This window comes from Ornithodoros turicata, chromosome 1 (genome assembly GCF_037126465.1).
Source record: "Ornithodoros turicata isolate Travis chromosome 1, ASM3712646v1, whole genome shotgun sequence".
NCBI lineage: Eukaryota > Metazoa > Arthropoda > Arachnida > Ixodida > Argasidae > Ornithodoros > Ornithodoros turicata.
Genome location: NC_088201.1, coordinates 163,318,078 through 163,444,012, shown reverse-complemented (window position 1 = coordinate 163,444,012; position 125,935 = coordinate 163,318,078). Strand labels below are relative to the sequence as shown.

Genomic DNA, 125,935 nt, shown 5'->3' with positions numbered 1-125,935 from the left:
TTGTGGGACTATTTCCATGTGTGCGGGTACTACCCATGCTTTTCATTAGATATGCGGGTTTCTGCACTGTAATGGGATACTGTGGTACTGTCGATCTTGACTACGATATCCGGGTGTATAAGGGCGTCTACGGGTATATAGAGTTACCTGGTGATAATTCATTCTCAGTGCTGGGCGACTGGTTGTGAGAGAGGTCTGAGGTGAGTTCAGTCATCTTATATTTCGTTTAGCTGTTTTTTTCTTCGCTGTAACAGTGTTGCAAAGACTGGGCCCAATAGTTGCTTATCGCGAGAGCATTACTCTTCACGTTACTGTTTCCGAAGCTGTGGAAGTGACCCAACAAGTGTACATCGCTTCAAGTTACGCGACTATAAAAGTATTTAAGTTCGGGAGAACCTAGTATTTTTTCCCGACGACCAAACTATGGTGAAATTCCCGAGTTCCTAAACTTTCCACGAATAAGAAATATAATAAAACAAACAGTAAGAATTTGAAACGAATGAGTCGCACGAAGTGGAATCGACACCCAGAGTCCTATTTATTGGTAGCACTAATACACACACTGTACACTTTGATAACCTTTACACTATTATAGGCACCCATTTCCACCATTTTTTTTTCAAAGTTTACTAACACATCGCGGAAAAATGACGTCCACGAAATTCTTGAAAACTGACTGTGTTCACAGTAATTATGGTTAGCCGCCGTTTCAGTCTGTGGATGGAATGCGAAAAGTGTGCGATCGAATGCATACCGATGTTATCAGGCTAAAAATATGTATATATATATATATATTTTTTGTTTTTCAGTCCCAGCCCGCAGAAGACAAGTAGAAGCCATGACGCGTGTGATACTCCTCTCTTTCCTCCTCTGAAGAGCATGGGCAAACACAGGTAGGCTCTTAAACTGAATATATATGAACATATATACATTTTCGAAACTTCATCTATAGTTTTTTTTTGATTTAGAAGAAAAGTAACTGGCGTGCACACATCCGGTGCCGTACAATACGTCCATCACGTAATGATCTATATACGTGCAAGTGTCACAACGCCTTTATCTATTGTGTACATAGAAAAGCATTGACAATATTAGAGAGTTTTAACAAAACAGTTTCGTCTGTACTTTAGTAACGATCCCGCGGCGGACGGATAGGGATAAATTTAGCCGTGCTTCTGCACGTTCTGCGATTTAATTGGTGTCCAATCTCTGAATATGGATTTCGAGATATGCGCGCGATAAGGCACGGTATCGTCTGCTACTGAATGAAGCTGTATGAGAAGTAATATTTTAAATTTCTAAAGGATATGCGATATATTTTATTTATTTAATATTTGAAGGAGTAAATTAGGAAGTGGACACGTCAGGAAAAAGTGAACATATAGCAGCTTTTAAACTTCATACAGCAGGAAATCTCACAAACAAAAGGCAGAAAACAAAAGCAAAATCATGTCTCATCCCTTCACTTGACCGAAGAGGAAAATGGCCTTGTGCCTGCATTGTCCTAGGCGAGATCGTATGGGTGCTGATGTCTGGATCAGGCAACCAGATTGACCAAGGTTAGGTTAGGGGTATCAGGCACATTTCGAGGGGCAGACGCAAAGGGAACACCCTGTCACCAAACAGGTGGTCCTGCTGCGTCGCAGATCCGTAGCTCTATCTCAAGCCTACAAGGTCTCCGCTGCCAACAGTTGCGATTCTGAAATTTCAAGGACAAAAGGTTTTCTTTTGCTCTTTAAAAACCCAGTAAAAGTACCGGTGCAAAAATCAAACCCATGTCCGATACACCAGCGCGCAAACTGTAGTTAGTGAGCCAAAGTCGGCGACGCAGAAAATACGAACTTAGACCAAGTGTAGAACAGAATGTACACCGAACGTTACGAATGGGTTATCAACAAAATGTCGTGTCCTCCGCTGGCAAAAGTGTGCTAAAAGCAGCCTATAAGAGTTCAGAAACAAGGTCAGTGCAAATTTATACAATGTCAGCTCATTGAAACACAAATACAAAACGACGTACTCGCGTCGCATAAACCGCGCTCGTCAGAATGACAGCTGTTTTAGAATGACCGTTATCCAGAGTCCCGTAAAACTTCTCTAGATAGAATCACAAATACATCTACAATGCACATTTTCCGCATTATCGTCGTATCCTAGGGCTTTCCAAGCGGAACCAACCTCGGCGGGTGCAAAAAACAAACCAACGTGGGTAGCAAAAGGACCAAGACCGGTCTTGGAGTGGAGTCGCCGAGATAGCGCGGTGTTCCCACTGGTACCCCCAGTGGGAACACTGGTGGTGTTCTCACTGCTATGCCCTTGGTCCCAGTCCTGGTCCCCATAGGTTCACTGGCTCTAGGGAGGAGCGGAGAGGGGAATACAGGGACCCTACCCGTCGTCCCTACCCAGCGCCATGTATTGAACACGGAGATCACTTTTTCTCCGGCGCAACCATTGTCATCAGCGCCGGAGCTCACGCGCATAAGCGGTCGTGAAAAAGAACAATTTATTGCACACGCGGCTTTGCTTCTAGTGTTCTCAGAATGGGAAGGAATCGCAAACACAACGGGTGTGCAATTTATGGCACACGGAGTGTGACTACAAAAAAGACTATGAAGTATGAGCTAGTCTCAAAAACATATTTTTGATATGAATTCAGCTGCAGCTAACAGCCTTGGTAAAGAAAGGTATGCTTGATGAACAACACACAGACACACACACACACACACACACAAAGAAAGCATCACTAGAACTAGCTCACCTTGAGCGCTTACTTTTTGCGGCAATTAGAAATATTAGAGATGGGACGAATCGAGAATTTTCCAAATCCGAATCCAAAGAAGGTTCTAGAAATCCACGAATCTCATGGATCGCGAATCTTTCGAATCGTTTCTTCATAAAGAGTGAAAGAGCCAGGTCAAGAAACACTTCTACTGAAAAGTGTTTTGAAGTAGAGTTTGGTATCTTGGTTTAATGAAAATCATAGTTCACTTTCAGGGTAAAACATACTCATATACTTCTTTATAATGTAATTCATTTAACTTCTTCTTCGTCGACTACAGTAAATACAGAAACTCTCGAATCTAAATTCTTTCCATAAAACTACGAAACAATCAATAGCTAAACCATTGTAACTTTTCAACTTTTAATGTAAGATTCCTGCCTGAACTCTTTCACTGCAGAGCATTGTAAAGAAACAAACAAGAAAACACAGCTGAAAGTTTTAAATTAATGCATATTGTTTTTCAAAAACACCAGCATTCTCACCCGCTCGGGGTCTAGCCCACAGCTTTTTTTATCAGCTATAACACCTGATGTGCTCAAGAGTCATTCTAACATTACTCTCGGTGTGGGTGTGATCAGGAACTTTTTAGGCCAATGAGGCTTTCGGCGGACTCCGGAGGCGCCAATTTTCAAATGAAACAAACAAACGTGGTTGGTGGATTCGAAAGATTCGCTTCGCCTTTTTCAGCACTGGGATTCAGATCCCCAAATCTGGAATCCTTGCGTAGGATTCGAGGATTCGCGTATTCGGTTGGCCCGTCTCTAATAAATATGATGAAAGCTAAAATTTGGAAACCCCAATTTTTTTTTTTTTTTTCACACCACATGAGTTCACCTAGAAGATAACAGAAGGATCCTAGATGAAATGTCGTTGCAATGCGGCACACAGACGGAACGAAGGGCGGTTAACACAATGAGACAAACGTATCTGCAACCGCGTTTTAACCTCCTTTCGTCCCGTCTGAATGCTGCATTCTAGCGACATGAACTATCACCAACTCCCACTCTTCCTCCCGTTGATCCTAGATGAAATCCCAGATAAGAAGGTTATCCCAGAAGGATAACATCAGATGACACTTGACGGATTGTCCGCATGGTGCCTGCAGGACGTTCCGAGGACATTCTGGGAAGATAAGGACATGATAACACTTTGAGGGCATCCTAAGGACTCTATGAGTCCTTAGAGTGATGAAGTGTTACGCAAATCTCGTGACAGTCTGTCCTGAAGTTGGTCCGGGGCGTAGATCATTCTGAGGGCAGGCATAACACCTAAACATATATCAAGAGAAAGGTAGAGATGGAAATATAACCGTACATGTAAATGTTGACTGTTACAGGAAACGGAGCGCACTTGACCATCACGATTCACGTGGATACCATTGTGAATGTCGTCGTAGCTTCCGTTGCTTCAATCATCATTCTTGGCTTCCTGCTCCTTTGCTACAACAGGAAGAGAACAGTGGTATGTAACAGCCACTGTAACAATGCGGCGTTAATCAATGATTTTAGCTCGCCCCCTCTCTCTCGCAAAATTACTTGGTCCCTGGACACATCCAGCCCACCAGCGCCATGCCCTGAAAGCTCTCTTCATCTTTCTGGATACCATGAAACTTCTATCCTCATTGTGAAGGGGCTCGTTATTTCATTCCTCGCATCACCACCAGCAATGGGGTAGAGTATGGCCCCTGACGATCAAACTCCCCATTCATCATCTTGTAATAAAGTTGTTGTTGTTTAGCTAATTAATTACGAGCAAGTTCACATATAAGAAGGTTAGTACGGAATTTTTTAGCAGATTTTAGTACATTTACACGCGATTGTTTTGACCTATTAAGAGAGCATCGTTAAAGAACTCACAATTGCCTGCATACTTCACTTGGTCAACTATATGGAATATTAGGCAAAGTCACTTGTGCATATCATAGTTCGCATGCAGTGGTTTCTAGCCACGTCTTAAGAACATACAAACTTAAGTTCGTATGTTCTTAAGACGTGGCTCTCTGTACAGAGGAGAGCAACTATGTTAAAATATATGTTCACTGTCATTACACAGCTGGTAAAATTTAATATGTACGGCACTTCGATAGCAGTTCAAGTGCCACAAGGAAGGTGAACTAGCATTGTGAAAAACTACACTTTTAAAAATGAACTTCACTGCATGGCACGCTCCTAGCCAACCATCGTCTCAAATGATATCATTATCGCTTTGCACTTACGCTTTGCATAATTGTCACAGACAAGGCGTACGCCTCGCGTTTTCAACAAATCAGGGCAGATAACGATATCATTGGAAATGATGGTTGGCTTGGAAAGCTCTATGCGGTGAGGTTCATTTGTAAGAGCGTAGCATTGTGAAAACATGCGATAATCTTAAGACAAGTACTTGTGCAACCAAACAAATATTGATGATCAGTACCTTTGCAGCAGCCCTTTTACCCAAACAATAAGATAGCTGGGTTTTCCCGATGGCCTTCCGCCGGTTCGGCCTTCGCAGTACCGAGTCAGCTACCAGTGTAGTTCGAATAACCCGAAACCTAATTTGGACGAAAAAAGCATTTCGGTCAAAAACAGAATAACAATTGAAATGCAGTAATAATTCGAAGAAAGTAAAGGCGATTTCGGGTGTACAAACTTCTCGTTGGTTTTATTCCAGGCAGGTAGGACCAAGGCGTCACTGAGTAAAACTGATGAGCCTCCAACTCTCCAAAATGAGCCCAACGTCCACGAGGAGAATGAATGGGAAAACATGCTAAGAGTAATGCACAAGGCGATAGACGAAAGGAGTCATATTCAAGTGCAACAATGTCTTCGAATGCTACGACACCTCGGATTATGGCTACACCCAGACACCGGCGAGTCAGCCATGCACAGAGCAATCAAGAGCAACTCTTTCTATATATATGGATTGCTTCTGTCGCACGAGTGTGATTTCAGAAGTAAGAAATAATGGAAATGCTTGAAAAGTCTAAACAGGATTTAACGGTCGGAACTTCAAAGACAACGACTATTCGTGACGAAATATGACGACTCTTATGTAAATCACCTGAAAGCTCGAACGGAAAGTCAAACGACCTCTCAAGGCTTCGGAAAGTATGTTGACAAAATGTTCAAAGCACTGGACAACATTGAGTTAGTTCGACCTATTCTGCAAGTAGCTGCCACTGCACATCATCTGAGAATCCGATTCGACTTCGACAGAGGTGACGTCCAACCCATGATGGGATGCCGTAATAGCGGCAACCTTGGAATAACAGATACTGCGAAAGATGAAGTTTTTATCGCAGCCAATCCGAAAGTATCATTCGACGCAGATCGCGACGCAGAAGTCCTGGGAACATTAGCGCACGAGCTGTGCCACTTTGCTCTTCATCTGGTGTTCAGGAACGGGGATATACCCTACTGTTGCACTGATCTAGAGAGAAAACGTAGATACGATGACATCATTCAAGGCATTAGGAAGAAACAAGAAGGATTAGACAAAATAATCAAGCTGGCACTTGATTATGCCACGGAGGAGGAACTGATAGTCCGGGTGCCCCACATACTTGCTCTGCGAGGCAGTCCTGGAAAAGGCGACGCAATCCTGAGGGGTCAGACACCGAAGCTCCTCGAATTCTACAATGAACTTGTTACATCAGATATGGCAAACTACATCAAGAATGCATGCCCCAGCAAAGACACAGAAAACATTAAGATAGAAAACGTGAGGCTTCAAAAAGCAGATAATACGGAGAAGCTCAATGTAACCTTCACGGAACCCATGAAGCACCAGGACCTAAAGGATGTTCCCCTCCTCATTCTTACAGGTCCAGAGCTGTTGTTGCTTGAGATCCTTGTCCACGATGCGCTCAAGTCTACGGGACAGCCGTACTTATTTTTCGAAGCATCCCAGTGGGACTACACGCTGGCAGATGTCTTAACTCAAAACAAATATAACTTCATTCTTCTAACCTGCAACGATAGCAGAAAACTACGCACCATATTCGAGCTTCTCAGTGAAGTTTCACTAGTGGTTGGCACAAGAGTAATCCTGCTTGTACCTCGTGGACACAAGGATTACTTTCTGGCAGAGGAACAACAGGATGCTTTTTTTGCAAACAGCTCATTCTTTCGAGTACATATGAATCGTTCCTTCGCTTATATAGACAATGCCTGCTTCGAGAAGATTGCAGAGAAGCGTAAGGTTCTCAGTAAGTCACACATACTATTTCAGGGCGCCGACTATCGGCCACTAATTCATGAGGTGATTAGCTTAGACAACTTTGTAAACTTTATCGACGCCACTGCATTCCTAAAGTTATGCCAGTCCAAGTATATCGAAGTAGGGCCACAAGTTAGCAAAGTGGTACAAGACGTGAATGATTACTACGTCAGGCGACGCTTGACCTTCGGAGTACGTGGTGAAGATTACGGCGAAGGGTACCTCTGGGAGACACAGGAGAAAGTTGTGGCTGTCTGTGGCCTCCCCGGAACGGGCAAGAGCGCCTTGGCGTCGAGGCTTTCAATACAGATAAAAAACATTGATGTGAAGAATTGGGTATTACATGTCTACCTTCCACTGAGAATTGGACTTGTCAATTTAGCAAATGGCGTCAGAGACTTCCAACAATTGGCCCATCTGTGCAACGTAGAAACTATAGGACCGGAGTTTAAATTGTTTGAGCATTGTGTGCAAAATGACACTCCGGTCAAGATTGTGATCATTTTTGATGCTTTCGACGAAATCAAAAAAGAATGCCGCGAGTACATTCTTGCACTTGTAAAGCTCCTGAAGAAAACCAATGTTTCAAAAATATGTATCATGAGCCGCACAGTGTTCAAGACAACGATAGGAGATGCTATCGAAGCCGAGCCTATGGAAATGGTTCCGTTTACAAAAGAGGAACTCGTCGAATTCTTTAGAAAATACTGGCGGGCACACGGACTGTGTTCTGAATCTGATGATGAGTTAGAATTAACAGCCAGGAAGACAGCGAATGCCTACACTTTATCCATGTGGAATGGCTGGACTGCCTGGGAAAATCCCCTCCTCATTCGCATGATTGCCGAATTGGAACACCGTTCGCTTTTCTGCATAGAGCCTACCCGGGAAATCCGAAGCATGTTTGAAATCTACAAGAGGTTCGCTGATTACAAGTACAATGTGTAGACAAAAGGAAAGCTTCTGATGGAGTCAGACCCTCCGACTCTAGCTGCTGAATATGAGAGCAGAAAGAGGAAAAAAGAGTTTTACGGTAAGCTTGGCCTTCTGGGAGCGAGTGTCATGATTGAGGACGAACTAAGGGAGGTGCTCACAGAAGAGGAACTCAAGGAACTCAAGTCAAAGGGAGATCTTATGAAAGACGTCGCTGATAGTGTCATTGGGCACGGCCTTGTCGATGGACTTAGCGATGGAATTCCAGGATTCATCCACAAGACGTTCGCTGAATACTTTGCCGCCCATTTTCTGTTCCGCAAGATAAAGAACGTTGGCAGTGATAATCCGAGCCTGATGGCATCAGTGTCACGAATGTACGGAAAGGACGATTACAGGCAGGTTATGCTATTCCTCGATAGTTTTGCTGCTGAATCTTCACCCGGCCATTTCGCCATAGTTACGGCAGGAGCGTCTGCTGGAAGTTGCATCACGGAAGAAAACATGTACACCCGCGATGAATTCGATCGTATTCCACTACACTACATTGCCATTCGTGCGCACAGCTCCATGTTGAAGGTCTACCTTGTGGACGACCTGCTGAAACCGAAAGATATCTTTGGCATGACGCCCTTCATGTACGCGGACAGTCTCCGTCACTGGCATTTACTGAACAAGTTCTGTGATCGAAATATGGGAACGAGCGAAGAATGCCCGACGATTCGCGAAAACGTCATGAAGGAGAAGGAGCTCAAGAAATCTGCGTTGTACGAAGCCGTGAAACTCAACCTTTGTGCCCTGTTAGACTTTATTCTGAGCAATTTCTGCAGGAAGAGGACTGACTCTCAACTGGGCATCAATCTCCATCTTGTAGATGTTGATACAATAAGGGATGAACACGAGCAGACTCTCCTATTCTTTGCGGAATCGTTGAATGCTCTGCAACTCCTCCTTGCTTACTGCGATAGTCGAGTCACGGACGCAGATGGCCACATAACGCTCAGTTACAGACTTGGAGGAAATTTATCCAGGGAGTTGCTCCACGAAAGGAAAATGAGTAGGCTAGCGATATTGAAGTTTCTTTGCATCCATCTTCATGTAGACATCCCAAACAACCGTGGAGAAACTCCTCTGCGCAAGATAGTTTCTGCACGAAAGGCGGAGTACGCAAAGGTGTTGCTTCTTCGATCACGGACGAATCGCGCGGATAGAAATGGTGTTGCAGTATTGCGATGCGCGTACGGGACGAATCAGCCTGGTATCATAAACTTGCTTCTCCCTCACGCGTCTGTCTATGATCCTGGCGTTACGTCTTATCTCTCTACCCAGGGTGCGGATCTGGATCGTACACTATTAAAGTGGACACTCGGTCCTGCTAGTTCCTTGGCGGTCAGCTTTTACTACTACCCCGAAAAGCTGTGCCAAATGGTATCCAACCCGATTAGTGAAGCGCGCTCCTTTCAAGCATTACTACCTTATTTGAATTTCAGCCATGGAGGGAACCCAGTTGTGAGCCTCTTACGGTGGAACCCTCACAGAAGACTAGTTGTCCTGAAACGCTTGCTTTTCCTCTACGACGCCTCGTCCACGGACGAAGAGGGCTTCACCGCCTTGCATCGCTCTGCTAAAGTTGGCTCTGTGGATGAAATGAAATTGCTGCTTCCTCATTCGAATATCCACGCTGAAGATGGAGAGGGCAGGACAGCCGCTCAAGTGCATTGTGGAAACGACTTGAACCGAGAGAACGCGGCAGAGCTGATCCGTCGTTGGACGGCTAATGAGGGATCATGAGAGAGTGTTCAAGCGAAGGAAAATTTTTATTGTGTGTCAGCACTACGAGACAGCCATGGCTAGAAGCTATGTACATACGAGGAAAGGTTGAGTGGAAGGAAGTGAAGTGGAAGGGAGGGGGCCAGGAAGGACGTGCAGGAAGGAAGTGGAAGACAAGCGTTAGCATGCACCAAGGTTCTTCATAGGGAACGGTACTGATATCCGTCTCTGGAAGGTCTGTCAGAAGACCCAAGGAACAAGAATATCAACAAACAAATCGTGACTACGACAATAGTTGATTCACCTGTGGAAAGCGGGTACCCAGGGGAAAATCCTCCACCACCTCCCAGTTTTCAGCATGACCTTGTAGCTTCCACCAACCAACGAGCTGTAGGCAACATGACAAGTAGCCCTCCTCTCCTCCCCTCCCCTCCTCCTTGATTTTTCTTTTTTATTTGCAAACAAACGTATAGCACCAATGAAGGAACGTTCTCTATGTTTCGCGATTTCTTTCTTGCACGTGACGCAGTTTATGAGGAATAAACGATTAAAATTCGTTCATTGTTTCCGGTGCCCATTGTTGTTCAACTTGAGGAACATTCGACAGTAGGTAGGAAGTTAGATCGGTAAATACTTGGGCGATGAATGCAAATGTGTATACACAGTCCATTCGGTTAGTATTGAAAAACACTACGTATACAAAGGAATGAAGCACTCCAATTTCTTGATATATTTGTTAATTTACTTATCAACATATCAAGCACTCCGTAGCGGAATAGCCATCACTGGAAAGGGCGTCCAGCCATCCTTTTGTTCAGGTTATTTCTAGTAGCCGGCAGTGTAGTACTTGCTTGCGAAGATGACCTCCAAAAATCATTATCCTATGACTCTACTTCAAGTTCCAGTTTTATTATTTCAGAATATTAACATAATAGAGAGTGCTATGCAAAGATGGAAGAGCCAGAGGGAAGAATTTCCGGTTAAATGCTTCTCCCAGTAATGATAACAAGGAATAACTTAGCATTTCACTGAAGGGTGGTTACATCTTTCATGTGCCATGTATTTTATAATCCCAGTACTAATACTGCGGACGAGAAATTGGTAAGACCAGAAGTAAGTAAGTGATGCCTTACTGGTTTTCTTAAAGGGAGACTTCCGAACGAACTTTGAAAAAAAAAAAAATTAATGGACGACGCTTTGGTAGATATTGACACCCAAATACCGGATATCGGCATGGTTTTCCTCTTACGCAATGCATTATGCGGAAATAGCAGTTAATCTAAGCCAAAACCACAGTTATGTTGGGCTAGAAAGACTGGTGTGGTTGAAGCGATTTTCAATACATAGATTGCCCAATGCCCCTGTTTTGAAGTCAAGCTCCTGAGCTCCGGCGCAATGCGCTCGCTGCGAACCATGCGGTTTGTCGTTGAACTAGTCCAACAAGTGCCGTGTGTGACGGTGTACGTATGCATGGCTATTGTTACTGTGAACATATTTTGACCAGCACTACTTTGGTTTGCGTACTGACGGTTTACTAGCACCCGCAGTTCTGTGTAAACCACGTGACAATTGCTGCCGTCACGTCTGCCCAGTTGATGATCCCTGCAAGCGAAAGATATCGGAATGATGCGAAGCACGTGGCCGCGTGTCTTATCTTCGTTGGGTGATGACTGATGACAGACGGGGGGAAAACAAAATAAAGAGTGATTACTGCTCCCGACAGCTCGCATCGTTGATGGTTTCTTTCTCTCCACTCTTTGTTTCCAACCTAGATTATCGAGTGGTGAAAGAACCTTAGAAAATTTTGTCACGGAACAGAGGCCGATGATACTAAACTACTAAACTAAACTAAACTAAACTAAACTAAAGTTCAACTAAATTGTCATTTAGCTAAACTATGGCACATTATATACAGTGTACCTCGCCGCACATCTGATTTGTTATGTAATGTAATTATTTTGCTGCTCATGTAACTCACGTAGTTATCCTCCGCGTATAAAGGAACATGGTATCGGCAATAAAACATGAAATTTCATTGTATACTGGTGTTGTAGCTGCAATCGCGTATACAGGACATACGGGGGCCCTCAAGAGTCTTACCTGTGCGTGTTTCTCAGTAGTATTATCTCTGACGAGCGATCAAACTGTGGATAAATAGAATAACTGAGTCACATACATATATATATATATATATATATATATATATATATATATATGTGTGTATAACAGAAAAAAGTGTCACGCTTGTATTATTAACAGAAAATGCGTGAATAGAATTGATGCGATACTAAGGGTCCTATAACATAATATTAAATTCATTTATACACCGTTTGAGCGGCATAAGAGCGCTCGTAACGTGATATTATACAATTTCAAGTTGAAAAGCCTAATATAGGTCCGCCCTGTGACTTGCTAAGTGTGTGCTGGGTGTACTCCCCCAGTGATATTACTTCTCATCTGTCGTCCCACCCTGACTGGTCTTGTCATTCCTGGGTGACGTTCATACACTTTGATGAAAAGAAAAATCCTCTTCACTTTGACGCGGACGCCTTAAACTCTTCGTGTGTGAGTTGACGACGTGTCTCTCTATTATTGATTCAAAGGTTTTGGGTTGAAGCGCTGCCGAGGAGGCCAGCACCTTAATGGCTTGATACCTACATGTTCCTCAGACACATCAGCCTTGTTAAGGAAAAGGAAGAAGGGATCTCGCGTACGCATCATTCATCGTGTACTCGTGTACATCGCGTATGCATCATTCATCGTCATTCTAGTCATTGATAAAAATATAATGGTCCTCAGAGTGAGGGTCGAAGCCCTTCGATGTCCAAAGTTGTCAATTGCATTTATGACGCAGAGCGTTTGTGGGATGGGATTGAGCATGTAGCAAGCAATTGAGCGTAGGGAGAGTGCGAAAGTCGAATTTAATTTATAGACTAAGGTGATGAAATTTAAGTTCGACACACCACGTGATCCTGAAAGGTAGCGCGGGCAATGGCGAAGGAGGTGTTTCGGATTTTCCAAGTCCCATCAATGACGCTTGCCGCAAACGGTAACGCCACTGAGCTGTAAAAGCGACATTGAATCGCTTCCAGTGAATTAATGCACTGTCCCTACGAGAAGCATGTAACGGCATCCACAGAGCGAGCGTTGGACCAACTCTTGTCACCTATAGTCACCATATAGATTATAGACCATAGACCTTTCAGGAGTGCAATATTCGTCCGTCTGCTAGAAGGGAGAGCTGCTCATTCCTCACGAGCCCACAATGATGTGGAATTCTCCACTAACTAACTAGCCTGTGGGGTGCTTCCTTCTTTTGCATGTATCGCTACGTCCGTCACCATGACGGCGGACGACCCCTGTATACCTTGCGTGCTGGCAGGCGGGCTCTCGATGGACGGGAGGTGGAATTTGGTCTCCTGGTTCCAGAAGGTCCAGAAGAATCACCGAAACGCGCGACAGATGACCACGGGTAGAGAGAGATACGCGGGTAGAGACCACGCATTGAATCTTTATGTAAGAAGTCAATGAGGCTGGGGCGTGTCACACGCGCCATACGATAAAAGTGACATTTGGGGCGGACACAGATTTTCCTCGGGAGAGGGTAACGGCTATGGTGTGCAGGCAAGCAGGGCAACTGCCGAGCTGCTTCGCTTTCGCAGAACACCTGAATCAGGAGTTCTCCGGTTTCGTCCAGAACGTGGTTCGACGCGTTTCAATCACTTCGGGGTGTCTTAACCGCTCTAGCAGCCCCAAGGCGACGAAGAAGGCTATCTGCAAAGATGCCCCGAAGGGTATTCGGTGAGGAGGTGGAAGTTGTTTGCAGGCCTGAAAGGTTGTAAAGTAGCGTCGTCCATATCAAGGCTTTATAAACATCTCTATTCAGATCCACACACACACACAGATGGGATGATGGTGTGGTGGGTTATTCTCCGCCGTTATGGGGGTACACTGCCCCATTGCGCTTGTGGAAGGGATGAGAAAGTGATGATGACGGAAAGGTGTCTTTTCAGAGTTCGTCAATTAATCGAGTGCTGGAGAGGAACTCTGAAACAACCCGTAGGCCTTGTATCCGATGTGAGGTGTCCGACCAAGGCTCGATAATTTAGGTCAAGTCGAACTGGCGTTGAGGGACGCGTTGCAGAGCAGTACAGAAACATGCTGAATAGCGAAAATCCGAAGGTGCCACTTGGCTCCGAGATGTAAGACCAAATAGCGCGGTAGAAAACACAGGATAAGGAAGAGACGAGAAGCTCTTCGACTGTGGACCTGCTCACGCTCTGTTGTCAGCTAGCACAACGCAATGTTTTGACGGAATTCCTTGAGAGGACGCCGTTGTTGTAGCTGTCGAATTTCCGGTGACCCGCTACGTCGCCGCAGAATATCGTGACGACCTTCCTAGGTGACGTCTGTCCGCTGAAGGACGGGTTTATTGGGTGTTTTGAATTGTGTAAATTGAACTGCACAGTTACAAGATGCCGTTTATCGCATGATCGAAGTCGAGCACGGTAGCAATATGGGAGCGGTGACATTGCTTTCAGACTCGTGCGTCTGCGATTACCGACGCACGTTACATTGTGAAAATTATCCGCTGTTCTAACTGCGGCGCGTGCACGATGTCGCCCCACAAGTGTTGGAGGACTCAAGTTTACATCGGCTGATGATAAAAAGATAAAAAAAACACTGAAACTATTGTTTATTACCATACAGGTCCTACAAGCTTTCATGTAGTGGACTGTATTTCATCGGGTACGAAGATACTTACCATAATTATAAATTTTACAAATTCAATACAAATTCTAAATAAATGAACAATAAATAAATTTTGCACCTAATGGAATGCAATCCTCTGCATGAAAGCTTCTACGATAATAAACCGTAGTTTCGGTGTTCTTTAAATCTTTTTGTCACTTGCGTTGACCGTACCTGGCTCACTTTCAACATTCCCCGATTATCGGGTTATACCAGGTCATTCCCTAAATGCCATTCCATTGCCCATATAAAGCCTCCGCCATCAACAGGAAAACTAAGTTCTTATGCACCCCCCCCCCCCCAAAAAAAAAAAGTCAGTTGAGAAAAGGCACCACAACTGAGATTCCAATGGAAACTTTATTCACATGTCGACTGATATCCAAAGCAGTAGACTAAAATGTATGCACCGGTACACTGAGTTACATACAACATTGTCCTAAAGGGGATGGATTGAGGTGTCACTCGTTTATTGCGTCTCAAAAAGCAGCAATCCTGCCAACTTCGGTTGACAAACGAGGGTTTGTCGCTTCAACCTCTGGTGCCTGAAAGAGGAAAGAAGAATCAGCACGTTTACATCGGTGCAAATTGACGTACGTTACATGACAACTGATATGCGCAGCCGGTATGAGATGCTGCAGACATTAGGAAGTTGCAGTACAGCTTGGGAGAAACGTTTGCGGAACACTGGGGTGTCGTATTTGTTACTGTGCTAGCTGATCGTTGGATTCTTGTTATATAATGGTTCAGCAGGATGTAAATATTTCTGCTTCATATTTAGGTAGCGTGATATTTTCTTCGACTACATGCAAAGGGGTTGAAGACGGTCTTTGCTAAGTGGCATTCTTAGTAGAATTTTTTCAGTGGATTCAAAAAGTTGTGTGACCCACGTGGTACTGAACTTTAGCCACTCATCAATTCTTGGTTCCCACGTCTAATTGTAGTGGCGGCATAGCAGGGAGGGGCAAGGCGTCCCCATCGTTGGTGGTAGCCAAGGTGGTACCCAAGCTGAAGACTTGGAGGTGGTGCATTTGAATCCTTAGACGGATTGTGCTGTCTGAGGTCTTCCCTGGACTTTCCGAATGCGTTCCAGGTGAATTCGACACAGTTCCTTTGAAGTCGGCCCATGACGCGCATTAGCCCCCCCTACTCCTTCCTGCTGTCCTCTCTCCATCTGTCCAAGTTTGTACGCCGCTCATAGCCACAGTTGCTTCGCGGCGCTAATACGGAGCTAAAATATCATTTAATTGCTCACATTTGTTTCAAATTACTCGCACGTTCCCCTTTCGCTATTCATCTTAACAAAGAGCATTGCATCGAATGCCGTTTGAGAAGTTGCTACGCTACACGCTTGGTGGCGCTACACTAAGACTGGCCGTGCGACAGAGGCAGCGTGGTCCAGAAAATTCGATAGCGCGGGCAATGGAGATGGGAAGCGTGCTCCGGACTTCCCAAACCAGCACCGCAAATTACTTCGAGCAATTAGTTTAAATACGACTAAAGCACTGCACGGGCCTCAATCTATCGGTCCGACCCGGCCCGTACCCGACGCCACGGAGGCTTATCCGACCGGATCCCGACCCGGACGCCGTAAGTCCGGCCGAGGCAGCATCGCAGTTGCAATGGGGCGGACACTGTACACACCAAACAGCGGAAACTGCACATACTTGGAACGCGCAAGCGCAGCTTTTGATGCGGTTTGTACTTGTAGCAACACGCGGGCGCCGAGTCTAACGCGCCTGTCCACCGACTAGCCGCATTTTTAGGCCCAGGCCCGGTCCGAACCCGGCCTTTCCTTGATTTACCCGCCCGAGCCCGGCCCAAGCCCGGAGGATCCCGAGTTTCTCGGCCCAAGCCCTGTTCGAGCCCCAGAAATTGGTAGGATACCCGGCCCAGTGTATCAGGCTGTAAAAGCGTAAAAAGGCCGTGGCTATCTAACACAGTGGTAGCACAGGCTCGAGACCGACATAAGCCCGGCTATGTACGGGCCGGCCCATAATGATGAAACCCGAGCCCAGGTCAAGCCCACAAAGAAGAAGCTTTACCCGGCACGGTCCGGCCCACGGGCCGGGCCTGGCCGGGCTCGGGTTTTCGGGTATGCACGAGCAAATGCAGTGCTCTAGTCCAGGGTGCATGACGCAGGCGAGATCCACAGCGTGGCGAAGTCGAGAATAAGTTGACGTCTATGTTGTAGCGTTTTAGAAGAAAGACGGCGGGAGCACCCAGCTCCATGCTTTCTTTGTTTTCAAAACGTATGTTGAGTATTATATAATGTGAAAGACTGACTCACAAAAGCTCGGCCCGACTGCGACCCGAGAACACTCGGACTGAACCCAAGCCCGGCCCGAGCCCGCAGTCAAAGCGGCTTTGAGGCCATATTTCGGCAGCGGGCCGGGCCGGGCTCTGGCTTTCGTGCATGGCCGTCCCTTTGTAGCGCTCTAAGTACGACTACCCCTATCATCGTCACCTACAATTCATTCCCGTTGCCTTGCTCATTGGAGTCTTCATAGTGCATAATAAAGCTTGAGGAACACAGCCGGGGAATGACGAGACGACAACGAAGGACTCAGCAATCCCTCAACATGCCTTCCGAGGGCGATGCGCAACTTTGTGAGTTTTCTTGGTGTCCTCATTAAATATTCATTGCAGGTTTTGAGCGCTTTGTATCGTCTGGTCATTCCCGGGTGTTCCTCAAGGTTTGTTCTGCACTATGAACGTTCACCAGCTGGCCGCAATCGTTTCAGTTCACTTCAATTCACACTTTGCAGCGCGTTTTATGCAATTCAAGTTTAGTAAATGAAATGAATGAAAATGAAAATGAAATTATCTCCATTTGTGTCTTGTTCCATTCCGATATGCCTCTGACGCAATGCCGAGAACCGGGGTAGTTGGTGTCTATGAATCATGGCGTCGTCAGTGCAAATATAAGAATGACTTAGACAGCCGGGGGCAACGCTGGGCTCTGTCTCTTTCGCTCCATGTTATATGTGCGCTGAATACGTCATGATTGTCATTCACGATCGGTGGCAGGTGCAGTACTCACTCGAACAGGCAGCGATACACTCGTTGAACGACCTGAAGTTGTTTGTGTTGCCACCACAACCACCGTATATGAACTCTCGGCAAGTGCCAGCAGCCCGACTGTAGTGGAACCTTGGGATGTAAGCCATACACCGTCCAGGTTCTGGTGGAAGCAGGCAGGCTTGCCGTTGTAGAATTGACGCGTATGATTCTGGGCAGATTGAGAGCGATTGTTACACTGGGAGAAATCGTCGTTCGGCACACCAAGCACCGTGGGGAGAGTAGAGTAGAGAAGCGCAAGAAAGGATGTGCGCCCTTTCTTCACACATTTGAGAAGCGCGCTGTGTATCTTCGCTATTTGAGAAATTTGTAAAACTCTTATTCTTGCAATTGCATTGATTTGCAGGCAGCTGCATGAATATTGAAGCAGAACGACAGAGTACCGACGTTAAAGCAAAAAACAGCGACACGCTAGTAACCTTTACTTGTCTGACTTCGCACGAGGGATGTCAGTAACAGTAGTCGATTGTAGTTCATCGTATACGCTATGGCCTTTGCATATGTAAGGGATTGAGCTGTGGTTCTGCGCAATGCGCGAAGCCCTCTTTAGGTTTTGCGCGTGCGCAGAATCAGCACGCTATCCCTGACGTACGCAAAGAGCGTCAGCGTACGATGCAGTAAAACTCCCTCATAACATTTTTGCGTGGCCAATGCTTTCCATGCTGCCAGTTTCACAATATGAGAAACTAAGAGATTATAAGAGATTTCCATAATTGGCTTTACTTGTTATGCGTTTGTGTAAACTATGGGAAATTTGCACTCATCTTTCACACTAAAATGCTTTGGTCCGGGTACCGCGCTTATCGACGTTTGTTCCGTACTGCGGTTATTGTGTTGGCCATGGCGTTCTATTCCCGGGTGACCTGCCTTCCGATGAGGCACCATGTTCGTCGATGTAGTGCGTCTCTGCTGACTTCGTAGGGAACTATGCTGACAGTCGCATTACAAGGTCTGAGCAAAACACCAGGAAAAAAACCAGTCAACACAGTCGGTGCCGCCTGTGCTGTTCTACTGTACCACATACTACGCCTGCGCAGTCAACGCCCACAGTCATGGACCGAACGCATGACATTATCGTCATCAACGCTGTCATATTAGACAACTAGAATCAGAGAAGTGCACGGGGACAGCACGTAAAGCTCGGCATGGACATACCTGCAGCGAGGCAAAGGATCAGAGCGATCACCAGGATAGCCTTCATGGCAGGAGTCTTGCGGAGATGTCCGTGATAGGGAGTGTAGTTTCAGAGAACGACGATCGGTCTGTCACTACGGGATACCTGAGATTCTCATATATGTGTGCGTCTCATTTCATCGTTCGCTCATATCAGTGTTATGTGCTTTCAAGTGTCGCCGTCCGTGTAGTCGTGATAAGCAACAATAGGAACGTAGTTTTGATGCACATGTTCCAAATTTTTGGCCAACACACAGTGGCTGACGAAATCAATTACGAAGAAACGAAACAATATTCATACAATTTTCCGGCGCACTTGAAGCACCGCTATATCAGGGAGCGCGTTCCAGGTATAGCCTGTCACGAGTGGCTGGGAGATCTGACCTTGACAGTTTGCCAGGAAAACGACAAAAGACTAAACAGATATGATACAAGTTATAGTGGTATGAAATCAACAACAACGACAGGGCTGTTTATTGGACCACGCTTGTCTCTAGTGCATGGTTCGCTCTGTTGATTGTGGTTCGCAGCAAGATCTTCTTCGGTACATGTACTCCCTAGGACGGCCCATGATGTCGCTGTTCGGTACCGTCTCCACTGCTGCTTCGGGCGACGGGAAGCCGGTACACGCGCCGCGGAACTCTTCACATGCGCTGACATGTGAACGTGCACTTTTCCTCTTGCGCACGTGACGCCAGCGTCGCAGCCACTGATCTCTATGTATAAAGGCTGGATCGCGCATGGGAGAGGGGCTCGTGGGGGAGAGGCACGCAATCGGGCCGCCATATTGGTGGGCCCTAAAGCGATGTGTGAGCCAATAGAAAACAATGGGAGGCAACAGAGATTGCGAGTATTTATTGCGCTGCAAGCGTAGATCGTTGTTTGTCATCACACAATTTCGTAAGGTGCCAGTACACTGATGTATCCTAACAGAGTTTCACAGGTGTCCTGCCGTTCGATTCCTAATTACGTTATGTTTTGTATTCCGAAACTTAGACCGTCACTGCAGTGCAGCGCCTGGGATTGTGCTACAGCACGTTTCACAGCCAACATTTCAATAAGAAACGATGTGAGATTAACAACAACCATGTATATAATCTCCCGTGCTGCGTTCTGGACAAAAATTGTCCCAGAAAGAATGGTCCCGCAAAAGATGTACTCGCATGGCAGAAAGAGATCGTTCCGTAGAATCACAGCCGTTGTTTTAGCTAGGTGAATGCGTTTAGTATGATTTATATCAACCATCACCGGAGAAGGAATCTTTTAGTGAACTACAGTGGTGTTTTCGACGTAATGCCTCGCAAATATGGACACCGAAGCAGCCCAAATAATTAATTCACGCAATTAGATCACGCTCGTTAGGACAGTTAACCAGGTAGTGATATGTAACCTTATTCAAGTTACTTAGAAAGTGGTAACACCTCCTTGAGACACAAGTCTTATCTCTTTTTGAAGTACAGCTCTTCTATTTTTGTTTGATTCTTCCTTCATTTGTTCTGATTATTTGCCGGCGCGGTTGAGCCAGATTGAATGTCCTTCTGGCGTACTGACATGCTTTTGCTGAATGGAACTGCAGTGTGAGCAAAGCTGCTTAGGGACGGGGGCCTGCTATCCAGTGCTGACTTTGTCATGCTTGTTATGTGGAGCACGTTCCAAAAAAATGCAGCTGCACATCTGAAACTCCAATCATTATCATCGTCATCTAAAAGGGAGCGTCGTAGCACCGCCGTGAGACCAGACATGGTTTCTGAAGATCTTCCATGACACCTTCCGCAGTTCGCACAGTTTTCTTCAGCGTCGAAGTCTCTCATAGGAACCACTTTGCATTAACTGTTACTCCCATCTTACATTTTGATGTGCGAGGGCTCTCTTGCGCTACACACGTATGGTCTGCAAATTTCAACAGGACGATTTGGAGCTTGAAACTGTTGTGATTTTGGCCCTGTGTACCCTGTCTGTGAAATGATATCAACTGAATCATGTCAAACGTAAACAAAACAGTGTAACACGATTTGCCTTTCTAAAGAAGATCAGTGATGATATGTAAATATACATCTTTCAAGTTCAACATTTATTTCTTGCACTTACGCGTTTCAAGATACAATGAACATGCAGGGAGGTCACAAAAGACTACGTTTATTGTTTTTGACCTCCCTGCAATGACAATATGTATTTCAGGAATGACAATCTGCAGGTACACTCTCTAAATTTGTAGTACTCAATTTTAGGTTGGAATGAACAATGAATAGCAAATGCCCTCTTTTTTTTTTCTCATATATGCCGAACTTTCAATTGAATGTGATGAAATATGTGATAATATAATAATATATATATAAGAATAAGAATAATATAATAATAATATATAAGAATATAATATGTGATAAATGAATGTGATCAACAGTAGATGTAAACAACATCACTAGCCAGAGAAATCCATTCTCAAGAAATAATGTTCTTCTTATAGCATATGTGCATGGCTATTAACTGAAACAATGATCACAGTTCCCTGACACGTTTTAATTTCTGAGAGTGTACTGTAGAGGCGGGTTAGATCTACAACGGTTAACACAAGGTATTATATATTATGAATACCTTTAAAAATCCCATGACACATATGCTTTTACTTTTTGGAGGTGCTGTGGTAAGCAAAGTTTGTGGGCACTGCACGGGATCTGCACCCATTTCTTGTGTATGTCGAGGCAGCTATGAAAGAACCTGTATTGATTATGATTATTCCAATTTTTATGGTGCATCGACAACAAAGGTCATAATACGTCAGAACATTGGCTAGGATGCAAGTAGTTAAAAATAAATATATTGTTTAATAAATGCATTGAACAAATGTTTAAAACATCAGTTTAAAACAGGGTTTACAATCGCGATATCTTTTAAAAATTTAAAACTTTAAAAACGCTTCTCAAAAGAATTATAGCTTCATCACCAAACAATAATGCCGGGTGAAGGAGCCTAAGGTGTGTAAGGTGTAAGATGTGTTTCATGATGTGAACATTCAAATGTGCAAAATTGAGAGTGGCTAACTACAGTGCATGCGCTGAGGTGGTTCCTTCCCGTAAAGTAGAAACCCGTGGACGGGGAACATGATACTTATCTGTAAACTCGATCGCATCACACTGCACAGACGATGCTCTGGGTAGCCCCATGAGGAAACCTGCATTGAGACCACTTTTGCCTTAAAAACTGCTACAAATAACACGCACGCTACAAATTATTATTATCGCAACAAGTTGACGACATAGCTCAGACACAAAGGCGCTATCCAAGTCGCACCACACCACTGTTACGTAGGATTATTTGTCACAAATCAAACCAAGGCACAAAACAATACCAATACATGAAAAAGGGTGACAATCTTGGTCTCATTATACGACGTAATACTGAACTTATGCGCGAAGGTAATTCAAAGAAATGACTGTGCACTTGCTTCCGTAGAGAACAGTGGCATAGCCAGACCTCCAAGGTAGGGGGGCTCGATACAAAAACTCCCCCCCCCCCCCCGCTGATCCTGTGTCGACAACACACACGTACTTGTGCACACTGCAAACTGAGGATTAAAAAAAGGAACGAAAATAGTTGATTTAGACGTTCACAGTACGATTACATGTATAGGCTGTCATGACCAATGCGGTGGTGTCACGAGATTGGGAGTATTTTGAAAAGCTCATACTTTGCAAACTATTCAAGAGTGCTTCTTAGATAGACGCCATGAACTGCAAGAACTTTCGCGATCGTCACACTGGTCCCCCCCCCCCATATATTATGTTATATATATGTTGTCGGATTTGCACGATTTGTGTGGGTCGGTCTGTGGCAGGTAGGGGCGCTCGAGCCCCCCCCCCCTACTCCCCCCATGGCTACGCCACTGGTAGAGAACACCGGGTACCGTGCTACCAATGCATGCAGAAAAGCGCTCGAGTGCTCGCACGTATATTGATGACAACGCTACCAGTGTAGTGTAACATGTTCTCTCTACCATATTTTGCACTCAAACTCCATTTACCGCCGGGCAATATGCACGTGTGTTCGATTGAACCTCGGAAGAGCCATCTGCTTGCATCCAAACAACTTGCATCCAGTGCTGGTTTTGGGCAAAAAAAAACTTCATAATTGTCAAATAAATGTACAGAATGGACGCCTATTTATTCCTTGATAAAGAATGACTCACCTGTAGAAATTTAGGCCGTGTATCCTTCCCGGTACGGTTGATACGACCGTAATTGCAAGAAGTTGCCATGATCGCTGCGGCGACTGTTTTGGGTACAGTAAGATGGCGGCCGGTTGCCGCACGCTCGCGCTCCCTATCCGCGATCCAGCCTTTCACAATCGAGATCAGTGGTCGCAGCCGACGTGACTCTCCGAAACGACCAATCCGCATCACCCGCCTTTTTCCCCTTCCTTCGCTTTATTTCGCGCCAGCAGTTTCGGCGATGCGACGTACGGGCAGGATCTTCACGAAATTGAGCCCTGAAAAGCTGTCGCTGTAAAATTGGCCGTCGAATAGTCCACGTGATCTCCAGACGGGAGCCGAATAAAACTGGTGTTTCACCGGCTACTAAATGCGAGCGAAGTACGCACGTCCAGAGAAACACTTCCTCACCTATTTCGCCCCTTCTCTGTCCGCGTCAACTTGAACGTTACCTCAACGCACTCGGTTACCTTCGTGATGGGGAGTAGAGGCCAAGTTGCCCACTGGGGAGCAAGCAAAACTTGTCTATTGCTGAGTTGAGAGGCAAGAACTTCCTGAGTCCCATGCCACCATCCCATCGAGACGGCGTTGTTTGGCGTCTGGACCGTGTAGTTCTTTGTAGTTTTCGGTGTCTACGTTGAAAGCGGGAATTCGGCACGATTTCACATTGGTGGTGTATAAAAGTGACCTTTACTTGGCAAATTTCCGAGTTCAGTTCGCAAAAATTTACATGATTAAACTTAGGTTACATGGCATGCACATCTGGAGGTGGCAAAAACATAGTAAGAACAAATGCCGTTGACCGCATGACTCAATGTGGCAGAGTCCTTTTATTAAAATTCAATTACACGTTTTCTGGGGCACCCTGTATATATATAATTTGCAGAAAACATTTGCTGGAGCTCTTTGGCTGCACGTATAGCAAATGTTTCGTAAATACTCAAACGTCGCCGTGCCAGTACCAGACAACTGTTTCGGCCATATTAGGCCATCCTCAGCAGTACGCAGGCAGTCAAAGTTTGCGCAGATGTCGACAGAAGGTTACGTAGCACGTGATTCCTTCCGTCAGTGTGAGCTAGCTCACCACTTAAAGCCCAGTGCAAAGCCAGTGGAGTATATTGTGAAAAAAATAGCCAGAGCTCTTTGGCTGCACGCATGGCATACGTTTGTAAGTGCTCAAACGTCGCCACGCCAATACTGGACAGCTGTTTCGGCCTTATCGGGCCATCGTCAGCAGTACGCAGGCAGTCAACGTATGCGCAGATGTCACCAGAAGGTCACGTAGCACGTGATTCCTCCCGCCATGGTGAGCTAACTCACGACTTCAAGCCCAGTGCAAGGCCAGTGGAGTATATTGTAAAAAAATAGTCAGAGCTCTTTGGCTGCAAGCATGGTATACGTTTGTAAGTGCTCAAACGTCGCCACGCCAGTACTGGACATCTGTTTCGGCCTTATTGGGCCATCGTCAGCAGTACGCAGGCAGTCAACGTATGCGCAGATGTCGCCAGAAGGTCACGTAGCACGTGATTCCTCCCGTCAGGGTATATTCGACGTTTTGACAGCGGCGCTGTCTTCAAGAGGAACTCCTGTTGAAGACAGCGCCGCTGTCGAAACATCGAATACCCCCTTATTTTTAACATTGGTTTTTAATAAAGTCCCCCTTTTATACCTTGTCCTGTAGAAGCAATGTCTCCACTTCTGATACTTACTATATAATAGTGCAATATATATATATATATATATATATATATATATATATATATATATATTGTGCAAGGCGGTGCAATTGTAGTAATGGACAAGACTATATAGAGGAAGGCCTACGCCTAGCTTGGACAGCATTTTACAAAGCCCTCGATGCTGATCCTACTGCGCAAACTACCGCCGATATTGTTAAGCACTTAAAAGATCTTAAAGCTAAGAAAATCATAGACGGCACCGTATACGATTACTTGCTTCCTAAGGATACCACACCAGGCAGGTTCTACATGCTTCCAAAAATTCACAAACTCGGAAACCCAGGCCGCCCAATAATGTCATGCAATGGGACTGCTACAGAGAAACTCTCTAGCTTTGTTGACTACCTACTGAAGGATATAGCGCCGCAACTGCCTTCTTACATTAAGAACACAAACCATTTTCTCGAATTACAAACGGAGTGTGAACCTTCCCCTTCGAGCATATTAGTTACGCTAGACGTGTCCTTTCTCTACACCAACATCCCGCACGGCGACGGTATCCTCGCAGCAGAGGAGGCATTCCAAAAATACTCAGGTCATGCATTTGACCCCATTGTTCTTTCCACCTTTCTCAGTCTAATCCTCAAAAACAATAACTTTGAATTTGATGGCAAGCACTACTTACAAGTTATCGGAACGGCCATGGGCACCAAGATGGCGCCGAGTTACGCCAACATTTTTATGGGATCCCTAGAATAAACTTTTTGGTCCAAACGTGAGAAAAAGCCAACCTTCTACAAGCGCTTCCTTGATGCCATTTTCATGATGTGGCCGCATTCAGAGGGTGACCTAAATGAATTTATTAACGACATCAACGAAGTTCACCCTTCCATCAAATTTACTCATTCATATTACACTGTAACAGTTAACTTTATCGACGTTCAGGCGACATTAACCGACGGGGTCATCTCCACTGGCCTCTACCGCAAACCTCCGGACTCCCAACAGTATTTTTCTTTTAACAGCTGGCACCCGCGCCACACTAAACTCGCTATACCCTATAGCCAGGCGCTACGGTATGGACCCTATCTGTTCCAACAACGAAAACCGTATGCTTAGAGGAGGCCTCCATTTGATTCTCGAAGCGCCTTTTACCGCCTTCTCACACTGATGAACCACCTATGAGAGCAACGACGAGGCAGGATGGAGGAAGCAGGGGTGTCGAGCTCGCTCGAAAAAGCGTTAGCTCAAGGGAGCTGCCATCCGTTGGTCATGGAAGGAGTTGCCTTCCACTGGCTGCTTCATGCCGCTAAGCTTGACGTGCTCGTTTTCCTAAATTCATCACTTACTACAGATATTCGGCATACTATATGTGCATCTCATACGTATTTGTTACACAAATAAACAGTGAATATTTTCCCACTACATCACTTGTGTGCTTCTTGCGTGCTGTCGTTCGTTCGTCACTTTATTATCACGAAACTCGACAGACCAGAGCACGGAATGGCGAGTGGTTTCGTTTTATTCAGTTCTTGTTGTCGTTGGTTCGGGGAGCAGTATGAGGATGACGGTTAACTGTGTGTATTCCTCTTGGGATTACTGTTATCTTCGGAAATACGCGCCTACATTAGTTATGATTTATTGATTTCGCTCGCAAAGGATACAAACGCCGCTTCAATACGTCATATGCGGTAAACATGTTCATCCGTGTCGGTGGAAAGCAAAGGGTTGGCAGTGTCGCAGAGGATCTCACAGATAAGATATGATTAACGTTTGATATGGCAACGTTTACCTTGTGATACTAGAGAGCTTTAGTTCATCGTACGTTATCGCCTCTGCGTACGCAAGGGATGCCTTTGTTTGTTGATGTCCATAACAGAAAGGGAGCTTCGCGCATTGCGCAGAACCACCAACGCTATCCCTTACGTACGCAATATCGATAGCGTACGATGTACTAAAGCTCTCTACTGATAGTACTTCTGAGCTCTGCACGCACCAAAAAGGGTCGTCCGTACTCAACGCAATTACATGGCTTACCTCGCTTTCTCCCCTGGACGTTCCGTTCTCTCCATCGGCCCGTTTCGCCGTTTGTTATCCCGCGTGACTGCAGAGGGTTGGTAACAAACGGAGCAGCTCGGCTGTAGTTAGAGGCCAGAAATTCGTCCACTAACACAGTCCATGAGCAGCGGATGACTGCGCCCGGGCGGTCACACTCGGGGAATCTCATTCACGGCGCGCCAAGTCCGTTCTCTAGAGTCCTCCTATATTAACTCTATTGGGCGAAGTGTGTGTTCCTTCGTCCGTCCTGCATCGTCATCGCCCTCAGACTCAAGGTCATGTTGCCTCTGCCACGTATTATTTACAACAATAATATTAATTGGGGGTTGATGGGATCTGGCAACTGAGATCATGAGCCATGCCAGAGCAGTCGGTCTGTGGATTGCTTTTGTCCACCTGCGGGTTCTTTAACGTGCGATGCAAGCTCACCACATGGCACCCAGTGTTTAACGTCCCTCGCGGAAGACTGCGTGTCAAAGCAACTTGTACCCTGACACCAAGTTGCTGGCGTCCTCGGCCAGGTTCGAACCCACGGTCTCGGGATCAGAAGGTGAACACGCTACTGACTGAGCCACCGAGGCCGGTGCATTATTTACAGTATTTGGTGGCAATTTGCACGAATGTATAATCTAGATACTATTTCACTGCGAAAGTAAACTATGCGAATAACATTATTTCATCCCTCACATCATCACCAGCAATGGGGTAGAGTGTCGCCCCTGGCGATGAAATTCCCCATTCATTATCGTGAGATAAAGTTGTTGTTGATGTAAGAACAAGTGGCGATGTTACTATAAATCGCAAGGTACGCATGTTAGACTAATATATGCGCTTTAACTGCGAGTCACTTGCCAGATAGCACACGAAGGAGTTACTAGAAGGAGCTGCAGAATCTCAAAACGAACGATGCCCAGTCAATTACAAAATTAACAACAACAAGAAAAAAAGCTATTATTTTATAGCACAGTAAGATTGGCTTACATTTACACGTTTTCATGCATGCTTGATATGTGGCAAAATTATTGCCGTTTCCGCCACATCCTCCGTAGATAAATTTCAGGCAATCCAGAGATCTTGGATTGAAGTAGAACCTCGTGATTTTTGCCTTGCACGGGCCTTTAGCAGGAGCCATGTAGCAGGCATTGGGACGATCCGCTATTGGTACAAAGAAAATGGGGGGTCAAATAATAGAAGCAGCAATAGCTATATAGGGACCGTGCAGTAAAGTTTCGGAGCGGAGAAAGAAGCCGCAAAGGAACGCCGACAAACGAGCAGCGGTCGTGTTTTGTTCGGGACAGTCGTCCACATTTCGTTTGCTTCCCCTATCTGCTTTTACCTGAGTGGCAGGGAAGTCGGCAGTAAGGAAAAGGAGACATAGAGAGCGAGCGGACCACTGATCTCTATAGTAATAGGCAGGATAGCGGATTGAGAGTGCAACCGTACGGTCACCGCCCCCCCCCCCCATCTTGCGAAGCTCAAAACATTACCGTCCGCGACTCAGCTGCATATTCTGCATGCGCCTTTGCGTACCATTTTTGTGGTGTCCTGCCCGCCTGCAGTGGTTATGGGTGTACTGCCCGTACTGGCAAGATACCGGGGACGACATTTCACAAGTAAGTGACTTAGGGTTACTAATAAATGTGATTTATTAGTCCACGAGCGGGGCGGCAAAACGTTGCTGTTCAAGCATGTGTGCGGCACTTTGTGACTCGTATCTCAAGATCTAAACGTTAAACTTTAAGCAGTACATTATCTGGATAGAGTCATTGTGATAGTCCAGACTTCCTGCAGTTCACCGGTATGCCCAGGCAGCACAATGTACTGAAAGTCGAGTGCAATAGGGGTGGACGGGTAGGTGGAAGACCTTGAACAGACTCTTCCCAAGCAGCACAATGTACTGAAAGTCGAGTGCAATAGGGGTGGACGGGTAGGTGTAAAGGGTCGGAAAAAAACCCGGAAATTTTGGGAACCGGTTTTTTTCCTGTTTTTTTCCGCGCCTCACGGAAAAAAACAACAAAAAAGAGAGAGAGAGAGAGAGAGAACTCTCAATCTTCCTGTGTCAATCTCGTTCGGAAGGCCAGCACGACATCGACATTGCGATTCGCACATGGCAGCTTAAGTTTGGCGGCTGTATCTGCTACTGCTGTTGCAAATTATGGCTCCGTGCTGCTGGATATTGTGTGTGGAACGTGTTCATTGCATGAGGAGGCATGGTACGACCAACTTCTGATGTGTGGAGGCATTTTCGTCGCGAGAGATCATCTAAGCCTGGGAAGAAGGACACGGCGTCCTGCAAATACTGCAGCGCGTCATATGTTTTCCCTAATGCAACCCGGCTCACCAGGCATATTCTTGCATGCTTGAAGTGTCCCCAGGACATTCGGGATCGCGTCCGCGTGCGACGTGATGACTGTGCCGATGTTCGCAAGGCTCAATGCACACCGGAGGTCAGTCCCACTCCCAGCTGTCCTAGTTCTTTGGTGCCAACGCGCAAAACTGCGATGACACCATTTGTCGACCGAATGAGCCCAACACACCAGCAGCGTATTGACGCTGCGCTAGCGAAAGCGCTGTACTCGTCGAACACGCCTTTCGCCGTCGTTGAAAACGAGTACTGGAGGGAGCTTTTAAATCTAGTGAGGCCGTCTTACGCTCTGCCATCTCGATACCTTCTAAGCGGGCCCCTACTTGATGCAGAGTTTCAGAGGGCAAGAATCCACGTCGAGGAGCTTCTGAAGAGTGCATCTTACCTAACGCTACTTACTGACGGGTGGACAAATATCAGGGGTGAGTCAATCGTCAACTTTATCGTTGCAACACCGGAACCCCTGTGTTACAAATGTGTTGATACAGGGAACAACCGTCACACTGCCACATACATCAGTAGCGAGATCCGCGCGGTTATTGAATCTCTCGGTTCCAGCAAAGTAGTTGCTGTCGTTACGGATAATACTAGCAACATGAAGGCTGCGTGTGACCTTGTTACACAGCACTACCCGCACGTGACAGCAATCGGATGTGCAGCGCATGGGTTGAATCTCCTGATGAACGATCTGATGGGACTCGACACGCTCCGAGAACTGAACAAGCAAGCAAGGGAAGTGATTGAGTACGTTAAGCGCTCACATATTGTGGCTGCGACGTTCAAGCAGAAGCAAGAATCCAATGATGGCGAAGGTAACTCGGTCACACTAAAACTTCCAAGCAAGACAAGGTGGGCAGGCGTGACCCTATCACTTGAAAGCCTAGCCAGGAACAAGATGGCTCTAAAGGAAACGGTAATTATCGAGGACCTGAAGGTTAAGAAGTCCGTCAGACAGACCGTTCTTGATGAAGAAGATTTCTGGAGCCGTGTGAATTCCGCACTATCACTTCTGAACACAATTTCGAGCTGCATTGCTTCTGCAGAGTCTAACATGGCTCTTCTTTCTGACGTACCGTGTCTTTTTCATCGGATCAGGGAAGACTTCGACTCGAAGCTAGAATCTTCTCTTCTGACTCGTAGCGAACAGGAGGCAGCTAGTGACATAATCAGAAGGCGTAAGAACTTCTGCGTCCAGCCAATACACTATGCAGCGAACGTTCTTGACCCAAGGTACGAAGGCAAGAACCTCGAAAATGAACAGCCGTCCGCTGCTTTGGACTGGTTGTCGTCGCAAGCTAAGCACTTTCATCTGGACCGCGGCATTGTTTTGTCCAACTTCGCAGAGTACCGAGCGCACAGAGGTATATGGTCAAGGGATGGCCTATGGGAGTCAGCGAAGCACTGCAGTCCATCTACCTGGTGGGAAGGGACTGTGCGCAAAATAGCCACTGACGCCTCTTGCATGTAGTCTGCTGCAAATACCTCCCTCCTCAGCTTCATGTGAAAGAAACTGGTCCGAGGCAGGCGACATTCACACAAAACTACGAAATAGGCTGACAACAGAAAGGGTTGAGAAACTGCTTTTCGTCCATTCTAACCTCAACTTTCAGAAGAAGTAGGGGGCTGCAGCTGTCGACACTGTGCAAGTCACGGACAGTGAAAGCGACGTGGATTCCGATGTGTGATCATCTATAGTTAAAGAAATCTAAAGTTAAAGATCATCTATAGTTATAATTGCCTCTGCCGTTGCATCATGAATGCATGTATAGTTACCAGACTGTGCGGCAGGACATACCGCTGTTTTATTGAGCTTTCTGCAGGACGCGGAGGCTGTTGCAGTACCTCATCTAGTCTGATAAGCTCTAGTCTCGTCAATAAAGCATAACTTATATAAAACAACAAAAAAACATCGCAGCGTTTCACTGTAGTCCTTGCGTACCTCAAGCGAACTGCCAAGACTGACAGACTTTCTCTTTGCTTACTTTCCTGCGTATTTTTTGTGAAAGACTCGGCTTGGCTGCCTTGTAGTAGCCATGCACTACGTTTAGGCCTAGTACATACGTTTTAATGGATGCTCGCGAAACCGTTTTTTTTTTTTCAGCCATTCAAAAAAGCAGGAAATTTTACATTCCTAGGTGGAAGGCCTTGAACACACTCGGGACACTGAAGAACATTGATAAGACACATATCGTCCACCCCTATTGCACTCGACTTTCAGTACATTTTGCTGCTTGGGTTGAAACTAAGGAACATTGATAAGACACATACCGTCCACCCCTATTGCACTCGACTTTCAGTACATTGTGCTGCTTGGGTGGTCTCGGCACGTAGCAGGCGTTGAAGTGCGCTTGTCAGGTGTGGGATCTACGGCTTAGTTTGTTGGTCACGGTATCGACGATTGCTTGCTTGGATCAGCCTTGTCATCCCTGCCGTAACTGATGGCATAAATTGTTCAATGCAGGTTCCCTCACAGCCGCCCACAACATTTAAAAAAAGTGTGTGGTGAATGTCAGGCGAAAGTACTGGACGCCGTCGAGGACATCACTGGTCTGCAGCAAACATTTTAAAGACAGGTGCTTTGACAGAACAGGGCAAACCGTTCGACTGAGGCCTGACGCTGTGCCCACCAAGGTCGACTTCTCAGAACACCTAAAGAAAGTAATAATGCATACGTCATATGTAGAGGCTGGATTTATATACACTAAAAGCTGGTTGAACACACATGCATGAAAAATTCATTAATCTTGCTCAAAATATTCACCTCTAGAAATTCACTTGCATGCATTTAGAACACGCAACAAATTCAGTGGGGCAAAAGTGTCTTACTTTATGCAGCGTACAAAAAGCATGCAGTGTTAAAAGCATAGATAGAGAAGTTACCCGTCAAAAGGAACTCCCTACGAAGTTACCGTGTGAAAAATGTAACTAAGTTAACAACGAAGTTATTCAGCCCGAAACGTAATTCGCAGTTACGGAGTTACTTAAAAAAAAAGAACGAGTTACTCCCAAGTTACTTCGGACACAAAATAGCAGTGCAGCTACACTACACAGGTGCAGTTCGTGTGAGCAGTTGAGTTCGACCCTGAGTTGCCTGCGTTGAGTTTTCGCAGATGTCCAACAATGCGAACGCTTTGCATCTTATTCCCTGTGGGCACACAATGGTTCAGCTTCATTTCAATAGCAGCGGTTCTTACTTCCTGAACAGAATACTGTCATTGACTGAACATCACGTTTTATGACACAAAATGCCATGGAAGAACCGGAGAGAGAGCAAGAAAACAAGTGGACGTGAGTGAAAAGAGAATTAAAAATAAACTTGGAACTTAGCTTAAGTTACTTTGGCAAATTTACCTGAAAAAGAAATGAGTTCCTCTGAAAGTTACCACGGCACAAATGTTAAGTTACCAAAAAAAGGAACTTAGTTACAGTAATGAGTTGCCTCGAACTCTGGTTGAAAGTGTGTATTTGCATGAAAGTCTAGCCTCTATGAATCATGTTCCCTAGTTAAGAGTTTCAAGCGACTGTTGATTATTGGGATCAGTACTGCATGAATGGCACCTTAAAGCTGCAACTGGTCCGACATATGAAAACACTCCTGAATTATGCATTCATATGCAGTTAAAAGCCACTCCATATTGGATAGGACAGTACTAAGATGGGCATAAGCATATAAAGAAAAAAAGTATTTCATGAAAATTTTGCCTAACGTACAAACTCGTATTAGTGGGACATACAAACACACCAGCCACATATCTCTTTGGTGCGTTCCAGCATGTTTACTTTACTTAGAGAAAATAAATAATTTTTCAACCTCGAATGTCTACTTTTTATTCTCCCTGATTAAGTTTGTGACAATATATGTTTGAATGCAGCCCAAAGGAAAACAATGTGATCCGTCTGATCAAAGAAGTTTCTCAGTGCTACAGCAGTATTGGACTGTACCACCTTGCCAAGGAATATACAGAGAAGGTAACAGCCAGGCCTCACCTGCGAAAGAAACTGTCAAGGTTGATCATATTCAACAACCAATAATGCACTCTGCCCACTTACCTGGTTGACTGCTTCAAACTTGCTGTTGCAACTGGACTTGTGATACCCCGTACGAAAGTTCCTGAATCCGAAACCAATCAGGTTTCTTCGATCAGACCTGATTCCGGACTGAACCCAAAATTGGGCGGGAATGACGATCAGGAATTATTCAGGAATGGGGTATCAGGATCTATTCCGGTAATTTATTCCGGGACTGAATGGGTCCTGAACTCGAAACTGAATGTTACCGGAACAAACCCGCCATTTATCTGATCATACCCGGATATGCGCCTGATAGAATATAGCATGATTCCTGAATGAAAACGGAGAGCGCCTGAATAATTTCGGAAGAAATGCTGAATCCATGGTGGTGCATGCATTCGCTTGCTATAAACCTTTACTCGAGTGGATCTACTTGAAAACAACAAAAATGTGACTAGACCAGCAAGAGATGCATGCAGGATTAGTGTGAAACCTGAAATCGGTCTACTTGACCGCGCGCCCTTGTCGTGCCTTTGCATACTACATGCATGAATGGAACACAAAGTGTAAGATTCAGTCGACAATTTTATTTCCATGGTTTCGTTTGCCTTTCAATTCACTTAATTTGGTCCCAATAGATTTCAGTAGAGCCGGGGCGACGCCTTCCATTCCTCTCGTCCTACGCTGTGTGCCTGAGTGACTTCTGCAAATAAGGCACACACATGAAGACAGAGAAATAAGTCACTAAGCGGAATCGCGGCACGAATACTTATAGCAAGACAACTTACCGTTTTGGGAGGAGAAGGCTTGTCTTGTGGTAATCCAAGAGAGCGCCGATGCGATCGAGTTGGTTCCTATCGATGGACGACATGGCATGGAACACAGAACGCACGACACAACACACACACAGCCGCCTTCTCAGGAAGCGCAAGCAAATTCCTGTTGCATTCTTCTATTAAAACGTCAATTCCATCCTGGAGTGCAGTCTTGTCGTCTGCAAGAAAGAAAGACGAAGTGATGTAGGGAAAAAGCGCACACACAAAACATACGCAGTAAGAAGCGGCCACTTACCAGAAACATTCATCAAATATTCTTCTTGCTTGTCAGCCTACTCTAACTCCCCTACCTGTACACGTTTCACTGTTGTAGTTTTCTATGTGGAGCACGCACACACACACACAAAAAAAAAAAAGCGTTGTCTCACACGAGGACGTCTTGATGCCGACGATGGCGAATGAATCCTGTCTGGGCCTAGCACTTCAAATGACTACAGAGGTCAGGTGACCTACTGACAATATTCCAAGAATAAGTATGTTCCCTATCAGCCCGAAGGGAGCAGCGGTGCAGAAGGGGAAGGGTCAGTGTATGCTTCCCATTGAGCTCTGGAATTTCCCGCTGACCTAAAAAGTCGAAACCAGTTTAGCTCCTCGTACACTTTTGTCCAGAGGGACTGCAATGTACATGTGGTTTGGTGGTTTCGAAGCCAAACGGAACTTTTGCAACACATCCGTATTATCAAGTTATCAAAAAGAAAAAAAAAATAAGCATGATATATTAAGCTTTATTGCTTTTTGTCAACCTGTTTACGCATTAGTTATCAATCATATCATACATCACGCATTTCCGGCATTCACTGGTGTCCCTTTTCCCTGCCCAGAAAGTTATCTCAGCACTAACAATTAATACTAATTCGTGGTTTTACGTCAAACATAAGCTTAACATAGTCCCGCGCTACCAAGGTCACTTCACCTGATCGTCCCGCAATCACATCATCTCATCGCTGGTTCGTCTGGCCATGCACGGAATCTCGAAATAATGTACACACAGCACGTGACTCTAGAAAAATGTTCCTGGGTGTATAGTGTTAAAGGATCCCGAGGATTTGCTCACCTTGAATGTATTTCCGTTTCTGCTGCTGCTATAATCGGGAAAAAATGTTTTGCGGGATTCTGTCGATAACGGTCGTAGATACGCTACATATAATTTAATAATTCCAGACTTTGAGGGCAACGTGATCGATGATCTCTGTAATCATGTTACGTAATATCTATTGCCACACTTGAAATATTTTCAAAAATTGTCAAAGCAATCCCGGTTGACGACCAAGTATCAGGCACATCCTTCCGGTTTGGTTCAGGCGATATTCAGGCGGATTCAGGAAAGTGCCGTCCGGAATCCGGCTGGACCTACGCCGGAATGTCCTGATAGTGCCTGAACAGTGCCGGAATCAGCCGGATAGTGCCCGGAATCAGGTCTGATTCAGGTTATTCAGGAAGTTTCGTACGGGACGTTGATGTTGGAGCTTTCACCACAAGACCTTGCTACTTAGCCTTTTTATGACTTATTCATTCTACCACTAGTCATTTTGAACTGTATTTACCGCCATTTACTTCCCCAGTGCACATATTTCTAGGCGATATGTTTTTGCCGTCACATAGCCTTTATATCACATAATATCATCCTAGTCCTTTGGAAGTGCTTTAGTGCCGTTCGGCATTTCGTGTCATAACCAGGGATCGGAACCGGTATTTTTTTCGGTCCGGTTCGGGTTCGGGCTCAGGCATATTGGTTCGGTTCGGGTTTAGCTCCGCTGAACCGAAATTATCAGCTTGAACCGGTTCAGGTATATCGGTTCGGTTCGGGTTCGGCTCAGGGAGAAACCCCACCCCCCACCCCCCGCACATACAGACAAAAAAAAAAAATCTGTCAGCGGTCGGGGCATTTACAAGGATTGGAACAGTTACTTTTTTCGGCATCGGTTTAACCGGTCCACGGGCAGTAATTTTGCTACATGCAAGCAAGCTTACGCTCACCGCACACGATTGTAAGAGAAAGGTGTGAGATAACCGTTCAGGTGAGCAAAAAAAAAAAAGGTCGGTCAGTAGTACAATTAATTCACCTCTGAACCGATTCCCGAACCGGTAACCGTATCAATTTTTTTCGGTTCAGTTCCGGTTCGGCTCAGGACAAGCAAAAAATCGTTCGGGTTCGGTTCGGGTTCGTCAGAAAATAACGGTTTTCTCCGGTTTCCGGTTCGGGTTCAGTTTCGGTTCCGATCCCTGGTCATAACTAGGCATATCTAAACTTCCTGTGCAAAGCATAATGTTTATACCCATGGATATTAAGGTGGTTACATAAACAAATGTACCAAACATTCCTTGGCATTTCACACCCCCGAGCAGAAAGGAAATGGGAGAAACACGAGAAGCAACACGCTGACAGACGACAAAGGAAACGTAACACAACAAATACAACACCACACAAAACCAGCAAATCACATAATCGAAGTTCAAAGTACAAAAATGGAACGACACGACCTCACACGAGTACAAAATAGATAGGAAATAACATGTATGTGACGGGATTTCACACAAAAAACGTAAGGAATCCAATCACGAGGGATTTCTGCAGCGATCCGTGGCAAAATTTTAGCGAAGCAGCAAGGGAAGCGCTCACAAACAGCAAAACTTGTCACAGCTTACATGCATTCCAATGGGCTGTAATGGCTCTTTTGAGCACCGCAATATGGCGGCCGGTTGGCGTACCCTTTTCCGCGATACCCTCACCCATCCGCTATCCAGCCTTTATACATAGAGATGAGTGGAGCGGACAGTTTAAATTCTCGCACTTGTGGTGCTGCCGTCACAGTGTTCGGCGCGCCGCGTGGAGAAGCGCACGTCCCTCTACAGGTTGTCACAACGAAGTCGGACCACACTTAGAAAGAAAAAAAAGTGAGACGAAGCGTTTTGCCTTTGGCGTTTCTTGAGCGTTTTCGTTTTGTGAAACAACCTGGCCGACTTCAAGGGGAACTGTGCAGACATTCGCCTGAGAAGTTTGCCGGAAAACCCAGGGAAACCATCGGACATCAGACCGAGTGGAAGGATTTGAACCCGCCACCTCTCAGTCTTCACTACGACCTTGGTTACAACCAACGGAGGGATGCAAGTAACAGATTAAAATTGCTCTTTCGTCTACACCGTGCGTAATCTTTTTATTGACGGAATAATGTTCTTTATTTTACAACCACTTCTTTGACGTGATTTTTAAGAGAGCTTCGCAGACTGTTACCTAGAGAGAGAGAGAGGCCGATAAAAAACTAGACATGTGGGAATAGTAGTCGTAAAATACGAAGCGTATACGAAGTGAATAGATATATAATCGAATCAGTTATGTAATACAGCATAATACGGATATTCGGATGCATACACAATAGATGCGTGCGGATCATCATGCGATGCAGCACTCACTTTGTTTCATGTCTCTATTCCGACGCTTTTGTGCTTAGGAGTGGAGCTTCCGTATGATTCGAATCCGTTCGGTTTGGAAGATACATTACTTCGATGCGAAGTTGGAATACAGAATTACGCATTCGATTCGGAATTCGAAAAATCCGATTCTTCGCAAAGCTATAAAATAATGATAGCGTGACTCACCTGAAACCAAGCAAATAGTAAGAGCCACGAGAACGAATAGGTTCATGGTCACACGTTGGCTTCGAAGCGTTTAACTCCGGAAATGAGTTGTGTGAGTGTCTCGTGCACTTGGGTTTTTCCACGGTATCTGTACGCTGCAACAAACCTTGAAACAATAGCGAGTTTCATATAGTGTGCCTGTGCATGTCGGGCGTTGTTATTGCAATTCTTGTGCGTGCATGCCAGCCATTTTCCTTCTTCCACAAAAGCTGCCACGGCCTTGGCCTCGGAGATGAGAGTTGCACTGGCATGATTCTCGCCCAATGTTGCAATGAACAGGTTTCGTGTTGTTTTATCGCCCGCTACAAGTTCCTTATTGACATTTTGGCTCCAATCATTATAATTAAAAAATGAACTAATCAGTTTCACTTAATTAACTAATTAATTACAAAAGAAAAATTATCTGAGTTTCCTCGCACCACTGGTACCACTATACAGTCCGTCTTTTTGGTGTCCGATGAACCATTTTTTTAGGACTTTGGCTCATTTTTCGTGAAACACCCTGTATGAGAAATTCAGTTCATATTCTCGTTTTCAGATGAACAGATTATTTTCTCACTTTCTGTCTCGTGTCTATGTTTATGAATAGTTTCTGAGAAGTTAATGCTCACTATAGCGATTACGGCATCTCTAGGAAAAAATATGCACGACTAAAATGTTACGTTGCAGATGTCCTCACTTTTCAGCATGCATTCTGCTAGGGAACATTATGTCACAGGAATATACTACGACACCTTGACTCTGCGGCAGGGTTGGAGGGTAAAGTTTGGAGGCAGCATGTGACATAGTGTCTGTCCAATCACAGGGCTGAGATAAGGGAGTATCCGTTCGTTATGGCTCCCCGCATGGATCCACAAAAGAAACGGGGCGCTTCGTAACCTAGAGCCGTTTGCTGTAACCCCTTTTTTGGGAGAGGGTTCAATGAGCTCCTTCCATGGGATATAGGGGAAAGTGGGACATTGGGAAGCTGCGCAGACATCTGACCTGCTCGCATATCGTATTGTACAGTAAAAGGCAGTTGAAGGCATAGTAATTAAGGGGATGACACGTTTCGACGTCATTTTAGATAGACTACGTGCCCTTGAATATAGGCCGGCCCCAATGGTGCGTTTTTCTTGCGTAAATGCTGAGTTTCCACGCCCAGCGCGAACTTGTGTACATCGCAGCTGCTCGTATCGCGTGGTTCACTGCATCCGAGCAGGTTTCATATTTCACGCAGCAGTCAGTTCACGTTCCTCACTCCTCTTCCTTAGAACATCATACGACCCCCACCACCACCAGTCGGTCCACGGGCGCCCATAGCAACCAGCCAGGGCGCAGCAAGTCACTTCTGGTTCTGATCTAGCATTCTACTTCGTTCTCTAGCAATGGCCGCTCTGACGAAGAAGCTGAAGGACATCTCCAAGTACAACAACTTCAATTACAAAGGAACGCACACAAAAATAACAATTTCAGGATGGTAGAGGAAGGACTTCGTAAAGCACACACTCCAAACCCGCTGTCGACGCAGCAGCGCGATTTGCGCCCCATGCGGTTTGACAGGCGTATTTTTTCACGGTGCGTGGCCATGTAGAGTGCTATGCAGCGCGATATTCTCAGAAACACGCACCATGCGGGCCGGCCTTATCGTTTCACCTAGAGGACGCCGGCAAAGAGAGAGTGATCAGCACTGCAAAGGCGCGCATTCACATATGCAGCTGTCAGCCGTAATCATATTGATGTGCATCGGCATCAGCTCTTTCAGAGAAAAAGTACATTCGAAAAAAAAAAAAAGAGTGATTTTACGCCTCTTGGGGACTAAATGTGTTGCCACTGAAAATAGTCCGTTTCAGGAGTAAATCCGCGGGAGTAAATGAATGTTACAGAGGTGAGACTGCATTTCACGTTCTGTTCTAAGAGTCCCACGTGCAAAATTCGTGTGCATGCATGAAAATACTTTGAATCAAACCGACAACAGTGATATATCGAGTGATATCAGAACCTTGCGACATAAATAGGGCACAATTTGCGAAGAAAGAAACGCTAACTGTTTCTTACTTTGTATGGGAGGAAAAATTAAATTCTAAGTTGGCTGAGTTATAGAGCCTTATGACATCAAATTGACCAAGAGCACATACTTACGTAGACTGTTGCATTCGACTGTTGACCTCATCCCATAAACATTCATGTCGTTGTTTTTGTTGTTGTTGCATGCGGAAGACCATTCGCGAAGTTTAGTGACAATTTGCAGTACTGGTGAATACACGTCGGGGTTAGGGGAATAAATGGGGAGTAACTGCAGTCTAGAGGAGTAAAAGCTGCAGTTACACCCCATTTACTTCTTTTTTCTTAGTGTGTACTTGTGGTGGATGGCAATGTGACGGAACCGAAGGTCAGTCCTCCAAACATTTTTCCTGAAGCGATGCAGCAGCTCGTTGAGTGTCTTCTGTAAATGCACAATACCCGGATGCATCACGTGTACTAGACTTCCCAAGCAACTGAAGAAATCACGCTGGTGTACGCTTCTATGTGGTAATCAATCGATGAAAGGCTAAAACACCTTCCAACGAATTTTGTTATCTTTTATTTGTCGCCTTGATACCGATATGCTTACGAAATGGACGTTGGGATAATGGGACAATTGTCTGTGAGATATATATAGCATTAAATTAGCCAGTCAGGGTGTGAAACATTCCCTCTCGGCAATAAGATATACCTCTGTTCCTGATAACGCAGACCTCGTTCGCAGAAAACAGTGTAATCTCCAGAGAGCCGATTCAACCCTTATCGTTCCCACAGCCTATGATTCTGATTATTTTATAGATGTCGTTTATGAATGCGGTTTCGGCTAGAAGGGATCAGAACTGCATCAGGAAGGAAGGGTTTCATGGATTCTATACGAGTGGTCATCGCGGCGCTGCTCCTTACAGGCTAGTGCATTTCATATCATATTGCTCGAATATTATTTTGGCTGTTAGCAGGGGCGGATTTAACACTTCCGTATGGGGGGGGGGGGGACACTCAATGTTCGGCCTCACCACGTATACGCATAATTCATGTCAGGCGGGACCAGCAGCCACAGGCAAAAGGGTATACTATGCAACAGGACTGCTTGGTAACGCCTTTCAGCGCGAACATTTTTATTTGCATTTCGTAACTGTTAGCAGACAAGAGAAAATGTAGAAATGACGTTACAAAAGAGAAAATTTAAATTAAAAATACAAACTGTTTGTTCCGCGTCACTAGGACAGATGGCGCATGCGACTAGAAACTAAAGGCCGATGAAAGCAGCGTGGTGGCATGTCTCCTTCATGTGCCTTCAAAACTTTTGCTCGTTTAGACACCCCAGCCCGACAGAAGTGCAGCTATGACCAAACGGCTGAATAAGCAGGCTGCAGAGGGTATTAGCCGCAGGGATGAACCAAATAAAATTGAATGGTGCCTATTGTCAGGTGTTCCCTCTTTTCGAATGGACGCTTCAATTGTGTGTTATTACCTGGTGGCAGTGCTAAGCGTACATTCGGTACCCCGCAAATGACCTTCTCGTGTTGTGTCCTGCGATTGCGGTTCTCGGTTCTTTGGGCGCCGACTAGTGACAGGTCTTGTGCGGACAGTTAGGTGCGTCGCATTCACAATGGTTCAAGAAATCGTGGAACCCACAAAAACATAGGCCAGCAGAGATGCGATTTACGTGCATATGCACAATCCATTTTGATAACCTGAAGAAGCAGCCTCGAGAGCACTCACTGGTCGGTTAGTGCTCGCAAAGTAAGGAGAAGTCTTTGTGAGTCGCCGAGCACATCGACTGGTAGAACGCTAAGTTCCCCAGCATATTGCGAAATAGTCACACTACAGTGGGTTTCACGCATCATGTCATTTGGACTTCATACAAAAACGATTGCATTACTTCATTACGAGCGATGTCCATGGACAGTTTGACATCGATTTTTCATTTGTGTCGAGAAGATGCGGGGTTGACTAGCCAAATTTCGAAGCTGAATTGAAGGAATTGAAGTTACTTCAAATAAACTGAAAGAAAAATGACTGCTGAAGATGACACATTTCTCTGTTGCACAGAAGCAATTGAACCTCTATTTTTCCGCTGAACCAAATGTGTATAAAGTGCAGACGACATGGGTCGTGAAAACCATTGCATTTTGATGTGGCGAGAGCGGCCTTGGTTTCATGGGAGATGGGGGGGGGGTGCCCCCTCTCCCTTCCCTCTAATCAGCCCCTGGCTGTATGAAAATGGGAAACCTACTATCTAAAAAGCCATTATTCCAAATGCGAAAATGAAACACATTTGGTTATTTGGGTAGTGCCATCGACAGGTTTAACTCAGCTATGTGGCGTATCGTGGTATTCGTGACTGAGAGATAAGAGCCGATTTGTTCAGATTCTACCGTCGTGCTCTGGGATCATCTGACCGAATAAGAAATTGTGCTAGCACCCAACTCTAAGGAAGCTGCTACAGCTTCAGCCAGCGCGTAAAGTAATTGTTACTTGAGAGCCTCGAGATAATGAAAAGAGGTCGTTTCGTCTTCCTCCCCCCCCCCCCCAGACTTCCGTAGCCAGTCTCCTTCACAATAGAGAGAGTGTCGTTATGAACGAAACGGGCGGCCAAATGCCTCACGTGTTCCACCTCAAGTGCTGATATTCGCACGCAGACCTCTTAGAGGTCAGATTATGCGTGTTGGGTGATGTGGGGTAGCACACAAGCGATACACAAGGGCTCAGTGTTGAAAAAGCGCGCATTTTCTGGCAAAGTTTGTTTGTCAGATTGTGCTCATCCGCAGTCAAATCTCCCGGCGTCCTCTGGGATGTTGTGACGTTAGATCATTCAAGTACCTTTATTGGCCCAATAATGTCGGCTACTACAGCGTTGTAGCAACGCGACCGGTCGATTGTTCCGCGTCTAACCAGCGGCGTATTCAGAAAAACAGGGTGGGGTGGGGTTGGTTCAACCTCGCCAAAGCAGTAGGTTAAACACTCAGGATGCTCACTCTGCGCGCTCGCGTTACCAGAACGATGGATGCCGCGCGCTGCAACAGATATTGCGTGTGTTATACGGCGAAGTTCTGTTGACTGCTCATCGGATACCGCATTGCTTAAAAGTCGCAGTTCAGTCTGGGAATTCCTGTAGAAAAATATGCGTTGCTAGTGCTAAGGCTCCACGTTTAACCCACAATGTAGAACATTTAGGTAACGCATTGCGGTGGCCGGAACAACAGGTCAATCAATTCCTAAAGGGAACGAAAGTTCACTTTAGTTCCCGAAAGTGATGGGTACGATATTTCCGGTTTCAAATAGATCACTCAGTTTAATCGGGACGGTATCGGAGTCGGTGGAGTAGCGATTTATCTAATGAGTGGAGCCAGCACTATGGCCACCCGTCACATATCCATGATGGTTTCCGAAGCTACGAATATGAGAGTCTAAACTTCTTTAGTACAGAAATCTGGATCATATGTTTGGACATTTAGATGGTCTGTGCGGGTTAGGTTACCATTGGCTACATGAGGTGTCTTCTCATTGCAGTCTTCTAAAATACGGGCTCACCGCTCCTAAGGACACAGTGCTTTGCCTCCGATTACCTCACTGTGCATATTCGGAGCATTGTCCAGTTCAATCCGTACCTAGCTAGTGCGGGATAACGTGATACTGCTATCGTTCTAATGGGGAATTTCAACTTTGACTCCACGGTAAATGACTTTTACCCAACTTGGACTCCTCTCTTAATTCATAAACCTCTTGAAAGATTTTTATCGGTTAGAAGTCGCGTTATCCAAAGCACGAACCACTCTCGGCGGATCCTACATGTATATGGTTTGCTTAGACATTTTGAATGATTCGGATTCAGTTACTGCATCTCGTACTCCTATCACCCCCCATTACTCGCGGTGTTTCCTAGTACCGCGCGTACGCTTCCAAGAAAGAATGAGTGAAATATTTCGATTGATTGACTGATTGATTATTTAAAAGAAAACCAGGGAAAAATAATGAAATATTTCGACAATGTCATGGGTGCATAACTTTTAACGGTTCAGCGCTTTCTGCACAGCTTCGTTACAGCGAGACAAAGCAGTGCCTCAAACGTTCACGTCGCATGTATCTTCCCCATCACGGTAGAATGGCCATGCATTCGCTCAGTAGTTTACACAGAACTTCCTCCTTGGGGGCTCTTGGGTTCCGCGGAAGGAGGAAAGGGGGCGAAGTAAGTCACACTATAAAGTCTAATCCATGTATTTCCATGCTATTTCCCCACAAATTGTGCACAAGGTCTCATTCAACGACAATGCTTCTCACGTTAACAGCAACCCACTTTTGTCCCGTGATAACTATTTTTATCGCGACTGACAAGTGCTTGTCATTATGGCGATAAACGCGCACAATCTTGCCCTTCCAATGACACGACTGTGATCCTGATTACGAATTCGGTAGACACTCTCGCTCGTGGCTGTTCCTTATCTTGTGGCACCCCCGCGACCAATGCAAGCGGATGAACAGGAATTTGAGCGCAAGGAAGTTGGGCGACAGAGCGCATCCTTGCACTGCTTCGCGCAAATTTGTAAACTGTTTGTAAAATTTGAAACTAGTTAATTACTCCAAAGATAATTGAAAGTCGATGCATTTTTTTACGGGTTTGGCACTTTCTCGGGGTTCCCATCGCTACGGCTCGGGCGCGAAAGCCCAGCGAAGCAAAATAAAGCTGGAAATTTATTCAATTCACGAGCGCATGAAACCCAAAGGCTGAGTGGTCAATTTGTGGCCGACGCATAAAGGATGCTAACAGACAAATAAATTTCCCGATATAATTACAGTTTTTGAATTATTCAGCCGGGAAATTTTCGTTAAACTCCCTGTATATCTGTCGAATCTGCAGCACATAATAACGAAACCAAATAAATGTATAATCTAGAATGCTCATGACTTTCATTTACTATACAGCCCCACAGATAGTCCTTATGACAAAATATTTGTTCATGCTATAGAAATTCTATTCCATTTCTGTAGAAATATGTCAAAAGAGTCAATAGAGATTATACTGGAATTTCTACAGATTTTATATGAAAAATTCTTTGGAACTGCTTTGGACAACTAATTGTCATTTGCGACAGACTTCCTTTTGACATTTCTCCAAAACATTTCAAAGGACATTTCTGCTCTGGACTTCCTTTAGACTTCATTTTGAAAGTCAGCGTGCTTTGCTTTGAACAGCTATTGAAAGTCATTTACTTTTCTTTTGACTACTTCCTCCCCCATGCACATACTACGTTGTCTCTGGTTGACTTGGCCACAAATTTAATTCAATTCGCTGTGAAGTATTGAGGGTCAGGAACGTAAAATAACATGTGAACAGGTGTACTGTATTGAGTCACTGCATTTTCGCAAGCATTGACGCGAGGCTTTCTTTGGTCTCCCGTAGGCTGGTGCTTGTCTACCTTCACCGTGTTCCTACAAGGAAAGCACAATTTTCACAATTTGTTTGAAAACATAGAATAGAATCCCTGAGTATATTCAAGTCTGTTCCTACCCCCATATGGGGACAAAGATGACCATTACAGTGCTAAATACTTGACACTTACAGACACTTCCATAGATCAATTATGCACCAGTTATGCTACTCCATCATTGTGACAAATAGTGGAATAAACAAGTCCTCCAACTGTATTATGCGTCCTCTCTAAAAATACGGCCGGTGTCAACCATTAAGTACGCGATTGAAATCCTTTGTACATGCTCGGAAAATAAAATGTTGAGCTGAGCGCTAACTCAGAACTACGTGCACTGCAGCTCCCTGCATGCAGCAGCTACAAATACTTTTTTTATCTTATAGTTTTTATACTTTTATATGTTGAAATAAATAAAACATTAGAAGACTCACATGTAGCAACAATATAAGCGTCAATGCACCTTGTCGGAAATCCACTTGACGACGAATTTCTGTCCTCAAAAATCAGCTACGCTTTGCAGTATTCGTAAACTCTCATCAACGTGCCGGAGGTTTTCGATCAGATAGACGTCCAGCATGCCCACATCCTGCCACTTCACACAAACAAAAATCCACTTGAAACGCTAAAAAAAAAAACTAACTTACCAGAGAACCTGTAAATGGCGCCACGACGCTATCAAGTAAATATGGCAAAGAACAGGCGAGGAAGGAGTGGCTCGGCTTGGATTTGAAAGCAAACAATGTTGCCCGCCGTGATTCACTGTCACCAAGAACGACGAATGGAGCAGGAAAGATACACGCTAAAAATGACAATATTGAAGAAAGAAAGGAAGAAAGACATCATAATTGTAATTAAGGGGATAATAATATAATTAATGGATGCGGAAACGCGAGCTTTTTCCTTTTTTATAATGCAGCGCAAATAAATATGAAGTACGGCCTTTCAGGAGTGCTCGCCGATCTGCCTTTGTCAGGGGGGGGGGGGGTATGTTTATCCACGTCTTCGTTGCGCTTCTTCTTGCATAAGCCCTGCAACAACGTGAGACTTGGTGGTCGTTTGAGCATATACTTGCAGAGGACTGGTCTTCAAAGAAAGACGACCGTATTTCTTCCCGTGTGCACATCGTGCGTTTGGCAGGCTTGTTACACGAGATACATATATTGTGCAGCATCATAGCGTGACTGCAATGAACGACGTAGGAATGTTTCGCGACCATTCTGACCACATCTCTGGTCAGAAAATCGAGTGATCTGACCACATAAGTTATCTCGGTGTTATCCTCGATTGTAGTTTGTCGTGGAGGTTACAAATCGACAGTGTGGCTCGAAAATTGAGAAAGTCCTGCCATGCGCTGTTCTTGGCAAGACAGTGCTTTCCCTTGTATATCCTGAGACAGTTATATTTTGCCCTTTTCCAGTCCCATTTACTATACTGTATTACGACCTGCAGCAACACCTGGGTGACCTACCTTGATTGTTCATTCAAATTACAGAAGCGGGTCTTGAGAATAATAACTTATTCTGACCTTCGGACACACTCTGCTGGGCTCTTCTCTCAGCTTAGCATTGTGCCACTTCCGGACCTTGTGCGTGAACGATGCGCTCTTTTAATCCATTCAGTCATAACTAGGGAAGCACCATTCCAAAATGATATGTTCCGTGTTTCCACTAGAAACAATAGAAGTGTGGTATTGATTCAATATACGCTATTTCGTCCAAATAATGTGTACGGTACGAGATTAATTGCGTCTTTTGGTCCTAGGATTTGGAATCAACTGCCAATTGAGCTCAAAAATAGTAGATTTTTTGTTAAAGACTTGGATCTCAGTTGTCTCACGACGTAAACACCCAAATATTGAGTTAAAGACTTGAGACGTTATATTGTTTCCACATCGTTGTATCTCGGTTGATATCAGGGCACCTGAATATTCTATGTTTCGTTCTTTAATTGCCGATTCTTAGCACACTACATATAATGGGTGTTCTTAACTAGCTATGCTATGGAATCCCTATTGTGGTGTCTGTTTTTTACTTGCATTTGTATTTTGAATTTGAATTTGAATAATCAAACAAACAAAGATTCGAACTGCATTCGTTCAACCATTCGTCGGTTATATGAAAGTGGTCATTTGAGTTGACCCGCACGAAAAGTCTTCGATGTAGTTTTCTAGTGTGTTGTTTATCTCGTAGAGCGCATCGCGGGATGTAGATCGAGAGCCCTTATACGTATTTTTTGCATGTTTACTTGAGTGTGCGCATTGCTCTATACCACACAGGCCATATTTCATTCATAATAGTTTCGCAAATAAACACGTACGGGTCGATCTCATAGTGCTTTTGAGTTAGGCATAGTGTCTTCAAATCAGGATATATGTATCCTGTTTGCTGGGCCGAACAGATGCAATTAAGGGTAGTGCAGCATTTCCCACTTCTTGAACCATGCTAACATTGCCAGAACAAGGAACATTACGCTGTGCTGTGTATTCCACACTCAGTTGTCTCGCTATGTAAACCCACCATTTATTATATTGTGTACTCCATATATTCAATTAGGCAGCACTTCCCATACCCGAATTTTTTTTAACATGTGTTTAAATTGCACAACTGCTACTCCAGTAACTTTGCCACCAAATTAGTCAGTGACAAACGGTATATGTACTTTATCACAAATTTAATAATCTTGGTGGAAATGGTTGATGCTGTCCTCTGCCTTTTACGGTGCACTTCGTAGAAAAATACACAGAGTCCAAATGTTTTCCTTGTCCACAAATGCCCTGTCAAAGTTGAAAGACCCTTATCAAAATGGGGAAGCCCGGGCTTGCTTGTCCAGAGAAACAAAAATGAAACTGCAGCGTTCAACGTAAATAACTGCATGCTGAGCAACTAAGGCTGGTGATGCCGAAGACCTAATATTTCTAGGTTAAAAGGAACAAAGGAGAAAAGACCACTGCGGCGTATTAATGTTGTTTCAAAAGTATAATACCACAAAATTTGTGAGAGTCAGTTGGTGTATTTAGTTATGTTGGCCACCTCCTGCACCAGTTTTTAATAAGGTTCAATTGCGTTGCTACCAACCAGGGCCTAAGCCTGACCTATGATCTAATAATAATAATAGTATCTATCTATGACCTATATGGACCTTCAACACTAGTTTGCTCTATGTTTCACACGTGGCTTCTAGTGAAATTCGAAGCTGCTCTGTTGAGCTGACAGGAGACTTGCAGAGTAGAGAATTTTTTTATTGATATTTTCCAAAGAACACGTAAAAAACAATGTGCTGTACCAACTGTATTCAAAGAAATACAAATATACTTTGTTTTAGCTATGTGCATGTTACCAGATTACAGGTGACCGATGACACACAATGGGCGTCAAGGGTGAGAACACAAGAATACTACCACTGCGGGCACTGTCCTGAAATTCCAAGTCACCGTTTTTCAGAAGGCAATGACCACACACAGCCTAAGGATCATATTGAGCTCCTTCCATTATTCTTTTTATTGACAGCATGTCGGCTGCCATCCAGATCATGAAAGTGACCTTTATCGTTGAAAGAACGGTTCAGCAGTAAGCGAGCTGATGATAGTGTCCATGATGGCGATACCTGAAGAGGAGATACAAGAAGGGACATACACAGACTATGCTGAGACATTCTGTATGTCCCTTCCTCTACCTCGTCTCAGGGTTTTTCGCTATGGACCTTCATGATGTTTCCTTCCGGAAACTTTACATATTTTTATGTAAAATTATGAAGGTACAACCAGGCGCTGTTAGCAAATCACACTGTACTTTTCTTGAAACAAAATCCATAGAAGGTACACAGTCATCTTCAGCATTGCACACATCTATGGGACATGTTAATCACTTTGGAATGTCACAGACATGTCATGGAGGCCGGCACATGATTAGTTTTGTTGAACAGACAACTATTTGTCATATTTTAGGCACAAAAAAGCAGTTTTGGCACCTGCATGTTGAGACAGATGTATCTCTACATACTTTGCCGTGACACAAATATATCAAGCAACAAATGTACTCTCTACTTTATTATGATTATTAGTCAACACTGCCAAGAATGTGGGAACACAGTCTTGTACCGCCTACACTCTTCAAAATTACCTTCACACATGACACATTGTAGGTCAACGAGACTGTAGAATGATGTCCCTCCAGAATGATGTCCTCCTCCCCATTGGCTCAAAACATTTTTCTACTACATTGCATAAGGTGAAGTTAGCAGAAGAAACGTACCCATTCCTTTTTTGAGCAAATCAGTATTCAAAGCGTTACCATACTGTGGTGGGCCTGCAGTGCATTACATGGTACAGCACACACTGTAAAAAATTTTACCGTAGAACATGTCCCCCGTTCTAATGACAGTCTTCTCCAGTTGTTCAAACTGCCATTTCCCACAGTGCTTTATGGTATGACACAGTATTTCTAAATCTTTACTGTAGTTTACCGGTAGTAAAAGAAAAAGACACCGCTGTTTCCGATCACAGGACGCCAGCCATAAATGCTATACGGCAACAGTACAGCTGCTGTCTAGCAGTTGTTTGTATTTGGACATAGTATGGTTCATGGAGGGTAAATTTCATGGTTAAGATATTCTAACGTGAACAACTGTTAGATTACATGATGTAGAATGCTGTATAGTACTATTTATCATAGATTGAGAAGTTACCCGTCAAAAATAACTCGTTACAAGTTAAGTTACCGCGTGCTAATGTAACTAAGTTAATAACGAAGTTCTTCAGCATGAAATCTAACTCGCAGTTACTGAGTTACTTAACAAAAAGAACGAGTTACTTCCAAGTTACTCCGGACACAAAATAGCATTACGCAGAGTTAGACCTTGAGTTGCCTGCGGAGGAGTGCAACACGCTTAGATCGTTTTCCTTTATGCCCAACAATAGACCTCTCACTGTTTGTAAATAAATGACGTCATAGTGTTCCACAGCGCCAAAATTTGGTAGAACTACGCTCGAAGCTAGAGGTGAACAAGGTCGCGCCCGAAAGCCACAGTCTTGAGGGGATTACGACATGACCCCTTGAATGGACGAGACCCTCGGTCCTACTTTTCTTTCAATGGGAGACAGCGAACAAGTGTCCATTCGTGGAACCCAGCCGTCCTTCCGCTTTGTTTCGGTTTCAGTCTGTCTACCCAATATGTCATGATGACGTTTCTCTGGTAGAGGTTTATTCGAACACTTTGCATCTTACCCCCTGTGGGCGCACAATGGTTCAGCTTTATTTCAATGGCATCAATTCTTATTTCCTGAATAAAATACTGTCACTCATTGAATATCACGTTTTATGGCAAAATATGCCATGAAGGAACCGGAGAGAAAGCAAGAAAATGTGTGAACGTGAGTGAAAAGCGAGTGAAAAGCGAGTTAAAAGTAACTTGGAACTTAAGTTACTTTGGCAAAGTTACCAAAAAAAGGAACGAGTTCCTCTGAAGGTTACCACGGCGCAAAAGTACCGAGTTACGTTACAAGTTACCAAAAAAAGGAACTTAGTTACAGTAACGAGTTACCTCGAACTCTGCTATTTATGTCCCGTGTCATGTGACCAAAACAATATGTGCTTCAGCTCATGCTGCACAGCACATGCGAAATGAGCTGCAACTGATGATAACAACATGAAACCCGAAGCGCGGAGGAAAAGGCATGGCTTTACGATCTCTGTGTCAGTTGTTTCATGTTGTAATTGCGTACCAGCTCGCCTGTACTTGAGAATAGGTTTGATGCATTGTACACGCACCTCAGACATGCAGTGTGTAGTGTGTTGTGATAGTAATGCCACTGCCTATTGAAAAATGATGCTCCAGGTTGATTGTTTCGGTACAATCTTGAACTAACCATACCAAAGGGTAGGGCACCTGCGTGACAGGTTTACCTGGAAGTAAGAATGTAAATGTTAGCTAAAGTCATTGAGTAATTAACATTATCAATATACTGCTGCAGATCATATCAACAATAGCACACACGATGCTCCGATATGTTCTGCAGGAATGTCTCTGTGCTCGTAATATTAGTACAGCAGCTACAGAAATGCATAAAACAAGTTTTTGTATACATGATACCACTTGAATGCAACACAAGCTTCTGCTGCATTGCCAGAACATAACAGCGGACAGATTTACCTTACTTCACCTGAGAAAAAGAATGTACTGTTGCACACATGATGCTGTTTGAATGTAATCCTGAAACGTCTCGAAAAACATAATTTATGACCGAAACACATCAACTGAAATATTTCAATTTACCTTACTCAAAACTGAGAAAAGGTATGTGCTGTTGCACGCATGAAACTGCTTGAACTGCCTTTGAGCGCTCTGGAAGAACACCTTATTTGTGACCAAAATACAACAGCTGAGCCAACATTTTAATTCATACCTTACTCAAAACACACAAGACGTGCTGCCGTGAATAAGATGCGATGATACTGCTTAAATTTACTCTGAAAGCGCTGGAGTAAGAACACAAACACCTCAGGCATGGTTGCTCTAAGCTAGCGAGCAACAGCAAGGGTACACGAATAAAAGAAGTCAAGCACAAGTGATGCAATGCACTTGATTCATGAGAAAATGAAACGTCTCAGTACCAGGCGTCACTGTTCCGTCAACAAAAACAGATGAACTTTGAAGGGGCCCCTGGTTGGCACTGGTGACAGCCTTCAGCTTGAAACCCCGACTGTGATAGTTGAGACGTGGAGTGCAAGCTTTTCGGTGGTGCCAGAGTGCCTGCGAAATCATTTAACAAATAAGTCAATTCCAAATCTGTACTGAGAATACACCCGCTGGGGCCTGATCTCTAAAGGATGAAGCATTAACTGACAGGTCATATTTTTCTTTTCTATGTGATGGCACCGCATGACTGACTTATCTAACATTACGCGTCTTACCTTTATCTGCTGCCTAGTCCTGCCCCTGCAATCTCCTGCCGCAGATAAGGTTGGCACAGCATCCCGGACAAGACATCTTCGGCTGCGTGTGAAACAAGTTGTGCATTGCTTCCATAACATTCGTATGAGCCAAATGAACAGATCAAATCGCTGCTTTCGAAGGTGGCACCCAGTCGGAGTTGTAATCGATTGTTGCACTCAATAGCTTTGAATAGCTAGGAATACTTTGAGGATGTCCTTTCGCGCATGAATTCCGTGATGTATTCATGAACGTGGGCGATTTTAATATAGATCTAATGAAGTCTACGAACCGTGATTATACCTCCCTCCTGGAACATTTTGGGTTGTGCGATATGATAAAAACACCAACAAGAACTTCTAGGAATTCTTCATCAATCATTGATCATGTTCTTACACGAGAGAATACCGCACCTACCTGCCGTGTTTTCGACTTTCCTATTAGTAGTGATCATCATTGTTATTCTGCTGTCCACGTAGGACGAACCGGTGTCTCCGCTACTGTAAGCGATGTTGTAACCAGAGTTATTTACTCAACTCTCCGCTTTCTTCTAAACTCGATCGATAGGGCCCATGTTTAGGATCGAGAGGTAAATCGTGAATACGACAGTTCTATTGAAATTATTCAGAAGTCTATTCGCAGTTCAATTTATATCACCTTTCGTCGACAATACGACCAGCCCCTTTGGCCACGGATGAATAAACAACTACTAGACTGGTTGAGATTGAAAACGTATTCGTGTAGAAGGCGCAAGCGTCGTCCTTCAGTATTATCTTTGAGGCGAATTTTCGATGTTTTCGTAACCAGGCCAGTTACGAAAACGAACGACGAAACTTACAGGCCAGTTGAAACATAACTACTATTCTAATCTTCTTTTGCAATCCCAAGGAGACCCACGTAAGTTGTGGGATGCCATAAATTATGTTGTTAGATCTAACAAGCAGAAAAATATAGTGCCTGCGGTCAAGGCATCAACTAAACACATATGCGACGACTTCACTAGATACTTCACCTCATTTGGTCAAAATCTTGCTTCTCGTTTCACAGATGGATGTTCTGTCGATCCCTAAAGGTTTACTAAGACACCTTTACCAAATTATTTTGATGGCTCCAATTTCTATGCAATATGTTGTTTCAACGGCTAATAAAATAAGCAACAATTTAGCCGCTGGACCAGATGCCACCTCAATTCGTGTAATCAAATCCGGCATTGATATCATGGCTGTGCCCTCGCATCGCATTTTCAACCATACTTGCTCTGCAGGGCTGTACCCTGATCAAAAGGAAGTTGCGCGTGTAGTCTCTATTTTTAATGCAGGTGACCTGCATAACGTAGAAAACTATAGAGCAATATCAGTGCTTAATGTTATAAATAGCTTATTAAGAATAATTTGCGGATCTCAGTTGTCTCGCGACGTAAACACCCAATTATTATTATTAAATAATTTGCGACCAACTTTCATCATTCTTACAGAAATATAATGTTATCAGTAGCGCCCAGCACGGTTTCCGAGCCGGTTGCTCGACAGCGTCCGCCGCTGTGCCTGTTACTGATAAAACTAATCTAACTTTAGATAAACCTCACGTCTCCATCAGACTTTTTCTCGACCTATGAAAAGCATTCTATAAAGTTGGCTATGGTGTATTGCTGCAAAAAAATTGTTTTGCTGTGGTGTCCCTAGCGTTTTTCCGAAGTTTTGTTGACGTCACGATTTTTGACACAAGTGTTGACGGTGTGCCTTCTCTGAAGTTTTCGTTAAGTATTAGCGTGCCTCAGGTATCTGTATTAGGTCCAATACTGTTTTCACTTTACGTTAACGACCTCCCACTGGTTTCTGATAAAATAGCAACATACATGTATGTCGATGCCACTTGTTTATTTATTGGTTCAGAAAGTCCTTCAGAGGCAGCGCACATAATGTGTAGTGAAACTCAAAAACTCGCACTTTGGTTTACAGTTAAACACCTGTCGGTGAATATGACCAAAACAAACAAAATGTGTTGTTTGTGACAAACCATCTATGAGCGACACAGCGTTCACATTTAACGGTCATATTTTTAAACAGACATAAGAAATCAAGTATTTAGGTGTAACTCTCGATCCGTCTTTATCTTTGAAGCCGCACATCGATACATTTGTAAAAAGATATCGCGATCATGCCATGCAATGTTCCTCGCCCGGCGATGTTTTCCTCTATATATTTTACGACAGCTGTGTTTTTCACTGATTCAGTCACATCTAATTTATTGTGTTGCAGCGTGGAGCAGTACGTATCCCTCCTACTTGCAATGTCTATAAACTACGGAAAAGTCACTGAGACTCGAGTTCGAGTTTCAAGTTCAAGTTTTTCGAGTCACCGGTCATCCTCTGTCGAACTCTTCACCCAATAGGTGACCGCTACTTTCTAAGAATAATGGGAAAAGGGTCGACTTCCGTGTTTACGCTAGCAGATGACGCACACTATCAGTGCTGGATGTGCATGTGCCTGGCTCTAAAACATCTTTAGAAAGCGGAAAGTCTGTGTCTAATAGTCTGTGTTTTTTTGTGTGTGTACATAAGCGAATTTAACGACGGTAAGCACGCACGTAATGTAACATTGAGTGTAACGGCTACAACAAGCAAATTTCAAGCGAGCGTCAGGAGTGTAAGCAGCGATTTTCAGCTGCAGCTGACAAACCGATTTTTAAAATCGAAATCTCAAAAATTGGTTTTTGATGGTCTGGCTTTCATTTTCTTCGATACATTCATACGTAAGAGATGAACGCAGCATTACCGTCGCTGTGCGAATACCTGGCCTTGTAGTCCTGAAAGGAATAGTCAGCCCTTCACAGCAGCACAACAGCCACCCATACTGCCACAGAAGCGCATCGGAAACCAATTTTAAACACGCAGCGATCACAAAGCGCCTTGCCTATCGCAACCTGCGAGGCGCTCGTCACGGAAGCGAGGACACCGACGTCATTTCCGCACGAAATTACCGGTGGCCTATTGAATGAGCTACCCTTCCCTGATATTGTTCGTGCGTTGTTGTATCCTACTTATAATCTCAATTGTCACAAAAAATCTACCATTTGATAGCTCACTCTTTCAACAGTGTAATAATTTTACTAGGAGTGGCACTTTTCATTATTTTAAGCTATATGGACCAAAAAGCATATATGGTACACGATTAATTGTTTGTTACGGTGCTAAGCTTTGGAACTATCTGCCTTTTGAACTGATGCACAACAATCATTTCACTGAATAGTTGAGAAGATATATTGTCAGCACCTCCAGACACTTCTATTAAGTGCACATGTACCTCCTTTTCGCACCAACTGTTTCCAAATGTAGAGAAGGTGATGTTCCTCTACCTCAGTCCTGACCGGCGGTGATGGAATGTCCCAACGGGCAGATGTGCGTGGCCTCACGCACATCTAGGACGGAGCCGGTAGAACTGGCTGCCAGGCGCAATAGCGCGCGGCAGCACAGACGCGTCGCCGTCGTCCACGGGCCGTCACATCACACTCATCCTGAGACCCAGAGCGGTGCATGCGGTAAACTTCCGCGTCGATACCACGAAGATGAGAATGAGGACGGCTCGTGGACGCTAGACGACTGGACACAATATTATATATGCTGCGGCGTCTATTACTACCTTACGCTATTGATTCCGCTGCATATAACTTTTTTTTGCGTTTGTCCTGATGCTTATTAACTTCTCTTGGTTCGTCAGCCAATAAATGCTTCGAATTATGTAAAAAATGTCTCGTTGTGTTGCAAAGGTTAACATAATATATTTCGGTTATTAGGAGTATCTGCCGGCAGTACCGAAGACTCCAACTTGTTTCTGGACATCGTTCTGGAGGCTTTCCTTCCTGACCTTGTGAGAAACGCCTCCCAAGATCCTCTCCCGCTTGCCGATATTCGTTTTGACGTTGTCAACTATTACGTCCCCACCCACAGAACCACAGTTGAATTCTCTGGTGGACGACTTATCGGGTTGGCCTCCAAGGTTCGCCGACATGGACACTGCACACGTCCAAGGCTGCTAGCTGAGAGAGTCACTCTGAAGTGCGAACTGACTTTAGACGGCGTCACCGTCACCTACAACGGGTCTTACAGAGCTCCCGGGAAGGACGGGAAGATGCAGAATATTTCCGTGGAGTTGATTGTGCTGAACACTTACGCTGTCGTACAAGTCACCAGCAAAGAAGGTAAGTGTTGGAGGACCCATTAATGGGACGGTGGTATCCAGAAATCCATCTGTGAAACAGATACGACCGTCCGATGCCTACGACTAACTGTGCTCATATGTTACATAAACGATACTTTTTTAAAAATCAGCTCTGCTGCCGGAGAGCCTCCAGCCAACGCCACCTAGATATAGAAGGCCTGCTTAATTCCTCCCCTCCCCCCTTCGCTACGTTGACATAAAAAGTCAAAATCGGTGTGTACTGCGTGTCGCCGTTCTACGAATACAAGAATTTGCAAATTATTAAATTATTAACTTGGAACTTGTAGACAAGAAGTTCAACACGCTTTCCAGAAAATCAGTCTTGAGAAAGATATGGGACCGTTTTGCGCTTTATTTTTGAAGATTTCCCACTTAGCACGCGGGGACATTCAGTCAGTGGTCGCAGAAAGACGGCTGTTGGTCTCCATGGCTACCACCGCCGGAAGCGCGTTCGTGATTGGCTATCGCCGTTGAAAAAGCGATCCTGATTAGCTGCTGGTGGTGGTGGTGATGGTGATAGGGCTCGCCCTGATTAGCTGACTCTTAGGTGTTGCGCCACGTCGACGAGTAAGCAGGCTTTCTCTACCTAGGAGGTGTTGCTCCAGTGGCGTTTACGTCAATCCTTACTCTTTGCTGGACACGAGAAAGTGTGCCACTCCACATCATCAGGAAGACTCCCATTGTTTTACTGGTGCCTTTTTATACTAAAAAAACCAAAGCCCAACGCTGAGAAACTTTTTTGCAGCCGAGAAAAAAGTGGGACTAACTTGCCCTATGGAATGAAATGGGACAGGGACTGTCCCACGACCCACTTCAGGCCCCTTTGAGTGGAGATCAGGCCACTACACTGAGAGTGGAACAATGCACACATTGCGCAGCTGCTTTGCACAAGCCTCTTTGCACTCCTTTGCGCACAGGCTGCACCTAGGATGTGGCTTTTGCTATAATTTTATAAGGGGCATTACCAGCCTCAGGCACGCGAGTCATCGCTCAAAAATTCTTCAGTCTCACTTGATGTGGCGTGATGTCGTTCTGGTTCCTGTACTGGGTGCTTCCCGTGGGTTTTCCTTCGACGTCTAAAGTCATGTCGGTACATTACCCGTGAAGTGGGCCCAGGACGCACGATATTCCATCCGCAATAGTCGTCACGTTGCGCGCCTCAGCGTAGTTAACTTCGGCAAGCCGTTCCATCATCAATACTACTTCCGCTTTCATTTGCCATTGCACAAACTTGTTTGTGGACAACGTCCTAGAAGGTTGCGCGTACGGTCACAAGTTGGTCAACTTAAGTACCTACTCTACAAAATACAGACCGCAGTTAGGCGCACCCTACACACATGTACGGGGCTGGACAAAAGTTTGCGGAACACGCCCTGGCACATGCCTTCCTCAGAGTGACGGGCTAGCAGCGAATGGGACCGTACGGACATACGGACACGTCCCTAGGTAACCCAGTTACCTGTTTGCAAGTCAGTACGGTGCTATGTGCTGCTATAGCGCGTCACTCTGAAGAAGGCATGTGCCGGAGCTTGTTCCGTAAGCTGTTGTCCAGCACTCTACGTTACTCGTCCCTTTGACAGACTCGAGCATCAAAATCTGGCAGAGATGATAACTCTGCCGTAAGCACCTTCTATGTCGAGTCCCATCTTTTCTGAGTGTTTTAATTTCATAATTGTTCTAAATTGTGCTGTTTCAGATGGCACACCAGTGCTGAATAACTTTAGGATTCCAAAGGTGAACCTGAAGCTCAAAGATACAGGGTTCAGCGACTTCGCCCAGACAGACAACGTGAGGCAGACACTGAGAGGAAGCTTACAAAGCAAGCTCTCTTCTGTACTGTTTCGAAAATTCCGGAAGACCCTGGAGGAAGCATTACAAAGTGTGCTCATGCCTGTTGCTTGACAGGGATCGGTCCGGAAAGGGTGTTGTATTTTCAATAAAATCGAGCGCCCATGTCTTGATGGAGGGATGGGACACAATGTCCATTCTAAAATGAAATTTTTGGACCTTCCCCTGATGTCCACGCGCATTAATGACACCAATTGCTATGAGGCCACTTGATGATCAAATGTTCAGACGTTGCGGCAACGTTTCATGCTCAAATATAATGTTACCGCGATGTTTCTATTTCAATGTTGGTGCAGTATTTGAAATGTTGCATTTTAGAAACGTAACGATTATGTTACTGAGGGAGTTTTTTTTTTTTTAATGCTAAGCATTCTTTAGCTACTAACACAGAGAAAGTAGTAAGTGTTCTGGCCAGAGCGTCAAACCGAAACGTTTTTTTCGTTTTTTTTTTCGGGTTCGGCCATAAAGGTTCGGTTCCGGTTCAGTTTCGGAGTTCACATATATCGGTTCTATTAACCGGTTCAGAGGCTGTAAACAGGTTCGGAACCGGTTGGAGGTCTAATATGCCAGAAAATTAGGGGTTGCCAGAAAAAATGATACAAGATCTCTTTGTTACTTTTTTTATGCTTTTGTTTCTGTTTTTCAAACGACAGCACCTTCTTTCATCCCTTCCCCGAGCAACTGCCGTCAATCTAGGCAGGCAGACCGCTCCAATGCCCACGACATCCCTCCCTCAGGATATGATTTAAATTGCAAAAAAGAAATACAAAAAATGAAAAGATGCGCCTCGATTATGACGCTAACACGTCATCTGCAAGTGCAACGCACTTTTATATAGCATGTTCATATGAAAAATGAACTAGTCGCTATTGAAGAGTGATATTCAACTGTAGGAGCAACTTATTTATTTACACCTGCTGAGCAAGGCTTTCGCGCACGAGACTTCTTCGGATTACAAAAATATGAACATGGTTCAGGCACATAGTATACTGGCTGTTTCACGAAAATCTCCCAGCTGAGTAATTCGTGAACAGGTGGCGCCATCGAAGAAATTTCTCTTCGCTAAATATCCTTGGGACATCGACCATGAACTGAGTAGTGAGCGGCTCATTTGCATACGTTCACTAATTAGATAAACATTTTAACTTTTACTTCGCACGCTTACGGAACCACTGTTTTACACATCGGGACCTTCAGCGAAAAATACCGGTTTCGTTTACATATTTCTTGCGCAGAGCAGTGCACCAATGCGCTCTTTGGATCAGCTATCCGGTTGTCAATTTCGCGTTCATCCGCCTGGTTGACACACGGGGGTGACGGAAGATAAGGAACAGCCGCAAGACCGCAGGAGACGCTTTGGGGTTCCGTCTCCTTACCTACACTCTTAAAATGAACTTCACCATACGTCGCTATCCTAGCCAACCATCACCCCGGACGACAACGTTTCTCTCCTTGGATTGGATAAGTATGGGTGGCGTACGCGTTCTTTCGTTTGTTTCTTTTTTTCTTTTTTTGTACTGATGATGCCGTACATAAGGACAGAAAGAAGGCTCCGCCTCCCGTCTTCAACAAATCGGACGAGAACGCTGTCATTCGGGATGACGGTTGGCAAGGAGCGTGCTTATTTCGTGCAGTTAATTTTTAAGAGTGTGCCCACTAGTTCACAGAGCTCGCGGCGCGTTCGTCATCATTCATGATAACAGCACGCTATCTCACCTACGGAACGACAGAACCGGAAGTGCTGTTTACCAGTCGCTTTGAGAAGGAATATCAAAGCGTCTCTTGCGGCTGCTCCTAATCTTTCGTCAACCCCGTGTGTCAACCAGGCGGGTGAACATGAAATTGACAACCGGATAGCTGATCCAAAGAGTGCATTGGTGCACTGCTCGGCGCAAGAAATATGTATACCGAAACCGATTAATTACTCGAAAAAAATCACTAAGTGCCGATGCAGTTTTTTTCTTGCAATATTTTTCGCTGGAGATCCCGATGCATAAAACAGAGGTTCCATAAGCGTGCGAAGCAAAAGTTAAAAGTTAAGATGCTTCGCTAATTAGTGAGCGTATGCAAATGCGCCACTCACTACTCAATTCATGGCCGATGTCCCAAGAATCTTTACCAAAAAGGCATTTCTTCGATAGTGCCACCTGTTCACGAATTATTCAGCCCGGGGATTTTCGTGAAACAGCCTCTATACAGTTGGCGGAAGAGTTTTGGCATGAGGGGGTAACAATTAGGTGATGGAAAGGATGCAATTACAGGTAAAAATCAAAGGAACATAAATACAAAAGCAGGGGTATCAGAAGCTCAACATAACGCGAGCCCAAGGGATTACACAGGAAGCGAGAACGCGCGTAGGTGACGTTCGAGGAATTAAGGATAAAAAGGGGGTTATGGCGACGGAATGAGGACACAGGGGCGTTCTCGCTTCCTGTGTAACCCCTTGGGCTCGCGTTATGTCGTGCTTCTGATACCGGTGCTTTTGTATGTATGTTTTCGATATTTCCAGTACTTGCATCCTTTCCGTCACCCTGTTACCCTCTCTCTCTCTCTCTTTCTTTCTCTCTCTCATGTCAAAACTCCCCGTCAACAGTGTATACGAGTGCCTGCACCATGTTTGTATTTTTGTAACCTGAAGAAGTGCAGTCTCGTGCACGAAAGTCTTGTTTACCATGTGTAAGGAAACAAGTTGCGCCTATCGTTTAATATCACCCTTCGATTTACTCACCGACGGCAAGTTGACAACGCCCTTTTTTTTTTTGCCGTTGTATCTTCTTAGTCACTATAGCTCAGATGAACTTCCAACTCCCCATCCAAGTCTTAACACTTGCCTTCTTGGGCGTCACTAGACGGTATCTGCAGAGACACGTCTTCCCTTCACTCCCAATGTGAGAGGGTGAAGGAGCACAGCGCCGCCTCATGTGTCGACGATGAGCTCTATCTTGCGGAAACAAAACAAAAAACAAATGTAACGGGTTACGCTATCAGAGCTGCCCTTATCTTGGGTTGCGTTTTTTTGTTTTCTTTTAATCTTTTTCCAGGACACATGAGGCGATAGTGTGCTCTTTCAGCCTCTCACATTTGGGGTGACGAAAAGACGCGTCTCCGAAGATGTCCAATGAACAAAATAAAAAAGAAATGGTGTTCCTTCACAATTTCTTTTGCGGACGATCTATCGAATGAATTTTTGTTCTGAAAACGGCAACGGTATCGGGTGACCGAAGGGACAGATGTTCTCATTGCGAAAACTTCGTAGATTTTATAATTAAAAAGTTAATTATTGAAAGTTAATTTGGACAATGCCTAAGGAGCTTGCTGGTGCCCTGTTAAGGAGTGCCCTTCAGCCTTAGGTATATTGCCATTGATTTCATCTTGAAAAAAGTGATAGATATATATACTTTTAAAAAGCAGTTCGCATTTAGCTGGGACACGCTGTGTAGTTGGAGGGACTTCACTCACCGAAACTTTCATTCAGCTTCGTGTGCTTCCTTCTTTCTTGCGTCTGCGTTCTGACAGACTGGCACAACTTAGGCCGGCATCTACACGTCTAAAATCGAAAGTACGACACGCCGGAGCCGCAGCTGCCGATGTCGGAGCACTTCCAGGTTGCAAATGGGAGCAGCTACGTTCTCAATGTTCCACATGATGTTGTTACGATGCACTGATGATGCCGACTTTCGGAGGTACGAATGACAAAACACATTTCTTCTATAAGCGGCTGCGAGAACCTGAACGCCTGTGTGTCACCGTACACGATCGCTCGTACGATTCCTCTTCGTCTTGTTGACCTTCAGTTTTTGCGACGCGGAGAATGGGTTTGTGAACACTGTAGTAGGAGATGCAGCTCATGTACCGCACATAAACACTCCTCCTGAACACACTGCATGTCTAACGTTGTGCCGTGGCGTGTGATCGGCACATTCACATCACCCACGGCCAGAGTTACCAGATTGACTACTTTCTAGCAGCCGTGGCATCATATTTTGGCCAATGACGACTTTTTCTGGCTACACTGCGGATACCTGCGAATACACCTTGGCGCTTATATTTGTGACTTATGTGTACCTAATACAGGTTGCACCTTGGCAACGCATCAATGTCCAAGTACGTTCATAATTATAGGCCGTCTCTTCGCCGGCACGATGCCCTTCAGGCTACTTTCTTTCTGAGCTGGGGTCTTAGACGTACTTAAAGAATCGTCGGTTGGGTGAACTTTATTCGCTACATGTTGAACTTCATCATCATCTCTGTTCATCATATCTGTTTCTACTTTATGTGTGTAACCGTGCTGTGGTAGCCAGTTCGACTTTGTCGGAACTCACGTACCCATTTTTTTTCTTGATCACATCACCATCACCGTTCACTAACTGTGCGCTGTGACGTCGACGACAAAAACGATAAAGTACACCAGAAAAACTGGGGTATTTTATCGCTTTTATGACCTATTACCAAACAGCCCGGTTTGGAACCGTCTTTTCGCTTTGGTGTCTCTCATGATCATAGTTCTCTCGCGAATGTAAGGCCACCAGTTATGATTATACGAATTACGATAAGCTTTCTTCTTGATTAGGCAGTCGCCAGTTATGTTTCGTTCTCCTGGTCATGTTTCATACATTACATAAATCATGTCGACACGGCCATGGTAATTTTTTTTCATTCTCAAAATATCGTGTGCCTCAAGATATCGACCCGAATTGATAACTGATCAATGTGTACCGCACAAGTGTTCTACTTACATATTTCGCAGTACAATTACAACAGAGCGGTTGTGCTGATTCCATGTGATATGATGCCTACACGACACCAGTTGCACAGTTGGCTACATACACAGTATATTGGCTACTTTTAGCTACTTTCTCAGGGCAAGTTGGTGACGTTTCAGGATTTGGACCGGGCCACCCTACCTACAATGTCCAATTTGAACGTCTCCTGCGCCGCTCGGCGCTCATACTGAGTTTCTGCGCGCAGTCGTTTATGTTCGACAACGTGGAGTGTGCGTTCCGCGGCTCGGTTTGGCAGTATACGAGTAGGTGGGTAACGAGTAGTATACGGTAGTATTTCGAAATTTAGTGTATTTGAGTCAGTGGCGTCGCTAGGGTACGCGTCACTCGGTGCGGGAGCCTTTTGCGGGCATGCGTGCATATCCCATAAGAACACTAGAGGTTCAGTAGATCCCAAGCGCTCTACGAAAACGATACAATAAATGAACAGATGAAAGATCCATAACTTAACAACCCGAGACTGGGGAACAAAAACCGACAAATATTTTGGTTTCGTGTTTGTGTGTTTGTGCGTTCCTGCCTCAGAAGAATTACGTTCCAACAATAAAGGAAACTGTCAAGCGAAAGATCCACAACATGATGTCGGCCACTTCAAAGGAATCGGGGGTTTCGCTTCTCGTGTTTTAGCAACTGCTGTCTGAAACACTTTCCCAAAAGTATCAAAGGCCCAAAAGTGCATTTAAAATACCCTATCACATTTAAAAATGTTTTTAGTTGTGCGTCCAGCCTGCAATTGTACCACTTCTATGTGATTGACGTCTTCGTCCTCAGGAATCGAAACACATGATAATCAGAAGGAGCAAGGCCGTACCTGAATACAGGGGGACAGGATGCGTAAGGTCTCAAATCTCAATCTCTGAATGGTGTCAGCCGTGGCGGCAGCCGTGAGAGGGCGTGTGTTATGATGAAGGTGAAGAAGGCCTTCAGATCCTTTTGCAACGTATTCGTATACGTCTTCGCCTCTTATTTTCAAGCTCATAATGACGCACCCAGGTTTCGTTCCCAATGCAGGCACGTCAATTATGTTGCAGCATTCCATTATGTCTTTTGCGAGGTCTGTAAACTATCCGACAAAAAAATCTCATGACACCTCGCTGCTGCTCTACGATGCAAACAACTAAGGGCACTGCCATTTCTTATACGCTGCCCTTCCGATTAAACGCACCCCACCAACAATTGCACAGTGTCAAAATGTTCTCTAAGAAAGTGAATCTTCCCAGCGCGGGGAGTTTGAACTACCTGGGTATTGGTTTCGTGAAATATTGACAAATTAGTCTTACTTTTCAAATTGTCTTCGTCACAAAGAAAAGAAGACTTGGAAACGAGGGGAGGTACTATTACCTCTACAACACCTGAATTCAACCCGCTTTAAATTCCACTGAGAGTTCAGGGAACACACGAATAGGACGAACGAACTTCACTCTCTTCCCGTCTGTTCGTGTATTTCTTTATTTACTTTAATTTTTTATTTTTTTTTGCTCATTATACTCAGGCAGTATGTTAGATACAGGGTCAGGCAATATGCCAAAACTTCTGCCTGAAGCACCTCCAGTAATATTCTGTGAGCACGCTGCGATATTGCGTTTCATCCGGCACCCACAAACGAGCCATGCCGAAACCATGAAACGAGTATTGCCGGTCAAATTTTTTTATCTGTCATTCCCGTGGAAGTAGATCTAATTTGACATTCAAACAACACGTTATAAATGAAGCCAATCTGCGGAAGTTTAGGGAAAGAGTACGTACCACAGATTGGAACCATGTTTTGCAGTGCCAAAACGCAGATGCAGCCTATGATATTTTCTTTAGCACGATACATGACATCTACAGGGAATGTTTCCTTTTGTACACAAAGTGAGACCTAGGTCAGCCAGGAAACCATGGATAACGCGGGGCATCCTAAAATCTATGCGAAAGCGTGATAGGTGATTTAGGAAATTTCTGAATCATAGAAATCCTGATAGTTTTAAGGCTTTCAAGGAATTGCGTAATAGTGTCAACGTGATGCTAAAAAGAGCGAAACAAAACTACTTCGTGAACAATTTCTTATCGTGTAGAGGGAATGCGTCAGCTATCTGGCGTAACATAAACAAGCTTGTTAATTACAGAAAACCCAACCGACAACTTAACCATATAATCGTAGACGGTGTTAGCTATCAAGGAACGGACATGGCAAACGCTTTTAATGAATACTTAGTCCATTCATCTGATCAGGGTAGCTGTGCACACGACATTCATTTGGCTTGTGAGAATCTAACTGAGGTCAGGGCTAACTCATTGTTCCTCTCCCCTACTGATGAGGTTGAAGTTTACCATAGTTTTATGCGGCTTAAGAACAGTAAAGTGTTGGATGTCTACGACATGCAAATTGGACCCTTTAAAACGATAATGGACGTTATCACACCTTGTCTAGTGCATATCTTCAATTTATGTTTACTAACAGGATCCTTTCCAGATGGCATGCAGTGCGCCAAGGTCCTCATGGTACATAAAAGTGGTGACGCCACCTGCCGTTCTAATTACCGACCAATATCAATATTACCTGTCTTTTCAAAGGGTTTTGAACATATAATACACAAGAGGCTCGTGGCTTACTTTGAAAAATATAGCTTGCTCTCTGAACGCCAATCCGGCTTTCGGAAGAATAGCTCCACTGAACTCGCTCTCTTAACACAGAAAGAAATCATCCTGAAAAACATTGAGAATAAGCTACTAACATTAGGCGTGTTAATTGACTTTAGCAAGGCCTTTGACTCGATTTCCCACGCTGTACTTCTGCAAAAACTCGCTGGCTACGGTGTTCGTGGCATCGCACTCTCGTTGTTCGCTTCCTATCTGTCTTGTCGTCATCAGAAGGTCGTTGTCAATGGCTATTCCTTCAGCCTTAGCAAAATTAAAAGTGGTGTGCCGCAAGGAAGTCTTCTGGGGCCACTCCTTTTTTCGATTTACATAAATGATATTGTCTCTACTAAGGAGGCTGACTTTATCATTTACGCTGATGACATCAGTCTTCTTTTCTCCGGCTCCCACCCTGACACACTAATTGCAGTCGCTAACCATGTACTTCAAAAAATCAAATCATGGGCCGATGTAAATCGCTTGAGAATTAATGCCAATAAGACCAAAGCCATTTTCTTTTCTGCTAAAAATAAACCTGTGACATTCACAATTAATCTATTGCTCAGTAACTGACTCATCAGCATTGTTGATACTGTTAGAATTCTTGGAGTAACCTTTACCTCGAACCTTTCTTGGTCGTTGCACATAGGTCATGTACACACCAATGCATCTCGTGCTTTTTGCTTTTTATTCAAATATCGCAGTTATATGTCAAGGGCAATTGTCATGATGCTTTACTATGCACTCATATATGCACACTTCAATTATTGCTTTTTGGTATGGGGTACCACAACAAGTACGAATTTGGATAGGTTATTTAGTCTGCAAAAAAGATTCATACGAATTCTGGACCGCCTCCCTTATTGCCACACGACAACTGGTCGTTTCGAAAGGAACGGTTTTGTTCCCATACACAATCTGTATAAGTACAGACTTCTCTGTTATTATAAATTGGCTGTAAAGAAATCACTGGTTGGTGTCTTGTCCATGTTCGATCTACAGAGCTTTCACGCCACTATGCTTTCCGCGCTCATCAGCAGTGGAACATTCCCCGTTGTAGGACGAATTACGGGGAACAGCGGGTCAGTCATCGCTTGCCGCAGTTATTAAATGAATGCCCTTTCAATCCTTTAAATGTGTTCCGTACATGCATTCGTGATTTCTGTAGTTAATTCTTTTGTCCAGTAGTTATCAATGATCAATAGTAGGGGTAAAGGTGTCAAGAATACGTTTTTTTTTTGTTTTTGATGTGTACTTTTGTGTGGTGTAGAACTAACTTTATTTTGGTTTGTGTAGCTATGTTGATGTTTTATACTGACTTACATTTGTCTTTTTTTTTACCGGCTTATATGTTATGCAGTGATGCGCGTTTCCTTCGAATGTTGCAGTGTATCATCATTGCCAATTATATGTCGCTGGGAGCTGTGAGTCCCTGAAGTCACTATAGTGACTTTTTTTCACAGCTTCCACCACAAGTTTTCTTTGTGGAAATAAATTCACATTACATTACATTACAAATACCGGTCGGGTAGCAGCCATAGTTGCCCACTGTGCGCAGTTCCATTAGGCCGGCGTCTCCCAAACTTGTCTTTGTGTCGGACCCCTAAAACCATTAAAATCACAGATCCTTTAAAAACCCGGCATATCGAAAAAACATGTAGACCTTTCAATAAAGGGTACAAAATTTAATTCATCCAGCAAAGGCGCCGGGTGCAGTGGTAAGAAGTTTCTATGGAATAATACAAAATGACTTTGAAGAAGATACTGATATGGTGGGCATACAATGAGGATATGAAGGATTGAGAGTTGTTCCCCACAGTGACTGCATTCGGGAGGGTCTTCGTCCCGCAAGGAGTATTCGTGTGTTACAGGGACTCTGACCAGAACCTGGTAAATGTTTTTGTTTGCAAGGATAACGGACCTATATATGGTGCCTCCAAGTTACAATTGAAACGTTTCGTCTCTGCGGAGCCGCGAAGTATTCTAAACAAGGAGCCGAAAAATGGTTTCGCTTTCAACTCTAACTCGTCCGATCAGCGCAAAAGTCGAGCTACTATGCAGAGGTCTTCCTTAGTGTATGACTTAAACCGCCACCCGACGTTTATTGGAGGAAAGTCCACACCGGAAGTTCGGGTGGTTTCCGCAACTTCCGTATTGCTGGGTGCTTTTTTCAACATAGACGTCGAAGGTGGAAGCACAGCGGAGTCAGCAAGGCAGATTTTCAGGCACTTTTCAGCTACTGAGAGGGAAGTGTTGCTACGTGAAGCAGAGTTCGGAAGCCTTGCTCTTGAAATGTTGAGTCAGGTGTCGACTTAAGCATGAAGAAGTTCCATACGCATCGGGCACGTAAGAAGTAGACAACGTAAACAACAGACAACTGTCTATTAGACGAGCTTTCAGCATTTATCATGATGAAACACATAAACAGTTTGTGTAAAATTCGTGTTTGACGGCTCCGTCGTTTTAAGGTGCCGGTGTGGTTGATGCATAATAATGTCAAAAGAGGTCGAGTGCTTATGCTTATGCTGCAAGGAGCTGTCCTCAAAGTAGCATATTTAGAGGACTGCACGAACCTATGAGCGCTCATATTCACAAGTAAGAAGCGTGTCTCATGCACATTTATGCTGGTGGGTTTCAATACAAGGTAGTTATTCTCAACTTTTCGTCATTGTTCGTCACTGATTCAGAAAGAGTGCAGCTGAAATAATACTCGGCGTCCTACTAGCGTTAGCTTTGTTCAAAGCTTGCGTTGTCTCATACAGGAAATACAGATACTCTGCATACCAACAGTTTGTGAGATGGGTGCGGCAGAAACTTGGAAAAAACAAGAAAGTGGTTATACCGGCCTGTGCGACCAATAGAATACGCCAAGCCTTTCCCACAGAAACTACTACAGGCTTTAAATACCCAAGATACTAGGTGGAGGTACGTCTTACCATAATTTCCCTCATTTCGTTCCTATTTACGAAAAAGTGGACTTAGAATATGGACAGCTTGTGTTTATAAGTAACTTAGTCCGGTACAGTTCATGTTCATTCATAGCCATATACGAATATTCAAACTATAACTGCATTTAAAAAACCTTTCAGGCACTTTATAACCAATATTTAAATGGTATACCCTGCGCGTAGAATTTCATCAAGCTGGGGGTATTAAACATACAGTATGTGATGACAAAAGTTGATTGCCACATTACCAGTAGTCATATTTGCAAAGATTGCAATAGCCAAGATAGCCAAAGCTGCGAATATTGGACCAATATGGGCTACCTATATTGGCAAACCCATTTTGCGCCAATATTGTCAATATTTCTGTGATTATCCGGTTATTATCCATTATCCAGCATTATCCGGTTTAAATGACGACGGAAGCGAAAATAAGCTGCAAAGCTGTTTGCCTCATATTGCGATGTGTACCAAAACAATCCGGAATTCGACATAGATTTACGGATATTAGTTGACATACCGCCACAATCGCGATATAAAATTCGGCCGCGGAGCACTGTGAGCCCCTGGTGAGCGTCGCCGCGCCGCCGTAGGAGACCAGGGAAGTGACGCACGTTGTCTCTCCTGTTGGAGTTCCTGACTTTCATTTCGCGGTTGTTTTGCGATCGGAGGTTGATTTGCGCGACAAGAAAAATTGTGCATGCTTGTGAAGTCTTTCCTGGCTGTGCTACAACATGTTGCCGACTTCCTCTCAGCAACGCGAGGACATAGTGTTCCTTGCACGAACGGCACACGGATAGACAGCACAAACATAGAGTCAAACATCGACTGACGTCTATTACAAAGACAACACGACCAGGGCTGGCCCCCAAAATCCATCCGAACGAAGGTGATCTCATTCTCTCTAGGCGTGAGAGTCTGACTGCTTACATTGCTGGCTGTCTTAGCTTGCGTTCGGCCAGGATATGTTTCAGAACAAACACGCTCTACCAGTCTGTGGTTGTTTCCGTGGCCGTATTGGCCATTGGCGCTCGAGCGGCAATCGAGAGATGCGAAGTTCAAATTCCGCCGATGTCTGACTTTTCTGATGACTGTCATAATTCAGTTGTTTCCGAAGGACAGGAATCTTATTGTCGCCGCGAATCCGTCTATGCCTACTTGCAGACACGTGAAACAATACAAGTAGTGCGCAGATATATTGTTGACGAATGGTTCAAAACAAATTGAGAGGTGCTCATTAGCCTTGGCTTGTCAACGAAGTACATCAGGCTGAAAGAAGGAGCTGCCTCTTCTGTATTTTCACGAAAAGGGAAGGCACAGATCTTTACCTCCACTTGGCGTTTCGACGTACGTCTGATTCCCGCTACGGGGAAAAAACGGTGACGAAGAAGCATAGGTACGAACCCATCTCTCATAAGATATATCGCCTTCAGACTTCCACGAGATCTCCGAATCGAACATCTTCAGGCGTTATTCGGAATTCGCCGTGTTTATCCCGTTCACCGGGCAGCCGTACATTGAGCTCGAGAGATATTTGATGCCACGCGCTCCTGAGATTTTCCCACAATGCTTTGCGGCGGCGGGCGCGCCCCATGGGCAATCGTGTCAGGTGGGCGGCCCTGCGCGCTCGTAATCGTCAAAAATATGTCCATCCGCACAGCGTACTCGAAAAATACTAGCAGCACCATAATTCTACATAATATTTACACCTTGTTCGGACCCTTTTTTGCAATGGACAAACTTCGCTTCCGTTGTCCTTTAATATCCACCACTGATATAACTTCTCTCTTCCTTTTGATTTGTCATTTCTGCAGATCTCATTGATCCACGTTGTATACAATTGCATAAAAAGAAATAAACTGCTTCGCCCCAAAAACGAAGAACGGGTGCAACGCCCGTCTTGCTAAGGACACAAGCAGTCCCACGGAACTGCCAATGCCAAACATCCATCAGAAGCCTTCATTTGGATCACAATCTTCTATGAGCCAACAATTTCCAACCCGCACCGAGACAAAGGAGCGAAACGCTATCGTGACGGTGACGGACATACGCCTGAGCAACTAACACCGCTAGCAGGAACTTGAAAGCACCTAACTTTACAGAAGAGCCATCCCTTACTATCAAACATTGTGTTTTTTACTTGGCCTGCCGCAATTCCGTTATCATTACAGGAATCAGCGACATTTTAGCCCGTATGAGACGTCCGATCCGACTGTCGCGCGCACGCGCATTAGTTGTTGGACGCGTGATTTCGCTCAAACGACCCCCCTCGCTCTCAGTCGGGGCGACCGATTGGCATTGGCATCGCGAAGCAAGATGACGGCTGCTTCCGGTACGTGGAAAGTTGAGTTGTCGAGCTATAGTGAACGTTACAATGGGATTGCCACGTATGTTGACTGTTTCGAACAATCTGTATCATCTGCGGGAAGTTGTTGGATGTAACGACGTACTGAATTGGGCATTTCACGCGCTTCAACGTCCAATCTTGCCGTGCTGCTTGGGCACTTGCAGCACGGGTACGTGCCATTTCCTGTATTTTCAGTCACGGACAATATGGGGCCCATAGTGCCAGAATTTTCCCAATATTGGCTCATATGGGGCCCATATGGCCCAGTTTCAGCCAATATGGGAGAAATCTTTGCGAAACGGGCCCCATATTGGACCCGTATCGCCAATAACCAGCCGATATGGGCCCAATATTGTGTGCTGCTTCGGATCAAACCTGCAGAAGTTTGTGTGTAAAGAAGTATCATACACCTCATGAGCAACTGGCAGGTCTAAGTTGTATTGTCAAGTCAGTACGCATGCTCACCACCATGGGCGTACTGAGAGGGGGGCAAGGGGAGCCGTGCCCCCCTTCCGGGGCAAAAAGGTCGCTTGTGAAAATGGTCCGCTCTTTAGTTATAAGTCGTAACGACCATTCTCAGATGTCATAATAGAAACATCTGAACAACCGCACGTCCGCCTCCAGAGGTTATAGGTGCGGGCGGGTGGGAAAGGGGGTGTGCACGCTTGCCCTACATCTTGTTTGTGTCAACATTTGGTTCCGCATCTTGTCCGAAGAAGTCATAAACTACATTGGTGCACATTGCTGCGACAATTAAAATGTTACACAGAGATGCGTAGTGCACAGCTTTATTAGCTTAGCGATAATTATGACTCTGTGGTGTAAATTACTTCGCATGGTGCATCTTACTGGCCTACTTAACAGTTTTATAGGAAGAACCATAAAGAAGACCGAGAGACACGGACACAGAAGACGACACACGTAGGGTCTCAGACACAGCAATAAATTTATTGGTTCATCTCAACTTAAAGGCTAAAAATCTTCGAAGGGGTGCGAGAGGGATAAAAGACGCGTTGCTAACTACGTTTCCGCTGGTGGCAATCTCCAAGGATTCCCGAAACAACCTTCGGTGTGCGTAGGGTTCCCACGCAAGCACTGTAGTGTCCTTGAAGCAAGGCTGACAACCCTTACAATCCCGTAAATGATCTATGATGTTGAAAGACCCGGCCATTCTTTCAACATTTGCTGCATGTTCCCTAATCCGGTCATTGAGGCACCGGCGCGTCTGGCCAACGTACACAAAGCCGCACTCAAGGGGAATAGAATACACAACGTTCTGCTTGCAAGGAACAAAAGGCTTCCTGTGCTTCACGCCACAAGATTCAGATTTAGAGCTGAAGGGGGTCAGACGACTTAATTTAAAGGTATTGGAAAAAACAACTTTGATATTATAGTATTTAGCGACAGCAAGAATGTTGGGAGCAACTGCATGAAAATAGGGAATTACAACTACATTACGAGAGTTACCATCATTCCATGGTCTACACTGTGAACTTTCAAGCAATTTCATGGCCCTCTTCGCAATCAATTGGTTGTCATACCCGGCCTGCGTGAGTCTTTCACATTGCTTCCGCAAACTACTCCAAACAAAATGAAAACAGCTTTTCTTCGTTGCAGCATTCAAGAGGGATGTACAAACACCGAACTTAACAAGTTTAGAATGTGCGCTTAAGTAGGGCAGTACCGGCTTGCAGTTTTCTTTTCCATATGACCAACAAAAACCCGGGTTACAATGAAATGTGAGGTCCAGGAACCTCAACATTAAAGCACCCGAGTTAAAATTTTGTGTAGAGCAACCCAACCAACCCTCTCATGGGATGCTGAGGTTCCTGAACCTCACATTTCATTGTAACCCGGGTTTTTGTTGGTCATATGGAAAAGAAAACTGCAAGCCGGTCCTGCCCTACTTAAGCGCACATTCTAAACTTGTTATGTTCGGTGTTTGTACATCACTCTTGAATGCAGCAACGAAGAAAAGCTGTTTTCATTTTGTTTGGAGTAGTTTGCGGAAGCAATGTGAAAGACTCACGCAGGCCGGGTATGACAACCAATTGATTGCGAAGAGGGCCATGAAATTGCTTGAAAGTTCACAGTGTAGACCATGGAATGATGGTAACTCTCGTAATGTAGTTGTAATTCCCTATTTTCATGCAGTTGCTCCCAACATTCTTGCTGTCGCTAAATACTATAATATCAAAGTTGTTTTTTTCCAATGCCTTTAAATTAAGTCGTCTGACCCCCTTCAGCTCTACATCTGAATCTTGCGGCGTGAAGCACAGGAAGCCTTTAGTTCCTTGCAAGCAGAACGTTGCGTATTCCATTCCCCTTGAGTGCGGCTTTGTGTACGTTGGCCAGACGCGCCGGTGCCTCAATGACCGGATTAGGGAACATGCAGCAAATGTTGAAAGAATGGCCGGGTCTTCGGAACTGGTAGATCATTTACGGGATTGTAAGGGTTGCCAGCCTTGCTTCAAGGACACTACAGTGCTTGCGTGGGAACCCTACGCACACCGAAGGTTGTTTCGGGAATCCTTGGAGATTGCCACCAGGGAAAACGTAGTTAGCAACGCGTCTTTTATCCCTCTCGCACCCCTTCGAGGATTTTTAGCTTTTAAGTTGAGATGAACCAATAAATTTATTGCTGTGTCTGAGAACCTACGTGTGTCGTCTTCTGTGCCCGTGTCTCTCGGTCTTCTTCATGGATCTATACCAGCTAGCCTGCACCCTTTCCCTTGTTTCTTTATAGGAAGAAAACTGAGTGTTAAAAATGACTACTGTGCTGCTTTAAAACTGAAGAATTTTATTTAGTTAACGAGCATGTTCAAATGTGCATCTCATTGGACAACTCTTGACCGACGACTCTAATATGCTTACTAAGAAGAAATCGGTAGCGTCAGCTGGGGCATTTTCGTGAAAGACTCGGTAGTAGTACTGCGACACTTGTAGTCAATAAATTCCAATTTTCGATATATCGCTTTAACTTCTTGCACATCACACCAAAGGATGAAGGCACAGTACCAAAATTATCGCAAAATTACGGCTTAGTTAAGAAAACTGGTATATCAGTTTGAAATTATCGCTCACTAAATCAAACAATTTCACATTTAAAATATTCCATTCCCCCAGAGTTAGTTCGCAAAATTCATGTGACAATTCAAAGCTATCGATTAGTAAATAAAGCATAATTTCACTTCAAGCCTTCGAGTCGCGAAACATACATAACAGCCCAGTGCTCTACCCCATCGCCATGCTCAACACCTCACCCCGTGGTAATGTTGTCAAGAATAGATAGAATCCGTCCAGAATATTGTAACGACTAGAACATCGGTTTGCGATATGTTTTCTCGAAAAAACCTAAGGGCAGTGCTCATTAGCAACCGTTGCGTGTTATGTATGCATTGGAGTTTTTCCGCGAGGATGCCGGGCAACGTAAACTATATATAAAAGCGTTAAAACTCAGTGCAGGGGAATATCAAAAAGACGACACGACACGGTTTTTTAAGTTCCCCTGCACCGAGTTTTAAAAGCTTTTATCATGGACTACAAAATAGATCGGTTCCTTACTCTTTTTCAACGAGTTAATTGCGTCAATCTTTTAGGAGATTATGAGGAGGTGCACCTCTGACAGAAAACGACACTGGGCTTTCATGGGTAGCGACTTGAGTGATATTTTTCTGCAGTAGCGCTATTGTTCTTGACTGAGGGCGACATCGCACACGTGAGCCAGAGTAGGGTGAGGTAAAGTGTGATTGCGGCTAAGACGCAATAAACGATTTGATTTGAAACAATAACACATTTTGATTCCTGTATACATGAAGGGCGATGTAGAACTCAGTTCCTCCTCAATAGTACATCGTAGGGATCATCTGGTGTCTGGTGGGCGTTATCCTTCGGTGTACGTTATACATAGGGTCGTCAATCCCGAGCTATTTTTGCAGTCCTGGGATCCCGGGACGGGATTTCGGGATTGTGACGAGCTCAGATATTGCTTCCAAATACAGTCCTGTGCGGGTCAGAATGATCTGACCCGCAGGTTCAAATCCGCACCCGACACGCAACCCTTTACAAACTGAGACCAGCATCCGCCCGCAGGCCCGATGTTCTTTTTTTTGTTCTCTTTTTCAGAAGCTCAGCCGCAGCCGACCCGCTACCCGCAACGCGATGAACGTTCACGAGTAAGCTGAGAGTACTCCCTGGTCCACGCCTTATGATTAGATGTGTCTGTGTGCACAGTTTATTGTATACGACACCAGCGCAGGGGGCAAAAAGGTGCAAATGCGTGTTGGCTTGTGACTTGAGGCATGATCATACGAAACGCGACACGAACAAAGAACACACTGGCACTGTTGCACCTTTACAGTGTGACCGTTTGTTCCACCTCTGTTAGCGGCGTTCTACGTCATATTTCGAGCGACTGCAGTACAGACGCGTAAGAGATTGAGCAACTCGGTGTGCTTTCTAATAGTGTTTGTTAAAATGCGACGACCTCAGCCGATCCACTGCTCGCACGACACCGAAAACGTAGACCCACCGCCGCGGGTCACCCGTGGGTGCACGCAGGTCCCGCGGGCCGTGCAGAAGTCTACTTCCAAGTTCATTTACCTCAATTGACTATATCGCCGTGTTGTGCGCAGTTCATGTGCGGTTTGTCAATTCTACCTTTTCCTGAAGGAAAGCATTTAAGCATGTCAGGTAGTGATGGCGAAATGGTTTCTTTTTTTCTCTTCCTTTTTTTTTCTACGATAATGCCACTCTTTTTTTATTAATTTGCATTTCACTTTTGCAATTGAAAACAAGGCGAGTCTCACTACGCTTGAAGTAACAGAAAATATTACTTTATAATTTCCTCAAGCAGTATCACATTCCACATGAATGACGAACAGCAACAAAAATAAAAAATAAAAATAAACAATAAAGACGAATGGAAAGAAACAAAACATTAAACGGTTTACAACACCGTCGCTGCGTGCTTATCCCATTGTACAACCATTAACACACGACCTGAGAAAGTACAGAGCTTCGAGGGTGGTGTCCCCCAGTTCGGAGCGAACGTTTGTGCAAATACTGGCTGCTGAACTGAAGGTCTGATCAGCTTCTGCGCCGGAAGAAACGACAGTCAGCAGATACCTGTACGCATGTGTAGGCAGCGGTCCTGTGCCACCCCCAGCCATAAGAAGTGTTTAGCATATGTATTTTGAGTTGCCTCGTATTTTTTTCTGTAATGCGGATTCGCATTCACTATTCCAATTGTCTGAACTTTGCCTGCGTCAGGTTTAGTGGTTTCTGAATGTGCCTTTCGGGGCAAATGAAACTGTCCATGCCACATTGATTCCCATTTTACACCCCCTGCTTTTGTGAAACTGATACCAATAAGATCTATGCAGGTTTATAACAATGGGGGTGAGTCACCTTGTGACGTCCCTCGTTTCCGATGCCGAAGGAGGGGCGGAGCACAAAATTACCGAAGAAAAGGGGATACACTCAACGCGTGGGCACCCGCAGAGGCGAGAAGGAATAACAACCACACACTTCGTCAACTACAACAAGACATGATTTAATGAATAAAAGTAAGCACTACGCCATTATTCAGTTCGTATGATGGATAATACAAATCGCGGCAACAACACGCATGATATCAAGCGAACATGGTATACTTTAAAAGAACAGTTATACACAACGCGCGGTTAATGAACACGTGAATCGTGTGCAAACGTAGGAGACACAACAAGGCGGCAAGAGTGACTGACCCTGACTTTGCGCATCCCGACGACACCACATCTTCACCAGGCAATGGACGATGGCGTGGCTGACGAGCTCTGAAGATGACTTCAGCAGTGACCTACACGGCCGCCTTTCCATGCTGTGGCTTTCGGTTGCTGCTTCCGTCGATCTTCATCCGCTTTGGTCTCCATTCTTGGTCCACGGCCGGGTCAAACAATAGCGAAGACGGCGACTTGGCGGCAGGCCTACCGTCCCACTTGGAGGCTCGGTCCCAGGAGCTCGGCTGCCGCCCTCGTCGATCCGGCTCTTCGCTCGCCACATCGTCGTCGGGTGCACCTCTTTCCGGTCAGTCACCGCCAGCTGGGCCTCCTGTTCGCAACTTCGGTTGCCCGGACGTCAGCGTTGGTGGAAGGAGACTTCGGGGACGAACCCTCAGGTCGAAGGTGGGTTCCAAGCATCAAGGCGCCGCCGTCGTCCATCTCCCTCCGGGCATCCGTCCGGGCTCCCGCTCTGGATCACATCTCGACGACTCTTTTCTGGTTCCGACCCTCGACGCAAACTACCACTGACTGTTTATGCGACTGTCCCACTCTCTCCCTCTCTCGAAGTCACCCATGGTTTATATAACCTTCCCGCGCCATGACACAGCCCGGGTCAGTCACGTATACGCCAAACCAAAAACACATGTGCGTCCGAGACTGCATTCGAAGAACGCTGTAATTGCCACTGCTTCTGTTAACATACAGTTATGCTGCCCTCTACACAAAGCCGCCTCTAGGGGAAAACAACACTGTCTAAGGGGTAGCAGATGTCACCCCTCCCACGGAGAGACACTGCGCACATGCCAACTAAAGTTTTATGGTTTTCAACTGTGGGGGAACACGAGCTCTCGCAACCGTTTGGAAGTAACAGGGCGCGCTGTCCCTTTGATGCTAGATAATTGGAAAAAGTCTGTGAAACCGATTTTATCGAGAAACTCGGACCATCACAACCTCACCTCAAGTGTTCTGCGAATTTGGCTGCTCTCGCGTGCGGGTTTTTTCTGGAACGAAATACATCAGAGTCGGGCTCTTATCTTCGGAAGCAGGCTTTTCCAGGAATATTCCTCATCGAGCGCATTATAAAAAAGATCTCCGAACAGTTGAGCTTCTATCACTTCCTCTGCACACAACTCATTGGTAAGTACATCTTTCTGTCCTGTTTCGTGCATTCCATACTCGTGCACGTTGCCGCCTGTGAGCTGTTGCCTGTGTAAAAGACGGAAATGTTGACCGGCCGTTATAAATGCTGTTATTCTGGAAATTGCTAACAAAAAACATTTAGTAGTAAAATGATTATTTAGGCTATTTTAGCTTCCCAGTCGGACGCCTTACCTACCTCTCGCGCGGTAACAAAACAAACCCATCAAAAAATAAGTCAGAGACTAAAATTCCTTCCGATGCAGATGCTCCTAACCTAACTTTTGGAACTACCTTTCTGTACTTGACATTGTTTTACAATCTGTTCCCTGTACACATTCAACGAACGTTTGAAGATGTGCCATAGTCAGCGACCTAAAGACACAAAAATCTCACCAACGCATCCATCGTCTATTATTAAGTTGGTTTACAGATGATATTGCCAACGAGGCATACCAGTTTGAGGTTAACGAGATTGCCTTATCAGCCCTTTGGAAGGGTACACCAACATTTTCCCAGTTACAGATGTCGACCTGGCTGTCACAGTGCAGACAAGGGCAACGCAACGAACCTTTTGCGCTCCTCAACGCCATCCAAGAAATAAAAGTTTTTAACGAACGCTGCATCGCTGAAATTTTCCATTTGCTCATCATCTCTTCTTGCATGCGTGCCACATCGCTGAACAGAAGAAATTTCAACTCATAGCCATTATATTGAGTAGTTAACTATTTATCGAAGTATTTATTATGATGGGAATAAAATACACTTTATGTGTGTAGATGCGCCTGGGCCCGGACCCTAAACCGAAAGCAGCGTTCGGTGCCCGCTCGTTTTCTGTCTTTTTTATCTGGCACACTCAAAATGGCACGAGGCGCTACGGGAAAAATGTTTTGGTAGGCTGCGGTTCCAAATAAATCCCGCGATTGGCTATCGCAATGGAGCTCGTGAATAATAGCGGGAACGTGATGCACTCACTGCGCGTTGCCGAATATCCAAAAGTTGCGCATCGTGACCCTGATCATCTATATCACGAAGATGTCGTTGTAAATGAAATATACTTTGGATACATGTGCTTCCTACGCGAGAGTGATCTCATTCGTTGAACAGAGATCTACATAAAGTGGCTACCTTTCCTGCGACAGATGCATCCAATAGAAGTTGCAGTCTGTGACAATTGAGTTGGCTCGCTCCAATATCTTCTGACATAGCGAGCGAAGTGAACTTTGTGCCATGAACTTTGTGAACTTTGAAACAAGCCTGAGCATGGCTACACAAATTAGACGGAAATAGACAACGAAGCTGCAACCAGCATTTTTTATCAAACCAGCTCTTTTTATCGAAAGTGAATTTTCGTTCCAGGGTTTCACGGGATTCTTTCTGTTTGAATTCACATATGACGCATGAACTGATTATTATAACCGCAATATAGGTACATACAATCTCAATTAAATTTCGGACAGTGGAACGGATGTGAATCGAAGTGAAGCTGTTGACGTTGTCGTTGTTAAACAACTGTCAGAAGATTGGTAACTTACACGAGATTAGTCAGTGTTTCCTATGCCATATGGAAATTAATATTGCGCGAAATACGCGTTAAAATGTATGTAGAGAATTGCCACACTATCCACTCGAAAGAGATATTATGATAATATCGCAACAAAATAATATGTAAGAAAGACTCCCTCCTGTCCCTTAAAAGTCGAATTACAGGCTAATTAAAACGAAGCCAGCACGCTCTATGCTGTCTGCCTAGCTTGTGTTGTGCATATTGATTTCATTGATGGCTTCTATACTGAGCTCTCTTCACTGAACCCTTCCTTGATCTTGAAACGAAAAGCGCAGAATAATATTGCTCTGCGGTGTTCCCCCCGGCTGGGTTACGACCTACGGAATCACGTACGATGCAATACCGAAGAGAGAGTAAGGACCTGGGCTTGTTGGTAGGACATTCCCAATGTGAAATGTCAGTGAGGGAACCCAGACGAAACCAGCATGAAGACAGATTGACGATATTCGACGAGGAACTGCATTTTTAACAAAGATTTATTTTCAACGGCCTTTTTCCATAAATACGAGCACAATAGTTTTGAGAAGCATGTGGAATATCAAGTTGCATCACCACGCATGTGACAGGAAGCCTCCAAAAGTTTGTGAACTCTCTCTGAATAATGAATGGAAGCCCTCCTGACACAATTATCATAAAACTTCTGTATCTGTCTGGCTCCTTAAAATAGCAATTCGTCGTCGTCGTTACACGTCTTCAAAATTGTAGTTTTTTCAAACAAAGCACTCTTAGAGATCACATGACGCAGTGCACGTGTGAACCTTTGTTTGAAAAAGGGAAATTTTGAAGACTTCAAAAGACGGCCGGGAATTGCTATTTTAAAAGGCCAGACATATATAGAAGTTGGGTGACAGTTGTGGAAGTAGAGCTTCCATTTATTATCTATAGAAAGTTTACATATTTTTGGAGTGTACCGGTCATACACGAGGTGATTCAACTAGATATTCCACATGCGTATCAAAACAATGGTGCTGGTGTTTAAAAAAAAGGCAGTTGAAAATAAATTTTTGTTGAAGTGCAGTGGTTCATCGCCTATCGTCATTCCATCTTCAACCTGGATTGGTGTGGGATCCATCACTGCTATTCCTCTCTTACAATGCAATACCGGTGCGTGATAGAAGTGCCCTGTCCCTGTCGCCGTCATCCTGCGACCGTTATACTTAGTGTTCTTTATTGAGATGCCTCGCTGATTGTGGGTTATTTATTTCTAAACATTAGATATTTATTTCAACGGAAAGTGGATGCCGCCAAGCGCCCGGGAAAGAGAACGGGTCAACGCGAGCTCGAACCACGTTCAGTTCAGTAATTCAGAGTATACAGTTAAGGAGTTGGCAATGGCTCTCAGAGCATACCTTCGTTACATAGCACTTCTTACACACAGCTGTAATTAGCTTTCTAATCTACAGAGCTAGAAACAGATATGTGACACTTAGAGTAAGACATTATGTGGCCTTCAGCGTGCCGTCTCTTTAATTCACGTGTCTCTCCACAGTTACATTGGCCCAGTCCCACGAAGAAGTTGAAGATGCTTCACACTTGAGAGTTCGTCGTAAGTACAGCATCATGAATATCTGTCAACGTTTCACAACGCATAAACGTGCTTGGTACTTCCAAACCTGATGAGAGATCGAAGAAAAGAGACACGTTGAATCAAATGTCAGGGAACTGCATCGTACTCTTATTACTACTACAATTATTTATTTAGCTCTTTATTGGGTTGTTTTTCAGCAACCTGATATCAATCACAGTCAGCCCCAAGTTGAGGTCCCGTTAACCTTCAAGCTCTAAGGGACAAGTTGGTTTCTCTGGTTAAAAGTTGAACAAGGAACAGAAATGTTGAAACGCCAATACTGCGAGTACTCTATAGTTCGTGCATGTTCGTAAACTTCTCCACGAAGACCGCGTGCCATCGTTCGTGCGAGAGGTTAGGTCTACTTTATATCTGCACTTCCGGAATACATCGAGAAGAGTGTCCTATGTCCTAGCAAACAATCTGTTGTTTGGTCGCCATTTGATTACATATTCCTCGTACCCTTATAGGTGGCTTTGGCTGTCCATTCAACCAGTATGAGTGTCACAGCCACTGCGCGTCCATTCAAGGATACAAGGGCGGATACTGCGACGAATTCTTGAAAATGAGATGCAAGTGCTACTGAAATATGTACGCGTGTTTAAGGAAGACGATGGGACTAAATAAATGACGTTATAATGCTTCCCTTGCTTTGAATTGCATGTACACCTGAATAATGGTACCCTCTATGTCACCCTCGCATAACACACAACCAAGTTTGCGGAAACCAATATCTTGTAATGGTGGTGGTGGGTGGCGAAAGGGCTCGCCGTTGTCGGCCTCGCAGAGGTGGGCAACGTCACGACAGACGCCCTGGAGTAATGTGCGTCCTGGGCCGACTTCTTGTAGTGCGTCAGGGAAGACGAGGGGACAGCCAGTTACCTGCCCAGTAATTTACTGCACACCTTCCTTGCTGCCACCAGCTGCTTAGCCTGGGTATTATTCCAAAGTCGTCACGTTCCCGGGCATCGGGTCTTCACATCCAGGGTACAAGATGCGCCAGAAATCGCTGTGCAGATTGCAGATGGAATGCAATACCATTCACCCTGGCAGCGCAAGATATTGGCTCAATATTGGTCCAATCGTGGGCCGGAATTGCCAATCTTCGCCCAACATTGGTCCAACATTGAACGAATTTTCGGCCAAGATTTTGTGCTGCTGGGGTATGAGCTCATCGAGCATTCTCCGATGATGGACAGCAGAGACGTGTGGAGATTGAAGTAGCTGACGTACTTGGCAACCACTTGCTTGCTTATGACCGGACGAAGACACAATCTATAACACTCAACAAAACTAATCCAGCCACAGATTATAACCCTTATTTCGCGAAATGTAGTGCAGCGCCCATATAAGCCTTGCGGTTGTTTTGTGAAAATTTGGGGCAGCGAAATTAGTTTTCTGTTTCTTTTTTATGTATAGTATGCTTCATCGAAGGTTATCCATATCGAAGGAAGGTTATTTATTTATTAATTTATTTACATACGTTGAGGACCCCCAAGGGGGTATTACACAACGGAGGGGCAAGGAAAAAGACAAGGAAACAAAGCATGTAAAAAACAACAACAACAAAAACAAACAGACAAATAGCAAAAATATTGCAACAGATGTACAACCAATATAAAACAATAGATTCGCAGTGCTCACTAGAAATGACATTGGATGAATGCAAAAGGAAAAGACGGTCGAGGTAAGAAAATAAAAGAAAAGAGGTGGCGGAAAGTGACGCTGGAGCGATCATGAGATGTAGGCTATGTTCTGTAGTGTTGGGTGATGGCAGCCTTAAAGTGGGCGGGGTCTTGCATAAAAACGATCGACTCTGGCAGGTGATTCCAGTCCCGAATTGTTTTAGGAATGAAGGAGTACATGAAAGAATTAGTATGACATTGTGGGGTTCTAATCTTGTGAGCGTGGTCGTGACGTGAATATATGTATTCCGCAGGGGGGAGAAGACGATCACGAGTGTTTCTGTTATAGAATAGCTTATGGAAAAGACACAGACGGGACACCTTTCGTCTGAATGTGAGATGGTCCATGCCAAGGTCTTCTTTTAGTCCCGAGACGCTACAATCCGATGAATAATTGGAGGTGATGAAGCGTGCGGCCCTGTTCTGAACTGATTCCAGGGCATGTATCAAATTTTCCTGGTGTGGATCCCAAACAGCAGAGGCGTATTCTAATTTGGGTAATACGAATGCTCGATAAGATAGGAGTTTGATGTGAGGCGGAGCAAGTGCAAGATGGCGGCGAAGATATCCCAGGGTCCTGTTTGCCTCAGACACAATCTTATCAATATGCAGGGACCAACGCACTGTTGAATCTAAGTGAAGGCCTAGGTATTTATACGTGGGAACGCATAAAAGCTGGGAGCCCTGTAGCTGATAAGATGAAGAGACATGTGAGAAGGACATGACCTTGCACTTAGTGATGTTGAGAGACATAGACCAAGTGTTACACCAACGGGACACCGCGAGCAGATCCCCCTGAAGATGATCATGGTCTGCACTGGACGCCACCTTCCTATATAAAACACAGTCATCCGCAAAAAGTCGAACCGTACTACTGAGACACTGGGGTAAGTCATTTATATAAATAAGAAACAATAAAGGGCCAAGAACGGATCCCTGAGGTACACCTGATGTTACGGAAGTGAAGTTCGATAGAGTGTTGTTAGTGAAAACGGCCTGTTTCCGGTCTGTCAAGAAGGCTCTTATCCAGGAGAAAACAAAGGGGTCGAGGTTTAGTGTTGAGAGCTTAGCCAAGAGACTTAAATGAGGCACAGTGTCGAATGCTTTTGAAAAGTCAAGGAAGATGACGTCCATGCGTTCCCTTGAATTGAGACAACTTTGGATGTCATGAATGAACTCAACTAGCTGCGTCTCGCATGAGTAGCCCTTCCTAAACCCATGTTGGAACTCGTAGAAGTACACTGTTAGAAAAAAAGGTATAAAGAAGGTATAATAATGGGCTATTGTACCATTTTTATACCTTCTGTTGCAGATATATACCTTTCGAGGGTATAGAAAAGGGACAAAGTGCCGATTTATACCTCCAATCGTGCACAAGGGTATAAAAGAGGTATGAAGCAGGGATAACGAAACATATTTATACCTCATTATCACGTGTTTATACCTTGTGTGTAACATAGAACCGAGGCTATACTTCCTAAGATATAACTGCAGGCTGTTTATACCTTCATCGTTTTTATACCTTTACTTGCACCACGTGTTGAATCACATAATTTTCTTTTGTTGAAGCGGTGTCATTTAAGATAAACAGTAATTTGTTTAAGAAACACAGACTTCGTTAGAGTTGCATCTACAATCTATAGGTTGAGTTGAGACTGCGTCATATGTGTACCTGAAATAATTAAATCTTGCCGTTCTCACCCGTATGGTTGTCCGCCAGGCGAAGGATGCTCTACAGTTTGCCAAGTCGCCAGCCGTATATCAGTATTTGTTGTCCTTTAGATGTCGATATCTGGATTTGATCGATCAAAACTGCCAAACACGCGGAATGGGTATTCCTCTTTGAACCTTTTCTTTCTTATATTATAGTATTTTATTTTTTATTTTTTTATATGGGGAACTCGTGTGGCGTACTCGAGCGTTGCTCTCAAATAGTTTGCACGTGTGAGTGTGGTAAAAAAGAAAAGAACGCTTTTCTTCTCATCAAATGTTATTTCAACTCCCTGTACTAAAATTTTGTCGCAAACTGGATTGATGATGATGATGCTGATTGAAAGAAAAAACTGGGATTAGAATATACCTCTGCAGAGGTACAGTTTATGTGAAGAAAAGGTATAAATTCTATACCTCCACTAGGGTATAAACTATATATACCTTTCCGGAGGGTATAAATTTATACCCTAAAAGGTACGAGTTATTGCACGGGCGATTTATACCCTAAAAGGTATAAATTTTTCTAACAGTGTAGTTAATTGAAGTGAGATGCCGGGCGACGTTCGAGTATATGATATGTTCCATCAACTTACAGGGAATGCTAGTTAACGAGATAGGCCTGTAGTTCGAGGGGGTGAAGGTATTACCACTTCTGAATATAGGGATAACCTTGGCGACGCGCCAATCGTTCGGAAACTGGCCGGTTAGAAGGGACTGATTGAAGATGAGAGACAAAATCCGACTAGATGTTGGTGACGTATTCTTGAGTACTTTAGGGCTAATGTTGTCCAAACTGGGTGATGATGAAGAACGGGTACAGTCGATAAGCTTGGCAACACCAAGATGGTCAATGGTGATACTGGGCATGATAACAGTGTCTAGCATGTGTAAACCTGAGGCATCAAAAGTTCTCTCAGTAACAAACACAGAAGAAAAATAATTGTTTAATAATGCGGCACTATGCTCTAAGGGCAGCACGTCACCAGAGCTACCTCTTAATCGTATATGGGAGTCAATACTTGGGATGATAATTTTCCAGAATTTTCTAGGGTTACTGTTTAGGAGAGAAGGTAAGGTCACGCTGAAAACCGTGCCCTTCGCATTTTTAACGGCAAGGGTATACCCTTTTGCGGCTACCCTGTACGTTTCCCAGGCAGAGTCACTTTTGCGGGTATTCGCTTTGCGGTACGCCCGCTTCTTTTTGTTGGCCAAGCGATTCAACGAGCGGTCGTACCAGGGAGAATTCTGGGATGACCGTATTGTAATTTTGGGTATGCACTTCCCAGTTAGATTCCTAAGAGCAGCTTTGAAAGCACACCAATTATCCTCAACAGATCGCATCGGAGACAGGCAGACAAACTCATCGAAAAACGTACCTAGCTCTCTGTTTATGGCGTCATAATTCCCTTTGTTGTAGTCCACTATATCGAATTTAATATTCTTACGTTCAGTATAGGGTACTTTTATGGAGGTGTGTATGAATCTGTGGTCGCTGAGGCCATCAAAAATCACTACTGGAGAAAATAGCTCTGGCGATGTGGTAAGCACTAAATCAAGGATGCTCTGACAGGTTCCAGAAATTCGCGTAGGCGCGGTGACCAACTGTAGCAGACCAAATAACACGCATAGATCACAGAAATCGGAAGACAAAACCGCGGAGGCTTTTGGCTTGTAGACGTCATTCCAGTCAATATCGGGGAAATTGAAGTCACCGAAAAGCATTATTTTGTGAGATGGAAAACTGCTTTTCACAAAGGCAAGGGCTTTATGAAGCTCAGCGACAAGACAAACATCATCAGGTGGGCGGTAACAAACTCCAATAAGGATCTTGTTGTGGGAGTGACCAAGTAAAGACCATACCATCTCAATGTTCCCAGGGACTTCAATGGGGCGAGATGGTATTTCATTTTTGATGCCAAGCAACAATCCACCACCACGCCTTTCAACACGGTCATAACGATATACTCTAAAACCCGGCAGTATTTCAGCATCATGCACGTTAGGTGTTAACCATGTCTCGGTCAGAACAACAACAGCAGCTTCAGTTGTTCCTATAAGAGATAACAGGTCTTCACGCTTGGGTACAATGCTTCTAATATTTGAAAAGATAAGTGACAAACTATAGTGATGAGACAAGGAACTAGTGACATTCAGTGATTGCTAATCGCTAGTGGTTGCGGCTGAAACTGGGTTTCTTTCCCGAGATAGCAAGCTCCGTGGTTCGATATTTGGGACCTCTCGAACAAGCGGTGTTTCCTCGTCGTACATATAACACTTGCTACCAACCAGTAGCTTATTGAAACGGAGGCGAAAAGTTTGGCCCTGTGAACGTCCGAAGGCAATCAGGTTCTTTCTGGCAGTACGAACAGCGGGAGTGAAATCCTCAGACACTGCTTTAGAGTTTCTTAAAATGGTATCCTTAACCTTGAAGTTCGCAAACTTCACGATTATTGGACGTGTCCTTGCCTCTTGAAAACGTCCTAGGCGATGGGCTCTATCGACATGCTCAGCTGAGACCACAACATCCAGTCTATCTTGGCACAGCTTTCTAATTTTTTCCTCTGATTCAGTCCATGTTTCATTACTAGCATCTTCAATACCATAGAACACCAGGTTGTCCCTTCTGGACCTGCTCTCAAGGTTATCAATGCGTGATCTAAGCGAAGCCATGTCCGATGGGATGGCTGAGAGCATACCCTGTGTGCTGATAACTTCCGATAAGTTACCTTGCATTGAGGCTACATTGGACTCTATTTTACCAACGCGCGTAGTAAGGTTAGTTAAAGAAGCTCGAAATTCTTTTTGATCTTTCTGGATGGCTTTTACTTCTTTGAGCAACGTTTCCTGACCGGCGTTAAGTTTTTCGAGTAAGCCCATCATTGCACTAAATTGAGCTTCTTGTTCTTTTGTCATGGGGCCGGGATTTGCCTCAACGTCTCCCGCACACAGTAAGAGCATTCTAACAACAGAAAAGCAGTCACAGGCAATTGCAAAACAAGTCCGTGGGCTCGGAAAGAGAAGCAGCATAACATTATTGCTTCTTTTGGAAAAGAGAGGGTAACAGGTACCAACCTGAAACACATGAGGACGAGCCGTTAGTGACTGCATTGCAGCTCTCCCTCCGGGCCCACTGACGAGAAGTAGCGACCTATCTTCTTTTGTACGGAATATCGCTGTTGACGATGGGTGAGTGACGTACTGCTGCTCGATGTGATAAGCAGGTGTTCCACCAGTAGGGCTTTCACGAAGTTCATCAATAGCGTAGATAGCAAAAAACACTGGTGAAATTACCGTGCTATCGCAGACTTGAAACACGTGACGGCAATCACACAGCCGTTGATCGAAGACGAAGGCCGATGGTACACGAGACACAAGCCACGATGGCGAAAGCAAGCTGAGTAGACAGTAGCTCAGCGCAAGTGCCCCAAAGTATCTCTGAAAAACATGAGGACGAGCCGTTAGTGACTGCATTGCAGCTCTCCCTCCGGGCCCACTCAAGCTCTCCCTCCGGGCCCACTCGGGCCCGGAGGGCTGAGGGGAGGGGTGGGAGGAGGGGAGGGGTGAGGAGGGAGAGGGTTATCCATATATTATGTCGGGTGACTTCATAGCGTAGTCGTGCAAGGAACTGGAATTTCGTGGGGACGTGAGTCTCAGAAAAGCCTATTTGTACTTCATATCTGAGGGAGCGGTCCTGCTTTGCGTATGTGAGGTGCTTGTTCTTCCTCCTGTACATATAACGAGCACTCGAAGGGTATTTGAACCCCCTTATTTCCTATTTTCTTTAAAACCATTACCACACAAATGGGGACTTAGAACTTTCGATTCAATACCTCCAAACAACAAAGAAAAGCGAGCTGTGGCCACGAATAGAAATGGTCAAAACGACCGACAGCGTGGAAAATTGTAATATCTTGCGTTGTGGAAGTCATTACCTCCATCGAGAGAAGACCGAAGCTGGTTATTAGCAGCTGTCGGATGATGCGCTCGTTTCTCAAATGTTCGAAAACTAAAATTGTGATTTAAATATACGAGGCCTATTATCATTCACTGTTTCTCACAGTGGAGCAAATGAAAATAAATTATGAAACTGTCAGGGTGGGCTCATAGTCAAAATAGAACGGGTGAGTAAATATCCGGTTTCACCTCTGGATTGGTGAGCAAATGGCCGGTGAGAATTTTTCCGATCCCCGATTTCTCCGGGTTGTGCCATCTTAGTTTTCCATGTCTGACTCTTTCGACACCGTGCAAACTCCAAGTGTTATGTTTCGTTCGCCGACGCCTGTTTATATTCAATGGTAGAAGTGCAAGTGTGCAAGCGAGCTAGTACATTTTTAAACGACGATAAAACCTGAGAGGCCGAACAGAAAAATAACAACACGACGTGTTCTCAAACTCAGCAACCCATTTAATCACACAACCTACACTCCCAATAACCTTGTTACTGAGTTTGAGAAGGTGTCGTGTCGTTGTTTTTCTGCTCCGTGTCTCAGGTTTTATCGCCATTTTGTTCATTTTCACCTGCTAATTTTTCTTTGGCTCGAATTTCTCACACTAAAACATATTGTGGACGGAATGTTTTCGCAAAGCCAACTGTGTATAATGACAGAAAGGTGTGGTGCATGGAATGATTAAACATGTGTACTGGTCATACAAAATATCTAAAATTTACAAAACACCAGAGCAAGCGAGCCTACGCTTACGGTGTATGTTATTCCTTTTCTTTTTTGTCCTTTATTTGTGACAGTCGCAACTGGGAACGAGGATAATAGGCAGCGCACCATTTTTGCATAGGACTTCTCCAACAGTGTAACAGCTTGTGTCCTACTTGATGTCCGGCATATGGGTGTACGAAAGGACGACGGCTATTGACCATGGCTATGGCAATGGGCCAATTTCACAAATGTCAATTAAGACCTGAACCACTTTTTTTTAACCTTGCTATTTTCAAGTTTTTCAAGTCACCTGTTAGATCGCAAATAATTGCAAACAAAAACTGTGCGTCAGAAGGAAGTTTACGCAACGTTTGACCCAGGTGGCACTGGAGAAATTGAGCCGTGTGATCGTTTTAGTTGATTAGTTTCTGTCTGTTTTCTTTTTGTTTTTCTGAATACCAAGTCGACACACCGTCTGGCTTTCCGTTGTTTTTTTTTTCTCTGTCTCTTCTAATAAATACATTATTCCATGCCATGTGTCATTAGTGAGTTCAGTGGTAACCACAACGCAGCCAAATAGTGCAGGCTCGTGGTCAGGCTGACCATTCCTTCGTTTTTGTTCGTTTTCGTTTACCAGAACTTAATCATGGAAGAACCAGAAGAAACATGGAAGAACCAGGGTCCTCACGAGGTCCCCACAGTGTCATCATCTCCTCATTGACCAGCTCCCGTGGCATAGTAGTTAAGATGATCGCTTTCCACGCCGAGACTGGGAGGTGACACGGGTTCGAATCCTGTCACCGGCTGTGCTGCTTTTCCGAAGACTTTCCAGACGAATGTCGGCACAATTCCCCCTGAAGTCGGCCCAGGACGCACACTAACCGCCCTACCACCCACTCATTCCTGCTGTTCTCTCTCCATCTGTCCATGCCTGCACGCCGCTCATACCCACAGTTGCTTCGCGGCGCTAACATGAAACTAAAAAAATCTCCTCATTGTTCGAGGTGTATCCCCAGAACGACTTGAGGATAACACTCGCGGACTGTCCGTAAAGAGTCATTCAGGTACGTCATGTGCCCGTCCCTGTGGGTAGCTAGCGGGAGAAGCAATATCACTTTGTTTAATTTACCTGCTCAGGGTCTCTAAACACATTTGTTTTGTTTTTCGGGGCCGATCATAGGCTGAATAACATTTTTCTTAAATAAAGGGTGGTTCAGCGTAAAGTCCTCTGCCTTAAAAAAGATGACTGTCTGTGAATACATCAAACATTTCTCGTGGAAAGGACAGAAACGCGCGATCCTGTCGCAGTGCCTTAGAGTTTCAAAGGTCCTCCCTCAATGTCTCAAACCAAAGGGAGTAAGAAACATCGACTTTGAAATGATGCAGGGGTAATACTTCAATCAATTCCTCGTTTAGAGTATTTTTTCATTGCGTAATGAAAAGAAGCATGGACAGCTCACCGTTCGTTTTGAGTCACCGGCGAGCAGGACTATCCAGACTCCAGGATGCCGGAACTGCCGAATTCACGGTGTTGACTTGGTTGGGGAAAATAAAGCAAATCAGTAAGTTCAGGATATAGGGAGTGGTAGGCTAAAACGATAAGGGAGGTGGGATCACTAATTTTGTGGCTCATCTAATCAGTCAACAATACAAAAACTAGTACCTGTTCTGGCTTCGGAATAGAATTCTTAATACGTTTCGTAGTGGGTTTCAGAGTGGGCAAGCTTACGCTTGTCCCATCCTACAGTTGGCAATACGAGGGATTCTCGGTCTTAGTGCCCTGACAAGATTCCGTTTATCATTGGAACAATAAAAATGCCGCCATAACTTTGGTGTCATTGCAATTTGATGTAGCTTCTGTAAGCACTTGGCGGGTGTGCGTGCCAGAGTAAAAAAATCAAGTAAAACAAACAAACAAAAGCAAAAAAAAAAATGAAAGCAGGGAAGTGAAGGAACGCTATCTCCTCCGTGTGTACTTAAACTGTCCTAAATTGGTCCCTGAGGATGAGCGAGGGACAGCCTCGGGGACGTCATGTCATATGCAAGAGTGGCAGTATTATGATACTCTGAGGACCAGATTTTGACATCCCAAGGGATGCCATCCCTGTCCCCATTTGACAACCTTAGGATAACCCACGCCGCATTTTTCATGGCAAATTAAAAATATTTATAGCCCGTTGTCGGTCGTATGGTTCCGCATATGGTATTTAGAAGCAACAGAGTCTCTAGTCACATCACCGGCATATCATGCTTGTCTACTGCTTTACAGTACCTTTAAGGGTCGGGGGAAACTATCGAGCGCTCGATAGTTTCGTTTTCCCTGGGCAATCGTTATTTTCACAGCTTTGTGGACAGCTCATACCTCAACCGTTTGTAAAACAAAAAGGTGATCTCGTTGAAGGTCATCTGGGATACAACAGAGTCTGTACTATTATCAAACTGCTAGCTATCTTTACTCTTACGCTAGAGCATGCGAAGACAAATAAAGCTTTTTGAACTTTGCTGTCTTTATTTTGGGGCATGTACCCTGTGCAATGAAACTGCTCGGAACCGGTTTAGAGCGTCTTAAAGCAGTTTGGAACCGATATGTGTCAGCTCCTGGAGCTGAAATGGAATCGAACCATTACGCCTGAAACCGAACCGAACCACAAAACAAAAAAGAAAAAAAATCTCTGGTTTCAAGTGGGATGCTGACCACCTACATTCTAAGATGTTTACAAATAGGAATCAATATTTTTAGCATATCATCAGATTCCGAAGTGCGCAGAAGGAGTAGGGAAATTTGGCAATTTATATCTCGAAGTAAATTCGCTTCTCAGGGTCTTGAATAAGGACGATGGACTTCAATGATGACTGGCTAAAATTCTGCTATCGCCCATTTCAAAAACTGTAGAAAAACATATATTATGTTAATCAATTTTTGCTAATTAGTCGTCCAGCAGATGCATACGCTGTCCTACAGGATGTCGGCCTGGTCGTATAACCCACCTGCTGAAACGGCATCTATTTTGCACTGCTGTTTTTTTTAAATAAAAATTCTCATATAAGGTGAAATGAAATGAAATAAATGTTTCAACATGGATACTTGCAATTGGGCGTACAGCATGCTCGCAGACGAGATCCCATTCTTTCTGTAGCGACGGTGAGGCAAAAACAAACTGCTTACAAGCTGACCGATTCCTTCCGTTTTGGCTCACGCGTCCAAAAGTGTTTTAAGCTTATTGAGAGCTCTTTAACGCGTACATATATGCGTATGGGTAGATTAAATGACATTGAATGATTGCGGTATCAACCTGGATAATTTCAACTTTTAGCTCGCAGAGAGCATTCATTTTCATTTTAAAGTTTTTGTGTGTCTGATTTTTGTTTGTTTTTTGTCTACATATGCAGTCGTGGTTAAAGAACACCCGAGGTCTTTTAAAATTCACATATAGATCGTTTCATTTTTAGAGTCCAGTATTCTAACAAGTCATTTTGGTAGAAACGCACAAAGAATTACCTCAAATGCTCCACGTTATCACGAGAAAGCCGTGCTAGTTCCGCAGAGAGATATAGCACGAAGCAAGGGAGTCGGTATGGCTGCACCCTACGATCACGTGAGCCATAGGCCAATATATATCCACAATATCATCACGCCTAACATCCTCAAAGGTTTGCGTTTCAACTACAATTTAATATCTTCACAGTTTTTGAGTGACCAGGGCGACACCTGTCTGTGATATATCGCCTTTTTCCATATATTACAATGCGAATGAAAATACGAGTTTTCACGTTGTGGGACAATTATTAGTATGAGCGACGCCGCAAAGTTTCGTCTGCGGATTAATATTGTCCAGGTGGAGATCCTTTACGTGCACTGAAATCAGAGAACTCCAAGAGAGCATTCCGTTGAAAGAGCAATTAATCGGGCCGTTCGTTATTGATTGAACGAATATGACGAGAATTCTCTTACCTGTTTCCAGCGATGATTTCCAAAAGTGTTCCGAGCGCTGTAAGGAGTGCCCGGCGAAGTGGAGGGTTCCAGAGGGGTGTTACCTCGACGGCACGGGACAATTTAGTGCCACCTTTTGCCACGCGGTAAAATTTCCAGGCGTGCGCCACAATCCCGTAGTATGATTTTTTCTTCTTTTAATGTGATTCTGCAGATTTAGAATGCGACATGAGTGACACAAATGCGTAGTGCGTATCAACTTTGCTTCGTTTCTTGTACTACGTATGAGAACAACGAATGTGGCTGTGGGCAGGCCGTCAGACTGCTGAATTTTTGAGTGCTGTCGCACGGCATTTTTTGGTGACACTTGGCGGAAAGTGCACAAACGATTTATACCCCTGTCACACGGACTAAATTAGTGTCACATTGAACGAGTAACACTTTCATCTAGTATCATTCGTGTGCTGTCACACGGCGCCTTTAGTGACCCTCGGCAGAAAGTGCACTAACGATTTATACCCCTGTCACACGGAATAAATTAGTGTCACATTGAACGAGTAACACTTTCATCTAGTATCATTCGTGTGCTGTCACACGGCGCCTTTAGTGACCCTCGGCAGAAAGTGCACTAAAGATTTATACCCCTGTCACACGGACTAAATTAGTGTCACATTGAACGAGTAACACTTTCATCTAGTATCATTCGTGTGCTGTCACACGGCGCCTTTAGTGACCCTCGGCAGAAAGTGCACTAACGATTTATACCCCTGTCACACGGACTAAACTAGTGTCACATTGAACGAGTAACACTTCCATCTAGTATCATTCGTGTGCTGTCACACGGCACCTTTAGTGACCCTCGGCAGAGAGTGCACTAACGATTTATACCCCTGTCACACGGAATAAATTAGTGTCACATTGAACGAGTAACACTTTCATCTAGTATCATTCGTGTGCTGTCACACGGCGCCTTTAGTGACCCTCGGCAGAAAGTGCACTAACGATTTATATCCCTGTCACACGGAATAAATTAGTGTCACATTGAACGAGTAACACTTTCATCTAGTATCATTCGTGTGCTGTCACACGGCGCCTTTAGTGACCCTTGGCAGAAAGTGCACTAACGATTTATACCCCTGTCACACGGACAAAATTAGTGTCACATTGAACGAGTAACACTTTCATCTAGTATCATTCGTGTGCTGTCACACGGCGCCTTTAGTGACCCTCGGCAGAAAGTGCACTAACGATTTATACCCCTGTCACACGGACTAAATTAGTGTCACATTGAACGAGTAACACTTCCATCTAGTACCATTCGTGTGCTGTCACACGGCAGCTTTAGTGACCCTCGGCATAAAGTGCACTAACGATTTGTACCCCTGTCACACGGACTAAATTAGTGTCACATTGAACGAGTAACACTTCCATCTAGTATCCGTCGTGTGCTCTCACACGGCAGCTTTAGTGACCCTCGGCATAAAGTGCACTAACGATTTATACCCCTGTCTCACGGACTAAATTAGTGTCACATTGAACGACTGACACTTTCATCTAATATCATTCGTGTGCTGTCACACGGCACCTGTAGTGACCCTCGGCAGACAGTGCACTAACGATTTATACCCCTGTCACACGGAATAAATTAGTGTCACATTGAACGAGTAACACTTCCATCTAGTATCCGTCGTGTGCTCTCACACGGCAGCTTTAGTGACCCTCGGCATAAAGTGCACTAACGATTTATACCCCTGTCACACGGAATAAATTAGTGTCACATTGAACGAGTAACACTTTCATCTAGTATCATTCGTGTGCTGTCACACGGCACCTTTAGTGACCCTCGGCAGAGAGTGCACTAACGATTTATACCCCTGTCACACGGAATAAATTAGTGTCACATTGAACGAGTAACACTTTCATCTAGTATCATTCGTGTGCTGTCACACGGCGCCTTTAGTGACCCTCGGCAGAAAGTGCACTAACGATTTATACCCCTGTCACACGGACTAAATTAGTGTCACATTGAACGAGTAACACTTTCATCTAATATCATTCGTGTGCTGTCACACGGCGCCTTTAGTGACCCTCGGCAGAAAGTGCACTAACGATTTATACCCCTGTCACACGGAATAAATTAGTGTCACATTGAACGAGTAACACTTTCATCTACACTCTAAATCTTTTTACACCTTAAAGGGTGTAAATCAAAATGTTCATGGCGCACACCTTTTAAGGTGTATTTTAACACCCTCGTGGCAACTGGGGTGTAAAGGTTGTAACGCCGAATAAAACTGCTGGGTTCGTGGCAATATGCTGGTAACCGTGTATTCACAATTACCAGCATATTGCATATAATCACATTGAGGTCCATATATGTATGTATATCAAGCTGATTAAATGTGTGTGTAAACATGCGCAGCCGACATACAGAAAATCATGTATGGCGTGGCAGCTGTGCATGGCAATGAAGCATGGCAACTGTATATAGCTTTATATAGCTTTAGTATATAGCTTAGACCTTCTCATGAGCAGGCACCTTCCGCATATGCATGTTCATTACTTAAAACGTTGCATTTATGCGTTTCTTCAAGGCTTTGCAGTGTTGTACCCACAAATACCTAACCCCTGTACATTGTTCATTATCCGCGACTCATCAGGATGTTTGGTCCTCTCCTAGCTGTATCGTGTATGCGTTTCGAAGGGAAACACCAGCATTTTAAGATGTTGCTAGAAAAACTCGACATTTTAAGAACATAACCCTTTCATTAGCAAGAAGACATCAATTTTATCAAAAGTATGTGTGGTCGCAGCCCTTCATCAGAAATGCCACATCTACTGATGGTTCCAAGGAGATACTACTTCAACATGCCCCAGAAGCAATTTAGAGTTATATTCATGACCGTGATATTCACGCACAATCTATTGTCTATGTAAAACGTGCAGATCATAATGATAACACATTTGCTGTTGGCTGTGCTGTTGCCAAAGAATCTTCCGAGGAGGACTTACCCGTGTTCGTTGAGATTACAGACATATACGATATTAACTCTGATAGCATTTTTCTTATACAAACATTAACTACAGTTGAGTATGAGCACTATCATGCATTTGTTCTGTCTTGCAATGAGGAGCAACGTGTTTTAAGAAATTTAGGCACTATCTCAACAGATCTTCTAAATCTGTAGATGGTAGGCGTGTTGTAAATCCACGCCATGCACTTTTGTAATGTAACTTCCCGTTCCCGGTTGTTGTATACATTTACTTTTGTTCATGTGAACGAGAATAAACATACCCCTTCCTACACCCAGGCGACACACTTATCACCATATTTCACCTGAGGGTGTAGTACACCATTGTTACACCCTCAGGAACTTCCAAAACAAAGTTGTAGGGTGTGAAAGGGGTGTGATCTTTGTTAATACACCTATTTTACACCTTTAAAGGTGTGAAACGATTTAGAGTGTAGTATCATTCGTGTGCTGTCACACGGCGCCTTTAGTGACCCTCGGCAGAAAGTGCACTAACGATTTATACCCCTGTCACACGGAATAAATTAGTGTCACATTGAACGAGTAACACTTTCATCTAGTATCATTCGTGTGCTGTCACACGGCGCCTTTAGTGACCCTCGGCAGAAAGTGCACTAACGATTTATATCCCTGTCACACGGAATAAATTAGTGTCACATTGAACGAGTAACACTTTCATCTAGTATCATTCGTGTGCTGTCACACGGCGCCTTTAGTGACCCTTGGCAGAAAGTGCACTAACGATTTATACCCCTGTCACACGGACAAAATTAGTGTCACATTGAACGAGTAACACTTTCATCTAGTATCATTCGTGTGCTGTCACACGGCGCCTTTAGTGACCCTCGGCAGAAAGTGCACTAACGATTTATACCCCTGTCACACGGACTAAATTAGTGTCACATTGAACGAGTAACACTTCCATCTAGTACCATTCGTGTGCTGTCACACGGCAGCTTTAGTGACCCTCGGCATAAAGTGCACTAACGATTTGTACCCCTGTCACACGGACTAAATTAGTGTCACATTGAACGAGTAACACTTCCATCTAGTATCCGTCGTGTGCTCTCACACGGCAGCTTTAGTGACCCTCGGCATAAAGTGCACTAACGATTTATACCCCTGTCTCACGGACTAAATTAGTGTCACATTGAACGACTGACACTTTCATCTAATATCATTCGTGTGCTGTCACACGGCACCTGTAGTGACCCTCGGCAGACAGTGCACTAACGATTGAGTTCCCCAAACACTCTTCACTTCTCTTCGGCGAACCGAGTGAGTAGCCTCAACGGCAGCGTTCGAGCTACAGGTAATATAGATTGCGAAAAAGTGAGGAAGCAGGGACCACAATATTGTTAAAAAAGTACCTCCAACAGCGCGTTTATTTAATTTTAGTACATTTTGTACAGTTATACAAATGACTATACAAATAACACGTACAAATAACTGTACATTTAGTACAATTATTTAGTACGTGTCATTGTTCTCTTTAACAGCGTGTGGAAACGCTGTGGTCTTTAGCTCACCACACGGACTCGGCGTTCGGCCTGGTACATGTTCGAGGCTGTTGTATTGTTTATTTTTTATGGTTGAAGAGGATATTCAGGGAGTGTTACAAAATCACAGAAAACATTCTCATGAAGGTATTTTGGTGCACCCCTAAAAAAAATTGCCGCCGTTAATTCTTATCAGTCGTGCTTGCCATAATCGTTCAAGTGAGACAAGCGAGGGCCCCCAACACTAGAGCATTTTAACCAAGTGTTTTCAACACCGTGTTTATTTTACTTTAATACAGTGTGACTTTGCGAGCAAAAAACACGTCATTCTTTAAAGCCTCCGGAAACGGCACGGTTTCGGCTTACCGTCGGCGGCCATTTTTGCTGTTGCGCAAGTTTCACGCCTATTTGTTTTATTGTGGAAGAATATTTGTAGAAAGTATTTGTAAATTAATAAACATTCTGACGAAGGTACTGTGGCGCACAGCTATTCTTTTTTTGTTTTTGTAGCCGTTTATTCTTAGCTACAGTAACAGCCATTGTTGCTTAAGTGACAGTTGCTTAAGCCTGTAGCGAGCGCGTAATGAAAATGACGTTCGCTTCCTTGGAGTGCATTTCATAAGAATGACACTAAATTAACCAGTGCGACGGGGATATTGGTCCGTGCAACGGGATTAAATTTCGAGTTGCTCCACTTCTTTAAAGGGACCGAAAAGTGAATATAAACCTATCGAAACTTTATGTTCAGCGAAAAGCTTGAACCTTAAAAAGTTCAAATATCAAAGAACTCCGCTGAAATCGCTTTAGTTTTTCTGCAATCGAATTTTCCATAATTGCATGTCCAGGGACCTAGTAGGAAGCCGGGCAGTCTGTCAACAATTGCATGACCCCGCGCCATCTGTCGAGGACGCATGTAATACGCGCACTTCCGTGCACTAATCCGGCGAAAACGAAAATGGCAGTGGGCATTTGTGACTAATTTCTACGTCGAGAACGTCGAGCCTTTTGAACATGACTGCGCTGGAATTCCGCATTCGAGAACTGTCGCTCACACAGAACTGTGGTTCGTGCGTTAGCGTGCTGGAATGTGTGTTCTTCGCAGCAGAAGATTCCTCGTCCAGAGATTAATCGGAGTCACATTCGTCCTCAGCAGTAGCTCACCGTGCCGTGAACATGGACTGCTTTGTGAAATTTCCGTGTATCAGGGAGAAGCACTTGTGTAAGCCGCAACAAGCGCTGTTTTTTCGTCGTGCAGGTGTTCATGTGTGAAATGCAAACCGACAGATACTACGGATGGATACTACGGTTTTTGCTGCCGAGAGGTAGAGGATGCGTGTGAAAAGCAGACAGACAATTGCATCAGAACTACCGTATATCTCGAAATACTGTGCATTGACACCGAAGTGTGTCAAGCAAGGGTCATTTACATACATCCGAGAAACCGAAGAGCATGGCAACATACATGGCAGCGCCGTGTGGTCTTTACGCGCTACTTGAATGTCAAACTGGACGGAAAACCTTTATTTCTGCAGGAAATGCCGTTATACCACCTGTCGGCCATTCACAAGATGGATATGTGGTGCTCCGAGAAAATACAATAGAAAGTACTCCACTGGATCTCGATCTGCGTCATGCATGCAATTGGGATGCTTTCCCATCAGTGCGCTGACTTTTTTCATTGCTTTTTCTTTGCTGTCACAGCATATTATAATTACTAGTTTGTTCCTGGAGGGTTAAGTAACCTGTGGGCATAGATGTATTTGTAGGTTATACTCAAGTCTCAATTGTATATGTGAGGAGTAAGTAAGATAATTTTCATCAGTGTCATTCAGCTGAACTGTGTTCATAACCTTATAGTATACTTCTTAGTGACTACGTTTCCAAATGTCAATTAATATTTAAACCAAGATTGGGATTTAACACTTAATTAAATCTGTTTTGGTAAACGGAGTAACTGATTCATTATCACGTCACCAACTAACATTTGTAAAGGAGGACTTGAGGGCTGACTTCAAGTATTATTAACCCTTGATCTCGGTTCAAAGTTAATCATACACCATTGGTGTGCATAGTACTCCAAAATGGCTAAATAATTTATAGCATAAGTTCTCTGTTACTGTAATTGAGATGTACTTTTGTAAAGTACTTTTGACAGCCATGCGAATTGAAACTGGCTTCAGTGTACACTACAAATGCATCGTAACATTTAATTGAAATATAAGAGTAGAAGCAACATTTTGTCACAACTCTCTTTTTTATTGTCCAGGGATTTAGGAAACAGAGTAGGACTTCCTGCCCTCTGATGTTTTGACGTACTTGATAGAGTTGTAAAACCTGCAACAATATAAACAAGAGAAGTATAAACAGTTTCGTCTTTCCCCATATCATCGTCATCATGTATTTCTCCCCCTTCGTCTTTCCCTTTTGAATTTATCGAGCTAGTTATATTTTACCATTTGTGCACTTTTGTATTCTCTGTTGGTGAAAAGATTACAGGGACAATAATGCTGCAGATCCAACAGTGACTACACAGCAGATCCTACAAATTTAGGACCAATATGATGTGGTAACCTTGCATGGCTCACTACAGCAGTGACACACACTGAACAATTCCAGTAGTGGGGCTTAAAAAACAATGAACTTTCACTGTTTCAATGGTCATTCAAGTGTAGAGGATGCATCTCTAGAAAATTAATTCGAGTTCCTTAGTCATATAACTACCCTTCTTCACACAGGAAGTATTCTTCTACCATTCAAACAAGCTAGCAGTTCTAATCGATTTCTTCTCCTGCTGTTGACATCGTACTAATGTTCTGCACCTGTCCAAAGACTCCATAAATGTCACAAAGTCTGCAACACCTAACAAATCTACTGCTTCCATATCTGGACTTTGCATACCTGCTTTCAGCTATTTCTGTCATGTCAACTTGAGTGCCTGGATCACGCAATACGTAGTAGTCTGGCGCCACTTCAACACTGGAAGGCCCCTGAAATTAAATTTGATGTTGACAATATTGAGTACGGGAAAAGTAGGATAACATAAGTTAAATGGAATACGTCATCGTAATATTATAATTAATACATGTGTGACGTCTGTACATACCTACGAGTTGTGTTGAACTCGTCACTTCGGTGAAGCAAAATCACTGGTTACTGAACGGAAGTTTGCTTCGGACGCCTTCGCAATTCGCCGTCTACGGCATCTTCTTCGTAGTCATCGGCAGCAAAATAAGCTCAGCACACACGACACGACTGCTGTGTCTAATAGCCGAGTGTTTCGAACCACATTCGTTCTCGCGCTCACTCCTCTTGTGGCAGAAAACGAAGATGAACGAACGGACATGATTTTAGCATCCCCGAACACCAAAACTACACCAGGCAGATGTAGGTATCCTGAATACGTGACACAGCAGCCACGAACATGTCATCCACTTCCACTTACTATTTCACGAGACCAACATGACCACCAACGACGTAAACAATAAACGCGATAACACAGACGGCCTTGCAGCTTGTAGCTGAATGCTTTATTAACGTAGAAATTATGGAAGTGAGCGTCATTTTTAAAATGTCGTTTAACTGTAAGATCGTGTGCGTCGACTTTGTTCTCTATAAAATTAGCCCTCACGTGGCAAGGATTGACCAATCCCTGGGAGCCCTGGACCGGAAACCACCGAAACCCAAGTTTCTCTTTTTCGCCGTTTGTTGGCAGCACCGTCCATGTTCCGGCAATGTTCAAAATATTTATACGTAAAAAATATTCCGAATTGAGACGTAATGCTTTCTGTGTCTTATCAAACAGTGATGTTGTGCACGACAGTGGGCAAAAATATGGGGGTTATTTTTCACTTTTCGGTCCCTTTAAACTAAATCCATGCGGGGTACTTTCTAATCAGTACGGTATATGTTACCAAAGCATTGAAGCTTTACCGCAATGTGTCAGCGAAGAGAACTATGGAATGCTGCCAAGAGATATCGCAGTAAGAAAATAGGTTGGGTTGCAGGATAAGTAGGGGTCATATACTACATGAGCAAATACCTGCTTCCTACCGTGGTCGCAGATAGCAATGAGATGTATAAGGGGGCAGAGGACAGTATATGTTAACCTCGAGACCGAGCTGTGGCGTTCACCTGGGGGGAGGTACCATCTACGTTTACACTAAAGTGAGTTCATAGATGTTTTATTTTCCACGCTGTTCCTTCTTCACTGGATACTGTTGTTACACTCTCTAAACTTTGCGTTGGACGGTGATTCGAATGAAAAGAGTAAACGGGTTTGTACTAATTGCTATCTGCATGTGGGTTAAAGTACGTGTGGGGTGTAGCTGTTTGTCGGGATTCGGAACCACAGGATTTTAGAATTAGTGAAAGCGTTCGTGCAAGCGAAATCACGTCATATAGTGTATCTAAAAATATAAGAATTTTAAAATTGTGTGGAGTTGTGTGGTCTAGAATTTGATATGCATTCGAACAACATAATCTGAAGCTCTCCTAGCTGATTGCGCCTAGCTGTGTGTCGGGTTCCACAGGGGGGGGGGGGGGGGTGACACCACCACTGCCATGTATTTTTATGCTCTTTGAAGAAACCCTGCGTAATCTCGCAAAATTTTACGGGTGTCTCCCGGAGTTTGAGGTATTTGGGGCTGTAGGGGTCTGGATAAATCACCGATAGGGGGTCTGTGAAAGTGCGTAATATTGCTTGCTATACTTAGGTTACGCTTATGTTACGCGATATATATATAACCTAGGTACAGCAAGCAAGTGATATATTACGCACTTTTTCCCAGCATAAATGACGCACTCTCTGATTTCACCTACGTTTGCGCAGGAGCAACACGTGTCACAATCAACATCAAAGTATGATGATGTCTAAACTACATTACCCAACGAGGGACGGGGGCGCCCCGTCCTTGATCCCCACTCAGTGATTTATCCAGAGCCCTGCAGCCCCAAATACCCCAAACTCCGGGAGACACCCGTAAAATTTTGTGAGATTACGCAAGGTTTCTTCAAAGAGCATAAAAATACATGGCAGTGGTGGTGTCACCCCCCCCCCCCCCCCTGTGGAACCCGACCCACAGCAAGGCGCAGTCAGCTAGGAGAGCTTCAGATTATGTTGTTTAAATGCATATCGAAAATGGTTCTAGACCACACAACTCCACACAATTTTAAAATTCTTATATTTTTAGATCCAGTATATGACGTCCTATATATATATATATATATATATATATATATATATATATATATATACGGCGAAACACGTGTCATCTGGTGCTGTCACATCGTTCCATGAGTATCTGTTTCTCTGCGTGCAGCCATAGAAGCCATCTTAATCTGTAATTTTGAATTTAAAACACGTCTAGTGTCATTTATTTGTTTCTTTAATGGCTTTTAATGACGAAAGTGTACGAAGGTATCTAAAGGTGACATTTCTCCTTTTAGAAATTGACGCGCCTTGCGCGTCTGCAGTAGGTGTCGCCGTGGTTTTAATAGCATGATACTGAAATTGTTTCTAAGCTCAATTGACGACGAACAAAATTATATACTGTTGCTGAGAACGCCTGCAACAGAGGCTGCAGTGTCAATACCGAAGTCAGAGGAACCGCAGCACAAGAAGGCAATTATCCACACATTGTCTCATTGTGCTGAATGTGGATATAAAGGAAATATCGATAGCTTCCAGCTTTTTGTATCCTGTCGGAGACTTTTCAATGCCAAAGCTTTGTGGCGTCATTTTCGCTCCTGATCTTCACGCATCCTGAATTATGGCTAATCAACAGTGATGGCCACTAACTATTTCTACAGTAGTTTAACTATAACTACTAACTACTTTGCGATTGAGTAGTTTAACTAGTAGTTCAACTACTTTTCAGGGGAGTAGTTAAAACTACTTTTTTAACTACTGCAATGTAGTTTAACTACATCTATAACTACTTAACGTTGTTCATCAACACCAATCCCTTGTAGTGTTCTTGGACACCTAAATATGAATCTCAAGCAATAATAAACTTTGGCTCAAGCCATTGCTACGATCGTCAAATACAAAGCGGGATTCTTTCTGTGCCTACGCGATAAACTAAGTTGCAGACTTATATTTCACTGCAAATGAGGCTTCACTAGATAAGCATTAAAAGTGAAGATTTAGTACACATGCACGACACAATTGCTCTGCACCTCCGTTCTCATCTAACAAGTAGGTCAAGGTAAAAGTCGGAAGCACAATCCTGCCGTAAAGCTTGCGGCAAAATCGGAAGTAGTTGGCGCCTTCAGTAACCTAACTACTGTAGTTAACTACTTAAAATAGTAGTTTAACTGGTAGTTGCCACTACATTTCTGCAAGTAGTTGATAACTACTTTTTAACTACAATCAAGTAGTTTAACTAGTAGTTTAACTACATGTAGTTAACTACTGGCCATCACTGCTAATCAACATAGGACAAGCACAATCAGACAAGACGAGACTCGTCTCGGCCGTTTGTGTTTCTCCTCTGTCCATGACTCCTGATAGTCAGGGAATTCTCTTCAAGACTTGGAAGGACAATTGAGGCTACGGCTGTATCGTGGGAACCACTGCACTTCCACTTATGCTCTGTTCTCTTGCACAGAACGGTCCCTGATTGCACGACATCAAGATCTGGGCACGACGGGCTTGACGCAACTGGAATGCACGAAATTTGCAAAGTTTGCGTGAAATCACGAATGTTTAGATATAGAATTCCACAATACGTTATTTATATATATATATATATATATATATATATATGTAACACTCGCGTGGCGGTGGCTTGGTGTGGAAGGGGTGAGATGATGAGTGATTGAATGATGAGGGCACTGCAGGTTTATTTACATTACTATTTACAATGGATAAAAGCTATAACGGAAATGAACTGGCTGGGACGATGGCTGAGTCCGGACTGCTTGGGACAGTCGAAGCGTCGCTCCAAATTGTTCTTGGAAGGAGTCCTCTCCCCCATTTCTTGGAACTGAGGGGTCGCCCTTCGTGTGACACAGCTGTGGGGTGGAGATGATGAGGTTTTGGGGATGGCTATGTTACACGTCCCCTGCCGCCAAACTGCAGTTACGGGGGTCGAAGTACCGTCGAAGCTTGCTAATATGCACTATGTCCGTTGAGCGGTTGAGGGGAAGCACACTTCGGTCAATCTCGTAATTGACGTTTGACACTTTCCGTAGGATTGTAAAAGGGCCCTCCATGACAGGGGAGAGCTTCCCTTTATTGGGGTGCCACATTGTCTCGAGAAGAACTCGCTCGCCGGGGGAAAATTCTCCTTGCACAAATCTTTTGTCGTAGGCGATCTTGTTTTTGGTGTGGTAGCTCTCTGTGTTCTCAAGCGCTTCCCGTCGTGCTTCTTCTAGGCTGGGTCTCGGGTTGTTAATCAGGTCTGGATATGGAAGTTTCCCAAAGAGGAGAAACGATGGAGAATAGCCGGTAACTTCATGGGGTGTGTTGTTGTACTCACACACAACTTGTTCCAAAAGTTTTGGCCATGGAGTTCGAGGATTTTCATTCATTTTGCATTTTAGTCTGGTCATGATGGTCTGATTGGTTCTTTCGTTCATTCCGTTGCACTGTGGTCGTTGTGTGGACGTTGTCAGTTGATGAATGCCGTTGTTTTTCAAAAATCGTTTGAATCTACTGCCAAGGAATCCGGTACCTCTGTCTGATAGAAACTTGTTTGGTTTCCCGACTGTCATTATTTGTTGGATGCATGACACGTATGCGTCCGATGTTTCGCTCTTGTGACTGAAGGCCCATACGTATCTTGTTGCGTGGTCGATTGCCAGGTGAATGAAACGCTTCGCAGAATTGTAGCCTGCGAGACCCCCAATGGTGTCCATTGCGACAAGGTCGAAGGGTTCCGCTGCGTGAGGAAGTGACTCGAGGAGGCCAAACTTTTTCTTCTTTGATTTTTTACAACGTTTGCAAATGTCGCAGTGTTTAACGTAGTTGGAAACGTCCGCCATAATACTTTTCCAATAATACTGTGGAGAGAGGAGGCTGAGCGTCTTTTTGACTCCGACATGGCCGTAATTTTTGTGCGCATTCTTTATCGCTTCTTTGCGCAAGGATGGTGGAACAAGGATTTTACGTAATCCCCCTTTGCGCACAACAGTGATTCCTTGCTCAAGGGTTCCATTTCTCTCTCTGTTTTCTAGTTCGGACTGTGCTTGCCGAATGTCTTCAATATGAAGAAGGTTGATAACAGGTGTTCTGGATAACGTGTCCGCTTCGTTGTTTTCGCTACCTTTCTGGTGTTCAATATCCATATCGTAGACAGAAAGCTTGAGTGACCAGCGGAAAAGCCTTCCTGTCGGTTTTTTGATGGTCTTCAGCCACTTGAGTGCGGCGTGGTCTGTCACTACACGGAAACGGTGTCCATGAAGGTAGCAATGCCATTTGTCAATAGCGTCGACTATAGCCAGGCACTCCAGTTCCGTGATGGCATAGTTCCTTTCGTGGTCGTGAAGCTTGCGGGAGTGAAAGGCCACAGGATGTTCAAGGTTGTCGTCGCCTATCTGTTTTAGTACTGCTCCAATACCTTCGTTGGAGGCGTCACAGTAGACCGTACAGGGCTTGGCTGGGTCGTGAATTGCCAAGATCGGTCGTTTCACCAAAGCATCTTTGAAGCGCTGGAATGAAGCAGCACAGTCTGACGTCCAATTCCATTTAGCACCTTTCTTCAAAAGCTTCGTTAGAGGTAAGGCTGTTTCTGTAAATTTATCGATGTACCTCCGATAGACGTTTACAGCGCCAAGGAATCGTTGAACGTCTTTGACGTTCCTCGGTGTCGGGTACCGTGTGATTGCGGTAACGTTTTCAGTTCGTGGTTGCAGCTTCCCCGCGCAGATGGTATGCCCGAGGAAGTCGATACTTGTAGTGGCAAATTTGCATTTCTTCCTTTTGAGTTTGACATTCTCGGATCCCAGGGCTTTTAGGACCGCCGCAAGATGCTCGAGATGTTGTTCTTTTGTCTCAGAGTGGATGATGATGTCGTCGAAATAGTTAAGTACATTTTTGAGACGATGTTTCTCAATGAGAGTCCGAATTACACGTTGAAATGTAGCTGGAGCATTCCGTAAGCCAAAAGGCATAACAAGCCATTCGTAGTGACCGTTATGAGTTACGAAAGCTGTTTTTTGAATGTCCTCTTCTGTCATATGCACATGCCAGTACCCTGACGTGACGTCTAGTGTGGTGAATATCCTGGAATTACCCAAGGCGTCCAACAAGTCGTCAATTCTGGGAATTGGCTGGTGATCAGGTTACGTGATTGCATTGAGTTTGCGGTAGTCTACACAGAGTCTTGTCTTCCCTTCGTCCTTTTTTTTTTCGCAAGCACAGCAGGGGAGGCGTAGGGTGGTTGGGATGGTCGAATCAAGTTTTCATTTAGCAGCGATTCCACCTGTCTGCTTATCTCCTCTTTGTCGGCCAATGATGTACGGTAGGGCACATAACGAATAGGAGTGTTGTTCGTCAGACTGGTGGAATGCTTCTCGAGAGATATTGATCCGATATCCGTTTGGGATTTTGAGAATAGTGACGAGTGTTTTTCCAGGATGTCAGCGATAAGTGGGTCGCTATGTGATTGAAGTGGTGACTTGGACTCACCGGTGGGTTGATCTTGGTTTGGTGTGGTGACAGTGGCGAGCTGTTCACATAACTCCTCCGGTCGTAAGGTCAACTTGAGCGTTGATAAGTCCAGAGAAAGATTGAAAAGCACCGCACTGTCCAATCCAAGCAAAAATTGGTGTTGCATGTTTTGAAGAACATGGGCGGTCACAGTCTTGGTTGTGTTTCCAATGGTTAAGTGGATGGTGGTGCGACCCAAGGTGGTGGTTGTCGTGTTCACTTGTCGTACACTGATCTTCGAGTTATTGACGAGTTGTAGCTTGAGCCGGCGGAAAACAGATTCGTTGACACAGGTGATGGTGGCTCCTGTGTCGAGAACAGCGTCAACCGGATGCCCGTTGATCAGCGCACGGAAGTGAATTAGTGATGCCTTGGGCCGCTTTCCTCGTTTCCCGAATCCACTTCAGTGTTTGAAACTTGTGCCTTGCTAGGACACTCGCTGTGCTAGGACACTCGCATCGTTCGGGATTGGCAAACCAGGGGTCACTCAGCGAGCGATATACACCTGGGAGGGTGACTGAGCACTCCTCAATGCCACAGTGCAAGCCAGTGAATTATAAAGAGGGGGAAAAAGCCATTAAAAAATAATTAAATGATGCTAGACGTGTTTGAAATTCAAACTTACAGATTAAAATGGCTTCTATGGCTGCCATAGAAGCCATTTTAATCTGTAAGTTTGAATTTCAAACACGTCTAGCATCATTTAATTATTTTTTAATGGCTTTTTCCCCCTCTTTATAATTCACTGGCTTGCACTGTGGCATTGAGGAGTGCTCAGTCACCCTCCCAGGTGTATATCGCTCGCTGAGTGACCCCTGGTTTGCCAATCCCGAACGATGCGCAGCTACCCAGGGCCGACGAGCCGCAAACACGGCGAAACACGTGTCCTCTGGTGCTGTCGCATCGTTCAATGAGTATCTGTTTCTCTACGTGCAGCCATAGAAGCCATTTTAATCTGTAAGTTTGAATTTCAAACACGTCTAGCATCATTTAATTATTTTTTAATGGCTTTTTCCCCCTCTTTATAATTCACTGGCTTGCACTGTGGCATTGAGGAGTGCTCAGTCACCCTCCCAGGTGTATATCGCTCGCTGAGTGACCCCTGGTTTGCCAATCCCGAACGATGCGCAGCTACCCAGGGCCGACGAGCCGCAAACACGGCGAAACACGTGTCCTCTGGTGCTGTCGCATCGTTCAATGAGTATCTGTTTCTCTACGTGCAGCCATAGAAGCCATTTTAATCTGTAAGTTTGAATTTCAAACACGTCTAGCATCATTTAATTATTTTTTAATGGCTTTTTCCCCCTCTTTATAATTCACTGGCTTGCACTGTGGCATTGAGGAGTGCTCAGTCACCCTCCCAGGTGTATATCGCTCGCTGAGTGACCCCTGGTTTGCCAATCCCGAACGATGCGCAGCTACCCAGGGCCGACGAGCCGCAAACACGGCGAAACACGTGTCCTCTGGTGCTGTCGCATCGTTCAATGAGTATCTGTTTCTCTACGTGCAGCCATAGAAGCCATTTTAATCTGTAAGTTTGAATTTCAAACACGTCTAGCATCATTTAATTATTTTTTAATGGCTTTTTCCCCCTCTTTATAATTCACTGGCTTGCACTGTGGCATTGAGGAGTGCTCAGTCACCCTCCCAGGTGTATATCGCTCGCCGAGTGACCCCTGGTTTGCCAATCCCGAACGATGCGCAGCTACCCAGGGCCGACGAGCCGCAAACACGGCGAAACACGTGTCCTCTGGTGCTGTCGCATCGTTCAATGAGTATCTGTTTCTCTACGTGCAGCCATAGAAGCCATTTTAATCTGTAAGTTTGAATTTCAAACACGTCTAGCATCATTTAATTATTTTTTAATGGCTTTTTCCCCCTCTTTATAATTCACTGGCTTGCACTGTGGCATTGAGGAGTGCTCAGTCACCCTCCCAGGTGTATATCGCTCGCTGAGTGACCCCTGGTTTGCCAATCCCGAACGATGCGCAGCTACCCAGGGCCGACGAGCCGCAAACACGGCGAAACACGTGTCCTCTGGTGCTGTCGCATCGTTCAATGAGTATCTATATATATATATATATATATTTGTGAATGGCGATCGCATTGTTTAAACGAGAAAAAAAAACAGTCCCTCGGAAGTACTGTAAGCCGCAGCAAAAAAAAAAAAAAAAAAAACAAAAACAACGGGAAGTTGTGAAAATGCAGCAATTTCGTGGATCCCACAAGGGTCGAGCCCGCCCAGTGCGATTATAAAAATTGCTTAAATACGTTAAAATGAACTCTCACCTATCATGTAAGACGCTTGCTACTATGTTCCGAACCCTACATGGGCCGTAATGTCTGCTCAAAACGACATAGGTTTTCGTCTGACATTGCAGCTCTGAGGGGCCATGCATCCCCTAAACTTCAATTTCGTTAGAAAAGAACAATGTTTTGTTGCTTCCAGAGTCATAAGGAACCACATACACACAAAAAATCACGTTAAATTAAAAGGGGGTCGAGGGAACTTTGGGATCACTTGACATGGAATGCAACGAGATATCCGGTTTTCAACTCTCTTTGCTGAATAAACTTTTGTTCACATTGATACATGGTCGCCTTCAGTATGTTGTCTTTTTTCGAAACGACCACTTCAGGTAGGCCTACTATATTGGTCAGTGGAAAGTCCTCACATGTTCCAGCTATGGTCATGAAAATGTGCTGTTATTGTCGTTGGTGATATCTGTATAGATGTAGTGTGTAATGACTCAGTGGCATGCACCTACACTGATGTACCTACGTCATTTTGCCATCGTCAGATAATGTCATCCATAACATCTTTTTAATTCACCCGAAATAGGCTCCATAATTTATCATATTATAAGGAATTATCTTGAAGATAAAATGCTGGTATTCTTGCCTGCGATATCTCTGATCTCGAATTAGTATACATTAAAAAATGGCTAGGAAGCAAGCGAGCTGGTGAAGATGACAGTGACTTTCATCCTTCATCGTTAATTTTTTAGGCAAATTGAGGCTTTGTATGTATTTGTCCCTTCTATGTTGTTCCAGCCTCAGAACATCAATTCTTTCATGTTCAACAGTTGCCGCCTGCGTCGATCCCGTCGTATGAATGTCTGTATGAGTCTGTAAACGTAAGAGTGAAAGGAGGATGAGTGAGAGAGAGTAGCTGGTTTGTCCCTTCAGATGACGCACCCTGGAAGTCGCTGAGAAGGTGTGTTAGCTTAGCTCAATTGGTAGAGCCCTGGACCGCCAATCCAGAAGATGTGGGTTCGAGTCCTACAGCAGGCTAACCTTCTCAGTGACTTTCATCCTTCATCGTTTCCCAAAAAAATGCGCACCAGTGACACACAGATGTCGCAACATTACCGTGTAACTTGTAAACTACATTCGTACACGCGCTACACACTTAGTAGATGTTAGCTGTAGAGAACTGCATCACACGTGTCGTGTGCTTGCATGTCTCTTCTCACATTCCTGCAGCGCAGGACACTCGCTGCTTGCTATTTCGGCGTCGCAACTGGTAAACGTGAAATTCACCTTCACGAAGTGTGGTTGATCAAACACGCCGGAACTTCGCAAATAATACGCGACAACTATAGCCTTCTCTTTAGACAACCCGGTTACGCCTGCCAGAAGCATATGAGCAGAGTTTAATACTCGTTCGCCTTCAACGCATCGAGAATTAGCATTGCAGTTCAGAAATCTCAAAATCGAAACTAAGCGACAACCTGGATACGTCCGCCATGTTGGAGTTTAGATGCGCCTCCTACAGGTCATGAAAAACGCGAATATTTTTAGGCACGTTAATTGTAACGCTGTTCAAAGTTTGCTTGCTCAGTAGTCCTTAGACTTTTCGCATTGCTGCAAAGTTCGAGATATCTATGAACAGTTCGTTACCTCACTTACTGGTGTGTTGCATAAGTACATCAAAGGTAATAATCACGCGAGAAGGGATGCGGGGATATCTTAATCACTGATAAGCAGGCGAAGTACGATAAGACCATGAATAACTAAAGAACATAAACCACAAAAATAAGAATATAAATAATAATAATTCAAGAATTTAAAGATATTCGCTCAGGGAACACCCTATATGAACATCCATCCACTCCCAGGACTACCTTCGATAGGTTTTTCATTGTTCTTTCTGGTTCTAACATCTGGAATTCATTGCTGGTTGAGCTAGGAAGTATTTAGAATCTACGTACATCAAAAAGAGCTGAAGCTTTCCCCTTCGTAGAGACATATTCTTACAACAGATGCTCTTTAACCCCGTACACGTTCTCCGTTGTTACATGTTTGTTTGTGTATTTATTAAATGTTGCATATTAGCGTAGTTCTCCACTTAAGGGCTACTGGCTGAATATTTGTTTGCTTAAGGAACTGTATTACAGGACTCGCACCAAGAGTCCGGAGTAAGGGTTTTTCTACTTTCTGTCTCAGTAAATTGCTCTTGATCTTTGACCCTGCTATCCACAAGCGCGCCATATTTCAAATTAAAGCTAAAACCAAGGACATGTGCATAGGATAGCTGTCATACTATGTCTTATTAGGTTCATAATGTAGGTAACACGTCTCTCTGTCACAGGGTATGTTCCCGTGCAAAACAAATTCCAATATGGATCAGGAGAAGTCATCTCAGTGGGAAGACATACGAAGGAAAATACACGAGGCGATCGAGAAAAAAGATCATGTCCAGGTACAAGAATGCCTCCGAGCAGCACCTCATCTGAGGCTATGGTTGCATCCTGAAACGAAAAAGTCGGCCATGTACATAGCGGTGAAGGAGAAAGCTTTCTACATCTACAGTCTGCTGCTGTCGCACAACAGCGACAGGATTGAACGACATGAACTTCAAAGACAGCGCAAGTTTGTAACGAAATATGAGGACTCCTACGTAAACCAGTTAAAAAGAAGGACGGCGAGTCAGACGAACATCCCCGAGTTTGCAACGAAAATCGACCACATTTTCCACGTACTCGACAGCATTAAGTTACTTCGCCCGATTCTACAGGTATCTGCTCTGGCGCACCATCTAAATATTCGATTCGACTTCGAGAGATGTGATGTTCAGCCGATGATAGGGTGTCGGAATAGATCCAATTGCGGAATAACGGACTACGAAGCGGAAGAAATTTTTATTGCAGCGGGGTCACTTCCTCTCAACGAAGTTATTGGAACGCTGCATGGAGGAAGGAAACACAGGAGCGGCCCTTCGAAGTTTTTGCCATTGGGACGGGCGTGCCAACTTCGCACTGCATTCTGGGATGCTCCTGTCTACCATGTGACCGCTCACATGACCCCAAGAGCATGCGCAGGCCAGCTTCCAAAGCAGACGAGAGGAGTCGTGATTGCCTTGCAGTTCAGATAACTGCATTGTGATGAACGCGGCGCGTCCAGCTTTATTTGTGTGTGTTCGGAGGTTTACTCTTATTTTACCCTTCTACTACAAGACCGGTCAGGATCTGCAGGACAACCACGCAGGACTAGAAACATCATTCGCGGCAGCGATGTTTGTGTGACGACGTGGCCGCGTTTTGTGTGTTTGTTGCTGAAGTGGTAAAGCGTGCCAGTAATCAAATTTGTACAACGATGGAGGAAATCAATTGAATCTGCAGCTGTAGCACAGCGCCAGCTTGGAAAGGAACGATTCAAGATGACTCTCTCACAGACAGGGGTACGAAACACACCGATCAAGTACGTACTTACGAATGAAACGTTATTCCCGCGACAGAGCTGCTACCTGTTGAACGAGAGCCGCAACCGCGGTAAGAACACGTTAACAAAACGTTGTTTCCGCAGTGGTGCTCACATGTTAAGAGTAAGTGACTTTGGAAAAGCATAAAAGCACGAAAAGCAGCGCTAGCAACAAAGCGTTGCCAAACCGAAACTTTAGAGAGGATCACGTGGTGGACAGGAAGTAATGGCGGTTTTGACAGAGGCGACCGCCAGAGGGGTCCCACGCAAATCTGCTCGAAACGGCCGCTCCTGTGTTTCCTTCCTCCATGGAACGCTGGCCCACGAGCTTTGTCATTTCGCCCTCCATGCGGTGTATCGAAATGGTGGAAAGCCTTATCATAGCCACGTTATGGAGAGGAAACTCAATTATCAGAAGATCATTGGACAAATTGAGAAGAGAAAGGAAAAATTAGACGAGATACTCAGGTTGGCCCTCGACTACGATGAGGAGGAGGAAATGATTGTTCGTGTGCCTCATATTCTCGCACTGCACAGCATTTCCGGACAAGGAATAGAAGTATTACGGTCACAGACGCCGGAATTGCTTCAATTCTACCAGCAGTATATTGTTCCGGATCTGGTTGCACACAGCCTGATTGCTTCTCCGAGTAAAGATGCACATAATATTATGACGGAAAATATCAGACTCGACAAGGCACGCAGCACCGAAGCACTGGGGGTAGTGTTTGGGGAGCCACTAAAAAGCTTGAACACGGAGAATGTTCCACTCCTGGTTCTTGCAGGTCGCGAAGTCTCGCTACTCGAGATACTTGTTCACGATTATGTCAAGTCTACGGGCTTGTCATACATATTCTTCGATGCCTCCCAGTATGACGAAATCTTAGAGGATGTGTTGGTCGTGAACAAATGCAACCTTGTGCTTATTACGTGCGACGATAGAGAAAAAAATTGTAAAATACTCAAAGTGCTCAGCGAAATTTCCGATGTGGTTGACCCGAAAGTCATTCTGATCGTTCGAGAGGATGAGAAAGCACACTTCGTTGAAAAAGTTCGGACCGACCAGTTCTTTTCGAGCAAGTACGATGTCGCCGATGTCGACACGGCGCACATGAAAAACATCACCCTAGAATGCAAGGATCGGATCAGAAAGGCGTCCCGCATCCGTTTCCAAGAATGTAATTACAGGTTTGAACTTCAGGACGTCATAGATTTCGACAACTTTTCAGCTTTCATCGATACCTCAACCTTCCTGGGGCTCTGTAAGACGCCTGACATAGTCGTAGGACCCACACCTTGTGGATTAAAACACGATGTTGGTGAAACGTACGTCAAACGGAAACTGAAACGGTTTACTGAGGTGAACGAAGCAAAACTTCATTCTCCCAGCGACGCATTTGCTTTCTATGGATGTTCCGGAGAGACAGTTTCTAAGTTTCTTCCACCTCACCAACGGGTTCAGAAAAGTTGGTGCTGTGGCAACTTTGAAAGGTTTGTTCTTCACAACGACATTGAGCAACATGAGTACATGGTGAAAGCGTATCTTCAAAACAACAAAGTGATACATCTGCTGCAGTACAGCGAGATTCCGGGAATATCTGTCAAGACTCACTCGAAGTGCCCTGGACGTTTTCCATTCATGGAAGTAGTGTACCATGACGAGGATGACCTCCTGCAGTTACCGGAAAAAGTTGTCGTCGTCTGTGGTGCTCCCGGAATCGGCAAGAGCGCGTTGGCATCTCGGCTGTCCGAAGAACTGAAAAAACATGCAGGTACGAAGAGATGCGTGCTGCACGTAGACCTGCCAAACAAAGTTGAATCAGTTGTCACGGAAACGGATGCCGGATACTTGCTACATTTGGCCGATTTATGCGGAGTACAGAAAACAGGGCTGGAGTTCTTCTTGTTTCAGCAAAGTGTGCAGAATGGGATCCCCTTCGAGATTTTTATAATTTTCGATGCATTTGACGAAATCAATCGACACTGGCGCAACTACATTCTTAAACTTGTTGAATATTTAACTACAACGCAAGTTTCAAAGACCTTTATAATGAGCCGCACAATTTTTAAGACCGTGATACAGGATACCATTCGTACCATTCCTTTTGAACTCGCTCCATTTTCGTACTCTGATAACGTTGATTATATGATAAAGCACTGGAGCGCAAATGGAATGACTGGCGTCTCCTACGAGGAACTACGTACAAGGGCCGAGCTGGTGCTTCAGCCGTACCTGGTGGCCATGGGCTTCCCTAACACACCCCTTAAAATCCCAATGTTCACTAGAATTATTGCTCAGCTGGAACAAAATTCAGAGTTCCACGAAGAGGCAAGTTTTCGCAAAAGCACCAACATCTTTGATATCTACAGAACGTTCGCAGACTGCAAGTACGAAACTTACCAGAAGCAAAAGCTGCAGCTAAAGCTTAATACGTTCGCTTCAGCTGGAGAATATGCCGAAAAGACTACGGAAAAAGAGTTCTACCATGTACTGGGTCTTCTAGCTGTGAATGCCATTTTTGATGACGAACTGATCGAGACGCTGACAGAGAGGAGCGTCCTGGAGCCAGGCGGACCTCTTATGCGAGACGTGGCTGACGGTCTCATTGGACATGGAATAGTTGATGGCCTACATGATGGGAATCCAACTTTCATTCACAGGACGATCGCCGAATTCTTTGCAGCCCATTTTCTGTTTTGCAAGATTAAGAAAGCTGGAAGCAACATTTCCAGGCTGGTGACGGCAGTGTTAGGACTGTATGTGGAAAGTAACTATGAGCAGGTTGTGATGTTCCTCGATCATTTCGCAACCGAATCCTTCCCCTTGCATTCCGCGATTATCCGTGGAGATACTTCCTCTCTAACAGGCATCAGAGAAGAAGACGTGTACGAGCTAGACCATCTAGATCGAGCGCTACTCCACGTAGCGGCGCTGCATGCAGACCCAGCAACCCTGAAGGCGCTCCCAGTTAACGAGTCACCGATACGGAAAGACAAGCTTGGAATGACTCCCATCATGTACGCAGAAAAACTGCGAGAAGGGAGTGTATTCGACATAATCTGTGACTGCTTCTCCAATGCTAGCTCCGACTTGGCCGAAGAGTTTCCGACCGCCTTCAGAAATGCCACGACAGAGAAATCTCTCCGGAAGTCTGTGTTCTACGAAGTCGTAAAGGCGAACCGCTGTTCCCCGTTAAGGCTCCTTCTGAGCCGATTGTGCAGGAAACGCAGCGAGTGTCGCCAGGGAATTAATCCCGATCTTGTAGACGTCGATACTATCAGGGATGAGGAGGGGAGAACTCTATTGTTTTACGCAAATACGACGGCTGTGCTGGAACTGCTCCTGCCATACTGTGAACTTCTGGCAATAGATAAATATGGCTATACTGTGTTGCATTATAGAATCACGTGGCATCAACAGAAAAGCCCGTCTTCTCTCGGGACGATTGCCTTCGAGGAGGTAGAGTTTCTTATTCTCCATTCCACTGCAGATTTTCGGAAGAGCTGGGAGACAACTCATTTTCAGCAGACAGCAGAAGAAGTGGAGACCAAGTTAGTGAAATTGTTGCTGCTCCGATCGCTGAGGAGTCCCGCCGCAACGTGGCGCTCGATGCTGCTGCAATCCTCATGCCAGCTTCACGTCATCAACTTGCTTCTTCCTCATGCCTTGATGTGCAATCCTGCAGTGAACACAGTCTTTTCACCTTATTCGAGCGACAAATCGAAGGCTACCGGAGGCGCCCAGTTGGATTTGTGGAGACCAGGCAGTCAACTGCTTTATTACTCACCCCAGAAAATATGCGAAGTCGTGCAGCGTTCGCACGATACTCAACTTGAAAAACTTAAAGTCTTGGTTCCTTATTTCGAAACCGGCGATCTTATTAAATATACGATGCAGTTCATATCGTCGGATATACTCTACGAAGCAAAGAACCTTGCCGTGCTGAAACACGTACTTCTCCGTTTCGACACTTTGTTTACGGACAAAGACGACTACGCAGCATTGCACCTCTGTGCTAGACTTGGAAAGGTAGACGAAATCAAGATGTTACTTCCCCATTCGAATCTCTTTGTTACAGATAAAGAAGGAGGAAGCGCTTCCCAACTTTCATGCGTAGCATCGAGGAAAGAAGTGACTGACTTGTTCGATCGGTGGATGATGAAGACTAAAAAAGCAGGACAATGCGCTCCATGAAGCAACGTCGTCAGCATTGCGTCATGTGATTATTCACGCACGAGGACGTTATTGACGAAGAATAAATACGACCAAGTTTTCATTATATTAGTGTCTTACAGGTGTTTTTTATACAGATTTTGCAGTAAAAAAACCGTAAGGGCTATAGACATTCTGTTTTCACTTCTATCATCTCTGGGCCGGCGGACGTTCTTGGTCATCTGTTGTTCGACCCTCGAATGGCTAATTACCTAAAAATCGTTATTTAACTCTAATTTTAAAAGCTACGAAGCTGTTCCAATGAGAACATCTCTTCCTTTTGGTCACCAGATATCGTAACCGTTTTCAGAGCATCCAGTCGGTAGATCGTCCGCAAATATTCTGGAAGGAACACCATTTTCTTCTTATTTTGTTCATTGTAGAACGCATGTTTTTGTTTCGTTTCCGCAAGTTCGAGCTCATGTTCGACGCATGAGGTCGCATTGTGCTCCTTCAGCCTCTCCCATGGAGGTGAAGGAAAGACGCATCTCTGAAGATGCGCAGCGAAGAAAATAAATTAAAAAAGGGTGTTCCTTCGCGAAGGTTTTGCGGACGATCTACCGAATTTATTTTTGATCTGAAAACGGGTACGATATCAGGTGACCGAAAGGAACAGATGTTCCCATTCGGACAACTTCGTAGCTTTTATCATTAAAAAAGCCATTTTACAATTTTTTAGCGAATAGTCATTCGACGGTTGAGCAACAGGTGGGCAAGAAGGTCCGCCAGCCCAAAGATGAGAGAAGTTAAAACAGGACGTTTATAGCCCTTATAGTTTTTTTTAATGAAAAATCTGTATTGAAAAAAAAAAGAGACACCCTGTATATTTCAATATAATAGATATACGAATGCATACATTGAAGCTGACAAGGGAAAGAGGAAACGACGTATAGGGAAGAAAGCCTGCTGTTCGACCAATTAAAAAACACCGAGCTTTGCTTGCTGCTGCGAACGAGTGAGCTTTTCCTTTCCTTTTAGCGTTTTCTTATTTCTTCCGTCGTAGCCTGGGTTCACATGCCAATGAGACGATACCGTGAGTTTGCCCCCCCCCCCCCCCCCCCAACGCCAAGAGAACAAAAACAGTATACTCCTGAAACATGCAATCCGACACTGTGATATAATGCAACAATGTGATACAATGCTCTATCGGAACTTTCGGATCGGATCGTTACCATGTTATAGTGCAGTAGTATACTTATATATATATACTATATTATATATACTATATTATATAGTATACTATATATAAGGGATGACCATGACTTTCCCCGTCTTTTGTAGTATTCTCGATAAGAAGAGTTGGCGAACAAGCGCGCGTGTCCCTGTCTCTGCCACGTTTTTTTCTTTTTTTTTTTTTCTTGTCCCCGGATGATCCCGCAACATTACTCTGCACCCTTCTACACATGTAGGTGAGTTGCTGAAGCGGGCGAGATGTACGAGAGGAATCTTCTATGTGCTTGTACACTCAGCTCTTGATGTATCATTCCGAAGACGCTGCGGCCTCCGACGTAGCTCGGATAGGCGATGAAACCCAGTCTGCTTGGTGCATGACGGGAGATGGCTCTTGTGGTTGAAGTTGATCCACATGCCACCCTTTTTCTCGTTATGTTGTGTCGACGATGACAATTAGTGACCCAGCAGTTGTATCGGCAGTTCCAGGTAGCCATTTGATATCTGAACGGTAGCTGCCACACCAGTCAGGTCGACTTAAAGGGACTATCGCGTCTGGGAACGTATGTATGGGGCTAATACGGTAATGTTCATCACCACTTCACACCGAGCTTTGGCAAATTTCCAGGTACATAATTCCAGGTACATAAGCCAGGTACACAACTGGGAGAACAGCGCAGGGTATTGTCTCCGAGACCGTCTGCTTGGCGTTCCCATCGCAATATACGAAGTGAAAAATCCTATGCAAATACGCCGACGTTCGCCTACGAGTGTGAGTTCTGGCCTGGTCATGTTGCGTGGAACACGGTTTTACGCACCTGACTGTACGAACACGTCAGACGCTAGCCAGAAACAGCGTTCCTTAAGCCGAGCAGACGCCGTGCCCTAGTATTCTGGCTCGGGGTGTACCCTGTTACCCACTCTTAATAATAAAAATTTTGAAATCCACGCTAAGAAATCCACTATTCAAATTCCAAACCTTTGAAATCCAAGCTGTGAAAATAAGTCACAATGGGTCTATGCAGTCCAGTGTTAAGCATGGTTTTACGTGAGAAAATCAGTGTTCAAGAGGGTCACACTCCAGAATAACGAGTCCTTATGCAATTCTGTGTCGTATTCAGCACGTATCTCTCAATTATTCATTAATTTAATTAAGTTACAGGCGTAAATAACTACGCGTATGAATACTAGGAAAACAGCGGTTCGGCCGTTCGGCTACCATTGAGGACGAGGCTATTTGAGAAAATGGAGTAACGACGGAGCCGTATGGTGTTGCGGGATGTGCTGAATAAAAAGGATAATCACTGCAAGCTCTAATAAAGCATATGTTTCTTCTGCTGATTTCGTCAGGTATTTATGTTTCAGACGTGTAACGACTTGGTGTGCTGACACGCGCGTGCAACTCATGAAGGAATTCGTGGGTGAAGTGACACCGATGCAGTCGTAGCTGTTTTGGACAGGCCATCTGGTAGCGAAAAATGTCCAGGATGAGCAACATATAAAACGTACCGCAAAACTGCTGTGTCGACCATTTGTCACGACGGTAATCACGTAAACATCATGTAAACGTCTCTTGCGGTCCGCGGCCTCAGCCTACGAAGAACCGCTAATGTTATGTTTGATAAGAGCCGCGAAAAGTGGTTCAGCAAGGTAAAACTGTGCTGGGAACACCGTCACATCAGGGAGGTGTGTAGTTAAATCACAGTGAAAGATAGCAAAGGACTGTTAGTGGTCATGTAGACAGCAGATCTCGTTCACCAACACATCAATGGATCGTATAAATAGTCTTCCTGTCAATGGACAAGTGACATTTTCCTCCCGTCTATACTGAGCAATGTTGACCCAGAGCTTGGTTTTTGGATGCCACAAAACACTTCTCGCCAAGATGGTGCACTGTGACTCATGGACTGTGACTCAATGGGACATTTACAGCTCAGTGTCATTACCATCTGAGGCAAGTTGACTGTCTCAGATACTGTCACTGCAGTGCTGTAGAAGACCCAGAGTATATTCTGTGTCACTGCCCACACTACCAAGCTTTTCGAACTGCCATTTTCAGATAAAATTGCTTGGCTTGTGGCTAAATCGAGCCCACGAATGCCTGCTCTCAAAGCTCTTTTGGCAATTTTGGACTCCATGGGACATCATTTCCTTCCTCACACCACAAGCAGTTATGGGGTAGAGTATCGCCCCAGGCAATGAAACTCCCTGTCCATCTCAAAATAAAGTTGATGAACAACATCTGCAACTTCTGCGATGTGGTTTAAACCACTCTTATAACTACATGTTACATAAACAAAATACAGAAACCGACACTGAAGATTTTTGTTTAAGTTTAATTTGTAGAAGCTTTCGCTTGGAGGTCCACGCTTCCTCAGGTCCTACCTGAGGAAGCGTGGACCTCCAAGTACCTCCAAGTACTCTTCTCCTTAGGGAAGCGAGGAAGAGAGAGATTTATTGACTCTACGTTGCACTAGTGTCAGCGCGCTGAGCGGTTGAGCTGGAATTGGAATTCGAATTGGAAATGAATCAAAAATAATAATAAATAATACTCAAAAGAAAAAGAATGAAAAAAGCGTTATCTGAGCTGATCGAGCTCGGTTCACTCTGGAAATTGTTGCACCGACGACTGGCGCGACGACGTAAGTTCGAACTTACCTAAAATTGCTCCTCTGTTGAACAGTCCTTCTCGGCTCGCATGGCCGCGCCCATGATATCAGCAATCAGCTGTTCTCGTTTTGGGGAGTGTGCACCGAACTGTTTGTAGTTCAAGCTACAGGTACTTAATACGAGTGGGAGAGCTTCGGCAGTCTTCCTGTGGATTCGTGGGTGCATCAACGAAGATGGGCATAACCTTCGGGATGGCTGTGTGTGTGAGAGCCGGTGTCTTTCTCCGTCTGTTATGTCGCGAGACAACTGAGATCACCGTCTGTGCGCGCTCAAGAAGCTTGAAATCTGCCCTGATACATATACAGTAATATATACCTTCAATATACGCTGATACATATACGGTCAATAAATTGGGACTTGCTCCACTGCAATCTTTCCCGGAGCTCACAAGAGACACTGTTTGCGGATTTATGCCTTACATTTAATCGATCGCATGTCGTTCCATATCCTACCCGAATAACTCATGCCACGCAGTCAACCCTTGACTTGGTTTTAACCTCCCATCCTGAGCACATCACTTCTTTGCATGTCACTGATGGTCTCAGTGACCACAAGGCCATTTTCTTCGATATCTCTTCAAGTCGTCCAAATGTTCATAAATTCAACGATAAAACCATATATGACTACGCTCGAGCGAACTTCCAAGCCATCAACGAGGGTCTTGAAGCTCTCTATGAAAATTCCTTTCATGGCAACTTGCCTCACTCCATTGAGGATAGCTGGTCCGTCTTTCGTGACAACATAAACTACCTTACCGAGTACAATGTTCCAAAGATAAGAGTGAAATCTTATGATCACAATCCTTGGTTCACGAAAAGTCTTAAAATCTTGCTAACCAAGAAAAAGCGTTTATTCAGGAAGGCAAAGCGTCTTGGCGACGACGTATCACGGGCTAAATTTCACTACTGTGAACGGGAATACAGGCGCTCGATCAAGGAAGTGATACATAAGTTCTTTACCATCGACCTCCCGTCTCTCTTGACAAATAAACCAAAACAATTTTGGAAAATTTTATCTCCGCCAAAATCCCATCTTATCAGTCTAACTGACACCCGCCGACAACGACTGCGTCAACGCTTTCGCTTCCTTGCTTTTATCCGTTTTCAACACCGATAACGGGTACACCCAAACTTCATTATCAGTAATCGCCTCCTCACCTATGGTCCCCATTCATATCAGCACACATGGCATTTGTAAAATCATTGGGTCACTTAAGCAGTCGTCAAGTGCTGGTCTGGACTCTATTAACCCGAAGGTTCTATACAACACGAGATTTATTTCCAGCAAGATTTTATGTTGCATATTCTGCTTTACCGCAGGACCGGAAGATGGCGAAGATTGTCCCTATTCACAAATCAGGCAGCTGCCACATCGTTAATAACTACCGCCCCATTTCACTTACTTCTGTAGTATGTAAAATTCTGGAACGCATACTCCAACGTAGTTAAGTACCTTGAAGAAAAATGCATCTTCTATCCCTTGCAGCACTGGTTTCGAAAGCTCTTTTCGTGTGAAACTCAAGTAGCCAGTTTTGTTCACGACATCTCTCTCCACGCGGACAATAATCATCAGACTGACGCCGCTTTCTTAGAGTTTCGCAAGGCCTTCGATATGGTGCCGCACTCTAAGCTTCTATACAAACTCCCTCCGCTTAACCTCGACCCGTATGTCGTCCGCTGGATAGCTCAATTTCTGACTAATCGTACGTTATTTGTTACTTGCAACAACCACCTATCCCCAAATGTACCTGTGCTTTCTGGTGTCCCTCAGGGTTCAGTCGTCCGTCCTCTCCTTTTCCTTATCTATATAAATGACCTTCTTTCAGGCATATCTTCCACGATTCGTCTCTTTGCTGACGACTCTGTAGTGTACAGGCAAATCCTCTCTCCTTCTGACCAACTAACCTTACAAAGCGACCTTTAACTAATCCGGCGCTGGTGCAATGAGTGGCAAATGCCTCTGAACATTGCAAAGTGTCGCATCCTGTCGTTTTCTCGAAGACGGGTTTCCTGTCTTCCTCCCTTCTCCCTACACTCTAAGTGATATCACATTAACCCGAGCAGATTCTTACAAATATCTTGGAATCCACCTTTCCTCCAACCTAACTTGGAACGAGGACATCAACCACATAATAACTAACGCTTCTCGTTCCCTAGGCTTTGTTAGACACACCCTCAGGTTGGCGCCCTCCATCTTACGCTCCTAACCTTCACGGCTCTTGTACGAAGCAAGCTGAAATAGGGATCACCTATTTGGGACCCTCCCCCAAAGTATCTCTGCGATGCCATAGAAGCCATCCAGAATCGGGCTGCCCGTTTCATTTCCAACGACTACTAATTCAATACCTCTGTAACCGCATTAAAATCAAATCTTAATCTCGACTAACTCGAACATCGTCGCCGTCTTGCCAAGTTAGCCCTCTTCCGTGGGTTCTTTTTCGTCTTGCCACCACACCAATCGCCCATCACCCGCCCGAGTGTCATTTTTCCTCGCATCGACACATAAGGTCGCACGCTTTCATTGTAATACCAATGCATTATCCAGATCATTATTTTGTTCAATTGCCATCGAATGGAACAACCTCCCATCATCTCTCGCAACTATTATCGACCATACAGAATTTTGTAACACCTCTCCTGTTCACTCCACCAACAAGACCACCACGCTTGTATCTCAGTTGCTATGAAATTTTTCACCTACCCCTTATCATATTTGTTAATTATCTGTACTTATGTGAACGAACTCCCTGTTTCACGCTTTAATACTTGTTTTCATATAAGTTTGTACTGTCGTCGTTTCTTTCTGGTAATTGTGTTGTTGTTTTTTTTTGCTTGCTTCTCTATCAAGTTGCTCTAAATGTATCTTACTCTCCAGTTCCCACCCCCAATGTAATGTCCTCCGGACCCTTGGGGTTCTCGAATGAAATAAATAAATAAATATGAATGTTATACTAGTGCGTGCAAGTAGCGTCTGATGTAGGTCCACGGTCTCGTCATGATACAGTGAGGAACACTGCGACACACTTGATTGAAAGCATTGCTGCGAGTTAGCTTGTTTGCCGACTGATTGTGCGCTGAACCGAACTTGCATTTTTGTAAAACAACTTCAATATAATACAGTCGTAGAGAGATAGTTTCCTTGGTTTTGTGGCATATTGCGCTCACTTCATCTGCTTTCTCTTGGGACCCGTTTGGGCTATCACGACCTCAACGGGGGTCCTGACACATGGTTTGGGAAACACTCAGGCATACTGTATATTGTTACATGTGACATGTTGTAGTGTAGTGAAGCCAGCTTCACTGTTGTATTGTTTCTTCGCATGGTTACTTCTTCAACGTTGGTTGAACGTTGAATGCGGAGAATGAGGAAATATATGCCTTGGCATGTTCTGGATGTTCTCTAATTGCTGACCCCTGCTGTTGGGCTAAAATCCAGCAACTACACAAACAGATTAACAAATGCAGAACAGGAGACAGAAAGACGGACACAATGACATGATTGAGATCATGATATGCTGTCATTTTTTTTTCTGTGACTCTGGTTCCACATCTTATGAACATGTGCCACATTGCCAGTACCCTTTCCCTCTTGCTATGAAGAGAGCCTCTCATAAATAAAAATGCAGGTTGTAAAACGCACGTAAACAGTGCTTACATTTTTTGGGGTCTTCGCTCATCTAATGTGTATGGCAGAAAATGCTCCTCTAGTTCACATGGCATACTGAATATGAGTGTGCTCCAAACCAAGCCAACTACACAAACAAAGCCACAAACTACACTGTAAATTAGCACTGCAGTATGTTTATCGGCACACATGAAATTACCCTTCATAAGTGCATCATGCAAGCTCATTGATTCTGATGCTAATTCCTCACGAAATAACGTGGGGTGGGATGAAAGACACTGGAATCACATGTTGCGTCACTAGCAGTGCCGTACTCACTCAGCACTGACATCACAAGCAGTGATTTTTCACTGAAGCACTCAACAATGTAATTCACATCTTGATTGCAGAAAAAATAAGCACATGTTTGTTATTACTTGGTATACAGTTGAAACTTGTTAATGTGATGACGGTCATTCTCGTTGATTTTGGCAATGAAACCCTTTTAGGATAAAGAACACCTGTCAAGGTGTAAGCTATGAAAAGTAGCAAATTGAGTGAGGCATTTTAAATTGCTTTTTTCCTTCATATTTTCAATGCTGACATACATCCGCTTGTGTAACTGTCAACCTGTGCTATTCCAGCCAAAACCAGCCAGAGATGTAGCTTGACTCCCTTAAATATCACTGAAAAAAATTGTGTGCATTTTTTAGACGATGCATACATCGAATGTAAATCATCATTTTATTTTCTTGAACAATGGGGCGCATTAAACTGTGCCGAAATATGAAGTTGTCCCTTACGAGCTTCCCTCTGACATCTACATATACATCATTTGTGCGCTTTCCTTGCCTGGTGTTAGAGGGGAAGCACGGGTCTGCCATCCCAAAGGGTATGTAGAACGAGAATAAATCTGGTGACGTGGTGAGAACTCAAGAACGGAGCACATTTGGAGTCAAGTTTACAATAAATTTATGATATATTAGCATTCTTGAAGGAGCCCCAGATTATTTATGCTTGTAACTGATTGCTTGTGATTACCTTCACATAAAAATATCAAGCTGATTTATACTCATTGTTTAACCATGTGTTTGAGAATATCAAGCACTTGGAAAAAATTACTTTTTCTTTAAGATAGTATATTCACATATGGGTCGTCTAAAAGAAATCTTTCCTTATTTGTATACTAGTCCTCTCCTGCAACATATTGAAAATCTACAGGTTTATTTTTCTTTAAAAAAAATCAAACATTTGTCACCATAATGTGCTGCAGCTTGTTCGTCAGTTGAGGCCATCTAAGAAGCAAAAAAAAAAAAAAAAGATGCCTTTGTGGCTCTCTCCTGCGAAAATCGAAGCACTGCTTTTCCATTTTGAGAACCTACAGGTGTATTTGTTCTTACGCAAGAAAAATGTTTCGTCACCTCATTCATATCCCATCTGTATGACGCTACCATGTCATATGCTTACCAACTAGTCCAACGTTGTTTGTTATTGTTTTTGTTATTGACGCTATGGCACACTTTGAACAAATTTTGCATTCAACTGTTCTGCCCAGTTCTACAGATTAGTTGCCGTCGCTGCTTCATAACAGCTTTGTCAACATTTATGATTGTTTTCACATACCTGAAGTCATCTGGAAAGTGAAGAAATCTCATCATTTCAAGAGCATACCCTCTCCTATAGCATGTTCGGAATCTGCTGGCATGTGTTTTCTGTAGATCTTACAGCATCGGCTGACCATATTGGCTCAGATCATGTGAGAATGCGACGTAACAGCTTTTGGAAACA

The 125,935-nt window shown here is 44.5% G+C and overlaps 3 protein-coding genes and 3 long non-coding RNA genes across 6 annotated transcripts; 3 read left to right on the top strand and 3 right to left on the bottom strand.

Annotated features, from left to right (window-relative positions):
- Nucleotides 1–14,871: 14,871 nt before the first annotated feature.
- LOC135378732 (PI-actitoxin-Aeq3b-like) lies at nt 14,872–18,845 on the bottom strand. The gene is made up of 3 exons (XM_064611818.1): nt 18,668–18,845; nt 17,475–17,663; nt 14,872–14,976 (listed from the first exon to the last, which is right to left on the bottom strand). The coding sequence occupies exons 1-3, from the start codon at nt 18,711–18,713 to the stop codon at nt 14,963–14,965; spliced, it is 249 nt and encodes an 82-aa protein (XP_064467888.1). The 5' UTR covers nt 18,714–18,845; the 3' UTR covers nt 14,872–14,962.
- Nucleotides 18,846–33,569: 14,724 nt separating this feature from the next.
- On the bottom strand, nt 33,570–33,961 carry LOC135372314 (uncharacterized). Its single transcript, XR_010415947.1, has 2 exons — nt 33,791–33,961; nt 33,570–33,705 (listed from the first exon to the last, which is right to left on the bottom strand). It is a non-coding gene; the product is annotated as an uncharacterized LOC135372314 (long non-coding RNA).
- Nucleotides 33,962–40,257: 6,296 nt separating this feature from the next.
- On the top strand, nt 40,258–58,062 carry LOC135378731 (uncharacterized). The gene is made up of 3 exons (XM_064611817.1): nt 40,258–40,383; nt 55,627–56,031; nt 57,748–58,062. The coding sequence occupies exons 1-3, from the start codon at nt 40,290–40,292 to the stop codon at nt 57,951–57,953; spliced, it is 705 nt and encodes a 234-aa protein (XP_064467887.1). The 5' UTR covers nt 40,258–40,289; the 3' UTR covers nt 57,954–58,062.
- A 22,236-nt stretch (nt 58,063–80,298) lies between these two features.
- LOC135372311 (uncharacterized) lies at nt 80,299–81,275 on the top strand. The gene is made up of 2 exons (XR_010415945.1): nt 80,299–80,603; nt 81,095–81,275. It is a non-coding gene; the product is annotated as an uncharacterized LOC135372311 (long non-coding RNA).
- On the bottom strand, nt 80,489–92,699 carry LOC135372313 (uncharacterized). Its single transcript, XR_010415946.1, has 3 exons — nt 92,627–92,699; nt 90,135–90,209; nt 80,489–80,670 (listed from the first exon to the last, which is right to left on the bottom strand). It is a non-coding gene; the product is annotated as an uncharacterized LOC135372313 (long non-coding RNA).
- Nucleotides 92,700–101,231: 8,532 nt separating this feature from the next.
- Nucleotides 101,232–116,771, top strand: LOC135378729 (uncharacterized). The gene is made up of 2 exons (XM_064611815.1): nt 101,232–101,300; nt 111,383–116,771. Exon 2 carries the CDS (start codon nt 112,718–112,720, stop codon nt 116,684–116,686), a length of 3,969 nt encoding a protein of 1,322 aa, XP_064467885.1. The 5' UTR covers nt 101,232–101,300; nt 111,383–112,717; the 3' UTR covers nt 116,687–116,771.
- Nucleotides 116,772–125,935: the final 9,164 nt, after the last annotated feature.

What these genes read in the sequence shown, in the direction of transcription:
- LOC135378732 (XM_064611818.1), bottom strand. Translation starts at nt 18,713, where the DNA reads ATGAAGGCTATCCTGGTGATCGCTCTGATCCTTTGCCTCGCTGCAG. An exon ending in GATCCTTTGCCTCGCTGCAG is followed by an intron (nt 17,664 to 18,667) that starts GTATGTCCATGC and finishes CAATCTGCCCAG; the next exon opens with AATCATACGCGTCAATTCTA.
- LOC135378731 (XM_064611817.1), top strand. Translation starts at nt 40,290, where the DNA reads ATGCGGTTTCGGCTAGAAGGGATCAGAACTGCATCAGGAAGGAAGGGT. An exon ending in CGCGGCGCTGCTCCTTACAG is followed by an intron (nt 40,384 to 55,626) that starts GCTAGTGCATTT and finishes TTCGGTTATTAG; the next exon opens with GAGTATCTGCCGGCAGTACC. An exon ending in ACAAGTCACCAGCAAAGAAG is followed by an intron (nt 56,032 to 57,747) that starts GTAAGTGTTGGA and finishes GTGCTGTTTCAG; the next exon opens with ATGGCACACCAGTGCTGAAT.
- LOC135378729 (XM_064611815.1), top strand. Translation starts at nt 112,718, where the DNA reads ATGGCGGTTTTGACAGAGGCGACCGCCAGAGGGGTCCCACGCAAATCT.